Source organism: Pantherophis guttatus, chromosome 4, assembly GCF_059756535.1.
Source record: "Pantherophis guttatus breed Tessera chromosome 4, ASM5975653v1, whole genome shotgun sequence".
NCBI classification, from domain to species: domain Eukaryota; kingdom Metazoa; phylum Chordata; class Lepidosauria; order Squamata; family Colubridae; genus Pantherophis; species Pantherophis guttatus.
This window is the reverse complement of record NC_142066.1, coordinates 154050008-154194186: the sequence shown is the minus strand read 5'-3', so window position 1 is coordinate 154194186 and position 144179 is coordinate 154050008. Positions and strand designations below refer to the sequence as shown.

General features: G+C 41.9%; 2 protein-coding genes across 4 annotated transcripts in view; one reads left to right on the top strand and one right to left on the bottom strand.

The window, feature by feature from the left end:
* The window catches only part of PLCD1 (phospholipase C delta 1), a 77502-nt gene extending 3382 nt beyond the window's left edge, over positions 1–74120 (top strand). The window contains exons 1-15 of one of the 2 annotated variants that reach the window (XM_034401729.3): positions 17320–17634; positions 29355–29519; positions 40808–41036; positions 44821–44950; positions 47156–47387; positions 51115–51316; positions 52580–52724; positions 55074–55223; positions 55969–56097; positions 57089–57236; positions 58923–59039; positions 61358–61536; positions 64031–64163; positions 66078–66227; positions 70328–74120. In XM_034401729.3, the coding sequence (XP_034257620.1) occupies positions 17535–17634; positions 29355–29519; positions 40808–41036; positions 44821–44950; positions 47156–47387; positions 51115–51316; positions 52580–52724; positions 55074–55223; positions 55969–56097; positions 57089–57236; positions 58923–59039; positions 61358–61536; positions 64031–64163; positions 66078–66227; positions 70328–70419 (2301 nt within the window). In that variant the 5' untranslated portion in view covers positions 17320–17534 and the 3' untranslated portion in view covers positions 70420–74120. Of the gene's footprint in view, positions 1–17319; positions 17635–29354; positions 29520–40807; positions 41037–44820; positions 44951–47155; positions 47388–51114; positions 51317–52579; positions 52725–55073; positions 55224–55968; positions 56098–57088; positions 57237–58922; positions 59040–61357; positions 61537–64030; positions 64164–66077; positions 66228–70327 lie in introns of those variants that run through there. The other variant, XM_034401730.3, reaches the window with a different exon arrangement.
* Positions 74121–81153: 7033 nt separating this feature from the next.
* On the bottom strand, positions 81154–141506 carry VILL (villin like). Of its 2 annotated transcripts, none has more exons than XM_060683218.2 (20): positions 141370–141506; positions 124902–124992; positions 119784–119858; positions 118661–118857; positions 117570–117678; positions 115767–115877; positions 112501–112700; positions 111614–111692; positions 110522–110620; positions 108654–108807; positions 106627–106727; positions 102466–102603; positions 99181–99339; positions 97528–97707; positions 95324–95469; positions 93440–93584; positions 89961–90149; positions 88833–88901; positions 83859–84101; positions 81154–81649 (listed from the first exon to the last, which is right to left on the bottom strand). In XM_060683218.2, exons 2-20 carry the CDS (start codon positions 124974–124976, stop codon positions 81536–81538), a joined length of 2583 nt encoding a protein of 860 aa, XP_060539201.2. In that variant the 5' UTR covers positions 124977–124992; positions 141370–141506; the 3' UTR covers positions 81154–81535. The 2 variants fall into 2 exon arrangements, with proteins under 2 accessions (XP_060539201.2, XP_087749243.1); XM_087893117.1 differs by lacking the exon at positions 141370–141506 and adding an exon at positions 125076–125181.
* Between the last annotated feature and the right edge of the window lie 2673 nt (positions 141507–144179).

Below are 144179 nucleotides of genomic sequence, written 5' to 3'. Positions count from 1 at the left end.
GATTTTTACCCCAAAAGTTTTTTATTAAAATAAATTCAATAAAAATCAAAAAATCTGATTTAAATTTAAAAAATCCGATTTAAATTTAAAAAATCTGATTTTTTTGATTTTTTTAAAAAAATCATTGATTTTTATCCACCCTGGCTGAACAAAACTCTGCATTGGTGACAGGAAGGGCATCTGGCCATTAAAACACTTTGCTAGCTCCATTCAGTTGCCCAGACTCCACCCCGCAAGGGATTATGGGATTATTAAAAGAAGATGATGACATAATTCAAAGATTACATGTATTCCAATTGTTGATCTCAATAGGTTAACAGAATATCAGAATGGATCTTGGAGAAGGGACCTTGGAAGGGACCTTGGAGGTCTTCTAGTCCAACCCCTTCTCAGGCAGGAGACCTTATACCATTTCAGAAAATGGCTGTCCAATCTCTTCTTAAAAACTTCCAGTGTTGGAGTATTTACAACTTCTGATGGCAAGTTGTTCCACTGATTAATTGTTCTCACTGGCAGAAAATTTCTCCTTAGTTCTAGGTTGCTTCTCTCCTTGATTATTTTCCACCTATTGCTTCTTGTCCTGCCCTCAGGGGCTTTGGAGAATAGTTGACTTTCTCTTCTTTGTGACGTATGTGTGGACTTCAGCTCCCAGAATTCCCCACCAGAATGCCAGATAGTATACCTGACAATTTCCAAAACCAATGACTCTTGTCATGTACTGCCTCCTGGTGGTTAGTATATGTAAAAATCCCACACAGGATATACAGTATATAAACAGTCCTTAATTTGAGGGTCCAATCTGGGTCAGTCAGCAGGACCAGAGGTTTTGTTTTCCGAGTCTTCGGATTTCTGCTGAAGCTCATCTTCAAGGAACTTCTCTCTGGCAGAGTTTGTGCTGTTCTCTGTGTGGTATTTATAGTGTCTGTTATATGTGGTTGGTTTTTTTAGATGTTAATTGGAAAGCAACATACAACAGGCACTATAAATACCGCTCTGCTGGAGTGAAATTCCCTCAGGATGGGCTCCAGCACAAGTCCAAAAGCTTGGAAGACAAAATCTCTTGTACCACTGACCAAACCACTGAGGAGTCTGGATAGCTCAACAGACAGAGCACTGTAATTTAACACCAGCTGTCTGCAATTAAAGTAAGATCAAATCTCGCCAGGCTCAGCCTTCCATCCTTTCTAAGGTAGGTAAATTGAGGACCCAGTTTGTGGGGGCAATAAGCTGACTTTGTATAAATATACAAAAGTATGAAGGCTATTGCTTAACGCACTGTAAGCTGCCCTGAGTCTCCGGAGAAGGACGGCATATAAATCAAATTAAAAAAAAAAAACAGATTGGATCTGGCAACATTATCCTGGGATACAGGATATATTTATACTTGCCTTCATTCGTAACCATAATTGAGCCCAAAATTTCTGTTGCCAAGCAAAACAGTTGTTAAGTGACTTTGCTCCTATTTTATGTCCTTTGCCAGTGTTTCTGAACTGTGGCAGTTTTAAGATGGGTGGACTTCAACTCCCAGCAAATCTGACTGAGGAATTCTGGGAGTTGAAGTCCACCCATCTTAAAGTTGCCATGGTTGAGAAACACTGCCGTAGTTGTTAAGTCGGTCGCTGCAGTTGCTCAGTTTGTTACATGACTCTCCTTTTTTGGGGGACCCTGTAATCCTTTTAAATTGGTTAAAAAAAAAATAGCTGTAATTTGCATGTTGCAGTTCTTGTACTTCTAGAGATGCCCCTTGCATCTCAATGAGTGTTGTTGAAGAGCTCTCTTGTAAGAGTTCTGCTTGGAAAAATACCCTTTATGCAGCTGCTAAAAAGCCAGACTGTAACACTTTTGTGCCCCTGTACTATCTTATCTGTCTATCTTTAAAGTCTGCCCATCCATCCATCCAACCATCCATCCATCCATCCATCCATCCATCTCTATCTATCTAACCATTAATCCATCTATTTATCAAATTATCTATCTATCCTTCTATCCATTTATCCATCTATCTATCAAATTTTTTTTTCTCTCTCTCTATCCATCTATCTATCAAATTATCTATCTATCTATCTATCTATCTATCTATCTATCTATCTATCTACCCATCCATCTATCTATCTATCCATCTATCAAATTATCTCTCTCTATCCATCTATCCATCTATTTATCAAGTTATCCATCTATCCATCTATTTATCAAATTATCTATCTATCTATCAAATTATCTCTATCTATCTATCTATCTATCTATCTCTATCTATCTACCTATCTATCCATCCATCCATCCATCCATCCATCCATCTATCTATCCATCTATCAAATTATCTCTCTATCCATCCATCCATCCATCCATCCATCTATCTATCCATCTATCAAATTATCTCTCCATCCATCCATCCATCCATCTATCTATCCATCTATCAAATTATCTCTCTATCCATCTATCAATCTATCTATCAAATTATATCTATCTATCTATCTATCTATCTACCTTTCTATCTACCTTTCTATCTATCTACCTACCTACTTACGGAGTCCTAGTGGACGATCACTTAAATATGAATCAGCAAGGTGTGCAGGAGCCAAAAATGCTAATACAAGCCTTGGTGAATCAAAATCACATGAAATATTAGTACCATTTTATAAGGCCTTCGTAAGGCCACACTTGGAATACTGCACGCAGTTTTGGTCACCACATTACAAAAAAGATGTTGAGACTCTGGAAGAAGTGCAGAGAACAGCAATAAAGTTGATCAGGGGAATGAAAGCTAAAACGTATGAAGAACGGTTGCTGGAATTGGGTATGCCTGGTTTAATGAAAAGAAGAATGAGGGGTGACATAATAGCAGTATTGCAGTACTTGAGGTGCTCCCACAAAGAATAGGGGGGAGGGTCAACCTATTCTCCAAAGCCCCTGAAGGCAGGGCAAGAAATAATGGGTGGAAAGTAATTAAAAAGAAAAGCAACCTGGAATTAAGGAGAAACTTCCTAACAGTGAGAACAATTAACCAATTAACCAGTAAAACAGCTTGTCTTCGGAAGTTGTGAGTGTTTTTAAGAAGAGACTAGACAGTCTCTTGTCTCAAATTGTATAGGGCCTTCTGCTTGAATGGAGGGTTGGACTAGAAGACCTCCAGAGTCCCCTCTAGGTCTGTTCTGATTGAATCTATCTATTTCATTTACCTATCCAATTCCATCAAATCTTGGCTACTTATAAAACACATCACTCCTTAACAGAACCCGAAAAAACATTAACTCTGGTTTTAGGAATTAGACTGAATCAGTGCTAGATAGCATTCCTGACGCCGTAAGATCTGCATTTCAAGAGAGAAAATCATGGAAACGTGCTCCTCCTTTATCTCCCACCAGTTTTATTATGGAGGGGCAAAGGAATAAGCAGACCTAGATGTAATTCCACTGTGAATTTTTTTGCAGTGAAACATGCATGGGGCATAGTCCACTTTGCCTTTGTTTACCCTGTGTCTCAAAATAAATAAGCTGGCCCCTCTACTATCTAAATTTGATGGCATCTTTTGTCGCTCCCAGGAGTGAGGTCCTTTCCACCCCCCCAACATCGATTCAAATCCACTTTCCATGCCATAGATTGTGCTGTCCCGTTCACTCACACGTAACGGTGGTTTAGTGGTTTTTTTTTTTTTAAATTTGATTTATATGCCGCCCTTCTCCGGAGACTCAGGGCGGCTTACAATGCGTTAAGCAATAGCCTTCATCCTTTTGTATATTTTATACAAAGTCAGCTTATTGCCCCCACAAACTGGGTCCTCAATTTACCTGCCTTAGAAAGGATGGAAGGCTGAGTCAACCTTGAGCCTGGCGAGATTCGAACTTACAGTAATTGCGGACAGCTGGTGTTAATCACAATGCTATCAGTCTGCTGAGCCACCAGGCCCCTATTAATATTCCCCAGCAATTCCCTTCACTAAAAACCCAGAACTGTCCCAATTAAGTCCAGCCAAAAGCAGGACGATGCTAGTCCACAGAGCAACCGCTGAAGAGTCCAGAAGGCACTTGAAAGTTTCCCAAACAAGATAAATTCACCAGGTGAAATTAAATCCAAAACACAAGAAGGTAAAACACGAGGCAAGAAAAGTCCAGGATTCACAAGAAGCGATCCAAAGTCAAGGCATGGGGTCAGTGGTGGGTTTCAAAAATTTTTACTACCGGTTCTGTGGATGTGGCTTGGGAGGCGTGGCATGGATTGGTGGGCATGGCAGCAGGGGTGGGTTCTAAATTTTTTTACTACCGGTTCTGTGGGCGTGGCTTATTTTGTGGGTGTGGCTTGGAGGTCATGTGACTAGGTAGGCGTGGCTAGCTGGTCAGTCATTTCTGGAAGGTCCTCACACTTATGACCAGTCCTCGCACTTACGACCCGACTCATTTGTTTGCTTTTAACACTGATCAGCTGTAGGGCGGCCCTTTGAAGCCCCGCGGCAAGAGTTTAAACAGTTTTTTTCCCTCTAGTCATCAGCTGGGACTCAGGAGGCAGCAATAGATTGGGGGTGGGACCAAATAAAAGGTAAGAATAACGTGGGTGGGGGGGAGGGCGGTGGGGGGAGAACCGGTTCGGTGATGTCATATTGTCACTGCTACTGGCTCGGCCGAACCGGGAGGAACCCACCACTGCATGGGAGTGGAAGGATACTGTAAAATCTCCATTCCCTCGCCACTCCAGGGGAAGGTTACTGCAAAATCCCCATTTCCTCCCGATCAGTTGAGACTCGGGAGGCAGAGAATAGATGGGGGCAGGGCCAGTCAGAGGTCAAATCACAGGGTCAAATCCAAAGCAAGGCAAAGATCTCAATGACCAGGAAGGTCACACACACACACACAGCTAGGAAATGAAACATTATTTTTCCCATCGTCTCTGCTGTGCTACATAGCCAGCTTCTGGCGCAGCCCATCAAGAGGGACCAAGCTGCCTCCTCACCAGTCATCAGGCTGACCTACTCTGCTCCTGCCTTTTCTCTGCCCTGCTGTCTTCTTGGATCAGGTGCAGAAGGTAGTTCCTCTTCCTCATCACTAACCGGTTGCAGCTGCCTGCTTTCCCACCTGAAACCTCAGGGCTGTCCTGCTGCTACAGCTGTGCTTCAGCCAAATCCTTCTCAGCTGGCTGCTCCGAGCGATTGACCAACTTCCCTCCAAATGTGTCCGGGAATGGTTCATCCTCCTCCAAACTGACATCTGGAGAAGGATTTGGGGAAGCGTCCAAGGGAGAACCCATAGTTGCTGGCAAGGAGAGATTTGAAGCTGCACCCTTTATATATGCATTTAAAATGTGAAGATGGTGCCACAATCATATGGCCATGATGTCAGGTTTCGATGCTATCTCAGAATAAATGAATTTCCAAACTGCCGATCTTTAAGGAAATTTTCTCTTTATTCGAGCACAGCAATCTGATCCTGGCTCTTTCGTGGTCAGTACTGACCTTTGCCCCCCAATCCCTCCCTTTCCGATCCCCAATTCTCTGCTTCTCATTGGCTATCTTCCAAGTCACTTTCCTTCTTCGTCAGATCACAGGAATGTCTCTCCCCTCTCCCATCTCCGAGGAGACAGAATCTTCAAAGGGATTTAGTAAGCAAAGGTTCAGGCTTCTCCTCCCTTTATTATATGTCAGTGCTGGGACGCTGACACATGATGTATAACAGTAGTATCAAACTCGATGTCATTGAGGGCTGCATCAGGGTTGTGTTTGACCTCGGGGGGGACAGGGGGGGCATGGCCAGGGTGGGTGTGGCCAGCTTGACGTCACTTGTGTCGGGGGCACCTTTGGTGCCCGAGTGCTCTACCAGCGAAAATGGCGTCCCGAGCTCCGTTTGCGGCTGCGACGGCCTCCTGCAACCCTCCGCCAGCGAAAATGGAACCTGGAATCTGTTTTTGCTGGTAGAAGCACTGCGGGCTAGTCTTTCGCTGTTTCCAGGGCGGCCCCACGGGCTAAATCTAAGCACCGCCGGGGCCTTGAGTATGATACCCCTGATGTATAAGGTCCTCGGCTTAACACCCTTTGTTTAGTGACTGTTCATATTTACAGTGGTACTGATAAAAGTGGGTGACAACCAGGCCTCAAAACTGTTCCAGAGTCCCCACAATCACATTCAGGCAACTGGAATGCATTTAAAATTCACTCCCACTGTAGTGATTCAGCTTAACAACCATGTCAAAACAAGGTTGTAAAATGGGGCACGACACATTTATCAATTTCTGTTTAGCAATTGTGGTCATAAGTCAAGGATGACCTGTTCTCAATCTTTTTCCTTACTTTAATTCTTTTTTCCCCCCAGTTGTTATACTGAACAGGTCGTCCTCAACTTATTACAGTTTGTTTACTGACTGTTCGAAGTTACTTATATCTGGTTTTCAGACTTACAACTGTTGCAGGATCCCTATGGTCACATGATCAAAATTCAAACGCTTGGCAACTGACTCACATTTATGACGGTGATCCACTTTTGCAACCTTCTGACCACCAAAGTCAATGGGGTAGCCAGATTCATTTAACGACTGTGTTACTACCTCAACAATTGCAGTGCTTCACTTAAGAACCTTGGCAGGCAAAGTCGTAGAATTCATTTAGCAAATGTTTCACTTAGCAACAGATATTTTGGCCTTAATTGTGATTCTAAGTTGGGGACTACCTGTATAGAACTCATACTCATTCACTAATAACTCTTCATCTAGTTGCATCTAGTTGCAAATTTTTATTTGATAGAAAAAAAAATCTCTTTGCTGTACATGTAAAAAAAAAAAATTAACTACTTTTCCAGAAATATGAAGACATCTATTTCACCCTCCCTGATTCAGGGTCTAAATGAAGAGCTGTAAGAAAATGATGGACTCTATATTGCTACTCACTAGTTCACTATTTTGATCCATTTTTGGATCATTTTTGGATCCAGTTTTTTTCAGGAGTCTATAACAGGGGTCAGCAACCTGCGGCTCTGGAGCCGCATGTGGCTCTTTCACCCCTCTGCTGCGGCTCCCTGTCATTCAAAATATGTGTCACAACCGCCAATATGCGACATCCTCCGGCACGCGATTTATTGAGCTTTTCAACCCCCAGTAGGCCAACCATGGATAAATCCAAGAAAAGAAAAGTTTCAGAAGAAAACCTTTAAAGCGCTCCATGGCTTAGGGCCGGGGTACATACGAGACCGCCTTCTGCCACCAATAGCCTCCCACCGGCCAGTACGCTCGCACAGAGGGGGCCTCCTCAGGGTGCCATCCGCCAGACAATGTTGGCTGGCGACCCCCAGGGGGAGAGCCTTCTCTGTGACGGCGCCCACCCTCTGGAATAACCTTCCCCCAGAGTTACGTATAATAACAGACCTCCGGATTTTTCGTCGGGCCCTGAAAACCTATTTATTTCAACTAGCTGGGCTGGCTTGAGCTAAATTTTAAATTGATTTTAAATTGGGTTGTTTTAATTTACGGCCAGAATATTTAATTATTTTAATACTGTTTTTTAAATTTTGTATGCTCTGTTTTTACTTAGGCTGTGCACCGCCCTGAGTCCTATTTGGAGAAGGGCGGTATAGAAATTTAATTAATAAATAATAAATAAATAAATAAAACAGAAGGTTTAATTCAACTACATATGCTAGTTTTGTGGCCGCTCAGGAAATAGTCAGGCACGGGAAGGGTTTTGTGGCTCCCGGTGTTTTCTTTTCTGTGGGAAACGGGTCCAAATGGCTCTTTGAGTGTTTAAGGTTGCCCACCCCTAGTCTATGGCAATGAAATCAATCAGTTTTTGAGTGACAGTGAAATTTAAGGATCAAACTATTACTGCTTCTTTTTTCCCATGGAACAAAAAATAATTTAAGGATCAGTACTGCTTTTCCCCCCCTTTTCATTCCTCTCTCACTCAAAAAATAGGGTCAAAAAAGGGTACCTCGATGTACGACCATCACGATATATGGTGGCTGCACTCAATTGTGATCCCAAGTCCCACTTACAACAGTTCATTTAGTGACCATTCAAAGTTACAATGGCACTGAAAAAAGTGACTTATGACCATTTTTCACACTTAACGACCGTGGTCACATGATTTACATTCAGATGGTTGACAACTGATTCCTATTTATGATGGTTGCGGGGAATCATGTGATCTCCTTTTGCGACCTCCAGACAAGCAAAGTCAATGGGGGAAACCAGATTCACTCAACAACCTCATGTTACTAATTCAACAACCGCAGTGATTTACTTAACAAACGGGGCAAGAAAAGTCGTAAAACGGGACAAAACTCACTTAACAAATTTCTCACTTAGCAACAAAATATTTTGGGCTCAATTGTGGTCGTAGGTTGAGGACTACCTGTGTATTGTTTAGTAAAACCACGGCCAATGATCCCTTTGGCACTTCCACAAGGTGGCGCCTGCTGTTTGTAATTCTAAAGTCATGTAAATCAGTTCTGCCTATTGGAGATTGTGATTTATTTATTTTTTTTACATGGAGGAAGCATTTCTTTCACAACAATGACTCTACACAAGATAAGACCACTGGTGGGAAATTGCAGATAAAGTTAGTAGGAGCCACCAGAGACAGGAGAATAAAATTGCCAGCCCTCCCTCTGATTCTGAGTTGGAACTTGTACTGGACAGAAGTGGAAAATAATTACAGGTAGTCCTTGACTTACAACAGTGACCGTTTGAAGTTACAACAACACTGAAAAAAGTCTTTTAGAATAACAGAGTTGGAAGGGACCTTGGAGGTCTTCTAGTCCAACCCCCTGCTTAGGCAGGAAACCCTACACCACTTCAGACAAATGGCTGTCCAATCTCTTCTTAAAAAGTTCCAGGGTTGGAGCATTCACAATTTCTGGAGGCAAGTTGTTCCACTGGTTAATTGTTCTCACTGTCAGGAAATTTCTCCTTGGTTCTAGGTTGCTTCTCTCCTTGATGAGTTTCCATCCATCGATTCTTGTCCTGCCCTCAGGTGCTTTGGAGAATAGGTTGACTTCCTCTTCTTTGTGGCAGCCCCTGAGATATTGGAAGGCTGCTATCTTGTCTCCCCTAATCCTTCTTTTCATTAAACTAGACATACCCAGTTCCTGCAACCGTTCTTCGTATGTTTTAGTGTCTTAGGGCCATTTTTCACACTTACTACCGTTACAGTATCCCCATGATCATGTCATCAAAATTCAGATGCTTGGCAACTGATTCATACGTACAACATTGCTGTGTCCCAAGGTCATGTGATCCCCTTTTGCAGCCTCTTGACAAGCAAAAACAATGGGGAAGCCAGATTCACTTAACAACCGTGTTACTAACTTATCAGTATGTGGTGATTCACTTAACAACTGTGATAAGAGAGGGTGTAAAATGGGCAAAATTCACTTAACAAATGTCTCGCTTAACAACAGAAATTTTGAGCTCAATTGTGGTTGTAAGTGGAGGACTACCTGTACCAGTAGTGGTCCTTGACTTGCAACAGTTTGTTTAGTGACCGTTCAAAGTTACAACAGCGCTGAAAAATGTGTCTTACGGTCATTTTTTCAAACTTACAACCGTTGTAGCATCCCCGTGGTCATGTGATCAAAATTTGGATGCTTGGCAACCGACTCATATTTATGACGTTTGCAGTGTCCTCGAGTTATGTGATTCCCCTTTGTAAGCAAAGTCAATGGGAAAGCCAGATTCACTTAACAACCGTGTTAACTCACTTTACAACTGCAGTGATTCACTTAACAAATGTGTCAAGAAAGGTCATAAAATGGGGCAAAGCTCACTTAACAAATGTTTCACTTAGCAGTAATAATTTTGGGCACAATTGTGGTCTTAAGTCAAGGACTACCTATATTGATGCCATATGCCAGTAGGTTTATCCTTCCAATAGTATAATGTACTATTGCCCAGATTCTGCATTCTCTAAATTTTGTGCACTGGTACCTTAGTACTCATTGTTAATTATGGTAGTTTCAGGAGGTACAATTAATCAAACATTTTTTTCCTGTAAGGAATAAGGTAAGTGAGTCACAAGGAACCGACTGACACTGGCAAGTTCTAGCTTGTGCATTGAGTACCAAACAAAATGTTTCCATCATTAATGCATTGAGTACTAAATTTGATGAGTTTCAAAGCAGTTTCAAAGAGAGTTAACGTCTTTCTTTTAAGCAAGCTGAAATAATTTTATTGAATTCTTTGCTTTGGATAAGGTTATTCCAGACAATTTTATTACCCCCCCCTCTCTCTCTTTGTCTCTTTTTATAGATTACAGATTTTATAGATCAAGGGACTGAATTTGTCATTTTGTTTAGATTATTTCCTTCAATATTTGTCTTGATGATTATTTTAATTTTGCAAATTAAATATTTTTTTTTAAAAAAAACCTCAAATTCAAACAATATCACTGGGAAGGATTTGTAGGGATCCGAAATGAAGGAAAAAAAAATCTTTGCAAAGCATTTAGTCTGTGAATGATTACAGATGGTCTTCAACTTATAACAGTTTGTTTAGTGACCGCTTGAAGTTACAACGGCACTGGAAAAAGTGACATGACTTTTTCACACTTAAAACAATTGTAGCATCCCCATAGTTATGTGATTAAAATTCAAATGCTTTACAACTGGCTCATATTTATGACGGTTGCCATGTTCCAGGGTTACATGATCCCCTTTTGCGATGTTCTGACAAGCAAAGTCAATGGGGAAGCCAGATTCACTTAATAACCATGTTGCTAACTTAATACCTGCAGTGATTCACTTAAAAACTGTGGCAAGAAAAGTTATAAAATGGGGCAAAACTCTTAAATGTTTCACTTAGCAACAGAAATTCTGGGCTCAATTGTGGTCGTACATTGAGGACTACCTGTAGTCCTTGATTTACAAGCATTCATTTAGTGACTGCTAGGTTACAATGGTACTGGAAAAAAAGACTTATGACCAGCCTTGAACTTATGACTGTTGCAGAATCCCTACTGTCATGTAATCAAAATTTAAGTGCTTGATAAACGGCAATTAATTATGAAAGATGCAGTTTCCCAGGATCATGTGATTGCTACAGGTAGTCCTCGACTTACGACCACAGTTGAGTCCAGAATTTACTTTGCTAAGTGAGAAACTTGTTAAGTGAGTTTTTGTCTCATTGTACTATTTTTCTTGCCACTTCTTTTAACTTAAGTGATTGTAGTGATTCGCTTAATAACTGTGGCAAGAAAGTACATAAAACGGGGCAAAAGAAATGTCTCACTTAGCAACATACATTTTGGTCTCAATTGTGGTCATAAGTCGAGGACTACCTGTATTTTTGAAAAATTAATCCAACCGCCATGTCTTCAGAAGTACCTCTATAAACAGCAAAATAAATAGATAAATAAATATGGAATACAGTATTTGATGGTGTCATATCCAATGGAAACACTTCATTTGGAAAAAAAAAATAGCAAGCTTTATTTCAGTTTGTTAGCTGGAATTTTTTGCTACCAGAAATGAACATGTCTCACCTACAGTTTATAATTAATTAATTAAATCCTTTCATACTTTAATGACATGATAGCATCAGTAAGGATAATTATGGCACTGAAGGCTAAAACATATGAAGAACGTTTGCAGGAATTGGGCAGGTCTATTTTAATGAAAGTAGGACTAGGGGTGACATGATAGCAGTCTTCCAATATTTGAGGGGCTGCCACAAAGAAGAGGGGGTCAACCTATTCTCCAAAGCACCTGAAGGCAGGACAAGAAGCAAAGGATGGAAACTAATCCAGGAGAGAAGCATCTTAGAGCTAAGGAGAAATTTCCTGATAGTTAGAACAATTAATCAGTGGAACAATTTGCCTCCAGAAGTTTTGAATGCTCCAATGCTGGAAGTTTTTAAAAAGTTATTGGATAACCATTTGTCTGAAGTGGTGTAGGGTTTCCTGCCTTAGCAGGGGGTTGGACTAGAAGACCTCCAAGGTCCCTTCCAACTCTGTTATTCTTTCCACATACTAAGTACGGTAAGTACAGTACTTGCAAACATAGTGGCTAGAGCTAGATAAATACAGCATGGTGATCCAAAAATCACAACAGGGATACATTCACCCAACTTTAAGCTTGGTGTAAATCGTGACCTCTTATGTTTTAAAAGAGAGGAAATGATGGACTAGGCATCATAGATCAGTCTTTCTCAGGCTCGGTAACTTTAAGATGGGAGGACTTCAATTTCCAGAGACTCTGGGAATCTAAGTCCCCCCCATCCTAAAGTTGCCACGCCAAAGAAACACTGCCATAGATTCTTTCTAACATGAGAGATGAATCATTTCACTGATTTTCCAGAAGTTACTCATCTGAAAACGAGTTCCTCAAGGATGTAGACTAGCATGAATAAAGATGACAGGATAATAAGCTAGGTAGCATTTCCCCCCCCCCCACGCATCACTGCATCATATGACAATCATTCAACATGGATTATCATCAGACAGAATGCTGAAACAAGGACAAATCTGTCACGTCATCTACCAATACAGTATTGCAAGGAAGACTGAATCACGGGTCAATAATGAGTTAATCTTGTCTTCTGGAGAAATAGAATTCCTAGAATTTTTCAGCAGTTGTGCAGGTAGTCCTTGACTTACAACCACAATTAAGCCCAAAATTTCTGTTGTTAAGCAAGACAGTTGCTAAGTGAGATTTGACTGATTTTTCGACCTTTCTTGCACAACTTTTAAATGAATCTCTGCAGTTGTTAATAGTAAAGTTGTTAAATAAATCTGGCTTCTTATTTGACTTGGTTTGTAAGAAGGTTGCAAAAAGTGACCAAATGACCCTCTCTGCAACCATCATAAATATGAGCCAGTTAACCAGAGTCTGAATTTTGATCACATGACCATGGCAATGCTGCTACGGTCATAAAGGTGAAAAACTGTCATTTTTCCGTAACCTTGGTCACTAAAGGAATGGTTGTAAGTTGAGGATGCTGCTGTAACCTTGTCACTAAATGGATGGTTGTAAGTTGAGGATTACCTGTAGTTCAAGTACAGCCACCAAACTTCCAGTTGGGGAAAAGGGTCTGTTCTTCAAAATTTGGCATATGAAACTTGCAATAAGTTTAAAGCAGTGGTAAAATCCTTTTTTTTTTTACTACTGGTTCTGTGGGCGTGGCTTGGTAGGCATGGTGTGGTGTAGTGTGGATTGATGGGCAAAATCCCCATTCCCTCCCCACTCCAGGGGGAGGGATATTGCAAAATCTCCATTCCCATCCCACTCTGGGGCCAGCCAGAGGTGGTATTTGCCAGTTCTCCGAACTGCTCAAAATTTCCGCTACCGGTTCTCCAGAACCTGTCAGAACCTGCTGGATTTCACCCCTGGTTTAAAATCTACAGCAATGTTTTTCAATCTTGGCAACTTTAAGATATTGCAAATATAGCAGTATTCCAATATTTAAGGGGTGATCACAGAGAAGAGGGAGTCAAGCTATTCTCCAAAGCACTTGAAGGCAGGACAAAGAGCACCAGATGGAAACTAATCAAGGAGAGAAGCAACCTAGAACTAAGGAGAAATTTCAGAGAGCATCAAGGACCCTCCATGTTAGCCTGTTAGTGTATTAGTTGACATATATAACTCTACAGCAGTGTTTCTCTTGGCCATTTTAAAATGGGTGGACTTCAACTTCCAGAATTCCCAGACTGCTTGGAAGTCCTGCTCTGAGTCTCCAGCCTGCTAAAAAGTCCACCTATGATGGCTAGGGAATTCTGGGACTTGAGGTTAACCCATGTTGGCTGGGGAATTCTGGGAGCTGAAGTCCACTCATGCTGTAGGGAATTCCAGGAGTTAAAATCCACCAATGTTGCCTAGGGAATTCTGGGAACTGAAGTCCACTTATGCTGGCTTGAGAATTCTGGAAGTTAAAGTCCAACCATGCTAATTTGGGAATTCTGGAAGTTGAAATCCACCGATGCTGCCTAGGGAATTCTGGGAACTGAAATCCACCCATCTTAAAGTGGCCAAAGCTGAGAAACATCGCAAGAATTACAGATCTGTATCCCCATTGATCACAAAATCTACCACCCAATTAACCGTCATATTAAGATTTTTGTTCTCAACTGCCATTAAATCCGCCCCCTTCTGATTATATGTTGCATTTTATGGTTATCTACATAGCCTCATTAATTTTCCATTCTGTTCTTTCACTTTTCTTAGTCCTACCTTCCTGACAAAGTTGTCATGAGAAAATTAGAAGGAAGGTAGCTCTATTGTTAGGGGATTACTACCAGTATTAAGAAAATAATAACAGGATCCCAAAATATAACTTTAAAAAAGCCAATTATGATTTCATAACTGATGACCTCTCATTTCTTGATTGACAAACTCTGTTCACTGGCTGCATCACTGCCGATGACCATTATAGCATCTTTTTATACAAAGTCAAAAGAATCATCAAACTACATGTACCACTAATAATCCCCAAAACCAGGAAAAACAAACTATCTATAAGGAAGCTTCAGTCCCAAAAAAACCCCTCTTTGGCGCAAAAACAAAACTGGCTACGTAGCTAACTTCAAAAGTTGCTACAAATCCTTATGCTGACAAATAAAGGCAGAATGCACCAATTATCACAGCAAACAAGAGGAAAAACTAGTATGCACAAAATCTACCCAGGCCTTCTATAATTTTGTAAACAATAAACTTAAAAGACTCAAGATCCATCCCACCAGTAAAAGACCCAAGCGGGAAAGACTGTAATGATGAAACCATTAAGGCCAACCTCTTCAACACATTCTTCGGTTCAGTCTTTGTAAACAGCAACGGATCATGCCCCACATCTCCCACAATCGTACAACAACTAATCACAACAATCTACTACATATCGATTTCACAGAAGATGCTGTTGAAAAGACATTATGCAACCTAAAACCATCTCTATCTATTGGCCCTGATGGATTATGTGCCTACTTCTTTAAAAAGCTCTCAACCACCATAGAAGAACCTCTTAGCATAATCTATGAAATATCTTTCAGAATCAGCTCCTTGCCTAACTTATGGTCACTAACCATGGTCATCCCTATCTTCAAAAAGGGTGACCCCAGCTTACCCTGTTTCTCCCAAAATAAGACGCCCCCTGAAAATAAGCCCAATCGGGCTTTTGAGCGCATGGCAATAAGGCCAAGCGCTTATTTCAGGGTTCAAAAATATATAAGACAGGGTCTTATTTTGGGGAAAACACGGTAGTTGAAAATTACAGACCAATCTCATTATATTGCATCGCATGCAAAGTCATGGAATCAATCATAAAACAATCTATTGCCTTCTACTTAAGAGACAAACAACCTACTCTCTAATAAGCAGTTTGGCTTCAGAAAAAAATTGTCCTGCAGTCTGCAACTCTTTTTTTTTTTATAAATACTTTATTGAGTTTTCCAAAACAAAAAAGAAAATGTACAATCTATCTCTCCTTTTGGAGGTGCAGTGTTTATACAATATAGTGAAACAAAAGTTAAAAAAAAGCTTCATCCTTAACTATATGTTATTCTATACAATATAACTATAATTCATGTGCCAGGTCAAATTCTAAAGTCATGTTTTCATCTTATTGTTCAACCAGTGATACCAAATACCCCATACGTCATAATATTTTGAGTTATCCTCGTTTTTAGCAACTCTTACACTGCAAAAATATATGAACTCAACCAGGATAAAGCAGTAGATGCAATTTATATAGACTTCTGTAAAGCCTTTGATTCAGTAGTACACGACAAACTACTTCTAAAACTAAAATCTTATGACATTTCCGGATCTCTGCATAAGTGGATAGCTGCGTTCCTATCCCAAAGGCAACAAGTAGTCAAAATAGGGAATGCCCTATCAAACCCTGCACCTGTTAATAGTGGTGTCCCCCAAGGAAGCGCTTTAGACTTTACATAAACGACCTCTGCGATCATATTATAAGCAACTGTGTTCGCTGATGATGTAAAACTACTCAACACCACTGACAATGCTACTACCCTACAAAAAGACCTTGACTATCTGTCAGAATGGTCAAACAATTGGCATCTCCAAATCTCAACCAACAAATGCTCTGTCTTACATATTTGCAAAAAAAAAAAAAAAAAAAATCAAAACACAAAATACAAGCTTGGCAGATACGACCTTGTAGACGACCCTCACTCTGTCAAGGACCTTGGAGTACTCATCTCAAATGATCTAAGTGCCAGAGCTCACTGTAACAGCATTGCCAAAAAGGCATTAAAAGTTGTTAACTTAATCTTGTGTAGCTTCCTCTCTGGTAATATTACTACTAACTAGAGCATACAAAACATTTGCTAGACCAATTCTTGAATACAGCTCATCTGCCTGGAACCCGCACTGCATATTGGACATTAATACAATTGAGAGAGTCCAGAGATATTTCACGAGAAGAGTCCTCCATTCCTCTACCTGCAATAGAATACCTTATGCCACCTCACTTGAAATTTTGGACTTAGACAACTTAGAACTACATCGCCTTTGGTCTGACCTAAGCATAGTACATAAAATCATCTGCTACAATGTCCTGACTGTCAAGGACTACTTCAGCTTCAACCACAACAATACACGAGCAAACAATAAATACAAACAAACAATAAATACAAACAAACAATAAATACAAACTCAAGGTAAACCGCTCCAAACTCGATTGCAGAGAATATGACTTCAGCAACAAAGTGGTCAATGCCTGGAATGCACCACCTGACTCTGTGGTTTCATCCCCAAACCCCCCAAATTTTAACCTAAGACTGTCTACTGTTGACCTCACCCCATTCCTAAGAGGTCTGTAAGGGGGCGTACATAAGCACACTAGCGAGCCTACCATCCCTGTCCTAATATTCCTTTTTACTCTTACTCTTTTCATGTATTCAAATTATGTTTATACTTTTACCTGTTATCTTACATATAAATAAATAATTTATCTGTAAAATTTAAATTTATTACATATAAATTTACATATAAATTTTAATTTTAATTAGCAATTTTATGATGTTTGTGTATCTATATTTTTCTTGACTGTACACCGCCTTGAGTCCTATGGGAGAAAGGCGGTATAGAAATATAATAAATAAATAAATAAATAAATAAATAAATAAATAAATAAATAAACAAATAAACAAATAAACAAACAAACTTGACAAATAAAATAATAAAAAATGTCCCGTAATATCCTTCTTTTTTTCCTGCAGGAAAGAAAGGAAATAAATATAGTCAATCAATGTCAGCATCCTGGCTGAACTCTGCGGGGGGAAAAAACCCAGCTAGGCTCACAAAGACCTAAAAATCCACCCTGCCACTTCTCTTTCCTTATTGTGTCACGTGGAAGCTAATTCAGTTTTAATTGCTTTTGAACTTCAGCCATCTCTTCATTGCGCAACCAGGGCCTTTAGCCTCTTTCATCTCCTCCTCCTCCCTCCTCCTCTTGCACTCCTCGACAGTCGTGTTCCCGTCTCGGTCGGTTGCCAGTTGCTTTTTTGTCCAGCGCTCCCAGAAAAAGGACTTGGTGGCTTTGTGATTCCCTTGGGAAGCCCTCGAGGGAATTCCTGATGTACACCGGAATCCAGGTGTCTCCCTTGGAGCACAATGCAATGCTTCAGGAAGCAGCCCAAACTCAGCAAATCCCAAGAAATTCGGCTCGTGGAAGAGAGCCGGAAAGTAGCTGCACTGAACGGGCAAAGGCTAGGTAAGACTTGCCAACCGCAGCGGATCTAGAGTGGTGGCTGGTTTTGATGTTTCAGGTACACCTTTAAGTCAACAACCTCAAAGTCAGATTTTAATCTTGTAAAGATTGTTTTCCTTCTTTCAAGACGGGGATCATTGGGATTTGGGGCCCATCATCTGTGAAGGAAATCGTCGTGGTCGTGGTTATTGTTGGTCAGGAAGAGCCAAGAGGAACATCTGAATGTTCCTGCAATTGGGCTGCAGTGTTTGCTGGACTTCATGCAGTACCCAAATAGATGTTGTGATTACGGCTGCATTGAATGAAGAATTGTTCTGATATAATAACTGCCTGAAACAGAGACAGGAAATCTGTTTCCTTGTATGCGGAGGGGTGAGGGAACAGAAGGGGTAGTTGAGGATGGCTATAAATCTTACTGCCTTGGTTGTTTTTGTGTTTTCTGGTCTTATTTGCAGTCATATTTAGAATAACAAGGTGGAAAGGTTCCTGTGCTGCAGATTTTGCAACCTTCGCTATCGAAGTCTGCGCATAAACTTTATAAAAATCCCTGTTGGGCGGATATGAAAGTAAATATTTCTTCCACTTGAGCTGAGAATTTTATAGATGTGTAGTTTTCAAGGCAGTTGTGTGGATGTAGATGGCAGTTACCTTTTTCTGGAATAAGTATATATATTGACTTACAGTCTAGTTCATGCCCTTGGGATTTCTGAGTGGTCTCCCATCCAAATACTAAATCAGGTCTGATTCTTCTTAGCTTTTGGTGATCAACAATATTAGCTATGTGTTGAATTACAGAAACATCACGGGGCTATGACTTTTTGTTAAGTTTATTTTTTTTAAGAGAGAAAAATGGGATTTTTTTGGGCTTCATTTGGAAAAGAACTTCTGAATTTATTTAAGGAGCTTATTACAATCCTGTTGCTCAGCTGGAGCCCTGAGGAAAGCAGCCTCTTTTCTTAAGTGGGCAAAAGAAACATTTTCAACCTGTGGCTCCCAAATAAAGCTCCCAATAACGTATGGTGCAAAGGTCAGTGGATGGGGATAATGGGAAGTGTAGTCCAGTAATCTGGAGAGCAAGATGTCAGTGCTGTTGACTGGATGGAAAGTTAAAACAATTTCAAAGTTTGCCAAGAAAACAGGACTAATTCTTGAAGCTGTTGTTTCTTAGTGGTCCTGGAAAGAATCTGAAATATGCTTGGGTAAAACAATGTCTGAAGTGGTCTCATGCTTGAGCAGGGGGTTGGACTAGAAGGCCTCCAAGGTCCCTTCCAGCTATACTCTGATTGATTGATTGAATGAATGCTTGCCTGGCTCCTGATTTATCCTAGATTAGGGCCGTATTCTGTGCATATTCAGCTAAGATTTGCTTAATTGTGCTTTATAGTATAAGCCATAATTTTCCTAGCTGCTACAAACCATGATTTATACATCCAAAATATTGGTATGATGAATGCCAGCTTGGGGTCTACTTAGCTGCAGATCAGATAAAGAATTCTCTCGAGCAAAGTTTCATAATCTTGGCAACTTTAAGATAGGTGGGCTTCAACACTCAGAATTTCCTAGTCATCATGCATGGATTTCAACACCCAGAATTCCCCAGCATGGATTTAGAATGCTGGCTGGGGAATTCTGGGAATTGAAGCTCACTTATCATTTACTAAGGTTGTAACATATGATTGTAGTTTCTTGCATCTGCTTTTCATTATTGCAATCTGAAGATGTTGCCTTTTGCTGGTTGCTTAAAAAAGTCCACTCTGGGAACCACTCTGCCAATGTAGCTAATGAAGGGCAACATCTAAGGGCATCTGTAGGAGGACCACAAGATGACGCACATGGTGGTGATGTCATCATGTAAATTTTGCAGAATGCACACTTGCATCAGACATTGTGACACAAGTACTGTACATAATTAGGAAATTTGCATAAATCATTGTGGTGAGTTTAAGAGGCATGTTGATGCCACTGTGTTTTGCTACGGATGTTACTGCAATGCTGGGAATTTACAGTTGACCTTGGGCGTGCTGAGTGATTGCCTATTCTTGGCCCATGATCACATAGGTGGATCCAATCTCTAGAAAGACACTGACTTGATGTCTTTTTAAAGACAACTTTTCTGGATCCTGTCAATCCTCTAGTTCTTTACTGCTGACAGATACGTTTTCTGAGCCAAAAGTTTGTGTGCAAAATAGCAGATCTCTTCTAGACAAGTTAGACATGTCTGCCTTACAGAGTAACAGAACAGAATAAGAGAATTAAAGAGTTGGAAGGAACCTTGGAGATCTTCTAGTCAACCCCACTGCTCAGGCAGAAAACTATATTCTATTTTAGACAAATGGCTGTCCAATTTCTTCTTAAAAACTTCCAGTGATGGAGCACCCACAACTTCTGTTTATGTTGTATATTGGAAGTGGTGACCCTTTGAGAGCTGTATGCAACGAAATTTCATTTTAATGTACAGCGATTAGTGTACATTCAAAGTGACAAAGTTATTCTATGGTTATTTTAAGTTCTGGAGGCAAGTTGTTCTATTGATTTATTGTTCTTACTATCAGGGAATTTCTCCTTAGTTCCAGGTTTCTTTTCTCCTTGATGAGTTTCCATCCATTGTTTCCTGTTTTACGTTCTGGTACTTTGGGGAACAGGTTAATCCCCTCTTCTTCCTTATGGCAACTCCTTAGATATTGGAACATTGCTGTCATGTCATTCCCTCGTCCTTCTTTTCCAATCTGACTTTCGATTGGGTTTGTGGATTGGAACATGCTCCAAGAAGAATTGACTTCTGAGTCACCTGAAGGAGATGATCTCCAAAGATGTGGTCGTACTTTTCCTTGACAGTTTCAGAAACAGAATCTGTGCAGAAGCCACAATCATGTTTTGTGTTGCACAATCCCACCACATAAATGATACCAATGATGTCATTTGCATCAATTGTCACACCTCTGAGATTATCCAGTTTAGGAAATCCATTTCTCAAAAACTCTACTTTAATCAGATAAACTGGGAGAACAAAAACTTGCAAATCCGATTTATTTTAATTTTTTTGCTCTTTTCTTCCTCTTATATCCCAGGCAGTCAGGAAAGATCTAATTTTGAGTCTTAATCCTTTCTCTCTGTTCTTGTCTCAAAGCATGATTCTCCACCATTTTTGTTGTAAAACTTTCTCAGTAGTTTCTCTGAGGTTACCTCTATGGCTCTCAACAAAAGTGTATATTTGGCATCATGTCAAGACATGCATGATATCACTTACTTCTCTCTTGGTGCCCAGGGTACTCAATATCACGGCAAAGATCTGCTTGAGTTCCACAAAGATCTTGCGGAACTTTCCTTTCAATTGCACCTGTAAACCGCGTAGAGCCATGACAGCAAACCTATGGCATGTGTGCCAGAAGTGGCATGCAGAGCCATCTCTCCAGGCATGCTAGCTGTCACCTGTTGCTCTTCCATGTTCCGGCACTCACATACACGCCAGCCACCTGTCTTTGCACACACGGAAGCACTGGAAACCAGAAGAGCAGCTCCCTGGCGTGCATGTGTGCCCCGGGAAGCTGAGCTTCCGGTATGTGTGCATGCGCGCCCCGGGAAGCTGAGCTTCTGGTATGTGTGCACCGGCCAGCTGGTCTTCGCACCAGAAACTGGAAGACCAGGTGACTGGCGCGCATGGCCCACTGGAAACCGGAAGTTCAGCTTCCTGGCGTGCGCATACATGACAGGGAGCTACTCTTCCAGTTTTTGGTGCTCCTCTGCACGCACGCGTGCTCTCCTGTTTGAGCAGTTGGTGCTGAAAAGGTTCACCAACACTGGCTTAGAGAAAACATCTGGGTTGATGATGCCCATGTCTATCTGTCATTGTGAGACATCTTCCTGTCCTGTCAGCTGAGGGAGTGGAATGTTTTGTAGAGGTGTCTTGGCTGAGTTATGTGACATCTTCCTGGTTTCGTTGAGAAATATTCTCCAGGATAATGTCCCAGACCTGGCTTCTTAAGCCTTAATCATCAATGCTCTAATTGAGACCATCCATCGTGGTGCTGGTTGTCTTCTCTTTCTTTCCACTTTTCTCGGTATTACAGACTAATTAAGTCTCAGGGTATTGCACAGCAAATGTCCAAATGGAGTCAGAAACTTTGACACAAACTTGTAGTTTCATCTAAATAAATATATTTTACATTTATATTTAAAGCAAACAAGATAGTCAGACCCAGCACTACATCATGACGTAAATCGTGAGGTAAATCATAGAACAGCATACAGAAGAAAAAGGCGGGAAAAAGTGAACCTCCCCCTTTACATTCAGCAACCAATCATAATTTAGATTGCCTCATGCAGGAGCCCTCACTCTCCAATCAACTTCCACTGGGTGTTTTGGCCCATTATACACTTTACTGTTCCAGCTGTTAAATACTAATATTTAATATTTATTAAATATTAAGGGACCTGGATTTTTGTTGAGAGCTTCTCAAGGCTGATCTGTCCCCAGCTTGGACCTTGAGGTCTTGCAATAGTGTACTCACAGCCAACACAACTAAGTCCATCAACTTTGCTGCAGAATGTCCTCTTCTGTTTCCTTCTACCTTTCCCAGTTTTATGGAGTTTTTCAAGGAACTTGGGTTTTGCATTGATACACTGATTCGTTTATGTTCCTTCAATTCCATACCAACTCTTAATGACCACATAGATGGCCATTTCTAGGATGATCTGTCCCCAATTTGGTCCTTGAGATAACAGAGTTGGAAGGAACCTTGGAGGTCCTGGTCAGGCAGGGGACTCTATACCATTTCAGACAAATGATTGTTCAATCTCTTCTTGGAAATTTCCAGTAATGGAACATCCACAATTTCTGGAGATAAGCAGTTCCATTGATTAATTGTTCAGTCAGGAAAGTTCTTAGTTTTAGGTTGCTTCTCTCCTTGATTAGTTTTCATCCATTGCATCTTGTCTTTTCTTTTGGTGCTTTGGAAAATAGTTTTGATCCCCTCTTCTTTATGGCATCCCCTCAAATATTGGAATATCGCTATCATATCATAGCCCTTTTTTTCACTAGACCATATATACCCAAGAGGACGCGGTGGCTCAGGGGCTAAGACGCTGAGCTTGTCGATCGAAAGGTTGGCAGTTCAGCGGTTCGAATCCCTAGTGCTGTGTAATGGGGTGAGCTCCCGTTACTTGTCCCAGCTTCTGCCAATTTAGCAGTTTGAAAGCACATAAAAAATGTAAGTAGAAAAATAGGGACCACTTTTGGTGGGAAGGTAACAGCGTTCCATGCACCTTTAATCAGTCACGTGACCATGGAGACGTCTTCGGACAGCGCTGGTTCTTCAGCTTTGAAATGGAGATGAGCACCGCCCCCTAGAGTCAGGAACGACTAGCACATATGTGTGAGGGGAACCTTTACCTTTATATATACCCAATTCCTGCAACTGTTCTTCATATATTTTATCCTCCAGTCTTCTAATCATCCTTACTGCTCTTCTCTGCATTCTTTCCAGAGTCTCAACATCTTTTTTATATTGTAATAATCAGAACTGGATGCAGAATTCCAAGTGTGGCTTACTTTACTAAGACTTTGTAAAGTGGTACTAAAACTTTTCGTGATCTTGATTCTATGTATTAATGCAGCTTGGATTGCATTGGTTTTTTTGGTTGAACTTGGTAACTGGGCCTTTAATAGCCACCTGAAATCTATCTATTATATAATACATATTGTTCTGTAACAGCTAGAAGCTTTTGATGGGTCAAATTTTTGCTAAAACAGAAATGCAAAACTGAGTGATTTCTGGATGACATTGAATAATTGATTTCATCATTTTCAGCTGACGCATTTGCTGGCTGCTTGATGGAAGGAGAAATTCCAGAAGATCTGAAATTCCATTTTTTCACCAGATTTGTGCTAACACAGAGTAACAGTCCCAAATTGTTTGCTTGTTCTTTGCTTGGCCAGTTGACAATCTTAAGTTAGTTTATTTCCCAGAATAGTTGGCCATGGTAATAATAATATTAGTTATAGTAATACAAAGAATTGCACTTAAGACTACGCGTTCTGTGATGGCTAAATGAAAGCTCCATGAAGAAGAGTGTTTGTAGCTCAAGACTGAAATGAGGGGTCTTTGGTGCTCTCTTCCTTGGTTATTTGCTTGCAGACATTTCATGACCCAGCTAGGTAACATCATCAGGGCTAGAAGAGAGTGGGGTTTCCTCTCAGTTTATATTCTAATGACGTCCCCTGTCAATGTTGGTGGGGCTGGTTTTGGTGGTTCTTTGGTTAGTCGGTTTACTATTAGTTTGTTTGCCAATTCCTCGATTGGGGCATTGTTTACTTCTTGATTGTCAGTCTGAGGTAATTGTGGTGTTAATCTATGCTCATCTACGTACTGATTGCTGGTAAGGAGGTGTTTTTTTTTTCCTTTTTGGCTTGTTGATTCAATCAAGAAGTAAACAATACCCCAATCAAGGAACTAACTAATAAGCTAACAATAACAGTAAACAGCTGAACAAAAGAATCTCCAAGACTTAAGACTGACTAGGTGGCTCAGTGGCTAAGACACTGGGCTTGTCGATCAGAAAGGTTGGCAGTTCGGCGGTTCGACTCCCTAGTAACAGGTCTCTTGCATGAGCAGGGGGTTGGACTAGATGATCTCGAAGGTCCCTTCCAACTCTGTTACTACTTGCACCCCCTGATGACAGGGCAAGCCACTAGAATATAAATTGAGAGCAAAACCCATTAATTACTGCAGCCCCTGATGTTATTACCTAATTTGGGAAATGAAATGTCTGCAAGAAAACAAACTTAAGTCAGCACTAAGGACCCTCAAACCTCCATAGTCAGGAAGAGTCTACCCCTGAACAGCAAGAAGCAAAACAAAGAACTCGGGTAACAGGTCCCTATCTGCACAATGTTGGCATCCTGTCAGTCGTGCGAGGTAATCCTGACAAGAAGCATGATGAGATGAAGTAATTATATTTTATTCATTTAAATTTGTTTTAAGATGTCAACCATCCCACTGGTTGAGACAGCAAAGGGACATCTTTTACTAAGAGTATAACTACTGAAAATTTTGTGGGTGCAAAAACGGAAAAGCCAATTCTAACATTTTTGCGCGCAAACAGCATAGGAAAACATACTCTTTTCCTCCCACTGTCCATTGTCTAGACAATCGGTTACACTTGTGTTGTTTTGGGAATGGTCTCTCCACCTCAGACTTTTCCAGCCAATGACCTTGGATCTGTCTCAGGCTTCAGGTTGGCACACTTGCATTCCTTTACCCTCCCCTATACATTCCTTTCATTCCAATGCCTTCCTTCCCCCTTCCCATTGCTGCTGTCTGGTTGCGAGCGGGGTTCATGCAGTGAGCCAACATAAGGTTACCCCAGCAGAATATTAAAAGTCTGGAAATAATCTCTCCCCCCCCCCATCTTTACAGGAGGTCCTCAACTTACAACCTTTTGCTTAATGACCGTTAGAAGTTACAACTGCATGAAGAAAGTGTCTTACGGTCATTTTTCAAACAATCATGACAGCATTCCCATGGTCATGTGATCAAAATTCAGACTCCTGGCAATTGACTCATATTTATGACTGTTGCAGTCTCCCGGGGTCATGTGATCCGCTCTTGTGACCTTCTTGTGACAAGCAAAGTCAATGGGGAAGCCAGATTCACCTAACACTACCTTACCACTTAACCATTGCAGTGATTCACTTAACAACCATGGCAAGAAAGGTTGTAAATGCGGGCCAGTTGCCAAGTGCCTGAAGTGTGATCATATGACTGCAGGAGGTGGGGGTGACCATCAGAACTTTAAATCTAGGTCATAAGTAAGTACCCCCAGGCAGGTATGTCATAACTTTGAATTGTTGGAAAGCAATGGTTGTAAGTCAAAGACTACTGTATAAAGTCTAGTTTTCTGCAGTTTTCTGTACTCAAGGATCAGTGGAAAATGCTATCAAACTCCGATAATGTGGAAAGGCAGTGTATTTGCAATCGAAAGGCTCAGAGAGACTCTGGAATGCTAGGCTGCATTAACAGAGGGATAGAATCAAGACCACGTGAAGTGTTAATGCCATTTTATAAAGCCTTAGTAAGACCACACCTAGAGTACTGCATCCAGTTTTGGTCGCCACGATGTAAAAAAGATGTGGAGACTCTAGAAAGAGTGCAGAGAAGAGCAACGAAGATGATTAGGGGACTGGAGGCTTAAACATATGAAGAATGGTTGCAGGAATTTTGGTATGTCTAGTTTAATGAAAGAAGGACAAGGGGTGACTTGATAGCAGTCTTCCAATATTTGAGGGGCTGCTACAAGGAAGAGTGGGGGTCCACCTATTCTCCAAAGCACTTGAAGGCAGAACAAGAAGCAATGGATGGAAACCAATCAAGAAGAGAAGCAACCTAGAAGTAAGGAGAAATATCCTGCTAGTGAGAACAATTAACCAGTGAAATGCCTTCAGAAACTATGGGTGTTTCATCACTGGAGGCTTTTAAAAAGAAATTGGACAGCCATTTGTCTGATATGGTATAGGGCAGGGATCAGCAACCCACGGCTCTGGAGCCACATGTGGCTCTTTCGTGCCTCTGCTGTGGCTCCCTGTTGCTGGTCGGCTCCACAATTGATAGAGCTTTCAGTTAGGGTAGGTAGAGGAAAAAGGATGCCGCACTAGGAGGAGACTCTTTCGTGGGGGTACCGACTTCCAGTCGGCAGAGATAAAAGGACACTGTGCTAGGAGGAGACTCTATGGTGTGGGAATCGGACTTCCGGCCAGCAGAGGAAAAAGACGCCACGCTAGGAGGAGACTATGATGGGGGGAACGAACTTCCGGTCGGCACCAGAATTGAACGGGGGCTTCCGGTTAGGACCTAGTATAGGGTTTCCTGCCTGAGCAGGGGGTTGGACTAGAAGACCTCCAAGGTGCCTTCCAACTCGATTAAATCACCAGGAATGGCAGTATTGCAGTCCAAAGTCTGTGGAGGGGTGGAGCCAAACATGTGATCCTGAAAAGCTTTAAATGCAACTCATAAATGCCTTAAGAGAGATGTCACCAAATGACACCCTTAATGTCAACAGTGATGAAATAATTATATACATACTACAGTAGCAGTACAGTAACGTCAGCTAGATAGAATTAGTTCCAGGGTAAAATTAGATGAATGATGCATTGCTTTGTTCTGACTCTGCCACTCATTCAGTAAAGGTAATTATTATTATTTTTTTGAGTTGAGCTCAGCATCTTGTGGATGAAGTCATGCATATGTATTTTCTTCAGGAGAAACACAGAAGCTATTTACTGCAGGTGGTCCTTGACTTGCAACAGTTCGTTTAGTGACCATTTGAAGTTACGACAGCACTGGAAAATGTGACTTAGGACTTAGCAGCCATTGCAGCATCCCCATGGTCATGTGATCAAAATCCCGCCGCTTGGCAACTGAGTCACATTTATGATGATTGCAATCAGCAGTTGGTTTCACGAATTCTTACCACCGGTTTGCCCTGCGTGCACTCGCTTCGCACATGTGCACGCCTTCCGCACATGTGGGCAACCTTGAAAATGTAGCTAAATAGGACGGCATTACGTCAGGGTGGATGGGCGGGCACCAGCAGTCGCTGCTACTGATTCGCCCGAACTATATGAATCTGCTGAATACTACCTCTGGCTGCAATGTCTTTGGGTTGCTGTGATCCCCTTTTGTGACCAAAGTCAATGTGGGAGCCAGATTCACTTAACAACTGTATTACTAACACAGTAATTCCCTTAACTGTGGCAAGAAAGGTTGTAAAATGATGCAAAATTCACTTATCAAACTGTCGTGCTTAGCAGCGCACCTGATACAAGGTAGTCCTTGATTTACGATCATGATTGGGACCGGAATTTCCATTGCTAAGCGAGGCGGTTTGTTAAGTGAGCCATACTTGATTTTATGATCTTTTTTTAACCGTGGATGTTAAGCAAATTGCTGCATTTGTTAAGTGAATCAAATGGTCATTAAGCAAATCTGGTACTCCCGTTGATTTTGCTGGAAGATTTTTTTGGAAGAAAATGTCCATCTGGGTTCAGTTCCAAGTGGGGAAAAAGACACTGGAAACATGGAGACTGCTTGGAAAGATGGTTTAATGGTGGACAGGGTCACATGGTTTGAATTCCTGAACAGAAAAAGGAACCGAGATGCTGAGTGTGCCTTGGTTTTATGCCCCCTCTGAGTTTTGAACTTCCTGGGGCACAAGAAGAGTATCCCAATTGGTTGTCAGACTCCCAGGGGGCGGGGTACTTCCTGGGGCACAAGAAGAGTATCCTGATTGGTTGTCAGACTCCCAGGGGGCGGGGTCTTAGCTAGTGTTGCTGACTGATGTAATCTTCCCAGGTGCCATGTGGTGAGTTTCTGTTGCTAAATGGGTCCTATTGTGTTGCAGATGATGGTCCATTGACAAAGGTGGGAGGGAGGCAGGAAGCTGCTTTGTCTTTAAAACATGTTTCTCCATTTCTCATCCATGGAAACATAATATTTTGCCCTTTTCAATATTTAAAATATTTCATTCTTCTAGGAGAGGGGTGGGTGATAACTTCCTACAATTGTGGGAATTCCTATCATACAGATACAATTCCTATCTCTGTGCAATAACAATCAAAATTTACAGCAGTATTCATTACATTGATATGGATTCTCTAATCTTACAATAATAATAATGAGCATAATACATCTGTTCCTTTCTCCCTCTTAACATATCTTCTAATAAGAATATACGGTAATAATAATATTAAATATAATAATCTTAATAGTAATATTAATAAGAATCATATTGTTTGCTTCTCTATCTTAACATGTTTTCTATATTTCACTGATCTCCATTTATTTCTAACTTCTATTTTTATTTCCCAACCATTCATAAAATAATTCCCATGTCATAATATTCAGTTTGTTCTTTCTCCTTTATAGTATACTAGCTGGACGCATGTGCTTCGCTACAAAACTATGTGCTCAGTCTTGATAAATTGACACTTAGAGCCTGAAACTTAATGTAGCATGTGTAACTCCATAGCATCAGAGTGTGTTAATATAATGCAACTGGCAGTTGGAACAGAGGGAGAGTAGAATGTCGCAGCATCCATCGGTATTAATCTGGCTAGCATCCTGTCAGTGTGTGAGAGAGTTGAGGGGTGTTTGGAAACTCAAACAGTATTTACTGTGTGAGCAAGAAGGAGACAGGAAGGAGGCTGGGCGTGGCTTAGCTCAACTGTTCTGTATTAAAGCTGCTTCCTGCTGTGAAAGTAAAACTGAAAGTGAAACTCCTCTCCTCTGCTTGTGTTTTGCATTTGGAACAGATTTCTTTTCAGGTGGGGAGGGGGAGTAAAACTCCTTAGCACTAGAGCTTGTTATTAATAATATAGGAAATAGTAATGATCAGATGGTCATTTCGAAAAATCCTTTCTTAGTGAGCACCTAGAAGCCAAGAAGAACATATGTGATAAATGTCAAGTTTGTAGGCTTTATGGTTCTGGAGATTTCGTGATTACGGCGTGGGTGGTTTTAGCTTTAGATAGATAGATAGATAGATAGATAGATAGATAGATAGATAGATAGATAGATAGATAGAAAGTCACTTTTTTTCAGTGCCGTTATAATTTTGAATGGTCACTAAAAGAAATGGTTGTAAGTCAAGGACTACCTGTACAGGAGTTAGCATGCCTCAAATGTGGAAAGCAAGACCTGTGTGCTAATTGTCACGTCGTTGCTCCTCAGGTTTGCAAGACGACCATGACCTCAAGTTCCTGCTGCGGGGAAGTCATCTCTTGAAAGTCAAGTCCACTTCCTGGAGAAGAGAGAGATTTTACAAGCTCCAGGAAGACTGCAAGACCATATGGCAGGAATCCAAGAAGATGCTTCGATCCCCAGAGTCACAGCTTTGTAAGTATCTGACAATCGCTTTCTGGGTAAACCACTCTATAGTGGAATTATCTCAAAGGTGCTTTTTCAAAACTCAGCTCGACAGTTTTTTCCTTGAGGAAAGAAAAAGATGTTTCGCTTCTCATCCAAGAAGTTTCATCAGTTCTGTTGGTCGGTGGGTGGGGATGCAAAGATTGTATTTCTTTGCAGTCATCTATTTATTTATTTATTTATTTATTTTATCGGACTTATATGCCGCCCTTTCTCCACAAGGACTCAGGGCGGCTCACAGCAATAAGCAACAAGAAGTCCAAATTAAAATTCAAACAATAAAAGAAACTAAAATTCCCATTAAAACCCCATTCAGTCCAGGCCAGCCTGGTGAAACAACCATGTTTTAAGGTCACGGCGGAAAGAGCGAAGGTCGGGGGCTACCCGGAGCTCCAAGGGGAGCTGATTCCAGAGGGTAGGTGCGCCTACATAGAAGGCTTGCTCTCTAGGAGCCCTCAGCCAGCATTGCTTGGCCGACGGGACCCCAAGTAGGCCCTCTCTGTGTGAGCGCATTGGGCGATGGGGAGCTGTTGCTGGCCGTAGATGATCCGCCAAATAGTATAACGACAATACTAGTCGTTAACACATTCTCTGAGAGCCATTGAGGACACTTGGAATTTATTTAATGACCTACCCCCTGAGATACGCACGATATCAGACCTCCGGACTTTTCGTCGGGCCCTGAAAACACACCTATTCCATCTAGCTGGGCTGGCTTGATCCCATCCTCTCAGTTTTAATTGAATTCGGTTTTAATTGGGTTGTTTTTAATATCTTGGGCCGAAATTATTTAATTGTTTTTTAAATTGTTTTTAAATTTTATATGCAATGTTTTATCTTGGCTGTACACCGTCCTGAGTCCCGCAGGAGAAGGGCGGTATAGAAATAAAATAAAATAAAAATAAATAAAATAAAATAAATCTGCGCCCTCCGTTCTGTCAGAACCTACCCTTCCATTTCTCACCATCCAGCCAGAACTGATGTAGCTTCTTGTTGCCTTTTGAAAATTTTGGAAAAGAATATTATTTGCCTCCCACCCCACTATTTTATTAAGGAAGATGCACAACTGAAAATAAATAGGCAGCTCAACCCAGCCACCCTCTACAATGTGCCAGAAATCTATTTTAAATATTGAAATAGTTCATGCAACAAACCGTATTGCGGTTTGAGTGGATGCCAGTCCCCAGAACAGGGTGAATAGAGTCTAATGCAGTAGTTCCAAATAAACCTTGAATGGATGTAAAAATAATATTATTTAAGTTTGCACAACGTATTTAATTTTTGGCATTCAGCCATTTGGTGGGCGGTGTGAGCAGTCTTTGATGAAAATGGATTGCCCGGTCAAATAGAATTTGTAGACTCAGTTTAGTGGAGAATAATATTCAGGTAGTTGGGTAGGTAGGTAGGTAGGTAGGTAGGTAGGTAGATAGATAGATAGATAGATAGATAGATAGATAGATAGATAGATAAATAGATGATAAATAGATAAATAGATAAATAGATAGAAGGTAGATAGAAGATACTTTGCCCAGAAGTTAAAAAATTCTGGATTAAAATACAAAAATGGCTAAATGAAATCAGATAGAAGATAGAATTGAAACCTGAACTGGCGGCCCCCAGGGGAAGAGCCTTCTCTGTGGGGGCACCTGCTATCTGGAATGAACTCTCCCCGGGGATATGGAGGATCCCGGATTTACGCACATTCTGCTGTGCCCTCAAGACCTTTTTATTCCAACAGGCTGGCCTGGCCTAACCTCCCTTTTTAATTGTAAATTTTAAATTTGTCTAAAACTTTAGGCGTGTTTTAATCTGTCCTGGGCCAAATTTATTTAATTAGGTTTTTATACTGTTTTATACTATAAAATTTGTAATCTGTGTGTTTTATTTCTTGGCTGTTCACCACCCTGAGTCCCTAGGGAGTAGGGTGGTATATAAATCTATAAAAATAATAAAATAAATAAAATAACTGTTTCTTCTGGGGATTATTAAAGGAAATTATCCTAAAAGGATTAAATATTTAATTATTCATATAACTGCAGTAGCAAGAATTGTACTCACGCAAGCCTGGAAAATGTCCACTATACCAACAGACTCTGCAATAATCTGGAAAATTTTTGAATGTGCAGAAATGGACAAACTTACTTTAGAACTAAATAATGAGGAAGACTCGGAATACTACTTAACTTGGGAAAATTGCTATCAATGGATACAAATTAAAAATAAGGAATGTATAAAATAAAATAAGATACGAAATGTGTTTAAATATGTCAATTAAGTAGGAATATGCGGGAATAGATGAACAAAGTTAAGAATTATGTACTGTCAGAATGACGTTGAATTGTATAACTTACGGATGTATTTTTGTTATAGATGTATTTTAAGTTATATTTTTGGATTTTAAATGTTAATAAAGGTTTATTAAAAAAAGATGGATGGATGGATGGATGGATGGATGGATGGATGGATAGAAGATGGATGGATGGATGGATGGATGGATGGATGGATAGATAGAAGATAAATAGATGATAGAAGATAGATAAATAGATAGATGATAGATAGAAGACAGATAGCTAGCTAGCTAGCTAGATGATAGATTGAGAAAGACACTCCCTCATCTGTAGTTCTCCAATCTGAAAATGTATGCCATAAATTAGATAACTGAGAAAGTACAGGTAGTTCTCGGTTGTCAATCATTTGTTTAGTGACTATGCAAAGTGACAATGGCACTGAAAAATGTGATTTACCACCAATCTTCACACAACCATTACTGCATCTCCCCGGTTATGTGAAATTCAGGCACTTGACAATTGGCACATATTTAGAATGGTTGCCCCATTGCTAGGTCACATGTTCTGCATTTGTGACCTTCCCAGCTGGCTTTGCTGAAAGCAAAGTCAATGGGGGAAGCTAAATTCGCTAAATGACCACGTGATCCACTTAACAACTGCCATGATTTGCTTAACAACTGTGGCAAAAATGTCACAAATTTTGGCGTGACTCGGTTAACAAACGTCTTACTTAGAAATTCTGGTCCCAATTGTGGTCATACGTCAAGGGCTACCTGTATTTGCTGCTAATATTGTTGAAAAATTGGTGGTCATACCTGTGAATCTGCTTCTGTCTGAACAAAACGATGTTGCCTAATAGCAGAATTTGTGCCTGAAAGAATTTTGATTCATTTTTTAAATTTTGCTTTCCTTTGCTTCTTTTCCATCTCCAGAATTCTGGAGCACCAAAAACATTTGCACACTGTTTGAGTTAGCCTTAAAAACAATATTCTTCATTTTTAAAATGAATATTCTCAGATATCCTGAGAATGCCAGGGCAACTGGTCTTATTTTCCTTTTTTAGTTTTAAACATTTCTCTGCTTATCTAAGTAATTTCTTCAGTCTGGACATGTTGGTTGCGGTAAACCATATTCTTGGTGAACCAGTGAAGTAGTTTTGATCCTTCCTATGAATTGGTGCAAGAACAGCATAATAAAATTGGACACGGGTCCAATAAATGGATTCCTTCAATCCATTCTCAAACCATCTACCTCCACTGTCCGAAATGTGAACATTACAGACCTCAAAAAAGCGTCCTTTTTCTTTTAACACTAATCAAGGAGAGAAGCAAACTTAAAACTTAGAATATATTTCTTAACAGTGAGAATAATTAACCCGTGGAACAGCTTGCCTCTAGAAGTTGTGACTGCTCCAACTTTCGAGGTTATGACAAGAGATTGGACAACAGTTTGTTTGAATTTTATAGGGTTCTTCCTTGAACAGAGGATTGGACTAGAAGATCTCCAAGGTTCCTCCCAACTCTATTATTCTCTTATTCTGAGTTCATTTTCTTTTAAGTGCAATTGTAACTGAGTATTCTCCAGTTAGAGATTTTAAAATATATTTAAAGTCGTGGAAGTACATGCCATGATCCCCAATCTAACCTTTAAGAATGTTGATTTTTTTTAAAAAAAAGCCTTCCCGTGTTTTTTCTCTGCATTTTTAAAAATCCAGTCACGTAAATCTGATTTGACTTTCCCTGTTAATCCTAGTTTCCTCATTTATTAATGATCAGCCTTCAAGGAAAACAAACTCAAACGGCACCCAATAACAAAGCAAATAAGGGTGTAACTTTGAAATAACAAGAAAAATCGTGCAGCACGTTTCCTGCAAATACCAGATGTAAGGCACCTTTGAGCCTGATCTAGTTTTTCAAGTATTCAGTAGAATTGTTATTGTGCACAATTGTTTCTGTTTGCCATTAGGTCAAAGTGACTGCCATAGTTAAGGGGATTTGCAAACGGATAATTCCAGATAATGTGTTTCTTTAGGGCTATTTGATTTAGGCTTCATAGTTCCAATTGACCACTAGAGGGCAGGAAAGAAACCCAGAAAATCTAATGGTTTGCTTCCCTCTGCTGGTTATCTGGAGTCTTGCAAAACCAATTCTGCAACCCTAGTTTTCTCATTCCACAGACCTTAACTTACAATTATTCATTTATTGAATTTTCAAAGCTAAAGCACTAAAAATGTGATTTACAGTCAGTCCTTGCACTTATGACCAATGCAGTATTCTCATGGTGACACGGTCAAAATTCAGGCATGTATTTATGATGGTTGTAGCATCTTCCCAGCTGGTTTCCAGGGATCAAAGTCAATGGGAAAACTAGATTCACTTAACAACCACATAATTCACTTAACAACTGCAATAATTCCCCTAATAACCAAAAAGGTCATAAACTCAGACATAATCACTTAACAAGTACCTTGCTTAGCAGTGGAATTTCTACTCTAAATTATGGTCAAAGTCAAGAACTACCTGTATTGTTACTACCACTTTTTCCTAAGTTTCCTGAAAGTTTTGCAATTTACATCAAAGGCATGAGAATGTTAGCTCCTTTTTTTCAAGTTCTCTATGGTTTGTTTGTTTATTAAATGTATTGGCTGTCCATGTTACCACAATCTATGCTTCTAGAAGTCAAATGTGCTAACTTGAGGATTCTGGAAATTGAAGTTCACCCATCTTTAAAATGGTCCAGGTTGAGACTAGATTGACTATTGTATATTAAGGTTTTAATAACCTTAGCTTTCGGTATCGTTATCCACAAAGCAAAGATATAAAACAAGAGATTTCACTATACTAGGTAGTGAAATCTACCTAGCACAATTTATTTAACCGTGAAATATGCTTTAAAACTTAAACAAGTTTATTTAGCAGTGAAACTGCTTTAAAACTTCAGTGTCTTCTAAAGGTTTCCCTCGCACATACGTGCTAGTCGTTCCTGACTCTAGGGGGCAGTGCTCATCTCCATTTCAAAGCCGTCCGAAGACGTCTCCGTGGTCATGTGGCTGGCATGACTCAACGCCAAAGGCGCACGGAACGCTGTTCCCTTCCCACCAAAGGTGGTCCCTATTTTTCTACTTGCATTTTTTACGTGCTTTCGAACTGCTAGGTTGGCAGAAGCTGGGACAAGTCACGGGAGCTCACCCCGTTACGCGGCACTAGGGATTCGAACCGCTGAGCCACCACATATCACCTTCAGAGGTAGATTCACTTAACCTTCCCTACTGGTTCGCAAATGTGAGTGTGCACGCTCTCCTCCTCGCATGCGTGCAGCCTTCCGCCATGCTCTTTGCTCACACATTACACATTATTATAATAATGTTGTCGACAATAGCCATTGCGGTGGTTATTGTTACATCGTTGTTATTATGGTTCATTGCATAGTCAGCCAGATGTTCAGTCTGGATTTGGTCTTTTTATCAACCTACTGAGTCCTTCCAAGGACGTGGGATGAGCACATGTAGATGCTTGATGGGGTTATAGATATTGTGGCAGAATGTAAACTGTAGCAAGTAATGTTGTTTTTTGCAATTGACCAGTATTTTTTTTATTATTATTATTTGATTTATATGCCGCCCTTCTCCGGAGACTCAGGGTGGCTTACAATGCGTTAAGCAATAGCCTTCATCCTTTTTGTATATTTATACAAAGTCAGCTTATTGCCCCCACAAACTGGGTCCTCAATTTACCTACCTTAGAAAGGATGGAAGGCTGAGTCAACCTTGAGCCTGGGGAGATTCGAACTAGCAGTAATTGCAGGCAGCTGAATGATAATAACAGGCTATTAGTCTGCTGCGCCACCAGGCTCCTCATTGATTTTGTCAATGTCGATAGTGTTCCAGGGGTGCTCCAGATGTTTTGGGATTGCATCCAAGATTCCTATTACTACAGGTAGTCCTTGACTTATGACCACAATTGAGCCCAAAATTTCTATTGCTAAATGAAACATTTGTTAAGTGAATTTTACTCCATTTTGCAACCATTCTTGCCTCAGTTGTTAAGTGAATCTGGCTTCCCTATTAACTTTGCTTGTCAGAAGGTCGAAAAAGGGAACCACATTATCCCAGGACACTGCAACCGTCATAAATATGAGTCAGTTGCCAAGCATCAGAATTTTGATCACATGACCATAGGGATGCTGTAATGGTCATAAGTTTGAAAAATGGTCATAAGTCACTTTTCTTTCAGTGCTGTTGTAACTTTGAACGGTCACTAAATGAATGGTTGTAATTTGAGGACTACCTGTATTGTATTACCTTTGTTTTCTTACGTCACAGTTGTAGTTCTTCTGTTTGTTAGTCTTTGCATTTTGTGATTGTCTCCCGTTCTTTCGCTTCTGTTCCGCTGTCTCCAGATATTGCCACATCCACTATCCAGAGGTTTATTTATTTTTTCTTATTGATGATTGTGAAATGTGGATTGCTTGTTTATTTGAATTCTAAAGTCCCAGAGCAATTCAGCTTCTTCATTTTGTATGACTTTCTCTATTTTATGGTCCCACCAGTTCTTGTAGGCCAGTGATATTTCTGGAAGATCTTCCAATGCACCAATGTTGCTACTTTGTCATGTCGTTGTTTGTAATCAGTACGGGCGATCTTCTTGCAATGGCTAACAGCTAATTATTGTTAGAACATTCTTGTTCTATGTGAAGCTGCTTAACTGGTTTTCCATGTTTGGGGTGTTTTGTTTTCTTTTTTGGTTCCAAACAGGGTGGATTTGATTTAAATCAAGTTGATTTAAATCACAATTTAAATCATGATTTAAATCACTAGTAAAAAGGCTTGATTTAAATCAACTCGATTTAAATCATAATTTTTAAAGAGCAACTGTCATCTCTGCTACTCCTTTGACCCACTGTTGACTCACCGATAGTCCCAGTGTTGCAGAATATACAGCCTCATGCTACATAACTAAGCTCCATTTCATGCGGAATAAACTAAACTATTTATGTATCTTAAATAGAAAACTATCTTACGATAGATTTTTACCTCAAAAGTTTTTTATTAAAATAAATTCAATAAAAATCAAAAAAATCCAATTTAAATCAAAAAAATCCAATTTAAATTTAAAAAATCTGATTTTTTTTATTTTTTTAAAAAAAATCATTGATTTTTATCCACCCTGGTTCCAGAATGTGGTGAGTTGTCCTAGACCATCCTGGCCTTATCAAACCCTCTTGATCAAGACTTTTTCACACTGGATAAAACTTTTTCCACCGCTTGTCACTTCGGCTTTAATTCAGCCAATCATCTGGTACTTTGACCCAATATCTCTTCCTCAACCGAAAAAAAAACGGGGGGGAAAGGCATACAGGTAGTCCTTGACTTAGGAACAATCGATTAGTAAATGTTAGAAGTTACAACAGACCTCCCCCTCACCCCAATGTATTTACAACCCAGTAGCAAATCTCCGACAGGTAGGCGCCTCAATCAGTCACATGACTGCATTACACGCATTTGGAAACCAACCTGATTTATAGCCACTTGCACGTCATGTCATGCAATTTCAACAAGGCTTTTGTTGAAAACTGGCATTTTCTTCTTATTTTGGGTAAAAACAGCCCATAGCGAACAATGACCAGGGCATTTGATTTACGACAGCAGCATTTGCTCTACAACCATAATTATTATTATTTTTATTATTTATCAAATTTCTATACCGCCCTACTCCCGGAGGACTCAGGGCGGTGAACAGCCAAGATAAAATACAGATAATACAAATATTAAAAGTCCCTTAAAATTATTAAATATTTTGGCCGAAACACAGATTAAAACACCCAATTTATAAAATCAAACGAATTAAAAATTTAAAAGGGGAGAGTTAGGCCAGGCCAGCCTGCTGAAATAAAAAAGTTTTGAGAGCACGACGAAACGTGCGCAGGTCCGGGATCCTCCGTATCTCCGGGGGGAGCTCGTTCCAGATGGTAGGTGCCCCCACAGAGAAGGCTCTCCCCCTGGGGGCCGCCAGTCGACACTGTTTGGCCGACGGCACCCTGAGGAGCCCCTCTCTATAAAGGTCCTTCAACACAGGGATCCCCAATTTTCAGGCCATGGCCCGAAACCGAGTTGCAGGCTGTTCAGAATTGAACTGCGCGAGTGGTTGGCTCTCTCTTGTGTGTGCGAAGTTCCATTTGTGTAAGCAGGTGCCCCCGCTTGCACATATGAAGCTGCACGCGCTTTTATGCGCCTGCCTCTCACCCAGAACCATCCCCTGCCCCCCTGCTGTGCCATCAAGACGGAAAGATTGGGGACTGCTGCCTTAACAACTGTCGCGAAATTGCTAGCAAAATCGTGTCTAGTCGCATGGTGGTTTTATTATGGTGGGTTCCTCCCAGTTCGGTCCGGTTCGGCCGAGCCAGTAGCGGTGACGATATGACGTCACCGAACCGGTTCTCCCCCCCGCCCTCCCACCCCCCCCACCCATGTTATTCTTACCTTTTATTTGGTCCCACCCCCAATCTATTGCTGCCTCCTGAGTCCCAGCTGATGACCAGAGGGAAAAAAACTGTTTAAACTCTTGCCGGGGGGGGCTTCAAAGGGCCGCCCTACAGCTGATCAGTGTTAAAAGCAAACAAATGAGTCGGGTCGTAAGTGCGAGGACTGGTTGTAAGTGCGAGGACCTTCCAGAAATAACTTTGACCAGCTAGCCACGCCCACCTAGTCACATGACCTCCAAGCCACACCCACAAAATAAGCCACGCCCACAGAACCGGTAGTAAAAAAAATTAGAACCCACCCCTGATTACGACCATTATAACTTACAACTGTTCAGGTAGTCCTAGACTTAACGACCACGACTGAGCTCAAAGTTCGTTGCTAAGCAAGACAGTTACTAAGTGAATTACGTCCTATTTACAACCTTTCTTGGCAGTTGTTAAATTAGCAACACAGTTATTAAGCCAATCCGGCTACCCTGTTGACTTTGCCTGTCAGAAGGTCTCAAAAGGGAATGACTTGATCTTATGACACTGCAACCTTCATAAATAAGAGTCAGTTGCCCAGAGTCCGAATTTGGATCACGTGATCCTGGGGATGCTGCAGTGGTGCTAAGTATGAAAAACAATCATTAAGTCACTTTTCCTGTGTCGTTGTAATCTTGAAAGTCACTAAAAAAAATGATTGTAAGTTGTAACTATAATGGCCAATTTATAGTTGTAAGCCAAGTACTAACTGCAGTTCAAAGTTGAAAGTCTAAAACTTTTATCAGCTCTTCCTGCAGATAACCGAAAAATGGGAGATACTGTGAAAGAAAAATACAATGAAAGTTCTTTGTGGTTGTGCGTGGGAAAGCAAATCTCTACAGCTGTGTCATCTGGCTATGCGTTTTCTAAGAATTATCCTTGATTTTGGCTTACTTAGATAATGGCTGACATCTTATCTGGCCAGCTGGAGAAGCTAAGCAATGGAATTTGCTAACACAGGATGGGGTCCTGGATTAGATAAAGTCAGGAAGGATAAAGCAATCAAAGGCCAGGAAGGGAAAATCCATTTTAAGTCCAGCCTTAAAATAAATGTTTGTTATAAAATGCATGCATTTGGAACTCTAAGAAGAAATGTTTTTGTTTCTGAATATCTATTCATCCGCATGGTGAGATGGGGCGTATTTGCAAATAATGAACCCCAGATTCTCAGTTTTTATATAATTTGAACTGCAAATGTCCTTGTGTGGGTTTACAAGTTATTGCACTCGGAAAGTTATCTAAATAACCAGCACTGTGATCTATTTAAACAAGATCTAAAACAACAGCGAGAAACTGATTTGAAAGTTGCTTTTCAGAATTCAGATTCGGTTTTCAAAACTGAAGGATTTTAAGGGGGGTATTTTGAAGTTTCTTTCTATAATTTGAGAGCCAGTTTGATGTACTGGTAAAGTTGCTGGCTTATCTAGAGAATCTAGAGCAGGGGTCAGCAACCTGCAGCTCTGGAGCCGCATGTGGCTCTTTCACCCCTCTGCTGCGACTCCTTGTCACTCAAAATATGCATCACAGCTGCCAATGTGTAACATCTGCCAGCACACGATTTATTGAGTTTTTCAACCCCGGGTAGACTAACCATGGATAAATCCAAGAAAAGAAAAGTTTCAAAAGAAAACAGAACATTTAATTCAACTACATATGCTAGTTTTGTGGTCACTCAAGAAACAGTCAGACACGGGAAGGGTTTTGTGGCTCCCGGTGTTTTCTTTTTTTCTGTGGGAAACAGGTCCAAATGGCTGTTTGAATGTTTAAGGTTGCAGACCCCTGATCTAGAGAAATAGATACATGATAGGTGTGTGTGTGTGTGTGTGTGTGTATGTGTGTGTGTGTGTGTGAGAGAGAGAGAGAGAGAGAGAATAGATAAATGATAGATGATGGAGAGCTATAGATAGAAAGAAAAGATATAGATGGATAAATAATAAATAAATGATAGATGATCAATAAAGAGATGAGAGAGGGAGAGAATAGATAAATGATAGATGATGGAGAAATATAGATAGAAAGAAAAGATATAGATGGATAAATAATAAATAAATGATAGATGATCAGTAAAGGGATGAGAGAGAGAGAGAGAGAGAATAGATAAATGATAGATGATGGAGAGATATAGATAGAAATAAAAGATATAGATGGATAAATAATAAATGATAGATGATCAATAAAGGGATGAGAGAGAGAATAGATAAATGATAGATGATGGAGAGATATAGATAGAAAGAAAAGATATAGATGGATAAATAATAAATAAATGATAGATGATAGATGATCAATAGAGGGATGATAGATAGATAGATAGATAGATAGATAGATAGATAGATAGATAGATAGATAGATAAAAGTTCCCTCCCAACCCTCTGATGCTATGTGGTTGCTGCAGATAACTCTAACCATCTAACAATAACCAGGTTTATTGCCTGTCTCTGATGACAAATGTTGGGTTTGCTCCTACAGTCTCCATTGAAGAAATCCAAGATGTCAGGCCAGGTCATAAGACCGAAGGGATGGAAAAATATGCTAAGGATGTCCCTGAAGTTCGTTGCTTCTCTATCATCTTCAAAGATCAGAAGAAAAACTTGGACCTCATCGCTGGATCTGAAACGGATGCAAATCACTGGGTGTTTGGCTTGGGAAAAATCATTGCAAAAAGCAATTCAATGAGCCAGAGGCAGAAATTACAACAGTATCCTTTTTTTAAAAAAAAAGTCTGTACATTTTAGAAGAATTTCCGGGGAAGGGATGAGCTTTATTGTATATTTTATACTTTATGCTAACTTTCCTTGAAAGAATATGGGACTGTCTTTCTGTACCTAAATTCTCTATAACCCCTTTTCAAACTTTAAGATGTGTGGACTTCAACGCCCAGAATTCCCTAGCCTGAGTGGTCCTTGCAAAGAATTCTGGGAGTTGAAGTCCACACATCTTAAAGTTGCCAAGATTGAAAAAACACTGCCTTTCTCAATAGTGGCAATTAGATGGATGGACTTCAACTCCCAGAATTCTCAGCAAGGGTCATTCTGCCTGCAGGATTCCAGCTCTTATTTTACATGTGTAGAAGTTGGGAAATCTCAGGTGTAATGCAAGCCAACATAACAGGTGTAGAGTCACATAGTCACATGATCCGTGTTTGTGACCTTCTGTCAAGCCAAGTCAATGGGGAAGCATGGTTCACTTAACAACCATGTTGCTAACTTAACAATAGCAATGATTCACTTAACTTGTGGCAAGAAAGATCGTAAAATGGTGCAAAACTCACTTATTGTCTTGCTTAGCAATGAAAAGTGTTGGCTCGATTGTAAATCGAGCAAAAATAGGCAAAAAACGTTTTGAGCAAGTGGCACTTGTGAAATCTTAACTTCTAATTAAGCCCATTTTGGGGAGGAAAAATACCCTTCCCAACACTTGCCAGCATTCCACTTAAGATCGTCTAAATTTACTTTCTCTTTGAACCAAGCTTGCAACTTCGCGATTTAGCCTCATCCAAGTCTGTTGAAGCCCTTAATTTCCAAACTGAGCCTTGACCAAGGTTACTATGACTATATTTATCTCCCGGTCAAAGTTTTCTCTAAGGTTATAATTACTTGGGTTATATTTAACTTGGTGTGTTTGTTTAGAGGAGGGTGAAGGAGCCAGTGGAACACAAGAATTTGTTCTACACACTTTGATGAAATGATGGAATTTGAAATCATTTGGATTGCACCAAGTCGGGAAAAGCTGATACATCTACAGTACAGGTAGTCCTTGACTTATGACCATAACGGAGCCCAACATTTTTATTGCCAAGGGAGAAATTCGTTAGGTGAATTTTGCTGCATTTTATGAGCTTTCTTGCCGCAATTGTTAAGTGAAATCCTGCAGTTGTTAGCAGCATAGTTGTTAAGTGAATCTGGCTTTGCCATTGTCTTTACAGGTTGTCCTCAACTTGCAACAGTTCACTTAGTGACTGTTTGAAGTTTCAACATCACTTTTTCACACTTATGGCCATTGCAACATCCCCATGATTATGTGATTTACATTCGGATACTTGACAGCTGACTCATATTTATGACAGTGTCCCGTGGTCATGTGATCACGTTTTGCAATTTCTGACAAGCAAAGTCAATGGGGAAGCCAGATTCACTTAACAACCATGTTAATTTACTTAACTTTGGCAAGTAAAATGGGGCAAAACCAGTGGTGAAGTGTAAAATTTGTTACTACCGGTTCTGTGGGCCTGGTTGGGGGGGGTAATGTGACTGGGTAGGCATGGCCAACTTTTTTTTTTTTTTTACTTTTAAAACCTTTTTGTAAAATGCTTTAAAATGCTCTTTGGCCGAAGAGGTTGTAGAAAAAATGCTTTTAAAAGCCTCTGACGATCCCAGCTGAGTTGCCTAATCGTCAGAGGCTTTTTTTTTTTTTTTTTTTTACTTTTAAAAGCATTTTTTCGGCCGAAGAGGTTGTAGAAAAAATGCTTTTAAAAGTTAAAAAAAAAGCCTCTGATGATTGTGCGGCTCAACTGGGCATGGGGGGTGGGGAGCAGGCAGGGATTTTTGGTACCGGTCCTCCAAATCACCCGCTGCCATCGCTACCGGATCAGGCAATCCGGTCTGAACCGGGAGCATTTCACCCCGGGGCAAAACTCATTTAACAACTTTCCCACTTAGCAACATAAATTTTGGGCTCAATTGTGGTCGTATGTTGAGGACTACCTGTACTTGTCAGAAGATTGCAAAAGTTGATCACATGTGACTCTACACCAGTTCTGTTTGCTAACATTAAACCTTTCCCAATACATCTCCCCAGAAGATGACTCCAGGACATTGCAACTGTCATAAATATGAGTCAGTTGCCAAGTGTCTGAATTTCGATCACGTAACCTGTAAAGACCATGGGGATGCTGTAACCATCATTCAGTATGACAAAGGGTCATAAGTCTTTTTTTTTCAATGCCATTCTAACTTCAGGTCGTCACTAAATGAACTGTTAAATTGAGGGCTACATGTAGACCTAACCTGAAATACGTAACAGAGACATGCTGTGATGTCATTTCAGAGGTTTTATGTTAGGTATTGCCTCCTAAAGACTACGTTGATTGTCCATCCTTGGTTCTGGGGGGGGGGAGAAATTATCCCCCTCAGAACGGGTTCGCAGTTTGGGTGTCCTCCTAGACTCACAGCTAAGATTAGAGCAACATCTGACAGCTGTGGCTAGCGGGACCTTTGCACAGGTTCACCTGGTGCACCAATTGCGACCCTACTTGGATCGGGAGGCTCTCCTCACAGTCACTCATGCCCTTGTCACCTCATGGTTAGATTATTGCAACACGCTCTACATGGGGCTACCCTTGAAAAGTGTTCGGAGACTACAGTTGGTCCAGAACGCAGCCGCGCGAACTATCGTGGGTGCACCTAGATACACCCACATTACACCAATTCTCCGCGAGCTGCACTGGCTCCCTATTGGTCTCCGGGCACAATTCAAGGTGTTGGTTATTACCTTTAAAGCCCTACATGGCTCAGGGCCAGGCTATCTTCAAGACGCCTTCTACCGCATAGCTCCCACCGACCAGTAAGATCCCACAGAGTTGGTCTCCTCTGGGTCCCGTCAGCCAAACAATGCCGGCTGGCGGGCCCATGGGGAAGGGCCTTCTCTGTGGCTGCCCCAGCTCTCTGGAACCAGTTACCTCCTGAGGTCCGGACCATCCCCACCTTATTGGCCTTCCGAAAAGCGGTGAAGACCTGGCTTTTCCGGCAGGCCTGGGGCCGTTGATCTTGCTCTTGCGATCCAGAGATCCGGCCGTGAATGAGTTTTAATGTTTTTAATGTTTTTAATTTTTAAATGTGTTTTATAATGATTTTAAATGCATTGTGAGCCGCCCTGAGTCTTCGGAGAGGGGCGGCATACAAATTGAATAAATAAATAAATAAATAAAAATAGGGCCGTGATGGTGAACCTATGGCACACGCGCCGGAAGTGGCACACAGAGCCATCTCTCTGGGCATGTGAGCTGTCGCCCGTTGCTTTTCCTGGTCCTGGTGCAATGGCCAGCTGGTGCCCAGAAGCAGTTATATCAGTGCGGTTGATGTGCCCCACTTCTAGTTTTTACTAAGGTCAGGGTTTCCCAATTTTAGCAAACTTAAAAGGCGTGGACTTCAACTCCCAGAATTCCCCAGCCAGCATAGGTGGCTTCAGTTGAAGTAGACTGAACTAAGATAAAGTCTCATGAGAAAATTGTTTCGAAACTAAATCCTTTCTTCACACATACCTCCCATTTCCTATTTTCGCAACATCCTAATTATACCATAGCATTGCCTCATCTTGGTATCTTCTTGTAATGTCTGTTTTTTTGCTAGGACTAACCTTTTTCCCATAATCCTAAAGATTTGAAGGCCACCAGGATCATGAACTTTAGCCTCTAAATATTTAATTTTAAATACTGGGTATGACATCTCCTTCCCATGTAGACTCCTTAATAATCATTTCAACAGCTGGATTCATGCTTGCCTGCGGAAAGCAGATAAAAACAAAGATAACAAGATGAGCTTTAAGGAACTCAAAAGTTTCATGAAGGAAGTCAACATTCAGATGGATGACAGCTATGCCAGGCAGATCTTTGAGGTAACGAAAAAGGTTTTTTAATTTTTGGTTTCTTCTTCACTTTAGGACTCTTCTGACTTTAAATATGGGGAAAACAGGTTTGCTACTAAGAAGCTGGCAGGGAAGGTAACGGATGTGATCATGTGTCTGCGGGACACTCTGATGTCATAAGTGCAAAACAGTTTTCAAGTGCTGGGATTACAATCGTATAATCTTGGGATGCTGTACTTCACAAACATGTCACTTAATGACAGAATAGCTGGTCCTGATTACTGTCGTTAAGTGACTACCTATGCTATCAAATACAGATAGTCGTCAAATTACAACTACAATGGAGCCCAAAAGTTATTAAGTGAATTTTGCCTCATGTTACGCTCTTTCTTGCCACAGTTGTTAAGTGAGTTAATGCAGTTCTTAGGTTAGTAAGAGTGTTATTAAGTGAATCTGGCTCCTCCAGGGGTGGGTTCTAAATTTTTTTACTACCGGTTCTGTGGGCGTGGCTTATTTTGTGGGTGTGGCTTGGAGGTCATGTGACTAGGTGGGCGTGGCTAGCTGGTCAGAGTCATTTCTGGAAGGTCCTCGCATTTATGACCAGTCCTCGCACTTATGACCTGACTCATTTGTTTGCTTTTAACACTGATCAGCTGTAGGGCGGCCCTTTGAAGCCCTGCAGCAAGAGTTTAAACAGTTTTTTTCCCTCTAGTCATCAGCTGGGACTCAGCAGGCAGCAATAGATTGGGGGTGGGACCAAATAAAAGGTAAGAATAACGTGGGGGGGTTGGGAGGGTGGGGGGGGAGAACCGGTTCGGTGACATCATATTGTCACCGCTACCGGCTTGGCCGAACCGGACCGAACTGGGAGGAACCCACCACTGGGCTCCTCCAATGACTTTTGCTGGTCAGAAGGTCACAAAGGGAGACCACAAGAACACAGCAACGGTCATAAGTATGAGTCTGAGTATTGATCACGTGACCATGGAGGATGCTGCAGTGGTCATTAAGTGTGAACAATTGTCATAACAACTTTTTTTAGTGCTGTTGTAACTTCCAACGGTTGTAAGCTGAGGAGTACCTGTATCAATAGCTATAAGTGCAACGTAGCACATTGATATTTTGATAGTACAGATAGTCCTCACTTAATGATGGGAAGGATGGGATAGAACTGGGCCCCAAACTGCTTTGCAAGGACCCCCAGAGGATGGTGGGTCAGATTTTCTTTCAGCTCTAGTGATTACAAAATGTGTCTTGGATTTGTCCCAAAGGTGATTTTTTTTCAAAACGCAACTGGACTTTGTTTTTCCTTGAAGAAAAACCAAGAAGCTTCAGAACTGAAGAAGCTTCTTGGATGAGGAGTGAAATGTCTTCAAAGAAAAGCAAAGGAAATCCAGTTTCCTTTTGAAAAAGCACCTGTTTAGGACAACCTGGATAACTGAGAATCTCCATAGACTTGGGTTCGGTTTGTGCAGAGAAAGGGGAAAAAAAGAGTTTTTAATTGTTAGTTCTAAATTTAGACTCCTGTTTCCCCCCAAAAAGGGACGCAGTGGCTCAGTGGCTAAGTCGCCACCTCCTGTTTAAGGAGAGCATGGGGTGGTTTATGTCTTCACCAAAAGATAATCTCTTTCATTTTGGCTAAAACAAAAGGCCATGCCTACCTTTGGAGATATAGGGACTCAGTGGCTAAGATGCTGAGCTTGTCGATCGAAAGGTCGCCAGTTCAGCGGTTCGAATCCCTAGTGCCGCATAACGGGGTGAGCTCCCATTACTTGTCCCAGCTTCTGCCAACCTAGCAGTTCGAAAGCACGTAAAAAATGCAAGTAGAAAAATAGGGACCACCTTTGGTGGGAAGGTCACAGCGTTCCGTGTGCCTTTGGCGTTTAGTCATCCTGGCCACATGACCACGGAGACATCTTCGGACAGTGCTGGCTCTTTGGCTTTGAAATGGAGATGAGCACTGCCCCCTAGAGTCGGGAACAACTAGCACATATGTGCGTGGGGAACCTTTACCTTTACTTTCCCCAAAAAGGAGAGTCCAGAGCACTTTACGGCCAGAAGAATTTGTGAATTTCTTATTTCAGCTTATCTCCTTGGCCAGAGTGATGCTTCGTTTAATAAGTCGGCAAAGTTGACCGTTGTCCAATGATTGCCCTATTTTGCATTGTCCAGCCCTGGTTTAGGTTGCGTCGTATAAAGAAGAAGTCCTTTTATTTCTTCCCTCTACATCCACAGCAATGTGACAAATCCCAGACCAACACCTTGGAAGACGAAGAGATAGAGGTGTTCTACAAGATATTGACGGAACGCAAGGAGATTGACGGCATCTTCTCCAATCATGCAGAGGAGAAGCCGGTGATGTCCCTGGACCACCTGGTGCGATTCCTCCAACAGGAACAGCATGAGGAGAATGCTGGCCCTGAATTGGCCCTCTCTCTCATTGAGCAATATGAACCCAACGAAACAGGTAATCGGGAATACCTACAGGTGGGCATCCAGTTTTGGTCACCACACTATAAAAAAGATGTTGAGACTCTAGAAAGAGTGCAGAGAAGAGCAACCAGGATGATGAGGGGACCGGAGGCTAAAACGTACGATGAACGGTTGCAGGAACTGGGCATGGCTAGTCTAGTGAAGAGAAGGATCAGGGGAGACAGGATAGAAGTGTTCCAATATTTGAGGGGCTGCCACAGAGAGGAGGGGGGTCAAGCTGTTTTCCAAAGCACCTGAAGCCAGACAAGGAATAATGGATGGAAGATGATCAAGGAGAGATTCAACCTGGAAATACGGAGAAATTTTCTGACTGTGAGAGCAGTCAACCCACGGAACAGAAGTTGCCTTCAGAAGTTGTGGGAGCTTCATCACTGGAGGCTTTCAAGAAGAGACTGGACTGCCATCTGTCAGAAATGGTGTTGCGTCTCCTGCTTGGGCAGGGGGTTGGACTAGATGACCCACAAGGTCCCTTCTAACTCTGTTAATCTGTTAAACTCTGTGGAGAAGCAGGAAACCGGAAATACGGTAGTCTGATTAGTGACACAATTGGGACCAGAATTTCCATTGCTAAGCAAGACAGTTGTGGAGTTGCACCCATGGCTGATAAGCTAATCACAGCAGTTGTTAACTGAATTATAGATAGTCCTTAACTTACAACAGTTTGTTTAGTGACTGTTCAAAGTTACAACAGCGCTGGAAAGAGTGACTTACGACCTTTTTTCACAGTTATGATGCCTTTGAGGCATTCCCATGACCACATGATTAAAATTCGGAAGGTTGGCAACTGGTTCGTATTTATGACGGTTGCAGTGTCCTGGGGTCACATGATCCCCTTTTGCAACCATCCGACAAGCAAAGCCAATGCAGAAGCCAGTTCTACTTAACAACCGTGTTACTGACTTAACAACTGCAGTGATTCACTTAACAACTGTGGCAAGAAAAGTTGTAAAATGGGGCAAAACCCACTTAACAAATGTCTCACTTGGCAACATAAATTTTGGACTAAATTGTGGTGGTAAGTCGAGGACTACTTATACACAGTCATTAAGTGAATCCGGTTTCCCACATTGATTTTGCTTGTTGGAAACTGGCTAAGAGTGTCGATTCACATGAACCCGGGACACTGAAACGATTGCAAACACATGGTGTTTGCCAAGTGTCCAAATTTTGGTGACATAACTGTGGGGATGCTGTGACAGTTGTAAATGTGAGGACTAACCAATTGTAAATCACTTTTTTCAATGCCGTTATAACTTAAGTTACACTTAACAAAGTGTGCACTGTTTTCACTTAAAACAGGCGGTAAACAGATGGTTGTAAGTTGAGAACTAACTATAGCCATGACGGCGAACCTCTGGCACGCGTGCCACAGGTGGCACACGGAGCCATTTCTGAGGGCACGTGAGCCATCGCCCTAGATTAGCTCCACCGCCCATGCACTCGTGCCTCCCACCAGCTAGCTGATTTGCGGGTCTCTGCCACGCATGTGGGAGACACATGTGCATGCCCATCCTGCCCCTCCCCTCCCAGGAGTCTCCACGCTGCCCGTTTTGGATGCCAGGTAAGTACAGGGCTCGCGTGGAGCCTCCAGAGGGCGAAAAACGGGCCTACCGGAAGTCTAGAAACAAGCTGTTTCCGGCCTGTGGAGTCCTCCAGATAGCTGAGGGAGGCTGTTTTCGCCCTCCCCAGACTCCAGGAAAGCTTCCGGTGCCTGGGGAGGGCAAAAAACAGGCCCACCAGGCCTTCCAGAAGTCTGGAAACGGGCCGTTTCCGGCCTCAGGAGGCTTCAGGGAGGCCGGAAACAGGGCGGGGGGGTCGTGCGTGCATGCGCATGGGGTCCCAAAATGGGGCAGGGGGGTCGTGCGTGCATGCGCATGGGATGCTCGTGCATGCGCAGGGGGTGGGGCAGCATGGAGGGGTCATGCACACATGTTCGGAGGGCAGGGCACACGCGACCACCCTGCATTCCCCTCACTTTTGGCTTACAACGGCAAAAACGTTTGCCATCACTGAACTACAGGTTCCTCAGTTTGTCATCTTGTGTGAAAAAGAAGTTCATTTTAAGCAGAAATTGAAGCTACAGTTTTAAATTCTAAAAATCAGAATTAAATCCTCAGCCTTTTTTTTTTTTTTTTTTAATTTGATTTATATGCAGCCCTTCTCCGGAGACTCAGGGCGGCTTACAATGCGTTAAGCAATAGCCTTCATCCTTTTGTATATTTATACAAAGTCAGCTTATTGCCCCCACAAACTGGGTCCTCATTTCACCTACCTTAGAAAGGATGGAAGGCTGAGTCAACCTTGAGCCTTGGAGAGATTCGAACCAGCAGTAAATTGCAGGCAGCTGTGTTAATAACAGGGTGCTTAGACCACTGTACCATCAAGGCTCAGTTGAGAAGACAGCCTTGCCCTGTCTTCCCTCATCATCTACTGTTCTCCAAATCTACACCTTTTTCTTTTTAAAAAATTAATATATTACTTTATTGTATTATTTTAAAACACAGGTAATATGTTACATTATTTGGGTGCAGTGATATTTATGCAGCACTGCCTTTATTAACCCTCTGATGTTTTAGATAACTTAAATCTTTAAAGACATTATGTCAATATTAACTATTTTTCTAAGCTGTTAATGTTGATAAGCATAAGGTTGCTTTAATCTTACATCTAGAGCTGAGTGCAGCATTGATTAACAACTGAAAAATGTACTAAATTATTTGTTATATAATAGAAGTTTCTGTCTTAAGCTTCTTAATGTTAAATTCTTCATTATTTAGTTGTTTGTATGAATAGGTAAGGTATGCAGTGGCTCAGTGGCTAAGATGCTGAGCTTGTCGATCGAAAGGTCGGCAGTTCAGCGGTTTGAATCCCTAGTGCCGCGTAACCGGGTGAGCTCCCGTTACTTTGTCCCAGCTTCTGCCAACCTAGCAGTTCGAAAGCACGTAAAAAATGCAAGTAGAAAAATGGGGATCCTCTTTGGTGGGAAGGTTCCATGCACCTTTGGCGTTGAATCATGCCGGCCACATGACCACGGAGACGTTTTTGGACAGCGCTGGCTCTTCGGCTTTGAAACGGAGATAAGCACCGCCAGTGTGGGATTCAGCCGGTTCGCACCATTTCGGGAGAACCGGTTGTTAACTTTCTGAGCAGTTTGGTGAACTGGTTGTTAGAAGAAATCATTAGGGCAGAGAACCGGTTGTTAAATTATTTGAATCCCACCACTGAGCACCGCCCCCTAGAGTCGGGAACGACTAGCACCTATTTGCAAGGGTTATCTTTACCTCTACCTTATGAATAGGTAATCCTTGACTTACAACCACAGGAACTGTTGCTCAGCATGACAGTTGTTGAGAGTTTTGCCCTATTTTACGATCTTCCTTGCCATAGTTGTTAAACGAATCTGGCTTCCACATTCTGCTTGTGGGAAGGTCGCCAAAGATAATCACATGATCTCGGGAGCTGTGCCATCATAAATATCAGTCGTTGCCAAGCATCTGATTTTGACCATGGGGATGCTACAACATCATAAGTGTGAAAAACCGTCGTAAATCACTTTTTTCAGTGCAATTGTAACGTCAAATGGCCACTAAACAAAAGGTTGTAAGTCAAAGACTACTTGTATTGGAAAAAAGGAAAACAGATGTTAAACAACCATGCTCCCAGAATATTATTTTCTTTTTTTTAATTCCAACTTTTTGCAGTTAAAAGACAAAAGGCGATGAGCAAAGATGGCTTCCAGATGTATTTGCTTTCCGCGGATGGGAATATTTTCAATAAAACTCACAGCCAAGTGTATCAGGATATGACCCAACCCCTCAGTCATTATTATATATCTTCTTCTCATAATACCTACCTCATGGAGGACCAGCTAAAAGGACCCAGCAGTACTGAGGCCTACATCAGGTACCAAACAATATTTAATAGATTTATTGCTTGCATTTTTTGCCTGCCTTTCATCCATCAACTTAACATATCAGGCTTAGGACTCCAATCTCTGATATTTCTAATATCTGATGTTAATTTGATATTGAGCCAGAGTGGCGCAGTGGTTAGAATGCAGTACTGCAGGCTGCTTCTGCTGACTGCCAGCAGTTCGAGTCTCAGTGGCTCTAAATTGACTCAGTCTTCCATCCTTCTGAAGTGGGTAAAATGAGGGCCCAGATTGTTTGGGGGCGATATGCTTAGCTGCTTAGAGAGGGCTGTAAAGCACTGTGAAGTGGCATATCAATCTAAGTGCTATTGCTGTTTCCATAGAATAATAGCCCTTTGAGGAAGATTGGGTGGAGATAGAGAGAGTGGGAGGGAGGGAGACAAACTCAGAGAGATACAGAGACGGAGATAGAAAGAAGAGGAAGGGAAGAGAGACAGTCAGAGAGAAGGGGAAAAGAGAGAGACAGACAAAGAGAGACAGACAGAGAGGCAGGGGGAAGAGAGAAAAAGATAGAGCGAGATCTACAGAGAGAGGGAGGGAGATACAGAGATTAAGAAAAAGGTGAGGAAAAAGACAAAGATGAGAGAGAGAGTCAAAGAAAAAGACAGAGACAAATAAAGAGAGTCAAAGAAAAAGATGGAGAGAAAGAGAGAGAGAGAGAAAGGAAAGAAGAAGGAAGGAAGAGACAGAGGGAGAGACTAGAGAAAATACAACCACATAGAGCAATGTTTCTCAACCTTGGAAGCTTGAAGATGGGTGGACTTCAACTCCCAGAATCCCCCAGCCAGCAGCGCTGGCTGGGGGATTCTGGGAGTTGAAGTCCACCCATCTTCAAGCTTCCAAGGTTGAGAAACACTGACATAGAGCAAAGTAAAAAAAGGTCTTGTGGTTTTAATGGTGTTCCCAGAATGTTGCAAAAACCCTAATCCCAGAGATACCATGCAAATCTAACCGATGAACTTTGTATCTGGAGGGCCAGATCCAACACCTCTTTACACTGATCAATGTCTGCATTTGTGACCTGGAGTAGTGGTAGGGTTGTAAGAAGCCAGCTAACACACCACTGACCAGCATATGGTAGCAGTCTGGAAACAGCAGAGCCAAAAGTGTTATCCCTCTTAAAAAAAACACTTTCCAACCTTGTTGGCTGGTGCTTCTTCTTAACGTTACCTTCTGGGGGTGAGTAACTCCCTTTGAAACCCACACCCCAATTGCTTTTGATGTATCTCCCATAGAGCTTTGATGAAAGGTTGCCGATGTGTGGAACTCGATTGTTGGGATGGCCCGAACTCGGAGCCGGTCATCTACCACGGTTACACGTTTACGTCCAAGATCCTCTTCAGCGATGCCATCAAAGCCATCAAGAATTACGCTTTCAAAGTAAGGGGTAGCTGCCTTCTCTTCTAAGCCCGAGGACATGCCAAGTTTCTAAACATTTAAATACAAAAAGTGATTAAATATTTCAAATGAGGAAGTTAGACAGTGTTGTTCACCTCCTTAAATTGATTTGTGACCCATATATGGCCTATTACTTGCTGTTTATATGTACACTGTGAGCTTATGCCCCAGAGACAAATTCCTTGTGTGTCCAATCACATTTGGCCAATAAAAAATATTCTGTTCTATTCCATCCTAACTCCTATCCCTATCCAGCTCTTATCGTTATTCCTATTCCTATTCCTATTCCTATTCCTATTCCTATTCCTATTCCTATTCCTATTCCTATTCCTATTCCTACTAAACCATATTTAATCTTGCCCATCTGATCCATTCCATTCTGTTCCATATTCCAAATTCCATTCCATTCTATGCTCCATTCAGTGGTGGGATTCAACCAGTGTAACAGCCATATGCTGAGCGTGCGCTTAGCATGTGCATCCTTCGTTCGCACGGGCACCAAACACACGCGCGCAGTGCATTTGAAAACAGCTCTAAAATTTTCCTTTGCAACCCTAGTGAGTAAAACAGCTGAGGCATAGCAATCCACTGTGCTGCACCTATCAGCTGGTCTTCAAACAAAGGAAATATAGGTTGGTATAACGCAGGGGCAGGTGGGCCCAGCTGATTGTTGGAGCGAACCGGTTTGCTCTCAGCTGATTGTCGGAACTAACGTTTCCCCAGAACCTGTCAGAACTGGTTGAATCCCACCCCACCCCATTCCATTCTATTCCATTCCATTCCAGTGGTGAATTCATCAATATTATTTTTAAATTCCCTAGAGGCTGAGATTCTCTGCGTGTGATTAAGAACCATTGTTCCTCATGGAACTTAAAAGACCGAGAGGAAACGATTTATTACGAAACATGGACAGATTCTCCAGCTGGCTGGAGAACCTGTCCGAACCGGGTGAATCCCACCCCATTCCATTCCATTCTGTGTTCCATTCCATTCCAGTGGTGAATTCATCAATATTATTTTTAAATTCTCTGGAGGTTGAGATTCTCTGCGTGTGATTAAGAACCATTGTTCCTCATGGAACTTAAAAGACTGAGAGAAAATGATTTATTATGAAACATGGAATAGATGGTATAGCTGGCTGGAGAAAGAATCTAAAATCAATGTATAAATATATAAATGTAAGAGAAGATATTATAAAGCAGTGATAGCTAACCTTTTTGCCATCGCATGCCAAAAGCGGGTGGAGCGCAGGGGGTCAAACGCACACATGCCCATACCCATAATTTTATGTGCCGCACCCCCCACGCATGTGCGTGTGACCCCCCCCATCCTTCCCCGGCTTTTGGCACGTGATGGCACAGTGGGCCTGGTAGACCCGTTTTTCATTCTTCCCCAGGCTCCAGAGTCTTTCTAGGAGCCTGGGGAGGGCGAAAACAGCCTTCCCCACTCCCCCCCGGAGGCCCTCCGGAGGATGGAAATGGGCCATTTGCCGACTGGTGGGCCCAGAAGGCCTGAAAATCAGCTTGCTGGAGCTGAGCTCGCGTGCCCACTGATGTGGCTCCACATGCCACTGGTTCGCCATCACAGTTATAGAGGAATGAAATACTCAATGTGTAATAGATATGTATATATTCATTCATTCATTGTCATTTATTCATTTATTAAATTTTTATACTGCCCCTCTCCCGAAGGACTCCATACCCGGTGAAAGGTATGGAGGTCCGGGATCAGTCGTATCCCTGGGGGTAGCTCATTCCAGAGGGTGGGTGCCCCCACAGAGAAGGCTCTCCCCCTGGGGGTCGCCAGCCGACATTGCCTGACCGACGGCACCCTGAGGAGACCCTCTCTGTGGGAGCGTGTTGGCCGGTGGGAGGTTATCGATGGCAGAAGGTGGTCTCGTAAATAACCGGGCCCTAAGCCATGGAGCGCTTTGAAGATGAGGACCAATACCTTGAAGCGCACCCGGAAGACCACCGGAAGCCAATGCAGCTCGCGCAGGAGAGGTGTCACGTGGGAGCGCCGTATCGCCCCCATAAGCACCCGCGCGGCTGCATTCTGCACCAACTGGAGCCTCCGGGTGCTCCTCAAGGGGAGCCCCATGTAGAGAGCATTGCAGTAGTCCAGTAATGAATATATGAATTAGTAAGTATTATATAAAATGTATCTTGGTCAAAAGACAAAATAGATAATATCAAAGATGCCGGTAGTGGAAAGCTGTTAAAACGTAACAAAGATGTTAAAAGATGTAAATGCTGAATAAAAATTATTTTTTTAAAAAAGAACCATTGTTCCTCATTGTAGATTGTTCGGGCTTGTTTCTTTTCCACGCAGATCTCTCCGTATCCTGTCATCATATCTCTGGAAAATCACTGCAGCCTTGACCAGCAAGAGGCTATGGCACGCCACCTCCATTCCATTTTGAAGGACACATTGCTGGTAGTGCCAATCGATGCCAAAGCAACCAGCTTACCTTCTCCAGAGGTGAGATTTGGGTGGCCTTGGTGGGATTGTATTCACAGAGGGACAGAACCAAGACCACGTGAAGTGTTAATACCACTTTATAATGCCTTGGTAAGGCCACACTTGGGAGTATCACATCCAGTTTTGAATGGCACGATGTAAAAAAGATGCCAAGGCTCTAGAAAGAGTGCAGAGAAGAGACCGTTTTTTTTTTCACACTGCAGCATCCCTAGAGTTATATGATCAAAATTCACTTGCTTGGACAACTGACTCGTATTTATGACGGTTGCAGGCTAACCTGGGGTCATGTGATTCCCTTTTGCGACCTTCTGACAAGCAAAGTCAATGGGGAAGCCAGATTCGCTTAATGACCCACGTGACTAACTTAACAACTTGTAGTGATTCACTTAACCAAGAGCCTTGGTAGTACAGTGGTCTAAGGCACCCTGTTATTAAGCTGGTTATTAAGACCAGCTGCCTGCAATTACTGCAGGTTCCAATCTCGCCAAGGCTCAAGGTTGACTCAGCCTTCCATCCTTTCTAAGGTAGGTAAATTGAGGACCCAGTTTGTGGGGGCAATAAGATGACTTTGTATAAATATACAAAAGGATGAAGGCTATTGCTGAGCGCATTGTAAGCCGCCCTGAGTCTCCGGAGAAGGGCGGCATATAAATCAAATTAAAAAAAAAAAAAAAACCACCGTAGCAAGAAAGGTCATAAAATAAGGGGAGAACTACCTATAACCAATTTTTGTTATACCTCCTAGCAATTAAAAGGGAAAATTCTTGTGAAAGGGAAGAAGTTAATTCCAGAAACGGAAGAAGTTTCAGATGAAGATGAAGCCGCTGAAATGGAAGACGAGAGTGTGAAAAGTGAGGTAGAAAAGAAGAAATTGGTAAGTTTCCTGGCACATGATCTACACAGGTAGTCCTCGACTTATAACCATTTGTTTAATGACCGGCACTGAAAAAAATTTCAGAAACCAGTATTTATCTTCACTTTCTGGCAAAATTGCTCATTGGATATAGTGTCTTCGCTTAACGACTGCTGCAAAAAGTCCTAAAATTAGGTGTGGGCATGTGATGACCTTCTTAATGACTAACCCAAATTATTACTGTAAGTCTGGGCTGAATTATGTTTGTAAATTGAGAACTACCTGTAAACCTGAAAAAGGAAGAGATGTAGCTGGTTTAACAAGTTTCATTTGAAAGGTGAAACCTTAGTAAGGCCACACCTGGAATACTGCATCCAGTTTTTGGTCACCGCATTACAAAAAAGATGTTGAGACTTTGGAAAAAGGGCAGAGAAGAGCAACTAAGATGATTAAAGGCCTGGAGACTAAAACATAAGAAGAACGTTTGCAGGAATTGGGTATGTCTAGTCTAGAGAAAAGAAGGACTAGGGGTGACATGATAGAAGTCTTCCAGTATTTGAGGAGCTGCCATAAAGAGGAGGGGCTCAACTTAGTTTCCAAAGCACCAGAAGGCAAGAGAAGAAACAGTGGATGGAAACTAATCTAGGAGAGAAACAACCTGGAATTAAGGAGAAACTTCCTAACAGTGAGGACAATTAACTAGTGGAACACTTTGCCTCCAGAAGTTGTGGCTGCTCCATCACTGGAGGCATTTAAGAAGAAACTGGACAGCCACTTGTCTGAAATGGTATAGGGTTTTCTGCTTGAGCAGGGGGTTGGACTAGAAGACCTCCAAGGTCCCTTCCAACTCTATATTTTGATTTATTGATTCATGTGGCTGCTTTAATGAGTCAGTCCTTGACCAGGCTGCTTTAAAGAGGCATTTTGCATATTCCAAAGCAGTTTGTCCAAGTAATCTTTAGACAGGCTTGTGATGGGGCTGGTTGACCATTTCTCTCTCATCCTCTGTTAGAGCGACAAGCTAAAGCTAGCCAAGGAGCTGTCAGACACTGTCATCTACTGTAAAAGCGTCCATTTTCAAGGATTTGCTGAGCCACAGCCTCATGACGAGATGTGCTCCTTCAGTGAAGGCAAAATCCTTAAACTGGCTCAGGAATCAGGTAGGCAGCGTCGTCTTAAGGATTTTGGCAAGGATTTTGGAACATAATATACAGCATTCCTGATCCAATATTCATTTCAAATGGATTATTCTTAGTACAGGTAGTCCTCAACTTACAACTGGCTGTTTGGAGTTGTGACAGGATCCCTCCCCCCCCCCAAAAAAAGAGACATGACACAAATTGGAAATCCCAATGGTATTCCCCACCCCCAGTCATGTCACAACATTTTAGGTGCTCGATGACATGACCGAGAGTTACAATATTTTACTGGAAACAGGTATTTAGTTTTAGTTTCTGGCAACAAATGTCCACTGGGTTTGCTTAACAAGTATAGTATTTGCTTTACGATTGCCAAAATATCTCTCCCTCCCTCCCTTCTTTCCTTCCTTCCTTCCTTCCCTCCCTCCCCATCCTTCCCTCCTTCTCCCTTCCTTCCCTTTCCCCTCCTTTTCCCCTTCCTTCCCTCTCCCTTTCCTTTTCTCCTCCTCTCCCCTCTCCTGCCCTACCATTCCCTCCCCTTCCCCTTCCTTTTCCCCCTTCTCCCTTCCCCTCCCTTCCATTCTTCCTGAACTAATAGCTATTGATCCATTGATTTGATCCAATAGGAGGGCTATAGAAAACCTCAGGGGGCTAAGAAAGAAAAATTCCGATTGCCCTCCAAATAGTCCTCATGGGGACCCACGAGTCCCGAAATCCTGAGAGGGGTTTTTAGTCCTCTACAAATAAGCACTTCTGGGCAGGAAATAGCTTGCAGTCTTTCAGAGGTGCTCCTGACACAGAGAGTTGCATTTTGTATGCACCTGTTTAAAGCCACATGGTAGCTATTATGATCTGGTCTGGCAATTAAATTCCTTAAATTATGGGTTGTTTGAGAGCACGGTGGCTCAGCAGTTAAAGACACTGAGCTTGTCAGCTGACTGGCCAGGTTTGAGACCCGAGCACCACATGACAGGATGAGTTCCCCTTACTTGCCTCAGCTGCTACTCACCTGGTAGTTTGAAAGCATGCAAATACGAGTAGATAAATAGGTACTGTGTTTCCCTGAAAATAAGACCCTGTCTTATATTTTTTTTGAAGCCTGAAATAAGCGCTTGGCCTTATTGCCATGGGCTCAAAAGTCTGATTGGGCTTATTATCAGGGGATGTCTTATTTTGGGGGGAAACAGGGTACCACCTGGGTGGGAAGGTAAAAATGTTCTGTATGGCTTTGATTTATAGCCATGCTGGCTACATGACCATGGAAGTATCATCGGACAAAGCTGGCTCCCTTAGTTAAGCCACGGAGATGACTGGACAGGGGAAACCTTTACCTTAGGGGTTGCTTATCCAAATTTCTCCTTCTTTTCTGACCCAGACTGAATATATGGGGTGTATATGGAATATATTAAGGAGAGAAGCAACTTAGAACTAAGGAGAAATTTCCTGACAGTTAGAACAATTAAACAGTAGAACAACTTGCCTCCAGAAGCTGTGAATGCTCCAACACTGGAAGTTTTTAAGAAGATGTTGGATAACCATTTGTCTGAAGTGGTGTAGGGTTTCCTGCCTAAGCAGGGGGTTGGACTAGAAGACCTCTAAGGTCCCTTCCAACTGTTATTCTATTCTATATGGAATATATATATATATGGGGTGTCCTGAGAGAGGGAAAATTTAAAAATTGTATCTATTTCTTATTTTTCACCCAAGGAATTGACCTAATGCGTCATAATGTCCAGCACCTAAGCAGGATCTATCCAGCAGGTTGGAGGACTGACTCGTCCAACTATAACCCTGTCGAGATGTGGAACATGGGTTGCCAGATAGGTAATTATATTGAGGATACAAGTAAACCCTTTTTGGGTTGTTAAATTATTGGGCTGGATCCAGAAGCAGCCATGCCTAGAACAGACCCATTGCAATCAGTGGGACTTAAACAGAGATGCTCCGGAATTTTTGGTGGATCTGTTTTAATCAAGTCAATAACATGGAATCAAACTGGCTGGTTAAAGGAAGAGTCTCAGCAACGTAAGTGGCAGCTGATGTTTTTGTCAAAATTATGAAAACTGCACCACACCTTTGCTTTGCAAGCTGCTTCATTTTTATACTTAAGTGTCACATCATACTTTATACAAGTAATCCTCAATTTATGACCACAATTGAGACTAGAACTTCCATCACTAAGCATAGTGGTCATTAAGTGAGACACACCCAGTTCTATGACTTTTTTTTTTAAGTGACTCACACAGACTTTAAGAAAATCAAGCTTGACTTTCAATGTTGGAAGCTGGCTGGGATTTATAATTTTATGCCAAATTCAGTGCCCAAATTGTAATTAAAATTCAAGGTGTTAGTTATCACCTTTAAAGTGCTCCATGGCTTAGGACCTGGGTACCTACGAGACCGTCTTTTGCCACCAATAGCTTCCCACCGACCAGTTCGTTCTCACAGGGAAGGACTACTCAGGGTAGCGTCAGTCAAATTATGCCGACTGGCGACTCCCAGGGGGAGGACCTTCTCTGTGGGGGCTCCAACCCTTTGGAATGAACTGCCCCCGGAGATACAGAATATCCCTGATCTCCGTGCTTTCCGCCGTGCCCTCAAGACCCTGATGTTCCAACAGGCGGGGCTAAACATACAAACATGTGAATGATTTTAAAATGTTATCTAATTCTGGGTTTTATTTAATTGGGCCAAACTATGTTATAATAATAATTTTAATTAGCAATTTTATGATGTTTGTGTATCTATATTTTTCTTGACTGTACACCGCCTTGAGTCCTACGGGAGAAAGGCGGTATAGAAATATAATAATTAATTAATTAATTAATAAAATAAAATAAAATAAAATAAAATAAAATAAAATAAAATAAAATAATAAAATAAAATAAAATAAAATAATAAAATAAAATAAAATAAAATAAAATAATAAAATAAAATAAAATAAAATAAAATTATAAAATTAAATTAAATTAAAATAAAATAAAATAAAATAAAATAATAAAATAAAATAAATAAAATAAAATAGTAAAATAATAAAATAAATAATAAAATAAAATAAAATAAAATAAAATAATAAAATAACAGAGTTGGAAGGGATCTTGGAGGTCTTATAGTCCAACCCCCTGCTTAGGCATTATTATGTGACTGCAGGGACAGGGGCAGTCATAGGTTTGAGGACCAGTTGTAAATCACGCTTTTCAGCCCCATCATAACATTGCATGACAGTTGCAGCATCTAAGGGTATTGTCATCGCCTTTTCTCGGTTGCCACCTTCCAACAAGCAAAGTCAGAGGAAAGTAGCATTTGCATAACAAGCACTTAACAAAAACAATTGCAGTGATTTACTTAATAACTATGGCAACAAAGATTTAAAATCGGGCACAACTCACTTAACCACTGTTTGAGAAGGGAAATTCTGTCCCAACTGAGGTTGTTAAGTTGAGGGCTACTTCTATTAGTGATCTTCTCTCTCACAAACTGTCTTTAAGGATTTATTAGCTGCTGATCTCAAAAGTGCTTTTTTCAAAAGTTAAGTGGACTTTCTTGTTTTTTTTTTTCCTTGAAGACATTTCGCTTCTTATCCAAGAAGCTTTATCAGTTCAGACTGATTCACCGTTCAGTCTGAACTGAAGAAGTTCCTTGAATGAGAAGCAAAACATCTTCAAGGAAAAAAACAGTTGCATCTTGAAAAAGTACCTTAGGGATAACCACAATCTGGATGACTGAGAATCTCCCTAGACAATAGCTGCTAATGAACTCAGCTAGAAAAATATATAGAGCCTTGGTAGTACAGTGGTCTAAGGCACCCTGTTATTAAGCTGGTTATTAAGACCAGCTGCCTGCAATTACTGCAGGTTCGAATCTCGCCAAGGCTCAAGGTTGACTCAGCCTTCCATCCTTTCTAAGGTAGGTAAATTGAGGACCCAGATTGTGGGGGCAATAAGCTGACTTTGTATAAATATACAAAAGAATGAAGGCTATTGCTTAGCGCATTGTAAGCCGCCCTGAGTCTCCGGAGAAGGGCGGCATATAAATCAAATTTAAAAAAAAAAAGAATACTATTGGAGTGATGATGATGATGATGAAGATGATGATGAATAGCCAAAACCACTGACTTGCCTTTGTCCTACATTTTCTCCCAGTTGCCTTGAATTTTCAGTCCAGGTGCTCAGAAATGGATATTCACCAGGGCCGATTCCAAGAAAACGGAGGCTGCGGCTATATCCTAAAGCCAGAATTTCTTCGGAATGAGCAGTCCAAATTCAACCCCAGATCCATCACGGAGGGGCCTTGGTACAGCCCTAAAAAATTCCAGGTTAAGGTAAGACGGGAGGAAGAAAACACATTTTCATAACTTCATGTTGTAGCACAGCTCTTCAGCATAGGACAACTTTGGCCTCCAATCTACAAAAGGCTTGCAAAAAAAATTAGGAGTGCATACAATTGTTCATAGTCCAAATATCTGTTTTATACAGTAGTGGCCGAAATTGTGGAAACCTTTTGGGGAAAAGTGTATTTTCTAAAATTAGAAACACCACTTTTTTTTTTTTTTTTTTTTGGGGAGTAGTACCATAAAATTATATATCAATGGAAAGATTCAAGAATGTAATGCAATAACTTTTATGAAGGATTTGCTATTAGAATAGCAGTTACAGTATAAAGAAGAAAAGTGAAACACATAGAAAAAACGAGATATACAAAAATTATCACCATGTCAGTTAATACTTAGTTGAGTAACCTTTAGCATGAATTACGGCCTTACAACGTCATCCCATGGTGTGAACCAAGTCTTTTAGTTCTGCAGCTGTTCTCATGGGAAACTAAGATTGAATGATGGCTTCTATTAACTGGGTTTTATTGCTGGGTTGCTTCTGACTAACAAGTTACTTTAGTTGGCTCCATAGATTTTCAATTGGGTGAAGATCTGGGCTATTCCCAGGCCATTCCAGCAGTGGAATAGGATTATTTTGAAACTCCCCCCCGCCAAAAAAAAAGTAGTGTTATTAGCTATCAAACCTCAAAAATACACTTTTCCCAAAAGGTTTCCACAATTTTGGCCACTACTGTATGTGAATGGCAGCCTCTTCTGGGTTAAAAAACAAAAGCCATTTATGAGTGGGAAAAGGGATGTTTTTCAACATTTTTTGAAGTCCCCAAGTCTGTAACCTTCTCTTGTTTTTCTGTTTCAAATCTTAATAGAAGTTTATAGAGTTTTTCTATTGCAGGTAATAATTCAGTCCTTGAGTTACGATCGTAATGGAGCCTGCTCATTACAGTCGTAAATCCTAATGGTTGTAAAACAGGGCTGGTGACATAACCAACCCAATTTTATGACATTTTGATGTGGGCGTTGCTGCCGTTGTTACATGAACCCATGATATGGTTTGGCTAAAAACTAGAAGAAATTGTCCGTTTTCAGCAAAACTATTATGAAACATGATCACATGACTGCAGGACATTGCAAACAGCGCTCATGTTGAGTGCCCAAAGTGTGGTCTTATCACCACCGGGGAGGATGACCATCAGGGCTTCAGACCCAGGTTGTAAGATCCCCTTTTTTCAGGTAGTTCATAACTCTGAAGGGTCGTAAGTCGAGGAAAACCTGTACATATTCGTCATTTGTACATAATTCCATTTCAAATTTTGTTTTGCAATTTCCAATTCCAGTTATTACTAGATCTGTATCAAAGCTTTTTTAACAACTGGGAATATGAAAACTACAGGTAGTCCTCGACTTACGACTACAATTGAGCCCAAAATATTCGTTGCTAAGTGAGACACTTGTTAAGTGAGCTTTGCCCAATTTTACGACCTTTCTTGCCAAAGTGGTTAAGTGAACCTGGCTTCCCCATTGATTTTGCTTGTCAGAAGGTCGCAAAAGGGAACTGTCATAAATATGGGTCAGTTGCCAGCTGTCTGAATTTTGATCATGTGACCATCGGGATAATGCAATGGTTGTAAGTGTGAAAAACAGTCATAAACGAACTGCTTTGACTGCCATCTTAACTTTGAATGGTTCATTAAATGAATGGTTGTAAGTTGAGGACTGAAAACCACATCCTTCTGTAGGGAAGAACTTCTGTAGGAAAGTCTGCTCTGAGAGCAAAACTGTTAAGGAATTCACAGAGCAACCCTTGAGTAGCAAAGGTGTGCACATGAAAGCGATTGAGAGTAGTCACGAATAAACACAGCCAACACAGATACACTGAGTTGTGTTTACTTTCAGGAAATAGTAATAAGGCACAGTACAATAAACAATCCAGGTCATACACAGATAAAGCAATAGATAGTAAAACAATAGTCCAGGGATAATCCAATAACAAAGTCTTCTTACCAGTTGTCGTAGTCATACACAATAAACAGTTCTTTCAGTTGCAAACAGTAGCAAACAGAGATATCCGAGCAAAAACAGCAAAGAGCAGTAAAGAGCACACAGCAAACAGCAAAGAGAAACAAACCATGTTTCAAGCTCCCTCTTAAGGACATTGGCTATAGAGGACACAATTAGGACACAATATGATGCAATATAGCAGTCTTAAAGCTATATTTATGGTTTATATATTGCCAACCCAACAAGTTAGATAATAATCATTTCCTAACAAAAACATACCTTTTTATACTTAAAACCTTTCCTAGTTTCAAGGCAACTTGTTTCACGCTCGAGATGAGCCATGTCAAAGCCGAAGTGAAGTATGATATATTTTTTTTCTGTACACACTTAATAGAACTGGGTATTCGAAGGTCGGGATTGGCTTAGGATCTCTGCAAAGAAATTGAGATCTTGCTTTTCTCTTTCGACTTTCTTCTTCTTGCAGATCATCTCTGGCCAACAACTGCCAAAAGTCAACAAAAGCAAAAATTCCATTGTGGACCCAAGAGTGATAGTAGAGATCTATGGTGTTCAGCGAGACAACGGAAAAAAACAGACCAAAGTAATCGATAATAATGGTAAGAGAAATGTCTGTGGAGATCCTCAGTCATCCAGGTCATGGTTTTCCCAAAAGTGCTTTTTAAAAAGACAACTGGGCATTCTTTGCTTTTCTTTGAAGACGTTTCGCTTCTCATCCGAAAAGCTTCTTCAGTTCTGACTGAATGGTGGAGGAAGGAAATGGCTTCAGCGACTCTCAGAAAGAGTACTAATGACCAGATGACTGCAAGGAATATAAGTCCTCCCATTCTCCACTATTCAGTCACCACTGAAGAAGCTTCTTGGATGAGAAGCGAAATGTCTTCAAAGAAAAACCAGAAAGTCCAGAACTGGAGAAGCTTCTTGGATGAGAAGCGAAAAGTCTTCAAGGAAAAAGAAGAAAGTCCAGCTGCCTCTTGAAAAAGAACCTTTGGGACAACTGTAAGAGGAGAGAGACCAAGGACAACAAGAAATCATAACCTAGGGAGTACAGATAGTCCTCCACTTAACGACTGTAACCGAGCCCAGAATTATTGTCAGAAATCATGCTGGTCATTAAGCAATTCATCACTTAACTGGCCCAATTATGAGTGTTATTTTATTAGAAACTGGCAAATAGTGATGTAAATAATGGTCATATGATCACAGCATACTGCAAATGATCATAAATGCAAGCTGTAGATTGCACGGGCCCAAAATGCAGTCACAGGATGATGAGTTGGGGTGGACATTCGGGAGTTAAAAACTGGGTTGTAAGTCCCATTCCCATGGTCCGTTGTAACTTTGAACGTTTGCTAAAAGCGACTGGTCATAAGTCGAGGCCTACCTATATTAATGCATCTATTTAAGGTTAAAAGTTGGGAATAACTTATTTCCATATTTTATGTATTGCTAAATGCAGCACCCTAGTTTTCTGTTTATCTTTGTGCTCCAGTGTTCCCACAACATGCTATCTTTCTTAATAAGTGGGTCATGGGAATGGGGTATTATGGTAGTTGGGTGTAAGAACGGGATGGCTGAAGAGAGTAGCGCTTGCAGCATTCCTTGGGAGACCCAGTTTGCTCTAGTGGTTAAGGCACCAGGCTAGAAGTGGGAAACTATGAATTCAAATCCTGCCCTAGACATGGAAGCCAACTGGAGCTTTGGCCCTGTCACCAGGAGACTGTGAGTTCTAGTCCCATCTTAGGCAGGAAAGCCAGCTGGATGACTTTGGACCAATCACCAGGCAACAGAGAGTTCTAGATCCATTTTAGGCATGAAAAACCAGCTGGGTAAGCTTGGGCCAATTCCCCTCTCTCTCTCTCTCAGCTCAACCAGTGGTGGGTTCCTCCCGGTTTGGTCCGGTTCAGCCGAGCCGGTAGCGGTGACGATATGACATCACCGAACCGGTTCTCCCCCCCGCCACGTTATTCTTACCTTTTATTTGGTCCCACCCCCAATCTATTGCTGCCTCCTGAGTTCCAACTGATGACTAGAGGGGAAAAAAACTGTTTAAACTCTTGCTTCAAAGGGCCATCCTACAACTGATCAGTGTTAAAAGAAAACAAATGAGTTGGGTCTTAAGTGCGAGGACTGGTCGTAAGTGCGAGGACCTTCCAGAAATAACTCTGACCAGCTAGCCACGCCCACCTAGTCACATGACCTCCAAGCCACACCCACAAAATAAGCCACGCCCACAGAACCGGTAGTAAAAAAAAATTAGAACCCACCCCTGAGCCCAACCCACCTCACAGAGTTGTTGTGGGGAAAATAGGAGAAACATAAGTTGGATATGTTTGCCACTTTGAGTTATTTGTAAAATATCTATATCTATCTATCTCTGTCTGTCTGTCTGTCTGTCTATCTACCTATTCTATCTATCTATCTATCTATCTATCACATAAATATATAAATAAAAATTGTAAAGGTGGGATAATAAATAAATAAATTCTTGGCACCGCTTCGCTTTTGCCCAGGTTTTAACCCAGCCTGGAATGAAACATTTGAGTTTGACATTGACGTACCGCAACTTGCCCTGGTCCGTTTTATGGTAGAAGATTTTGATGCCTCAACAAAAAATGATTTTATTGGGCAATTCACAGCCCCTTTCACAAGCCTGAAGCGAGGTGAGTATTTTTTTGTTTGTTCGCTTGTTTAGCTTTTTCATCCAGAACGCGACTGTCGGTTCAAAGGGTTGTTTGCCAGGCCAGTTGGTATCATGCAAAAGGTTTCAAAATATTAATTTACTTAATTTTTAATGAAGTTTATATGGGCATCCTATGTCACGGAAAATGGGTGGCATATGTCAATCTGATAAAACAGTAAATATAAAACAATTATTACCTAAAACCATTATATAATAATTGTTAAAAACATCAATATGTTATTTATTAATCAAATTTATATGGTTGCCTATCGTACGAAAAATGAAAGTGGGCAGGGAACAACAATCCAATAAAACAATAAAAGCAAAAACAATCATTAACTAAAACTGTTGTGTAGTAATGGTTTAAAAACATTAATTAAAATCTCTCATTCTTGGTTATAGGGGATTTTTTAATGGGGTAAGCTCAGGCACTATCAAATGCTAAGGAAACCAAGGTTGTTATTGTAATAACCAAAATCCAACACTCTATAAACAGTTTGTACATTACATTTATTTTAATGTGCACATTATCCACTTATTACAGGTAGTCCTCAATTTACAACGGTTCATTTAGTGACGTTTGAAGTTATAGCAGCCCTGAAAAAAGTGACTTATGACGGTTTTTCACACTTATGACTGTTGTATCATCCCCATGGTCACGTGATCAGATGTTTGGCAACTGGTTCATATTTATGACGGTTGCAGTGTCCTGGGGTCGTGTGATCCACTTCTGTAATCTTCTGACAAGCAAAGTCAGTGAGGAAGCCAGATTCATTTAACAACTATCTTACTCACTTAACAATGATACACTGATTCAATCAACAGCTATGGCAAGAAAGGATGTAAAACGGGGCAAAACCTAACAAATATTTCACTTAGCAACATAAATTTTGGACTCTTTATAACAGGGGTCTCCAACCTTGGCAACTTTTAAGACTAGTGGACTTCAACTCCCAGAATTCCTCAGCCAGCAAAAGCTGTACTTAATAGACCTGTGATGGCGAACCACGCGTGCCACAGGTGACACACGGAGCCATATCTGTGGGCACACGAGCATTACCCTAGGTCAGCTCCAGAGCGCATATGCGTGCCGGCCAACTGATTTTTGGGCCTTCTGGGCCCACCAGATGTCGGGAAATGGGCTGTTTCTGGCCTTCGGGGGGATAGGCTATTTTTGCCCTCCCCAGGCTCCAAGAAAGGCTCTGGAGCCTAGGGACGGTGAAAAACGGGCCTACCAAGCCCACCGGTAATCTTTTTGCCATCATGTGCCAAAAGCGGGGGGAGTGCGGGGGGGTGTCACACGTACATGCCCGGGGCCATTGAATTATGGGTGTGGGCACGCACGCGCATGACTCCCCGCGCTCCCCCCACTTTTGGCACGCGACGGCAAAAGAGTTAGCCATCACTGTAATAGACTCTTATCTCTAAGAGGCACCTTTGTCTTTCAATTGCAGGCAGTCCCAACTTACGATTGCAATTGTAACCAGAAATTCTGTTGCTAAAGAAGACCTTAAAGAGAGCCATGCCCAATTTTATGATCTTTTTGCCATGGTCGTTAAACGAATCATTACTGTTCTTAAATAAATCACACAGTTCTTTAGCAAATCCAACTTCCTTCTTTGACTTTGCTTGTTGGAAGCCGATTGGGAAGGTGATCACAAAATTGTGAGATTCCACAGCCGGTTGCCAAGTGCCCAAATTTTGATCATGTGACAAACCCTGGGGGATGCTGCGACCAAAATAAGCGTGAGGGAAGTTTTTCTCAGGGCCATTGCAACTTCAACCGGTCACTAAACGAATGGTTGTAAATTGAGGACTATTGATTTAATGGGGTGTAGTATCTGTACTCCATTAAATTGAAAGTTTACTGCAGAATTGGAGGGATGCTGCCGCGGAGGTCCTCTCAGAAGCTGAGAGAAAAGAATTTGGAGGCAAGTGAACCAATAAGATGGGAAATTAAGTGAAGGGTTTTAGGCTAAGACACTGAGCTTGTTGATCAGAAAGGTCGGCAGGTCGGTGGTTCAAATCCCTAGAACAGGTTTCCTGAGTGAGCAGGGGGTTGGACTAGATGACCTCCAAGGTCCCTTCCGACTCTGTGACTGTTAAAAAAGGCTTTTCAATAATTTCTTCTGCCCGCTTCTCCAATTTATGGTTTCTAGTTCTTCCTGTTCCCAAGTCTGCCCAGGATTTTTTGCCCATTGAGCAAGATTTTACCTCACAAGGTAAAGCTGGATGGGAACGATGGGTATTGTAATTAAGCAACTTGGGAGCATGGTTGTTAAGGTAGAGAAAGATTTCCAGCCAGAGTGAAAGTCCTTGTTTGGGAGCATGTCTCCCTCTGCTGTCCAGAAAATAGAATTGCAACAACAGTTTTTAAAAAATCGATTTACAAACCAATCCTCAAGCTTGTGACTGTCACAGCAACCCCACAGTTAACAACTTCCTTCCTTAGCCATGGAAATTCTGTTCGTATTTGTGCTTGTAAGTACTTGTGGTATGTAAGCTACCTGCAATTAGTTAAAAAAAATTTTTTTTTAAGTCAAAAAGTCCTTCTGATGATTCTGGGGAATATCCCAGCTATGGAAAGACATTTGGAGGGGGTGGAGGGTGGTAATTAATTATTTTCTGAATTATTCTGAGTTCATATTGAGGATATAAGTCAGTGTTTCTAAACCTTGGTCCCTTTAAAATGGCTGAGGGATTCTGAGAATTGCGGTTCCCACTGTCAGCACTTCAAGCTGCATTTACTCTAGTGCTGACATAAGAAGGAGAAGCAGAGGCGTCTGGAAAGGGACGTTTGACTTTTCACCGACTTATTTTCCCTGGAGATAATATCCCCTAGGAGATGGGATGGGAGGGGGGAAATTCCTTTGAGCTGGAGCAGTAGATTAGGGGTAGAGTGACTTGGAAGATGGCCAATGAGTGCAGAGGAGTGGAGAAAGGAAAGGGAGGGTTTTGGGTCTGGAAGTCAGTATTGGCTGCGATGGAGTCGGAGTTATAATGTCGTGCTTAATAAATGGGAGTTTTCCTTCAAAGACTTTGTTTGAAATGCAATTTATTTGAGACGACCTCAAAACCTGACACCCGCATCCTAAGGATGCCATAGTTGGAAAAACAACCAACTAATCCTATTAAGATGAGCAAAATAGTCATTTCAGAGGTAGTAATGGTAGTTTTCAGATCTTCCTTGCTGAATTAAAGGTGTGTGATTATTACTACGGAAGGAGTCAAACCTGTTTTTCATCCTTTGCTTCTAAATTGCTGGTTGTAGCCTCCCTTTCTGCAAAGTAATTTTCAAGCACAGAAAACAAAGGAATCTTGCACGATCTATTGCTGATGTTGCAATTGATTAGATCATTTTAATTTAGGTTGTCCGTCTGATTTTTAGCTTTTTTAAATGGGAGGGTTCTAGTTTTGTAAGCCATCTAGAATCCATTTGGGTTCAGTGCAGGGATGAAATCCAGCAGGTTCTAACAGGTTCTGGAGAACCGGTAGCGGAAATTTTGAGTAGTTCGGAGAACTAGCAAATACCATCTCTGGCTGGCCCCAGAATGGGGTGGGAATGGAGATTTTGCAATATCCTTCCCCCTGGAGTGGGGTGGGAATGGGGATTTTGCAGTATCCTTCCCCCTGGAGTGGGGTGGGAATGGGGATTTTGCAATATCCTTCCCCCTGGAGTGGGGTGGGAATGGGGATTTTGCAATATCCTTCCCCCTGGATTGGGGTGGGAATGGGGATTTTGCAGTATCCTTCCCCCTGGAGTGAGGTGGAAATGGGGATTTTGCAATATCCTTCCCCCTGGAGTGGGGTGGGAATGTGGATTTTGCAGTATCCTTCCCCTGCCATGCCCACAGAACCGGTAGGGAAAATTTTTGAATTCCCCCCCCCCCCGGTTCAGTGGTTTAATAAATGATGATGGGGAGAAATGTGACAATGATGACATCTTCCCCATTGGGACAACCTGGATACCTAGCGATCTCTTGAAAAAAGTGAGCTGATATACTTAGTTTACCAGCGAGTAAACGATGCCAAAGAAAACAAAAATTAATGCTTCTTTTTTGTTTTTCTCCCCTTCTCAAGGCTACCGCCACATTCACCTTTTGACAAAGAGCGGAGATCAGTACCCATCTGCCACACTGTTTGTGCATATCAACATTTGGGACAATTGTTAAAAAGAAGAAACAAACTTTAGGGAATGCGCAAGCAATCTCTCTCTCTCTCTTTTTTTTTTTTACATCTCCAGACAGACTTTTGGTCCCCACAGCCTGGAAAAGAAAAACTCAGCTCTTCGGAGGCAGTGTGATGTGGGCCATTCACGCCTTAATGCCAGTTGAATATTTACATTGGAAAACCAGCTAGAAAATATTACCTTTTAAAAGTTGTGCTTTTAACTTTTAATCCTAGTTGCTTTTCGAGGGCGAGAGAAGCAGCCCAATAACTCTCAGGAGCTCTTACTGATGTTGTAGGAGTAGTAATAGTAATAAAGAGTAAATATGTTTTTTTTAAAGGTTTTATTTTAATGCAATCTGAATTAGGTTTGCACTTCCCCAAATTTTATGTTTTCTAGTATGACAGTGCAGAGGTCAGTAGGAAAAGCCTGCACCCCCTGTGTTAAATGAAGGACAATTGCTTTATAAAAGGTGGGTGTCAGAAGGAAGAAACTGTTAGGGAAAATACGAAGAAAAACAAAAGCGTGTACAGCTAGTCCTTGACTTAGCAATATTTATTTAGCAATCAAAGTTACAACTGCACTGAAAAAAATGATTGATGTCCACTCCTCTTACTTATGGCCATCGGAACATTCCCTACCGTCACATAATCAAAATTTGGGAGCTTGGCAACTGGCTCATATTTGTGACAGTGCAGATTTTCAGGATTACATAATCACATTTTGGGACTTTCTCAGCTGGCTTCTGTCAAGCAGAGTCAATGGCGGAAGCTGGATTCACTTAACGTCTGATACACTTAACAACCATCAGTGATTTGCTTTACAACCATGTCAAAAAAAAAAGTTATAAAATCAGGGGCAACTCACTTAATAATGGCCTTGCTTAGCAAGACAAACCCTGGTCCCAAGTGGTAAATCAAGGACTACCTATATATCGTTTTAATGCAAACTTAAAATATTTGCCTGCTTCTTAAAAAAAAAAAAAGACTCTCAAATTGGGAAAATGGGAAAAGGAACCTAACTCAGATTTGATACACGGGTGTGATGCTAGGATCCACCTGTGGGATGATTAAAGTGCCTTTGCTTCTGTAATCTGCAGTTGCTAATCCTCATTGTTGCTAAACTCCATCTAAGATTTATTAATTACATTTCATTATTTTCTTTTTGGGGGACTCTTAATTTGCCAGTTCAGCACAGATTTTATGTCTGGAAGAGTGTTAAGCTAAAGGTGAAGACTTCCCGCCTGTCCAGTTGTGTCTGACTCTAAAAGACGGTGATCAATCATGAAAAATCAATCATGATTAAGAAGGCAGTTACGGGGTTCGATGACCAAAAGGTCTTCCCTTAACTAGAAATATTTTGATGGACAGGACATCACCAGCTAATTTTCAATAATGCTAGTCATGACATCTTGGATGGGGGAATGAGATATGAAGGATCCTAGGAAAAAACTCACTTTAGATGCCTTCTAATCTTAATTTTTGTCATTCATCCTTAAATCCTGGCCATTTTCTGAGTTCATTGATTGATCTAGTCCAGGAAGCTGATAGGATATTTATGGGAATGACCCAGAAAGTCTATGAAGATTCTCAGTCATCCAGGTCATGATTGTCCCAAAGGTGCTTTTTCAAAAGACAACTGGACTTCCTTTGTTTTTGCTTGAAGACATTTCGCTTCTCACTCAAGAAGCTTCATCAGTTCTGACTGTTTGCCTTTTGAAAAAGCATATTTGGGATGAAAATCTTTTGAGATCCATGGTAATCAACTTCAATTTTGAAGAACAATGTTATTTTTCTCCAATCTTGCTTCTTCCCTTTGCACACATATTCCCAATGGATTTATCTGAAATATTACCAGATTCTTCTTCAGTGGAAATTGCAAATATTAATATAAATTTTTTAAATGTTTAATTGGTTTGTGGTTTTTTTAAATTTTTGGGCCAAATTTATATAGATTTTAATTGTTTTTAATATTTGTATTTCATGTTTTTAATTCTGGCTGTGCACTGCCCTGAGTCCTCAGGGAGAAGGGCGGTATATAAATTGAAAATAAAATAAAAATAAAAATAAATAAATAAATATTAACACATTCAACAGAAAGACCAAGTTGTGAGCATTTTAAAAAAAAATCTGATTTTAAAAAAGGTAAATGGGAAAACTTTGAATAAGATGTTTAGAAAATTGGACATAGGATTCCTACATATTCTCTAAGTTGCTGTTTTAAAATCTTGGCCACTTTAAGTTAAGTGGACTTCAACTCCCAGAATTCCCCAGCCAAAAAGTTCATAAAATTGCTATGACTTAATAACTGTCTTGCTTAACAATGGAAATTCTGGTCCCAATTGTGCTCATAAATTGAGGACAATCTAGCATTACAATCTTATGTACTTGTTTCTCAACCTTGGGCACTTGAAGATGAGTGGACTTCAACTCCCAGAATTCTCCATGCTGTCTGAGGAATTCTGGGCATTGAAGTCCATACATCTTCAAGTTGCTAAGGTTGAAATACTAATTGTTGAAATTTTCCATCCATTTTTTTTTTTTAACAAAGCGTGCATAGCCATGAGGGTTTTCTACAGGAATCCTTAAAGGATAGTAGAATGCCACATTTCCCATCGTGGTTGGATCCTGACCATGTTGAAACAGGACTCACCACAAAGTAACCAGGACTAAACTAGGATATTTCCAGAGTTTTAATTTGATGTCTCAAAATGTATTTGATGATCTGCCCTTCCTGTAGTTAAAAAATAGGCACAGAGGTATTTTCAGGATGTGGTTAAAAAAAAAAAATCAAGAGGGTGTCCATATTTTTTGATGCCTATAATAGTGGCTACCATCTTGGTTTGTTTTTTTTTAACCTCATCCTGCAGAAACCCTGCAGTTTCTAATTCTGATCAGTTTTATCAGTCAAAAAATGCACAGTATAAAGGCTTTCTAACCCTGTGACTAGCATAAATTCTCCCAGACACTCTTTTGAGATTTCATTGGCATCGCTTACCTAGAGTTTAAGTTAGCAACAATAAGGACTAGTAACTTGACCAATCAGAACCTCAGGATGCTTTCTTATAAGGCCAATATTGCACGTTCTGTCATTTGCTGCATCAGCAAAGTTGTAATACACATAGCTTGATTTTTATTTTATTTTTATAACTGCAAAAAATATCCTTTTTTGAAAAAAAAAATATCATTAGCTGTGTCCTCACACTGTGTATTTGATTTCTGGCAGTTTTGTGGTTTGGGACCTGGGGTAAACACCATGGTATTAGATTGAATGCAGGCTTAGTTACACTAGAGTAGAAGTGAAATTAATAGTTGACTTCAAGTATGATGAAATCCAGCTAGTGGATATTCGGTTGATAACATTTTATTGGTAATGAGCTGTAATTTAGTTTAAACCTTGATTACAATCACAAAATTATTTTTGAAGGAAAATAAATTGTGAGATTGTTTGTCTCTGTAAATGTTTTTGTACTTGCTGCAAATATATGCAGGAATTTTCTAAGGGGGACTGTTTTATTCCCAAATGCAATGGATCTAAGCAGAAACTCAACTTTGATTAGCAAATCTAAATGATTTAAAAGAAATTCTTCCAAATCCACCAGATGAATATTTGAATGAACAGAGTTGTTGGCAGTTCTTAACAGTGATTTGATTACTGTGATGTAATAAGATCTTTAATAAAAAATTTTCTTTGAACTGTTGAAAAGTGGAGTCATTCTAGAAAAATTCATAGAATTTCATATCCTTGAGTTTCGAGTCAATGTCCTCGCAAATCGGTATTCCAGGAAGGTTTTAAAAAAAATAAAAATCAAGATGGTAGCCACAGCTACACCCGAACTCCTGCCTTATTTTTATACTTTTGTAGCTCTATCCCAGGAGTCTGCAACCTTAAATACTCAAAAGAGCCATTTGGACCTGTTTCCCACAGAAAAGAAAACATCGGGAGCCAAAAAACCTGAGTGGGCGTGGCCAACTCGATGTCACTCACTTCTACCAGTCACATGACCCCCTCCCTAGCCACACCTACCCACCCCATCATTAGGGCAGAGAACCAGTTGTTAAAAAACACCGGGAACCACAAAATCATTTTAACATATCTCTCTCTCCCCTCCCTCACTCCCCCTCTCTCTCTATCTGCCCTGGCCGCTTCTCCATCCCCCACCGTTGCCGTTACCTTCTCAGGCCAGGCGAGGAGTGACTGGAAGGGGAGGGCGAGGGGCGGGGCCAGCCAGTGGTGGGATCACCTGATAGGGAGCCACAGCAGAGGGCCCAAAGAGCCGCATTTGGCTCCGGAGCTGCAGATTGCTGACTCCTGCTCTATCCTGACTTTCAAAGCTCTTCTGAGCTTGTTTGTACCAGTACAAAGTATTATTTTTTTCTTGTGAACCTCTGCTTTTATTAGATTTTTTCCCCTAACATTTATTATCCAATTAATCAAGGTTTGCCTTCCCACCTGCTTTCAGAGAAGATAACCAATCCTAATTTAGAATACAGGTAGTCGTCAACTTAAAACACCTCATTTAGTGACGGTTCAGTTACCACGGCACTGAAAAAAGTGACTTAACGATTGTTTTTCCACATACTTAACAACCATTGCAGCATCCCCATGGTCACGTGATTAAAATTCAGACGCTTGGCAACTGACTCGTATTTATGACGGTCGCAGTGTCACGTGATCCCCTTTTGCGATTTTCTGATGAGCAAAATCAATGGGGAAGCCAGATTCACTCAACAACCATGTTATTAACTGCAGTGATTCACTTAACAACTGTGGCAAAGAAAGGTCGTAAAGTGAGGCAAAGTTCACTTAACAAATATTTCACTTAGCAACAGAAACTTTGGGCTCAATTAAGGTTGTAAGTTGAGGACTACCTGCATTCTCTAAGCTGGTGTTGGATATCTTTGCACAAAAGAAATTAGATAAATGTTGTTTTATGGCTTGTTTTCTGCTTTTTTTATATCTCTGCTCTACTTTTAAGAAGCAGGCAGTGTCTAAATCCAGTAGAGGGGATGGAAAGAATTATCAATTTTATCTGAATGATACTTTCATTTATGATATCTTTACTATAGGAGACCTAAAGCTGTTTTTAATCTTAGGGTTGACCCTTTTTCAGTTGCGACCTTTGCAGTATCCCTGTGATCATGTGATCACAATTCGGACGCTTGGCAATTGGTTCAAATTGATTACGATTGCAGTGTTACATGATTCCTTTTTGCGACCTTCTGACAAGTTAAGCCAATGGGGAAGCCAGATTCACTTAACAACCGGATTACTAAGTATAATCAACTGCAGTGATTCACTTAACAACTATGGCAAGAAAGGTTATAAAATAGAGCAAAATTCACTTAACAAACATCTCACTTAACAACAGAAATTTTGGGCTCAATTGTGGTCATAATTTGAGGACTGGCTGGCTGTACAATGATTACAATACAATACAATGCTTAATGCCAACCTTGTTTTTCCTTGCAAAAAATCAATACAGGTAGTCCTTGATTTATGACCGTAGTTGAGCTTGGAATTACAGTTGTAAATTGTGGAAATCATGATGATGATGATGATGATGATGATGATGATTATTATTATTATTATTATTATTATTATTATTATTATTATTTTATTTCTATACCGCCCTTTTCCCAAAGGACTCAGGGCGGTATACAGCCTATTTAAAAACACAAACAAAACATTGATTAAAAATTTAAAATAATTAAATAAATTTGGCTCAATTTAAAACCCCACAAATTTAAAATACCCCAATTTAAAATTATTATGTTGATAGCCCGGCCTGGCGGAACAACAGGGTCTTCAGTGCGCAGCGAAATACCCGAAGGTCGGAGATCTTACGTATTTCCGGGAGGTAGCTCATTCCAGAGGGCTGGGGCTCCCACAGAGAAGGCCCTCCCCCTGGGTGTCGCCAGCCGACATAACTTGGCCGATGGCACCCTGAGGAGACCCCCCCTGTGGGAGCGAACTGGCCGGTGGGAGGCTATTGGTGGCAGAAGTCGGTCTCGAAGGTACCCGGGTCCTATGCCATGGAGCGCTTTAAAGGTGGTGACCAACACCTTGAATCGCACCCAGACCACCACTGGGAGCCAGTGCAGCTCGTGCAGGAGAGGTGTCACATGGGCACAACGGGTTGCGCCCATAACCACCCACGTGGCCGCATTCTAGACCAGTTGGAGCCTCCGAGTGCTCTTCAAGGGGAGCCCCATGTAGAGAGCATTACAGTAGTCCAGTCGGGAAGTAACAAGGGCATGAGTGACCGTGCGCAAGGCGTCCTGGTCCAGAAAGGGCTGCAACTGGCCAATCAAGCGAACCTGATAAAAGATCCCCCTGGCCATGGCCGTCATATGCTCTTCTAAAGACAGCCGTGCATCCAGGAGGACACCCAGATTGCGAGCCCTCTCTGTGGGGGGCAAAGATTCACCCCCAATAGTCAGGAATGGCACCTGATGACTATATCGGGACGCCGGTAGCCACAGCCACTCGGTCTTGGACGGGTTGAATCTGAGCCTGTTCCATCCAGACCCGCACAGCCTCCAGGCAGCGAGACATCACATCAAGAGCATCATTGGGGTGGAGATGTACAGCTGAGTATCATCAGCGTACAGATGACACTTTACCCCAAAACCACGGATGATCTCACCCAGCGGCTTCACATAAATGTTGAACAGAAGGGTGAGAGGATCGATCCTTGCGGGACTCCCCATGCGAGGTCGACTGCCTCGAGGTCGACCTCTGCCCCCCTGCCAACACAAACTGCGAGCGGTCAGAGAGGAAGGAGGAGAACCACCGCAGGACGGTGCCCCCTATTCCTAACCCCCTCAACTGCTGCAGCATGATACCATGGTCGATGGTATCAAAAGCCGCTGAGAGATCTAATAGGACTAGGACAGAGGAGCAACCCCTGTCCCGAGCCCTCCAGAGATCATCCACCAACGCGACCAATGCCGTTTCTGTGCTGTGCCCCTGCCTGAAGCCCGACTGGTACGGGTTTAGATAGATAGCTTCATCCAGGTGCCGGGGAAGCTGTCCTGACACCACCCTCTCAACAACTTTTGCCACAAAATGAAGGTTGGAGACTGAACGGTAGTTGGCTAATTCAGCCGGATCCAGGGAGGGCTTCTTGAGGAGGGGCCTCACCACCGCCTCTTTCAAGGCGGCAGGAAAGGCACCCCCACTCAGAGAAGCACTTATAATTCCCTGGAGCCAGCCTCGTGTAACCTCCTGGGAGGCCAGTACCAACCAGGAGGGACACGGGTCCAATAAACACGTGGCAGCACTAATCTTACCCAGGACCCTGTCCACATCCTCGGGAGCCACAGGATCAAACTCCTCCCAGATAATATTCTCAAGACCTACCCTCGTCTCCTCCCCTGGACTCATCCAATCGGAGTCCAAGCCATCCTGAATCCGAGCGACTTTATCATGCAGGAATTGCACAAACTCCTCAGCTCGACCCTGCAAGGGATCTTCCCGCACTCCCCCCCCCGAAGAAGGGAGTGGGTCACCCTAAACAGGGCGGCTGGGCGGTTCTCTGCAGATGCGATAAGAGTGGAAAAATAGTTAGATTTCGCCACTTTTATCGCCACTAGGTAGGTCTTGATATAAGACCTCACCTGTGTCCGGTCGGAATCAGAATGACTAGTCCTCCAAATGCTCTCTAGGCGTCTTTTCCGACGCTTCATCTCTCTCAGCTCCTCAGAGAACCAAGGAGCCAATTGAGATCGGCATCGGGTCAGAGGCCGCAAAGGCACGACGTGATCCAAAGCTCCGGCGGCCGCACTCTCCCAAGCGGCCACCAGCTCTTCAGTCGATTCGTGTGTCAGGGTCTCAGGAAACAGCCCAAGCTCCGTCAGGAACCTTTCGGGATCCATCAGGCGCCTGGGACGGAACCATTTGGTCGGTTCCGTCCGATCAAACTGATCTTATGATAGTTTTTTGTAGCCATTGTAATGTTTTGTTATGCTGTTGTAACCACAGCATAAACAAATGCTGCGGTTGTAAATCAAACTTGTTAATTGTTAAGCAAACCCATTGTTTGTAATGGCCTTTTTATTTTTATTTTTTGCCAGAAAAAAAATATCATGACTTGCAATTGTGTGATCACAAACAATTATAAAGGCACACTGATTGCCAAGCACCCAAAATGTGCTGGGTGGGGGCAGATATTGGAACTTCAAATTTCAGTCATCTTTTTGGAGTCCACCTTAACTTCAAATGGTTGCTAATCAACCAGTTGTTAAGCAAGGATTAGCTGTAAATGAATTGCACTCAGTAAGGGAGCTAGGAAATAATATTATCAGGAGTAAATCTGTTATCCGTTTCATTCCATGCAGAAATTGACCCATAATCTATTTCCACTTAACCATTGAAATGTTAGTTTTTTAAAGCAAATTCAGATGCCTCCTCAAACATCTTATCTTATTACTCTGAATTTTCTAATGGGGAAAATAAAAAAAGAATAGAAAATGAGGACCAGTTTTAAAATCCTCGAGATGTCAAGGTTAAATAGATAATGTACATAATTTCTCACATCATTGGGATCTGGAAGTGCTCTGCTTTGGCCAAAGTGCTCGCTAGCTTAATTGCATCGTGGTTCATTTGCAGTTTGATGGTAACAGAAACGTAAGACAGCAAGAGGTTGGTTTTTTTTTTCCATAACGCACCAACAAGGCTACTTTATAATAGATAATTTATCTAAGGGTCATTTTCAGAAAAAGCCAAGAGAAGCATTTGTATTATTTCATTTTAATTCAAATTTCTTTATAATTTGGTTCAACCTCTGGAAGAAAGCCGTGTTGTTTTTTAAACACCAAGAATGAAAAGGATGTTGACAGCTTCCAGCTGATTGCCTACTGATCCTGAACAGGAGAATTTCAAAATTGGAAGGGGTTTTGCATTTTGCAGTGGTGGTGCATTAGATCTGCACACAAAAGGCCTACAGCAGTCAACCTAGGATTTAAGGATAAATTTACTGGCAGGGAGAACAATTGATCGAAGGAACGACTTGCCTCCAGAAGTTTTGGGCGCTCCAACACCTGAGGTTTTTAAGAAGAGATTGGACAACACTTTGTCTGAAATGGTACAGGGCAGGGGTGAAATCCAGCAGGTTCTGACAGGTTCTGGAGAACCGGTAGCGGAAATTTTGAGTAGTTTGGAGAACTGGCAAATACCACCTCTGGCTGGCCTCAGAGTGGAGAGGGAATGGAGATTTTGCAGTATCCTTCCCCTGCCACGCCTACCAAGCCACACCCACAGAACTGGTAGTAAAAAAATTGAATTCTACCACCAGTACAAGGGGTCCTGGAGTCTGAGTCATTAAAATGGGGCAAAACTCACCACTACACAACTGCCTTCTTAGTCATGGAAATTTTGGGGCCCAGTTGTGATGTATATCGAGGACTACCTGTATTTGTAATAGGACATTGGGCCAAGGGTGAAATCCAGCAGGTTGTGACAGGTTCTGGAGAACTGGTAGCGAAAATTTTAGAGTAGTTCGGAGAACCGGCAAATACCACCTCTGGCTGGCCCCAGAGTGGGGTGGGAATGGGGATTTTGCAGTATCCTTCCCCCAGGAGTGGGGAGGGAATGAGATTTTGCAGTATCCTTCCCCTGCCACGCCCACCATGCCACACCACACCAAGCCCACCAAGCCATACCCACAGAACCGGTAGTAAAAATAAATGGATTTCACCACTGCATTGGGCCTAGTCATTTGTATGATGATGTCATGACACATGGGTCATGGTTAGCCCACTACCACCGTCTCCTGTGTCCACCCATGGATTTATGCCCTCAAGATGGTTTGGAAGTAGGAATCTCAGAATTTCCCATCAATGAGATTCTTCTGGGACCTGCAGTTTGACACACTTAGAGGTTGAAAAGTTGCCAGTAGAATGGAGGCATTTAATCTAGCATCCTTTCCCCAGCAATTGCTTTACAAGCAATTACAGATGGGTGGCAAATAAATTCAATAAATAAAAATAAACAACGGGCCAGTGGATGAATCATGGAAGTTCATGACATTTCACTGGTAGCTCAAAATTCTGAGAGTTGGCAAAGCTGTGAGATGGTCAAGCCAAGGTCATACCTGTGAATTCAGGTGCTTCGAATCCCTCTATTACCTGAATCCCAGGAGGTTTGTCCAGAGTCTTGGTCCATCACAACTCTTGAATGTGACTCTACAAAGACTTCACAACCAAAGGAAAATGTTTGCTTCTCTTCCAATGATGCCATTGGGATATAATACCAAGAGATAACTTCTATTATTATTAAGATAGGCCTAAATGTTTACTCCTAGAATTAGGTCATTTGGTTTCCTTTGCTACATACTCCCTTCCTATCTCCCCATTTCTGGTATTGTGAAAAGTCATTTAACAAATGTTTCATTTAACAACACAAAATTTGGGCTCAATTGTGGTCGTAACTCAAGGATTACCTTATTTGCAAATCTGACCAAGGATATGTATTATCACCTAACTATAGGTTTCTGAGTCCTTCCCGCATTTCTGTTTAGCATCTAAAAATATGTCTTGACTTTTACTCAGTGCATTTTACTTCTCCCTTCAATTCCACCCCAGTTTCAGACAAGTGGTAAGTCAAATATTTTCACACACAACTATCTCTCTATGCCAGTTGTCTCCCAAATGCATTGGGCCTCATTTTGCTTCCATTTACGTAGAACGCCTAAATAAAATAATATTTTTTTAAATATTAAAATAAACAACAACAATTGAGAGAAACCTTCACCTATTTCTTGTGCAAATAATGGAACAATTTTGTAGTGAGGAAGGGGAAGTTTTTCCAGCTGAGAAAAATTAGGGAATCATTTTCATTAAGATTATTGTTGACCGTACAGATTTCGAGAAGGCTTTATTTTTAAAAGTCCATTTGAAGTTTGGGAAGTTTGAGTTTCCTCCAAGATCCATCTTCTTTCTGGGTCAGGAAGTCAAAACAGTCAAGATGGCATAGCCACCGAGCGATCAAAGTCCCGTCAATTTTTTTACCTGCACTGACAGTTCTAAGATAAATTTGTGGCCCCATCTTAACCTTTGTGCCCCCCCCCCTTGTAGACAATGCTGGTTTCAGGTGTCACCAACTACCCGTCCCTTTGTTCAAAACAATCCGAATTGTTTCTTCTCATTTTGCTGTTTCCATGTAGGCATCTGGTAGAATGCATCCTTTGTCTTCCCAAAGATATCGGAAAATTCTGCATCAGATAGGAAGTACTGCAAAGAGAACAAAAAAAAAATGACCCCCTTTAATGGATTATTCAATCAAATAATTTAATGGATTAATGTCGATCGAAAGGACAGCAGTTCAGCGGTTCGAATCCCTAGTGCTGCATAACAGGGTGAGCGTTCGAAGTTACAATGGCACTGAAAAAGATGACTTATGACTGTTTCTTAAGTGAGTTTTACCCTATTTTACAACCTTTCTTGCCAAGGTTATTAAGTGAATAACTGCAGTTGTTAAGCTAGTAATATGGTTATTAAGTGAGTCTGGCTTCCCCTGTTGATTTTGCTTGTCAGAAGGTCGCAAAAGGGGATTGCATGACTCCGGGAACACTGCAACCGTCATAAGTACATGCCAGTTGCCAAGCATTTAAATTCTGATTACGTGACCACGAGGATATTGCAATGGGCATGTGAAAAACAGGTCACTTTTTTTCATTACAGTTGTAACTTTGAACAGTCACTAAATGAATGGTTGTAAGTCGAGGACTCTCTGCAAATAGATCCTCAAATTGGAACTTAGCTGCATACTTCTGGAGATCATCTCCCTTGCTGAAACCGGTAGATGTTTCCTGGCTGTGTTAGAAAGGATTTCTTAAAATGCAGAACATCTTTTGGCCCTTGGGGGTGAAGTTTCTGGTAGAGGATTATGTAGCACCATTACGACTCCAAACTTTGAAAATTATGTTCATTTTCAAAATCAATATATTGGCCACATTTCACATGTGCTGTAAATGCTCTCCTAGGATGAACCCTGCATTCCACAAATATAAGGTTCTCTTTCAGAAGTTGGAGCTGGCCCCATATCAAAAGATTGTCCGAAGACAATTTTTTATTTTATTATATCTTTGGAGATTCTCAGAGATTTTGGGTTATCAAAGTCATAGGTGCTTTTTCAAAAGGCAACTGGACTGTTTTTAACCTCAAGGAAGAAGGAGGAGGAGGAGGAGGAGGAGGAGGAGGAGGAGGAGGAGGAGGAGGAGGAGGAGAGGAAGAAGAAGAAGAAGAAGAAGAAGAAGAAGAAGAAGAAGAAGAAGAAGAAGAAGAAGAAGAAGAGGAGAGGAGGAGGAGGAGGAGGAGGAAAAAGAAGAAGAAGAAGAAGAAGAAGAAGAAGAAGAAGAAGAAGAAGAAGAAGAAGAAGAAGAAGAAGAAGAAGAAGAAGAAGAAGAAGAAGAAGAAGAAGAAGAAGAAGAAGAAGAAGAAGAAGAAGAAACAACCAACAGATACCGGTACCATTTTTAGGGTATTCCCTATTCACTTCACAACTTTATCCCTGTCGCCTGAGGAGGCCTTCTCAATACAGAAGTTGGCACAGCCCTTTTCCAGAGGCTACCAGAGTAGAACTGCAATCACTAACCCACATGTTGCATGTCAAAAGGACACAGATACACCATTGTGGGGTCCTCTGAGCTTAGTTGTTTTCTTGCAGATATTTCATTACTGAACTAGGAAACATCATCAGTGTTAGAAGGAAGTGGGGTTTGGAGAGAGGAGGAGGAGGAGGAGAAAGCAGAAGAGAGTAGAGAGGAAGAGAAGGATTGTGGGGTTCTTGGTGTCCTCTGAGCGTAGTTGTTTTCTTGAGATATTTCATTCCTGAACTAGATAATATCATCAGTGCTAGAAGGAGGAGGAGGAAAAAGAGGAGGAGGAGAGAGGAAGAGAGTCCTTGGTGCTCTCTGAGATTGGTTGTTTTCTTGAGATATTTCATTCCTGAACTAGGAAACATCATCAGTGCTAGAAGGGAATGGGATTTGCGGAGAGGAGGAGGAGGAGGGGAGAGGAGAAGAGAAGAGAAGGAGGAGGTAGAAGAGGATTGTGGGATCCTTAGTGCCCTCTGAGCTTGGCTGTTTTTTTGCTGACATTGTCAGGGTTCCTATGAATGCCCTAATTAAATCATGAGCCTCGAGCCAAGCTTCAAAAGAAATCCAATTATTTATTAGGAGCTTCATGTCTGTACATTCCCAAGTGAAGCCAGCTCAGACCCCACATAATTTAGGGCCCCAATCATGACCCTGTTTCCCCCTTCCCTCCAGGGTGTGTCATCAATCACATTCAAATGGAGCAATTTCCCGGGTTGTAGAGATCACTCCCCTTCGCCCGCTGTAAGTAACCCTGGGATACAGCCTTGAGAGAGATAAATCTGGAATGTGCATCTTTCACAGACCCACCATTGTGTAATGCTAATCAGGACAGCCCATCCTACCTCCTTTTTGGTGGGGTCCACACCTTCCGGAAGCTCATCCACTGTCTTGTTAATCAGCAGGTCTCTAGGAAATGTACCAACTTCATTTGGTTGTTGGCAAGATGTGTTGGTGTTGTAACAGTTACTACTGTGAGTAAGCGTTTGGTCATCCTGCAGACTTGACTTGGCTTCTGAAATGTCTGCATTGGCAGTGACAGGCTTATTGCTGGTAGTTCTGTGGTTGAAGTTAGCATTTTTCAGATCCTGTCGAAATAAAGGGGAACTTGTGAAATGGAGAGACACTTTATTCATTACTTAGAGGAGGAATTTTATCTACCTCGATTAATCTCAGTTGACCGGATGTACCCAGGGGTAATCAGGAATATAATGCAATAAAAATGAAATCCAACTGAAGGCTTCTAGGCCACATCTTCAGCAACATGAAGGTGTGCGGACTTCAACACCCAGAATTTTGGGAATTGATGTCCACACATCTTCAAGTGATCAAGGTTGAGACATAATGCCTTATACACACAACCCAACCATTGTGCCACTTGACGGAAGTGAAACTCACACCATGAGACAGAAACCAAGGTGGTATCTGACTACACCTTCAACCCATCCCTTAAAAATTTAGCAACTCACCACACCAAAACAAATACTTCATTTAACCATGCAGAATAAAGCCAAATCTGTCAGAGAATGATAATTTACAAAAACAATGGTTAAAGTTGAGCATCATGGCAAGGATGGTTGGGGAAAACCTTGTGGTGCCTTTGTTTGTTAACCTAAATATTTATTTATTTTGCTTAATAGTTAATCCAGGGCTGGGTTAAAGGAATGAGAAAATCAAGAACAGCCTATTTCATTAGAGTTTTGCAAGAACCTGTTACGAGTTTACCTGCTCTTCTGCCTACTCCTTATGTAGTGTTTCTCAACTTTGTGTGGTCTTCAATTTCCAAAATTCCACAATCAACCTATATGGATTTCAACTCCCATAACTTCCCAGCCAGCCTGGATGGATTTCACCACTACAAGGCATTGGATGCCAAAACAATTAGGCATGAATTTCCCCTGTGCCATCACTCTTCTGAACACCTCATTCCCACAGCACTGTTTTAGGCCTAAAGATATTTCCAGCAAGCCTTTTTTTTTTTTAATTATTTTATACACAAACTTAATACATCAGTCAATCCTTTCATGTGTCATCTCGGTGTTTCTTCAATGGCTTCATCTCCTTGCTATTTCTTCTTTCTTCATTTTCTCTTAATCTATTACAACCTCTCTTCAAAAATACAATATTTTAATTATACCATTCTCTTGCATAACTATTAATTTGTTTATCTATATTTCTTTTCTAGCCAATGGTAAAATTGACCCCATATCTTAAAATATTCTGAATCCTCTCTTTCTTTAATTTTCAAAGTTAATCTATTCATTTCTGCACAATCTAAAATTTTCTTAATTACCTCCTCTCCCAAAGGTATTTTCTCTGCTTTCCAGTTTTGCGCAAATACTATCCTCGCTGCTGTTATTACATGAATAATCAAGTATATCTTTTCTTTACTTATTTTCTCTGGAAGGATACCCAATAGGAACAACTCCGGTTTTAAGTCAATATGTTGTTGTATCATTTCTTCTAGCCAATTGGCCAGCAAGTCTTGATGGACTTCAACTCCCAGAATTCTCCAGCCAGGAATTCTGGGAGCTGAAGTTCACACGTCTTAAAGCTGCCAAGATTGAAAAACACTGCCCAACTGGGAAATAGGGACACAGGAGTCCCTCTTGTTATTAAGTACTTTTATCCCTTCATGAATTCCCTTATTTTTCAATTAAATTGAGAAAAATTAGCTCCTTCAAGATACTTGGCCAGTATCATGTGATTAGGGAGCTGGAGGCTAAAACGTACAAAGAACGGTTGCAGGAACTGGGTATGTCTCATTGAATGAAGAGAAGGACTAGGGGAGACATGATAGCAGTCTTCCAATATCTCAGGGGCTGCCACAAAGAAGAGGGAGTCAAGCTGTTCTCCAAAGCACCTGAGGGTAGGAAAAGAAGCAACGGGCAGGAAACTAATTAAGGAGAGAAGCAACTTAGAACTAAGGAGAAACTTCCTGACAGTGAGAACGATTAATAAGTGGAACAACTTTCATCCAGTAGTTGTGGGTGCTCCATCTCTGGAGGCATTAAAGAAGAGATTGGACAACCATCTGTTTGCAATAGTATAGGGCCATGATGGTGAACCTATGGCACGCGTGCCACCTGTGGCACGCGGAGCCATATCAGTGGGCAGGTGAGAATTGCCCTAGCTGAGTTCCAGCATGCATGCACGTGCTGGCCAGATGGTTTTCGGCCCTTCTGGGCCCACTGGAAGTCAGGAAACAGGCCATTTCTGGCCTCCGGGAGGTTGGGGAAGGCTGTTTTTGCCCTCCCCAGGCTCCTAGAAAGACTCTGGAGCCTGGGAAGGGTGAGAAACGTGCCCACTGTGCCATCACATGCCAAAAGCAGGGGGAGCATGGGGGGGGGTTGCATGTTCGGGGGGGCGGGGTGCACTGAATTATGGGTGTGGACACGCAAGCATGCGACCCCCCCGTGCAACCCCCATTTTTGGCACGTGATGGCAAAAAGGTTAGCCATCATTGGTATAGGGTTTCCTGCCTGAGCAGGGGGTTGGACTAGAAGACCTCCAAGGCCCCTTCCAACTCTCTTATTCTACGGTATGTTCTATGTGTGAAAAGTTGATCAAAGCCTTTGGGAGCTAAAAAAAAAAAAAACGGAGAGAAATTCAAGTGCTTGATTATGCATGGGATTAAAAAAATATTTCAGTGGGAAATTATGTAACCTTTGCAAAAAATAACCATACACTAGAAAGTAGACAAGTTCTTCATCTTGGAGACCTTTAAGGCGATTAAGAGCACTCCCGAAAATAGACATGATGCAACAGATTGGACCTTTGCTTTTCAGAATGTTGGTTTCCTAGCACTTCTCTTCTCTTTTTCCCTTCTCTTTCTTTTGTCTCTTCTCTTCTCTTCCCCTTCTCTTTTCCCCTTCCCTTCTCTTCTCCCCCTCCCTTCCCTTTCTTTCCCTTCCCTTTGTCTCTTCTCTTCTCTTCTCATCCACTTCTCTTCTTCCCTCTCCTTCCCTTCTCTTCTTCCTCTCCCTTCCCTTCCCTTTCTTTCCCTTCCCTTTGTCTCTTCTCTTTTCTTCTCTTCTCTTCTCATCCACTTCTCTTCTTCCCTCTCCTCTTCTTCCCTTTCTTTCCCTTCCCTTTGTCTCTTCTCTTCTCTTCTCTTCTCATCCACTTCTCTTCTTCCCTCTCCTCTTCTTCCCTTTCTTTCCCTTCCCTTTGTCTCTTCTCTTTTCTTCTCTTCTCTTCTCATCCACTTCTCTTCTTCCCTCTCCTCTTCTTCCCTTTCTTTCCCTTCCCTTTGTCTCTTCTCTTTTCTTCTCTTCTCTTCTCATCCACTTCTCTTCTTCCCTCTCCTCTTCTTCCCTTTCTTTCCCTTCCCTTTGTCTCTTCTCTTCTCTTCTCTTCTCTTCTCTTCTCTTCTCTTCTCTTCTCTTCTCATCCACTTCTGTTCTTCCCTCTCCTTCCCTTCTCTTCTTCCTCTCCCTTCCCTTCCCTTTCTTTCCCTTCCCTTTGTCTCTTCTCTTTTCTTCTCTTTTCTTCTCCCCTTCCCTTCTCCCCCTCCTTTCCCTTCTCTTCCCTTCCCTTCCCTTTGTCTCTTCTCTTTTTTCTCTTCTCTTCTCTTCTCTTCCCTTCCCTTCCCTTTTCTTTTCCCTTTTCTTTTCTTTTCCCAAGTGGAATGAGTCATGGAAGTTCTCGCTCACCTACTCTATGTGTGGTCTTTCAAAATTGAACCAAATGCCATAAGAAAAGGAAACACAACCACAGTCTGTGTGAGGAAAACAAATTCTGGGGAAAATGGGACCATGTTAGCAAGATAAAAACATAGAAGGAATGTGTTCAAATTGAGGCAGCCTTGAAGTGCTCAGTTCTCAGTAGGCGGTATCTGAATTTCTATCATAAGGTAACTAATCTGTTTCATTTTATTAAGTATAATTCTTTCTAGAATATAGAAACTGTAGAAGAATGGGGAAGTAAAATTTGCTAATTATGAATATCTATGCTTACATCATCTATGCCCTATGCATATGTATGATTATATCTTTTTCTCTCCCTTTCCTGAAATATATAAATATGAGTGGATCTTTTGGTCTGTAGGAATCCCTCCCTTTATTTTCTGGATAATATTCCTCCAATACTCACTGAATGAATGAATGAATGAATGAATGAATGAATGAATGAATGAATGAATGAATGAATGATTGATTGATTGAATGAATGAATGAATGAAATACTGCATTGAGTCTTCATTATTGAAGGATCATTGGTGTTCTCTGAACTTGGTTGTTTTCCGCGTTTTATTATCCAAACTAGGTAACATCGTTAGTGTTGACAATGTTTGCTAGTTTGGGTCATGACATGTCTGCAAGAAGACCACCAAGGACCCTCTCATTTCAACCCCAAGCTATCAATATTTTCCTTTATTGGTACTTCATTACTGGTTTGGGCATCCTGCTTTTGATTTCACATGTGCTCTTGGCTTGAACTGGGGTGAGTTTCTAGGAACAACAATAGCAAAAGCAGTAGCACTTAAACTTATATACCGCTTCACAGTGCTTTGCAACCCTCTCTAAGCAGTTTACAGAGTCAGCCTATGGCCCCCAACAATCTGGGTCCTCATTTGACCGACCTCAGAAGGATGGAAGGCTGAGTCAACCTTGAGCCGGTCAGGATCGAACAGTTGGCAGTAGGCAGAGTCTGCCTGCAATACTGCGCCACCACAGCTCAATGGCTCAACAGTAATGCTGATGTCCTTATTCAACTGTCCCCTTAATTCATTTGCTTTATATGTCGGACCTCCCCACATTCCTGGAAGGAGAGGAGGCCATCCCCAGCTCCCACCTCTGCAGACAATCAGATATATTCACCATTGTGATTTCTGATATGGCAGATACGTCTCCTAAACTGCTTTTCATCTGTTCATAAGACTTGCCATCCTAAGAAGGAAGATAAAAGATCATGGTTTAGAAAACAAAGAGGTGGTTAAATTAAGCCATACAGGAATGTTGCTGGCATAAATCTGAAGGACATTTTCCAGAGGCAAAGAAATGGAAATTGTACAGCCAGATTGTCCTTCTAGAAGATGCTTTTAATTAACGTCTTCTCGGCCCATTAACTGTATCCTTCTTTTAAGTGCACTGAGGTTGGACTATTGCAATGGTTTGGAAAGGCCTTGCAAAGTGCAACTGGTACAAAATGATTAAACTATATTCAATAATTTCTGCAGGCAGGTAGGCAGGAAGGAAGGAAGATGAAAGAAAGAAAGAATAATGAAGGAGAGAGGGAGGGAGGCTGGGAGGAAGGAAGGAAGGAGGGGAGGGGGAGAAAGGGGGAGCTGGTTGGAGGGCGGGAGGAAGGAAAATGAAAGAAAGAAGGAGGGAGGAAGATAGATGAAATAAACAGCTGGGAGGAAGAAAGGAAGGAGGAGAAAGGGAGAGATGGCTAGAGGGAGGAAGGGAGGAAAGAAGGAAGGAAGAAAAAGAAGGAAGGGTGATGGATGGATGGATGGATGGATGGGGGAGAGAGGGAGAAAGGAAGGAAGGAAGGAAGAAAGAGGGATGGAGGGAGAGAGGAAGGGAGAGAGGGAGATTTCCAATGCTCCTTGCCAGACTCCCACAAAGAAACTCAGTGGGGAAGCCAGCAGGAAGTTAAAAGTGGTTCCCTCTCTTGCTATTTCTTTCTCCAGCCTTACTCATTCTGTTTCTCTACTTAGATGAAAAAACGTATCTGAAACAGTGACCGAATGGGGAACGGGCTGTCTACTTCATATTTAAATCTACACTTCTTCTTCAATTCACCTTTTGTCTTCTGATCTTAATTTCACAGCTGCGTTGCAATCTTCCCTATATACCATCATGATCTCCAGATGCGGCTATACACAACTGGCCCTCATTTGCCCATCATTGGTTCGCAAGACTTGATTTTTCAATAAGACACCAGAACAAGTTCATCACAAACTTGTTTTTGGATGAGAACAGTGTATCTCTCTTACTTACGCTCCACTTGTAAGGGTCCCAGGCAGTGAACCAACCGGTGAAGTTCAAGGGCTCGTGACTTTGTTTGACCATGATGATTGGGGTTGCTACGTCTCTTCCCGCTGGGTGGTTCTTCAAATATTCTCTGGCTGCAGAAATGGACTCTGTCTTTTCATAGCTGTTGGCAGCTTTCCCGACCCAAAGGAAAATCTGAAGATGGGGAAAGAGAAGCTAGTTGGAAGGAAAAGAACTGGGAAGCTCTGAATAGAGATATAGCCATTCTTCTTTTTTTTTTTTAAATAATCTTTATTTACATTTCGGTTAAACAGAAAAGACAACACAACATAAAATGACACACAAAGAACAATATAACAATAAACAAACATACTTCCATATAGTACCTTAATAAACAAATATTCGGTACTATAACTCTATATTATATTCCGGAGAAGACAGAACAGCTTATATACCTTAATACATCAATTAGGTCTATCCGACCTCACTTATCCTATATAATATAAGTTTCTCATTAAATACCATTCCTCATCTAATGTGGGTTATAGTTTCCTCTTTTCTAACCATTTATAAAATTTTTCCCAAGCTAAACCTACTTGTGTTTGCTCTCTATCTTTTAATTTTTTAGTTAGCATATCTGCTTCCGCACATTCTAAATTTTTTTTTATAATAGCCTCCTCTGTTGGGATATTTTGATTTTTCCAGAGTTGAGCATACGTCAATCTCGCCGCTGTAATGATATCTAGTGCCAAATACCATAAGTCCCTTTTTATATTTTCCGGCTTAGAACCGAGCAGGCATGTCTCTGGTCGCCAATCAATTTTTAACATTAAGATCTCATTGAGCCATTTTTTTATTTTCCCCCAAAATATCGCTGCTTTCGGACACGTCCACCACTGGTGGTAATAGGTGCCATGTTCCCATCCGCATTTCCAACAAATTTCAAATTTCATTTGAAGCTGGGAAAAAGAGTGTCCTGTCATCGCCACTAGATGGCAGCGCTGACTAGGGGATTCTGGGAGTTGAAGTCCATCCATCTTCAAGCTACTAAGGTTGAGAAACACTGTGTTAGGCGAACTCCAATACAGGTACGGTAGTCCTTGACTTACAACAGTTCGTTTAGTGACCATTCAAAGTTACAACAGCATTGGAAAAAGTGACTTACAACTGTTTTTCACGGTTACAACCTTTGCAGCATCCTCCCCCCCCGGTCACGTGTTCAAAATTCAGACGCTTGGCAACTGGTTCATAGTTACGACGATTGCAATGTCCCATGATTCTCCTTTTGCGACCTTCTGACAAGCAAAATCCACGGGAAAGCAAGATTTTCACTTAACAACCATATTGCTAACTTTTCAAATGCCGTGATTCACTTAACAACTGCGGCAAGAAAAGTCGTAAAATGGAGCAAATTGTCACTCGACAATTGTCTCACTTAGCAACAGAAATTTTGGGCTCAGTTGCGGTCATAAGTCGAGGACTACCTGTATCGTGGATTAATGTTTGGCAACTTTAAAATGTGTGAACTTCAACCCCCAGAATTACTCAGCCAGGATATGCAACATATCTTGAAACTGCCAGATTTGGATATGTTACATCACTGCCAATGTTATAACACAGATAGTCCTCAACCTACGACCGATTGCTTAGCAACCTTTCAAAGTTAGAGCAACTGACAACCTGGTTTTGAAGTTTGATGGCCCTTCTGGTCACGGGATTGGAATTTGGGGCACTTGGCAACTGGCCCAAATTTACAGCGGTTTGCAACAGCCTCTGTCATGTGACTGCAATTTACAACTTCTGGTTTCCAGCAAAAATGCCTATTGGATAAAATGGACTTCGCTTAACAATGGCTGTGTTTGCAAAAAAACCAGTCTGCAAACACGGCAGTTGTTAAGAAAGTCCATTTGTGATCAGTGATGTCATGAAGTGACCTGCTTAAGGACTGCCATAACTCATCGCTATAATTCCAGCTCGATTACAGTTGTAAGTCAAAAACAACATGTATGTGACACTCTAAACAGTTGTAAGAAAATTAAGTGCTTTGTATATATAAGATACATGGTTAAGACTTTTATAAACTCAACTCCTGATCTCTGAATTGGAATTCAGATCCCTAGCCTTCTGGCTAAGATTTATGGGAGTTATAGTCCTAACATCCAATCTGGAATACAATTGTATTTAATCCTTTTTAATGCTTGGAGTACAGGGATTCCTCAACGTTCGAGTCCAAAATTTCCTTTGCTAAGCAAGACAGTTGTTAAGTGAGTTCTGCCCCATTTTGTGACCTTTCTTGCCATGATTGTTAAGCGAATCCCTGCAATTGTTAAATTAGTAACCAGGTTGTTAAATGAATCTGGCTTCCCCATTGACTTTGCTTGTCAGACGGTCACCCCCCCAAAAAATGACCCAGGGACGCTGTGACCGTCATAAATACAGGACAGTTGTCAAGCACCTGAATTTTGATTGCGTCACACAGGATAGACACAACCGTTGTAAGTGTGAAAAACAGTCATAAGTCACCTTTTTCTGCACTGTTGTAACTTCGAACGGATGCAAAATGAATGGTTGTAAGTCGAGGAATACTAAAGAAAGATATTTCTTTCATGGAATCTTTGCTGGTTTATTGTAAGTTAGTCATTCTTTTAGTCCTTGGGTTTGAAAATGTAGTTCACACAGAAAAGCTTGCATGCCTATAAGAAGCCCCAGGCGTGCGGGTTCTAGATCAGGGGTGTCAAACTCGATTTCATTGAAGGCCGCATCAGGGTTGTGTTTGACCTTGGGGGACCGTGGGGGACCGTGGGGGCATGGCCAGGGTGGGTGTGGCCAGTTCAACGTCACTCATTGAGGCTCCGTTTTCAGCCCGCCCAGGTTCCGTTTTCAGCCGCGATGGCCTCCTGCAGCCCTCTGCCAGTGAAAACAGAGCTTGCATGGCCTCCCTGAGCTCCGTTTTCATTGGCAGAGGGCTGCAGGAGGCCATCGCAGCTGAAAACGGATCCCGGGAGGGCCATGTGCAGCCCTCTCAAGCTCCATTTTTCATTTTCACTGGCAGAGCCACCTCAGGCCAATCCTTTGCTATTTCCAAGGTGGGCCCACAGGCCAGCTCTAAGCATCCTGTGCAGTGGTGGGTTGCCAGCAGTTCATCCCGAATCGGGCGAACCGGTAGCGGTGGGGGGAGGCTCCGCCCACCTGCCCGGAAGCTTCTGAACATGCGCATACATAGAAGTGTTGCGTGCCCACCCACGAGCGCCTGCCCACCCACAAGTGAACTGGTAGTGATGGGTTTTGAAACCCGCCCCTGATCCTGTGGGCCTTGAGTTTGACACCTAGACTCTAGATCAGGGATCTCCAACCTTGGCAACTTTTAAGACTTGGGGACTTCAACCAGCAAATCTGGCTGAGGAACTCTGGGAGTTGAAGTCCCCAAGTCTTAAAAGTTGCCAAGGTTGGAGACCCCTGATCTAGATCAACCATCTCACACTGACCTCTTCCCAGGTGTCCAACAGCATGACATCTTCTTCGTCCAGGTCATCTTGGCCAAAATCCACTATTTCAGTCATGATGAATCGGCCAGTTTGGTTGGAGCATTCAAACAAGCGAGCCTGATAGTGAGGGACTCGTTCCTGGAACCTTTCACGTCGCAGGAAGGAGGGAAGGAGGAAAAGAGAGAGGTGAAACGAATTTATTTCCATATTCTGTGCTAGAACAGACTCTGAACAAGAACAGGAAGGAAGTTAGATTCTTGGCTCCCTGATTAACAAAGCTCACAGAGATTCCTTTTAAAATATATTTTTTTTTAATGGTGATACAGATTTATTCCTTGGAGCTTCCAAAAAAATGCACAGTACAATCGGGACCAGAATTTCCATGGCTAAGCAAGATGATTGTTAAGTGGCTCGTATCTTTTGACATTATGAGCTTTTTTTTTTTTTTGCCACAGTGGTTAAGTAAATCACTGCAGTTGTTAAGTGAATCATACGATCGTTAAGCAAACCCGGCTTCCCCCCATTGAATCCGTTTGTCAGAAAAGGGCTGGGAAGGTCACAAATAATGATTACAACATGACCCCAGGACATTGAAACTGTAATAAATACATCCTGGTTACCAAGCCCCCCAAATTCTGATCATGTGAGCATGGTGATGCTGCAATGGTCGTACGTGTAAGGACTGGCCACGTGACACTTTTTTCAGTGATAGTGTAACTTTGAATGATTGTAAGTCGAGGACTATTTATGTTTTCTCTATGAGTGTGCTGAGACAAGCATGCACAGTGTCTCAAGGCTTCTACAGCCAGAAGGCCAGAACGAGAGGAGGAGAGGAGGAGGAAAAGAAGAAGAAGAAAAAGAGGAGGAGGTGGAGGAGGTGGAGGAGGAGAGGAGGAGAAGGAGAGGAAGAAGAAGAGAAGGAGGGGGAGGAAGAAGAGGAGGAAGAAGAGGAGGCGGAGGAGGAGAAGAAGAGAAGGAGGAGGAGAAGGAGAGGAAGAAGAGGAGGAAGAGGAGGAGAAGGAGAGGAAGAAGAAGAGAAGGAGGAGGAGGAAGAGGAGGAGGAAGAAGGAGGAGGAGAGGGAGGAGAAGAGGAGGAGGAGGAGGAAAAGAAGAAGAAGAGGAGGAGAAGAATAAGAGGAGGAAGAGGAGAAGAAGAAGAGGAGGAAGAGGAGGAGGAGGAGGAGAAGAAGAAGCAAAAGAATAAGAGGAGGAGGAAAAGAAGAAGAAGAGGAGGAGAAGAATAAGAGGAGGAAGAGGAGGAAGAGGAGAAGAAGAAGAGGAGGAAGAGGAGGAGGAGGAGGAGAAGAAGAAGCAAAAGAATAAGAGGAGGAGGAAAAGAAGAAGAAGAAGAAAAAGAAAAAGAAAAGGAAGAGGAGGAGGAGGGCGAGGAGAAGGTGGAGAAGGAGAAGAAGAAGAGGAGGAGGACGAAGAGGAGGATGAAAAGAAGAAGAAGAAGAAGAGGAGGAGGAGGAGGAGGAGGAGGAGAAGAAGGGGAGGAGAGGGAGGAGGAGGAGAAGAGGAGGAGGAGGAAAAGAAGAAGAAGAGGAGAAGAATAAGAGGAGGAAGAGGAGGAGGAAGAGGAGAAGAAGAAGAGGGGGAGGAGGAGGAGAAGAAGAGGAGGAAGAGGAGGAGGAAGAGGAGGAGAAGAAGAAGCAAAAGAAGAAGAGGAGGAAAAGAAGAAGAAAAAGAAAAAGAAGAAGAAAAAGAAGAGGAGGAGGAGGGGGAGGAGAAGGTGGAGGAGGGGAAGAAGAAGAGGAGGAGAAGAAGAGGAGGAGGAGGAAGAGGAGGAAGAAAAGAAGAAGAAAAAAAAGAAGAAGAAGAAGAGGAGGAGGAGGAGAAGGGGAAGGGGAAGGGAATCTGATGTAACAAGCCTCTTGATCTTACCTCTTGTCACTGGCGTAGGGAGCTTTGCCTCCGAGGGCAAACCAAAATTCAGCTGGTTCCTGTCCTTCCAGAACGGTCTGTTTGTCCCACTTGGAGATGACATCAGCCACAGTCTTTGCCATTTCTCGCTCATCTCCACTGCATCCCTAAGAGAAAACCCAAGTCAAGGTGGATTCAAGTCACTCGACACTCTCTTCCCAGGGCCCATAATAATCCTTCAAGGCAAGTGGACAATCGCCCTTCCGAAGCCATTCCTAGTTCCTTACACTTCCTGTAGCTCTCAGGTTTTCTCTGACCCCGAAAATGTGAGCAGGCGCTTGCAAAACATCACAGAAGAACATTCTCCTGGTAGCTTCTAAATGACTACTTGGCTCCCCCCATTAATGCAAGAGAGTTAGAAAGAACATCAAAGAAGGACCTGCCACGTCATACTCGGTAAGGACTCGGGGAAAATGGGGGAACTGAAGTGCATATTTCCCATTTCCCCCCCCCAAAAAATCAGACTGACTTGTTTCCGGCTAGAGGATATGACACATGCGTTCAACAACAACAAAGAATGTTAGTGGAATAGTTTCTTACCCCTTTGAGATGGCTTACAGGTAGGGGTGGGCTTCAAAAATTTTAGCAAGGGGTTCTTTGCCAGATTGCTCAGTGGGCGTGGCCATGGTGGGAGTGGCCTAGTCGGCCTCCTGCACCATGGCGGCGGGTTGGGGGGGAGGAGTTTTTGCCCTCCCCGGGCTCCGGAGGCTTTTCTTGAGCCTCCGGGAGGATGAAAATGGCCTCCCCAGGCTCCAGAGGCCCTCTGGAGGCCAGAAACAGGCCTTCCCAAACTTCTGGTAGGCCCGTTTTTTGCCCTCCCCTTACCTGCATCCAAAATGGGCTGCATGGGGACTCCTGGGAAGGGAGGGGCGGGCGGGGTCAGCCAGGAGTGGAATTTGTGGTTCTCCGAACTGCACAGAATCTTAGCTAGAGATTCTCCCGAATCCCTGCGAACCCCCAGCAGCTGACCCCTGCTTACAGGCAAAACTGAAGCTTACCTTCTAAACATGCCTTAAAGTAGCTTTCAAAAATTCAAACCGCTCTTCCCCCCATGCAAGAAAGATAAAAATTCTTATATGACAAGCTCCCTACCAATTTACATCATGAACGTATTCAGCATTGTCCTATAATGCAGGGCTCCTGAACTCCAGGGCTGCGGACTGGTATCGGTCCACACTCAGTTAGGAACTGGGCCTGGTGGCTCAGCAGACTAAAAGCATTGTGATTAACACCAGCTGTCTGCAATTACTGTAAGTTCGAATCTCACCAGGCTCAAGGTTGACTCAGCCTTCCATCCTTTCTAAGGTGGGTAAATTGAGGACCCAGTTTGTGGGGGCAATCTGACTTTGTATAAATATACAAAATATGAAGGCTATTGCTTAACGCATTGTAAGCCGCCCTGAGTCTCCGGAGAAGGGCGGCATATAAATCAAATTTAAAAAAAAAAAGTGAATATTCATCTGTGCATGTGTGGGATCTAGGCAGAGCCCAAAAACATCCCCCACCCAACTACAATTACAACTACAACTGAGCCCAAAATTTCTGTTACTGAGACAGTTGTTAAGTGAATTTCCCCCATTTTACGACCTTTCTTGCCACCGTTGTTAAGTGAATCACCGCAGTTGTCAAGTTAGTAACATGGTTGTTAAGTGAATCTGGCTTCCCCATTGACTTTGCTTGCCAGAAACTGCAACTGTCATAAATACAAGTCAGTTGCCAAGCGTATGAATTTTGATCACAAGGCCATCCGGATGCTGCAGTGGTCGTAAGTGTGAAAACCAGTCGTAAGTCAGGTTTTTTTCCCAGTGCCATTGTAATTAAATGAAGCACTGTAAATCGAGGACTACCTGTTCTTTCAGAGACTGCCCCTTGCAAGCAGAAAGCTAGTGCTTCAAGAAAATGCTTTGCCACACGTGTTTTTGATGTTTTGCAGCAGGGCAGGTACAAATATCTTCATAATTACTGGAAGCCAAACAAGATCCAGTAATGAGATCAATTAATGCACAGCCTTGTCAACTTTAATAATTATATGTTTGGATAGATACGCAGCCTGCTGCAACCAGTATCATTCTTGAAAAAGAGAAATACATTTTTTAAAAATCTGTCCACAGGGGGGAAAAGGATATCTCTAGGGAATGCAGGTGTAGCATTGCTAATTCATTTACCTTTCCACACCATAGGTAACACACTTGATTGGTCTTGAGAAGAAAGACATCATTGGAATTGAGAGACGATGCTCGGGGTGGGACCTCAACCGTTTTGGTGTTGAATTCATCGGTACCTCTCACTTGGAAGAGCTGGATAGCTGCTTCAGGTTCTGTCTTCTGACCATGACTGATGCCTCCCTAGAAAAGTCAACCAGATGGTGAAACATGGTGACCCAGAACCAGGGGTGAAATCCGGCAGGTTCTGACAAACTGGTAGCGGAAATTTTGAGTAGTTTGGAGAACTGGCAAATATCACCTCTGGCTGTCCCCAGAGTGGGGAGGGAATGGGGATTTTGCAATATCTTTCCCCTGGAGTGGGGAGAGAATGGAGATTTTGCAGTAACCTTCCCCTGGAGTGGGGTGGGAATGGAGATTTTGCAATATACCTGCCACACCTACCAAGCTACGCCGACCAAGCCACACCCACAGAACCGGTAGTAAAAAAAATTGGATTCATCACTGCCCAGAATCAAATATTATAAGCACCAAAGAGATGGATGCTGTATGATACTTTTCTCCCAGCAAGATGGAAATGGGATTGTAGTAGATCAGAGGTTGGGAACTACGGACCTTTTATGACTTGTGGATTTCAACTCCCAGAATTCCATGCAGGGCAGGCTCAGGTATTCTGGGAGTTGATGTCCACAAGTCATAAAAGGTCCATAGTTCCTCACCACTGTGATGAATTCCACCCTACAGGGCAAAGGAAATCCATAAGAGAGACCATTCTGGTCAACATCTGCATAGCTTCAAGCCACAAGGTTGAGGAACACTGGTATCCCCAATATTAATAAGTGGTAAACAAGACCAGTCACCCTATTCCCAACAACAAAACAGCATCTATGTAATGACAGGATAGGCCCGTGATGGCGAACCTATGGCACACGTGCCACATGGCACATGGAGTCATATCTGTGAGCACGTGAGCATTGCCCTAGCTCAGCTCCAGCCTGCATGTGTGTGCTGGCCAGCTGACTTTTGGGCCTTTCGGGCCCACTGGAAGTCAGGAAACGGGCTGTTTCTGGCCTCCAGAGGGCCTCCAGGGGAGTGGGGAAGGCTGTTTTCGCCCTCCCCAGGCTCCTAGAAAGCCTCTGGAGCCTGGGGAGGGCAAAAAAATGGGCCTACCGGGTGCCATCGCGTGCCAAAAGCGGGGTTGCACAGGGGGTCGCATGTGCATGCACGGCAGGGGTGGGTTCTACTTACTTTTACTATCGGTTCGCAACGGGGCCGCTTCACTCGCGCACGCATACACTCTTCTTTGCAAACGCAGAAGCTTCTGCACTTGCGCAGAAGCGTTTTGATGACATCAGGGTCAGTGGGTGGAGCCTCCCGCCAGTTTTACTACCGGTTGTATAGAACAGGTGCAAACCGGGGGCAACCCACCATTGACGCACAGGGGGCGGGGCGCATTGAATTATGGGTGTGGGCACGTGTGCACTTGACCCCCCCATGCTCCCCCCCCCACTTTTGGCACTTGATGGCAAAAAGGTTAGCCATCACTGGGATAGGCCATTGAGATGTTTTGGAGAAGATAGTCTACCTGAGATGAAAAGAAAAGCAAAGAAAGACTCGTTTTCTATAATATGAAAATCTTGCAAAGACCGTTTGTACCTCATAAATGATCAAATTTCCCTTGAAGATAGCGAGGAAGTGTCGGGGTTCCTTCCCCATTGCCACTCGAACCTGGACTGGCTCATCCCCATATTTCTTGTCCAGCTCCACAGCATTGATAGCACAAGCCGCAATTTCGTCCACTGAAGCATGGCGACCCTAGGGACGAAGAGATGAAACTGGAGCTCTCATTTCTAAGATCCGAAGAAGGAGCAAAAATGGTCAGTTGTCCAAAGTATGAATGAGGATTGTCAGGAACACACAGAAGAAGATAAGAAGATCTGCTGAATCAGGCCAAGGTCCATTACTGACCAGCATTTAGTTTCTCCATGTAGATGTTGCTCCATTGCTCCCAAAGAGAAGATCTTTGGTCCTTCAAACCAAGGAAGATCTATGAAGGCCTTCTTCATTTCTTCTATTGATCCTCTGTAACAGGCTGCCCCAAACTAGAGATATACACCTCTTCAAAACTCATAGACCTGACTTCTCTGAATTTACCTGATTGTCCTTTAAAGTCATCCCTTCAAGGACCATCAATTTATCTCAAGTCTACAGGTTAATTATGTGCTGTGTGAAGAAAAACAGTAGTCCTCAACTTAGGGTCATTTATTTAATGACTATTCGGAGTTAGATAGCATTGAAAAAATTATTTACAACCCATCTTCAAAATTATGAGTAATTGCACCATCTTGGTAGTGGTCATGTGATGTAGGAATAGTGGTAGAGCACTGGGGATGGAGTCAAAAGAGGAATCATCCTAGAATCTCTACATTGCCATAAACGGACCAAATCCAATCCCTTTTGAATTCCGCTAATCCTTATTTAGTGCTAAAATTGCTAGTCATTAGCTGACTAGATTCAGACATGAGGAATAAATCAGTTTAATTGGAATTGAACGTGTGGCCCCAATATTTTGGACGTAACATGTGATCATGGTTTGGGCAGTCAGCGCACAGTTACGATGTGATCATGGTTTATGACCTCCACAGCTGGCTTCCAACAAGCAAAGTCAATGAGGGAAGCCAGATTTGCAAAATAAATTTGCAATTTGCTTAATGACTGCAGTGATTTGGTTAATAACCATAGGAAAATAGAGTTTGGTCACATGATGATTTGCTTATTTAGCAATCAACATTATTTAGCAACTGAAATTCTGATCCAAATTGAGATGTAAATTGGGGACTGCCTATATTTTATTTTGCCTCTTCTAAATCACTTTCCAATAAGAACTCAAGGAGAGCCTGGCAACATATGTATGGAAATTCTCAATCATCCAAGTCATGATTGTCCCAAAGGTGTTTTTCCTTGAAGACATTCTGAAGAAGTTTCTTGGATGAGAAGTGAAACGTCTTCAAGGAAAAACAAAATCCAGTTGTCTTTTTAGAAAGCACCTTTGAGATGTCCTATTCTAACATTTTGTTTCTCACAGTGGCTACCCAGATGCTTCTGAGATGCTGGGAGATAGGAAATGAAAATGGACATCTCCTCCCTTCCCACCAGTGTTCCTCTACATCTGGCATCTGGAGGCACGTTACCCCTAACTTGGAGGCATTATGGAGTCTTCAAAACTCATAGACCTCAATAGACCTGTCTGTTATGAATATATCAATTCTCACCTGATCACTAGCCATACCTTGCAGTCCTGAACTCCATGGCTTGATTTTATTTATTTTATTTATTTATTTATTAATCAAATTTCTATACCGCCCTACTCCCGAAGGACTCAGGGCGGTGAACAGCCAAGATAAAATACAGATAATACAAATATTAAAAAATCCCTTAAAATTATTAAATATTTCGGCCGAAACACAGATTAAAACACCCAATTTGTAAAATCACGAATTAAAAAATTTAAAAATTTAAAAGATGGGAGTTAGGCCGGGCCAGCTTGCTGAAATAGAAAAGTTTTGAGAGCACGGCGAAATGTGCGCAGGTCCGGGATCTTCCGTATCTCTGGGGGGAGCTCGTTCCAGATGGTAGGTGCCCCCACAGAGAAGGCTCTCCCCCTGGGGGCCTCCAGTCGACACTGTTTGGCCGACGGCACCCTGAGGAGCCCCTCTCTATGGGAGCGTACTGGTCGGTGAGAGGCTATTGGTAGCAGAAGGCGGTCTCGTAGATACCCCGGTCCGATGCCATGGAGCGCTCTAAAGGTGGTAACCAAAACCTTGAAGCGCACCCGGAAGACAACCGGGAGCCAGTGCAGCTCGCGCAGGAGGGGAGTCACATGGGAGCGCCACGTCGCTCCCATAACCACCCGCGCGGCCGCATTCTGAACCAGGTGGAGCCTCCGGGTGCTCCTCAAGGGGAGCCCCATGTAGAGAGCATTGCAGTAGTCCAAGCGGGAAGTAACGAGAGCATGAGTGACCGTATTTAACGAGTCCCGATCCAGAAAGGGACGCAACTGGCGAATCAGGTGGACCTGATAAAAAGTCCCCCTGGCCACGGCCGTCATGTGCTCTTCTAAAGACAGCCGTGAGTCCAGGAGGACACCCAAGTTGCGAACACTCTCCGTGGGGGCCAGTGACTCGCCCCCAATAGTCAGTGATGGCACCAACTGACTATATCGGGATGTCGGAAACCACAGCCACTCGGTCTTGGATGGGTTGAGCCTGAGTCTGTTTCTCCCCATCCAGATCCGCACGGCCTCCAGGCACCGGGACATCACTTCAAGGGCATCATTGGGGTGGTCCGGGGTGGAGATGTACAGCTGAGTATCATCAGCGTATTGACTTTCTTTTCTCTATTCTCAATCTCCTCCCAAATGTCAACATATGACACACACACACACATACACACACAGAGTTGTGGGGTTTCAAAAAGGAACGGAAAGCTTCACCTTGTACTGTTCATTCAAGCTAGGCATGATTTTACGAGTAGAGAAAGAAACATAGATATATTTTGGCAAGAAGATAATTATGTGCCTTGGTTGGTATCAAGAATTAGCCAATTTGATTCCACCAGTGCCTTGGGCCCTGTGATCTCAGGTTTAAACTGATCCCAAGATTGGTAACCATCTAAAAAAATAGGAGACTAACAAATCACCTGGGCTAGAACCAGTAGTGGGTTGCTACCAGTTCACCTCGGGTCGGGTGAACTGGTAGCGGCGGTGGTGGGAGGCTCCGCCCACCTGCCTGGATGCAGAAGCATCACGCGTGCATGTGAGCGCGCGCACCCACGAGCAAACCGGTAGCGACAGGTTTTGAAACCGGCCCCTGGCTAGAACCCTTCTTCTATCACTGATGTTACCCAACAATCACAACTGTGGAATTATATTTTTTTACTTACCTGCCACATGTAGATAATGTAATGAGGTCGGCCGGACTTCGTATAGGTATAAAAGACCAGGTAACAGTCACCCCCATAAAACTGGCCATAAGTCTTGGGATTAACTGGGACCATCTCCCGATTCTCAATCCGCCATACCTGAAAAGAACCCCAGATGCAGCATTCACACAACATGAGCCAGTTTGGTTTAGTGCCATGATGGCGAGCCTATGGCACACGTGCCACAGGTGGCACGCGTAGCCATATCAGTGGGCACCCCAGCTCAACTCCGGCGCACATGGCAGCTGAATTTCAGGCCTTCTGGGCCCACCAGAAGTAGGGAAACAGGTTGTTTCCTGCTTCCGGAGGGCCTGGGGTGGGTGGGAAAGGCCCATTTTTCTTTCTCACCTGGATCCAGATCCTCTCTATGCATCTGGGGAGGGTGAAAACAGCCTTCCCCACCCCCTCAGAGATCAGAAATGGCCCGCATAGAATTATGGGTGTGGGCACACACACACGTGCGAACTCCTCCACCTCCCCTTCCTGGCACGTGATGGCAAAAAGGTTAGCCATCACTGGTCTAGTGGTTAGGGCACCAGTTTAGAAACCAAGATTGAGTTCTAGTCCCACCTTAGCCATGAAAGCCAACTGGGTGACTTTAAACCGATCAAAATCATATGAAGAACGACAAAAACATAGGGAATGGATCCTTGGTGTTCTTGCAAATGTTTAATTATCCAATTATCTAATTATCCTAGAGTAGTACTAATGATCTTACCTAGTTTGGGTAATGCAACTTCTGCAAGAAAACAAGCAAGCTCAGAGAGCACCAAGGACCCAACTCATGTCAACCCTGAGCTATAAATATTCTTTATTAAAAACATATGAAGAACAGTTGCAGAATTGGGTACGACTAGGACCATGATGGCGAACCTATGGCACACGTGCCACAGGTGGCACCTGGAGCCATATCTGTGGGTACGCTAGCGTTGTCATAGCTCAGCTCCAGCGCGCATGTGTGCGCCAGCCAGCTGATTTTCAGGCCTTTTGGGCCCACCAGAAGTTGGGAAACTGCCATTTCTGGCCTCCGGAGGGCCTCCGGGAGGGAGGGGGAGGCCGTTTTCACCCTCCCCAGGCTCCAAGAAAGCCTCTGGAGCTTGGGAAGTGTGAAAAACGGAGCTACCGGGCCCACCGGTAACTTTTTTGCAGTTGTGTGCCAAAGGTAGGGGGAAGCACGCGGGAGGTCATGCACGCATGCGCGTGGGGGTATTTAATTATGGCTGTCGGCACGCACGCTTTTGGCACGCGACGGTAAAAAGGTTAGCCATCACTGGACTAGGACTAGCAGGGGTGGGTTCTAAATTTTTTTACTAGCAGTTCTGTGGGCGTGGCTTATTTTGTGGGTGTGGCTTGGAGGTCATGTGACTAGGTAGGCGTGGCTAGCTGGTCAGAGTCATTTCTGGAAGGTCCTCGCACTTATGACGTGACTCATTTGTTTGCTTTTAACACTGATCAGCTGTAGGGTGGCCCTTTGAAGCCCCGCGGCAAGAGTTTACACAGTTTTTTTCCCTCTAGTCATCAGCTGGGACTCAGGAGGCAGCAATAGATTGGGGGTGGGACCAAATAAAAGGTAAGAATAACGTGGGGGGGTGGGGGGAGGGCGGGGGGGGGAGAACCGTTTCGGTCACATCATATCGTCACCGCTACCGGCTCAGCCGAACCGGACCGAACCAGGAGGAACCCACCACTGAGGACTAGGGATGACATGATAACAGTATTCCAGTGTTTGAGGGGCTGCCACAAAGAGAGGGGGTCAATTTATTCTCCAAAACTCAAGAAGGCAAGACAAGAAACAACGGATGGAGACTAAACAAAGAGCGAAGCAACCTGGAATTAAGGAGAAACTTCCTAACAATGAGGACAATTAACCGGTGGAACAACTTGCCTCCAGAAGTTGTGGGTGCTCCATCACTAGAGGTTTTTAAGAAAAGACTGCCTGAAATGGTACAGGGTCTCATACTTGAGCAGGGGGTTGGACCAGAAGATCTCCAAGGTCCCTTCCAGTTCTATTCTAATTGATCACCTGGAGACAGTGAGTTCTTGTCGGACCTTAGACATAAAAGTCAGCTGAGTGACTTTGGGCCAATCACTAGGAGAGGTAAATTCTAGTCCTGCCTTAGAGAGGCTCCGTTACCTGAGCCTGTGTCATCGGCAGGAGAGGACTCCAAGAGTGAAGGAGAGGAGTGGGCAAGGCCTCCCTCTCCAGGACCCTCCTCTCTGGCAATGCCTTCGGTGTCCGCCGAAGGGCAAGAGATAGGGCCGGGGCCAAGCACATCCACGCAGTCACAGATGGACAGTGATGAGGGTAATGAGTCTTGGCTGGATCCACGCCAGCATCGCAGAGATAAGCGCGTGCAACAGAAGAAAGGGCGTGCCTGAGATTAGGCTGAGTCACTGGACCACACCCCACAGGATATAAAAGGGAGCGTGGTGGCCAGTCAAACCTTGTGACGAACAAAGCTGAAAGCTTCCACGCCATTCTGCATTGCCGGACTTTTTGCTATAGACTTTGCTGGATGATCTCTGGACTTGATTGACTCCGTAATTATTGAGCTGTTTCTTTTGATGTGCCAGGAGTGGGGAGAAGTTATCTCTCCTCTTCGTAAGTAATAAACTCTTGGCAGGCAGCCACTAGGTTGTTGCCAAGTTCCATTATCATAAGGAAAAGGATTTTGCCGGCTGGTTTGGTCTTTAACTCTTGAACGTCTGTTGGTGTGTGTGCGTGTGGTTGGGGACAGAACAGGCACGAAAGCCAGCTGGGTGACTTTGGACCAATTATTCTTTCTCAGCTCAACCCATTAGAAGTCAAAAACTACATGTAATGTGTCTGAATTTGTAATAGTGTGTGTGAATGTCCTTGAGAGACAGGAGGGAGGACAACAGATGGACCACCAGCAGGTAAAATTGTTCCACTAAAGAAGAGGAGATAGAGGAAACATTTTAAGTAGGAACCTTCCCTAGTTTCTCAAAGAGTAAAAAGAAAGGAAGGGAGAACCATCATAATCGCCAAGTATCTTGACACAATTGGAATCTTGCTAAGGAAGATGGTCGTTAAGTGAACTTTGCCCCATTTTATGACCTTTCCTGCCAGAGTTGTTAAGTGAATCATTGCTGTTGTTAAGTTAGTAACACAATTGTGTTAAGCAAGTGTGGCTTCCCCACTGCTCGTCAGAAGGTCGCAAACAGGAATCACATGACCCCGGGGACACTGCAACCGTCATAAATACGAGTCAGTTGCCAAGCATCCAATTTTGATCACGTGACCATGCTGCAAAGGTCATAAATGTGAAAAATGGTCATGAGTCACTTTTTTCAACCCCATTATAACTTGGAATGGTTACTAAACGAATAATAGAATAACACAATAACAGAGCTGGAAGGGACTCTTGAGGTCTTCTAGTCCAACCCTCTGCTTAGGCAGGAGACCCTACACTATTTCAGATAAATGGTTGTGCAATCTCTTCTTAAAAACTTCCAGTGTTGGAGCATTCACAACTTCTGGAGGCAAGTTCTTCCACCGATTAATAAATTTCACTGTCAGGAAATTTCTCCTTGGTTCTAGGTTGCTTCTCTCCTTGATTAGTTTCCATCTGTTGCTTCTTGTCCTGCTTTGTAAGTTGTGTACAGTATGTATACCTGTATATGGAAGAGTGAAAAAGCTCCCCCTTCTCCAGCTTGCCAGAAGACTAATGAAGGATGCCACTGGTCCTGGTGAATCTCCCTTTGGGGACCCTGATCTCAGGCTGGCCTCTTGCAAACAAAAACACTTTCCAGATTTCTCAGGAGAGCAGTGGTCCCAAAAGACCATTTTGGACCAAGACCAAGGGGAAGGATGCCAAAAGTGGGAAGAAACAGAAGAGCAGCTGCTAAACTTGTTAAACCTGACCACTGCAGAACGTGCCAGATGTTAGATTTCCCTGGCCTCTGGGAAGAAGATGTCATAGGGGCCATCCTGTCTAGCAAACCCTCCTTATGGGTTGTCCTTGACTTACAACAGTGATTCGCTTAGCAACTGTGGCCCAAAAGGTTATAAAATTGGGTGCAACTCATTTAGCAATGGCCTTGCTTAACAACACAAATTGTGCTGCCATGGTCGTAAATCAAGGACTTAAAATATCCCACCTCAACTTTTCCAGAGGCATCATCGGCCATCCTTTCTTCAGCGGCCACTTCTGGTGTCATGTACAACTGAGTGATGTCAAATTTCGCTTGGTCCACTTTGGCTGCACGTAAGACAAGAATACACAACTTCAACAAAGCAGGCTGTTGGAAAATTTTCAATAACACACACGTATTCGCAGCTGAGTTTCTGCATCGTTTTAAGGGAAGGGGAAACCTTAGCCAAATTGTGCACAACATTGCACAAGTCCAGTTGTTATGGTCTTGAGTGTTACTCCATAGGCCTACTATGTAGAGCAAATAAAGAAATTCAACTGCACAAGAAGTTGACTTATTATTTTATTTTAATTTTGAATTTATTTTTTTATTTTTTATTTTGTCACGTTTATGTAGTGTATATTGGAGGTGTATGCAAGAAAATGTCATTTTAATGTATACCTATTAGTGTACATTCAATGTGACAATAAAGTTATTCTATCTATCTGCCTGTCTATCTATCTATCTATCTATCTATCTATCTATCTATCTATCTATCTACTGTGTTTCCCCGAAAATAAGACATCCCCTGATAATACCGTGTTTCCCTGAAAATAAGACCCTGTCTTATATTTTTTTGAACCCTGAAATAAGCACTTAGCCTTATTGCCATGCACTCAAAAGCCCAATTGGGCTTATTATCAGGGGATGTCTTATTTTGGGGAAAATAGGGTAAACTCAATCAGGCTTTTGAACGCATGTACTAAAATAAGCCTCCCCCTAAAAATAAGTCCTCCCTGAAAATATTTAAACGCATGCACAGCTGGTCCCCGCCATTTCCTCTGGTTAGGGTCAGGGAGACAGAGCTGGAAATCAGGTAAAATGACAAGAGGAGCCCCATCTTGCTCCACGTGCCCCAAAATAATAAGACCTCCCCGAAAATAAGGCCAAGCACTTATTTCGGGGTTCAAAAAAATATAAGACAGGGTCTTATTTTTGGGGAAACACAGTTATCTATCATCTATCTATCTATTATCTGTCTATCTGTCTGTCTCTGTTTGTCTATCTATCTATCTATCTATCTATCTATTATCTGTCTATCTACCTACCTACCTACCTACCTCCATCCATCCATCCATCCATCCATCCATCCATCCATCCATTCATCCATCTATCTATCTATCTATCTATCTATCTATCTATCTATCTATTATCTGTCTATCTACCTACCTACTACCTACCTACATCCATCCATCCATCCATCCATCCATCCATCCATCCATCCATCCATCTATCTATCTATCTATCTATCTATCTCTACCTCTACCTCTACCTCTACCTCTACCTCTATCTCTATCATCTACATCTTTTCTTAGTTTTGGACCTAATCATGTTTTTCCTCTTTTCACTTTGATAACGGATCCACCTGTCTCTGTCAAGATCATCTTTGTGAAGGATCTGCAGGGTTCCACCAAATGGCTCTTTTGATATTTCTTTCTCCTGAGTTGACTCTTCAAAAATTGGGAAGGTGGCCTTGTTCTTTTCTGCGATGTTTTTGTTTTTCAACTTCCCAGTTTAGTCTACAGTTGTCTCAGTGGTCCCCAACCTTTGTGGCTTAGTGGCCCAGCTTGGGGTGGGGGGGGGGAGGGAGAGGGAATCTGGGCCGTGTGAGTGGCGGACTGGCGCACAGTCACATGTGTGTGTGTGCGCACAGTTCCACTCACACAAGAAAGAATAGAAGACTTTGGAGCTGTGCGTGTACGTTGGCCAGCCTCTTTCGTGGCATGGTTCTGAATAGACCACGGCCCAGTAAGGGGCCAAAGCCAGGGGGTTGGGGACTCCCGACCTGTGGGATTTCCTGGTCATCCGGTCCTAAGACTACCTAGGTCTGGCCCTGATTAGCTTTTGCAAGATCATCCCAGATTGGCTGGATGCTATCATTGTTAGAGCAAAAATGTGGCATTGGGAGAAAATCCTCTTCTCTCCCCCTCTTGGGGATTAAAATACATGTGGAGTAAGGAGAGAGTTAGGAGTCCCGTCCCCCCCCATCTCACCAATTTTTCCAAGAGTGTAGGCTTTGCCAAGGCCTTGGGTCGAGTATTTGTCTGTCCACTTCTGGAAAAGCTGTTTAAACATGGCGGATTCTGCTCCATCATTTACAACTTCTACGTTCGTGGAGGAAGGGTAACCCTTGGCTTGGATGAAGCCCTAGGAAGATCCAACAGAGAGAGAGAGAGAGAGAAAAGAGAGGAGAGAGAGAAGAGAGAAAGAAGAAAGAAAGAGAGGAGGGAGAGAGAAAGAAAGAAGAGAGAGAAAAGAAAGAGAGAGGAGAGAGAGAAAAGAAAGAGAGAGGAGAGGGAAGAGAGAGAAAAGAAAGAGAGAGAGAGAGAAGAAAGAGAGAAGAACAAGAGGAGAGAGAGAAGAAAGAGAGGAGAGAGAGAGAAAGAAAGAAGAGAGAGAAAAGAAAGAGAGAGGAGAGAGAGAAAAGAAAGAGAGAGAGAGAGAGAGAGAAGAAAGAGAAGAACGAGAGGAGAGAGAGAAGAAAGAGAGAGAGGAGAGAGGGAGAAGAGAGAAAGAAGAGAGAGAAGAAAGAGCGAGAGAAGAAAGAGAAAGAAGAGAGAGGGAGAAGAAAGAGAGAGTGGGAGAGAGAGAAGGAAGAGAGAAAAAGAAGAGAGAGAAAAAAGAAGAGAGAGAGAAGAAAGAAAAAAAAAGAAGAGAGAGAGTGAGAGAGTTTTAGCAATCGTTTTTTCTTATGGGGAAAATAGGAGGAATAAAGAGGATTACCTGTAAACACAGGTAATCTGTGTTTTACAGGTAATCCTCAATTTATGACCACAACTGAGCCCAAAATTTCAGTTGCTGAATTTCAGTTGTTAAATGAATTTTGCTCCATTTTATGACCTTTCTTGCCTCGGTTGTTAAGTGAATCACTGCAGATGTTAAGTTAGTAACATGGTTGTTAAGTGAATTTGGCTTCCCAACTGATTTAGATGGACAGAAGGTCACAATAGGGAATCACATGACCGTCATAAATACGAGCCGGTTGCCAAGCCTCTGAATTTTGATCACGTGACTATGGCTGCAATGGTCGCTAAGTGTGAAAAATAGTCATAAATCTCTTTTTCCAGTGCTATTGTAACTTTGATCAGTCATTAAATGAACTGTTGTAAATCGAGGATTAACTGTACTGCATTTTTATTTATAAAGTAGAAAGGTGGAATAAAAATCTAAGGAAATCTTTTCCTTCACTATCTTTGCAGTCCTGATTTGGAGCTGATTGATTGAATTTATAGGTGGTTCTTGACATACAATAGTTTTTTTAGTGACCATTCAAACAACACTAAAAAAAGTGACTTACGACCGTTTTTCACAGTTACGACCTTTCCAGCATCCCTGTGGTCATGTGATCAAAATTCTGACTTTTAGCAACTGATTCATATTTATGACCATTGCTGTGTCCCAGGGTCAGGTGATCCCCTTTTGTGACCTTTTGATGAGCAAAGTCAATGGAGAAGCCAGATTCGCTTAACAACCGTGTTACTAATTAAACAACTGCAGGGATTCACTTAACAAATGTGGCAAGAATGGTCATAAAATGCAGCAAAATTCACTTAACAAATGAACTTACAACAGAATTTTAGGCTCAATTGTGGCCGTAAATCAAGGACTATATTTTCTATGCTCTTATCCTCCTCAGAACCCTGCGAGGTAGGCCCCTAGGAGAGAATCTATATTTTTATGAGCAGAAAACCAAATTCAGTGCTCCATGTTACAAGCATAAGTTATTTTCATCCTCTCCCAAACAAATTGCATGTGTCTGATTTCTATTCCTACTGATTCACATGCTAATTATTATTTTTTAAAATGTAGAATACATATTAAGATGTTTCTTAAGAGCATTTCAGTTCAGCACATCACTTACCACTGCCCGACTAAAAGCAGCATTTTTTTCTTCCTTGCTGGACACTTTTCCTCTCCAGACGTAAATTTTCAAACCTCCCTGGTCTATAATGTGACAATCCTGGAGAAGGAGAAGGGGAAGAAGGAAGAAGGAGGAAGACAGGAAGGGATAAGGAGAAGATGGACAAGGAAAAGGAGAAGATAAACATGGAGGAAGAGGAGAAGATTGACAAGAAGGACAAGGAGAAGGAGATAGATAACGAAGAGGAGAAAACAGACAAGGAGAAGATGGACAAGGAGAAAGACAATTTAAACAATGAGGAGAATGAGAAGAAGAAAATGATAGACAAGGAGGAGAAGATTGACAAAGTGAACAAGGAGAAGTAGATAGACAATGAGTAGAAGAAAACAGGGAAGGAGAAGATGGACAAGGAGAAGATAAATAAGGAGGAGGAGGAGAAGGAGGTAGACAATGAGTAGGAGGAGGAGAAGGAGAATATAGATAAAGAGGAGAAGGAGAAAAAGGAGATGAAGAAGAAGAAGATAGACAAGAAGATTGACCAGGAGGACAAAGAGAAGGAAGTAGACAATGAGGAGACGTTGGAGAAGAAGATAGACAAGGAGGAGAAAAAGAAGAGAAACACAAGGAAAAGGAGAAGAAGAAGGAGAGAGACATGGAAGAGAAGAAGAAGATAAAGCGGGAAAAGAAGATGATTGACCAGGAGGACAAGGAGAAGGAGGTAGACAATGAGGAGAAGTTGGAGAAGAAGATACACAAGGAGGAGGAGAACACAAGGAGAGGAAGGAGAGAGACAAGGAAGAGAGGAAGAAGATAAAGCAGGAGAAGAAGACGGTTGACCAGGAAGACAAAGAGAAGGAGGTAGACAATGAGGAGAAGTTGGAGAAGAAGATAGACAAGGAGGAGAAGGAGAAGAAGAAGACAGACAAGGAGAAGGAGAAGGGAAAGGAGAAAGAGGGGAAGGAAAGAGAAGAAAAATAACACAGGATTTCAACCAAAGATTCCCAGATCAGAACTGATCTCTTTTACATTGAGATGTCCCTTTTGTGGGGCACCTAAACGAAACAATATCAGCTCAGCAGTTGCATATCTTACCTCGTGACTCAGGAGGTCTTGGGTGAGGGGCCGGGTTGCAATTTCTTGAACCACAAGGTCTTTGCCATTTTCATACACACTATAGGTAGAAACGAGCAATGTAAATATTTAACTTTTTCTGCATATATTTCTACTTCACCACAGGTTTTTGCCATTTCAAGGAACAATCAATTGATCAATCAGAATAGAGTTGGAAGGGACTTTGGAAGTCTTCTAGTCCAACCCCCTCCTCAAGCAGAAGACCCTATTGTCAGGTTTCGAGGTCGTCTCAAATAAATTGCATTTCAAACAAAGTCTTTGATGAAAAACTCCCATTTATTAAGCACGGCATTCTAACTCCGACTCCATTGCAGCCAACACTGACTTCCAGACCCAAAATCCTCCATTTCCATTCCCCACTCCTCTGCACTCATTGGTCATCTTCCAAGTCACTCTACCCCTAATCTACTGCTCCAGCTCAAAGGAATTTCCCCCCTCCCATCCCATCTCCTAGGGGATATTATCTCCAGGGAAAATAAGTAGGTGAAAAGTCAAACGTCCCTTTCCAGACGCCGCCGCTTCTCCTTCTTATGTCAGCCCTAGAGTAAATGCAGTTTGAAGTGCTGACACCTATACCATTTCAGACAAGTGACTGTTCAGTCTCGTCTTAAGAACCTCCAGTAATGAAGCACCCACAACTTCTGGAGGCAAGTTGTTCCACTGGTTAATCGTCCTCACTGTCAGGAAGTTTCTCCTTAATTCCAGGTTGCTTCTCTCCTTGATTAGTTTCCATCCAGTGTTTCTTCTCTTGCCTTGGAAAATAAGTGGACTTCCCTCTTTTTTGAGGCAGGCCCTCCAATGCTGAATTTAAAAAAAACTCTCCAAGTTTGTGGACAATGGGAACTTACTGGTAAAGGCGGACATTGGCTTTCTGATGTTCGTCTGCTTTTTCATCCGGTAATGGTTCTTTAATCTCTCGGGTCCTTTCACCCAGAGTCGCCTTCATGATCTGCATTAGCTCCGGGCTGTCTTTCTCATTGTCGATGACAGCAATTTGGGCACGTCCACCTCTCTCGCCATCCCGGATGCTTCGTGCCAAGATCATTCCCTGGTCAATGGGGATACAGTAAGATACAAAAAGAGCTCTGGTGGCTCAGCAGACTAATTAACATCCATTTACATCTGCTGCCTGCAATTACTGCAAGTTCGAATCTCTCCAAGGCTCAAGGTTGACTCAGCCTTCCATCCTTTCTAAGGTAGGTAAAATGAGGACCCAGATTGTGGGGGCAATAAGCTGACTTTGTATAAATATACAAAAGTATGAAGGCTATTGTTTAACGCATTTTAAGCCGCCCTGAGTCTCGGCATAGAAATCAAATTAAAAAAAAAAAAGACCAAACAATGCAAATCACAAGCCATCCAGCCTGATTACAGGTAGTCCTTGACTTAACAACTATTTGTTTAGTGACTGTTTGAAGTTATAAGGGCCCTGAAAAAAGGAGCTTACGATTGTTTTTCAAGCTTACAACTCTTCCGGCATCCTCATAGTCACATGATCGAACTTCAGATGCGTGGCAACTTTTTATGGCGGTTTAAGATTGTAATAAAGATTTGTGATAATTTGTTGAGGCGTCAAGTTCAAATCAAGTCTTCGTTTTTAAATATTTTTACTGTTGCATTGGATCATTTGTTGGAACTCTTTATAAAATTTGTACAAAATACTCTGTCGTCTTAATAATGCATTATATCAATAATCTAGGCCCGTGATGGCGAACCTATGGCACGCGTGCCACAAGTGGCACCCATTAGCCATATTGGTGGGTACGTGAGCTCAGCTCCGGCGTGCATGCGCGCGCCAGCCAGTTGATTTTCGGGCCTTCTGGGCCCACCAAAAGTAGGGAAATAGGCTGTTTCCTGCCACCAGAGGGCCTTGGGGGGTGGTAGGGAAGGCCTGTTTTCACCCTCCCCAGACTCCTAGAAAAGCTCTGGAACCTGGGAACAGAAAAAAATGGGCCTTCTGGTTCCACCGGAAGTTGGCAAATGGGCAGTTTCCAGCCTCCAGAGGGCCTCCGGGGGGTGGGGGTGGAGAAGGCCGTTTTTGCCCTCCCCAGACTCCTAGAAAGGCTCTGGAGCCTCGTGAGAGAGAGAAACAGGCCTACCGGGCAATCACATGCCAGGATTGAGAAGTGTGGGGGGGAGGTGTCGTGCGCGCATGCACGGGAGCGGGGCGCATAGAATTATGGTTGTGGGCATGCACGTGTGCAACACCCCCCCTGCTCCTGGCACGTGATGGCAGAAAGGTTAGCTATCACTGATCTAGGCCTAGAGCAGTGAGGGGTCCTTGGTGCTCTCTGAGCTTGGTGGTTTCCTTGCAGATGTTTCATTACCCAACTAGGTAATATCATCAGTGCTAGTATGGAGAAGGGTTTGCTCAAGGCAGAACACTAGTATATAAACTGAGAGCAAGCCATATTTCTTACTAGCACTGATGATGTTACCTAGTTTGAGTAATGAAATGTCGGCAAGAAAACATCCCAGCTCAGAAGGCAACAAAGACCTCTCATTTCAACCCTGATCGACGAATATTCTCCTTTAAAGATCTACAGTCTATAATCGCCCATCGATGAAGGTTTATAACCATCCTCAAGAGCAAAGACAGGCAACTCTGCCCTCGTTATGACCTGTGGACTTCAACTCCCAGAATTCCTGAGCCAGCCTCCTCTTTCTGACCCCTTTCCTGGAGCCTTCTAACTTTCTAACTTCATGGCCATTGTTAGGAAATGGCTATTGTCTAACTAGTTGATCAGGTTATATATAAACTATCAATATATGTTTGCACTCCAAAGGTATTATATTGCTTTAAGACTGTATTGCATCATCCTGTATCCTGATTGGCTAAGCTCTGTAGCCAATGTACTTAAGGGGAAGCCTGAATCATGGCTTGTGGATACTACACCATTTTATCTGCTTATTTGCTGTTACTCTCTACTTGTTCTCTCTGCATGATCACTGTTTGATCATTGCTACCTGTTGCTTTCTACTATTTATTGAATGTTTTAATATTGAACTTGTTCCTGTTTGAAACTCAAGAACTGTTTTATTATGTAATAACTACAACAACTGGTAAGAAGACTTTGTACTTGGAATATCCCTGAATTGATATTTTAACTATCGCCTTTTCTGTGTATGACCTGGATTGTTATTGGACTTTGCTTTACTTTTTCCTAAAAGTAAAAGACTACCACAACTCAGTGTGTCTATATATTAACTGTGATTATTCATAAACACTCTCAGCCGTTTTCATGTGCATACTCACAGGGTACTCTGCTCAATAACCCATAACATCGGTTATGAGCCAACAATATCCTTAACAGCCATCGTCAACTCCACAAATGTTTCTTCTATACAATGCACCATTTACTACCATGTTCCAAAGGTGCTTTTTCAGGAGGCAACTGGACTTCCTTGTTTTTTCTTTCATTTCTCAACTAAGAAGCTTCTTCAGCTCTGACAGGATAATGGGGAATGGAAGGATTTATATTCCTTGCAGACAGCTGGTCATTTGCATCCTTTTAACAAGTCATTGAGGCTACCTGGAGGTTTACCTGTGTCCTCAGGGTCTCCTGAGTAGTGAAAATGTTCCTGTAGTCTGCAATTTTTTTCCTCTGGAAATCCATTCCTACTCCTTCTAAAAGGAAGCTCTCTGCAAGGAGTATAAATCCTTCCGTTCCCCACTATCCTGTCAGAGCTGGAGAAGCTTCTTGGATGAGAAGCAAAACGTCTTCAAAAAAAACCCCCCAAAACAAGAAAGTCCAGTTGCCTCCTGAAAAAGCACCTTTGGGACAACCATGACTTGGATGATTGAGAATCTCTACAGACATTCACTACCCTGAGATGTAATGCTGGCTACTAGCTTTGTTGACTTCCAAAAAAGAATTGGACTCAATCATGGAGATCCTGAAGACCCATGGTTCTTAGCCTTGATGGTAGCGGGACTCCTTTGAAGATCATCTTCTGGGACACTTGTGGGCTTTCACAGGTAGCTGATGGTCCATCATAACAAGAGATGGCTGGACTAGATCTAGCAGACTAGATTTCTGCTTATGTTCTTATAACCTTGGTTAGTGTTTTAGGTCTCCAAAACTACATCAAGATATTATTCTCCATGGCTGACCTTTGCTTTCTCAGCGATGTTGCAGGAAGGCCCGTTCCACTGGATTAACACTTTGCCAAGATCCAAAAGAAAGACGTCACCTTTGTTGAAGTTGTCCCAAGAAAGGTCAACCTGTTTGGAGGTTTACAAAAAAATGCTGTCATCAAAACAATATGAAAAAGTTCAGCACAGGTACAGTATAGTCCTCTGCTTACGACCACAACTGAGCCCATAATTTAAGAGGCATTTGTTGAGTGAGTTTTGCCCCTTTTACAAACTTTCTTGCCACAGTTGTTAAGTGAATCACTGCAGTCGTTAAATTAGTAACTTGGTTGTTAAGTGAATCTGGCTTCCCCATTGATTTTGCTCATCAGAAGGTCACAAAAGGGGATTACATGACCCTCCAGGACGTCATAAATATGAGTCAGTTCCCAAGTTTTGAGTTTTGATCACGCGACTGTAGGGATGCTGAAATGGTGCTAAGTGTGAAAAGCACTCATAAGTCACTTTTTTTCAGTGCTGTAACTTCCGATGGTCACTAAATGAACTGTTGTAATTTTTTTTTTTGTAAAAAGTTTTATTTTTTTATTTTTTACATAAACAAACATACAATATATTTTTTCTGAACAGAGTATTGGCCGGTTCACAAAACAATTGATAAAGAAAAATATTTGTGATTATAATAAGGGAATTTAAGGAAATATTGGGAATTACATTATGTTGTGAGATTTTAAATTTAAGGGGTTTAATTGAAAAAATTGAATTTTATTAAGATTAGAGATTAGGATGAAGGGTAATATTGGTTTATAAAAATTAGAGAGAGTGAATATTATGGCAAAAAGTGAATATATAAATGGTGTTGGAGATTGTATAAAATTGTATAAATTTGTGAAGATAGATAGATAGATAAAAAGTGTCCATGGCAGTGCTTCAACAGCCATAAGTGTGAAAAATGGTCATAAGTCATTTTTTTCAGTGCCGATGTAACTTCAAATGGTCACTAAATGAACTGTTGTAAGTCGAGGACTACCTGTACGTTCCTATTTCACATGAGGATAGGAAGGGGAGGAGGCAATAGAGCACAATCAGAGCTGGGAGATTCTGTTAGCAGTAGTTCTCAATTAGAACCATATATTTAATGACCCTTCAAAGTTGTAATAACCCTGAAAAAAGTGACTTGTGACCAGTCCTCAGACTTATGACCATCACTGCATGGACACGTGATCAAAGTTCAGATGGCTGGCAACTAGCATGTATGTACAACACTGATGGCAACATGGTATCATGGGATCACTATTTGCATCCTTCCCAGACAGTGGGGGAAGCCGGATTCACTTAGTAACTGTGTGATTCACTTAACAACGGTGGTGGAAAAAAGGTTGCAAAATCGGGCATGACTCCCTTGACATTGGTGGTTCTGTTCCCAGGTATGGACGTAAGTTGAGGACTCCCTGTATTACATGACTTGGCTCCAGAATGTTTTGCGCTTGCCTTCAGAAGTTTTGGGAGCTTCATCACTGGAGGCTTTCAAGAAGAGACCAGACTGCCATCTGTCAGAAATGGTGTAGGGTCTCCTGCTTGGATGTGGGTGTGGGGGGGTTGGACTAGATGACCTACAAGGTCCCTTCCAACTCTGTGAATCTATTAAAAAAACCTCCAAAGTCTCTTCCAATTCTGTTATTCTGTTAACTGCCTTGAAAAAATAGTTTTAGCTTTTCTGAGTTAATTTCCTGGTCTGGACAGTTGCATCTGAACTGAAGTTTAGTTTTTGAGACTTCAAATATATTAAATATATATATATATCAGGGGAGGGGCTGTCCTTACCTCTGTCGCTGACACATGCTTCTTGCCCTTAACATGAAGGAGCCTTTTGATGTTATACATGTTAGTCTCAACATGCTTGAACCCTGAAGCCACTCCTCCCTTCTTGTAGCTGTTGAAAACAAGACTTAATATTTAATCATAAAAAGGGAGGGTTTTAGAAAAATAATTGGCTACTCGCTAGCTAGTTAGAATCTTACTTTAAATTTTTTTTAAAAAAAAGAATAGGTTTCTAGACCTCATTGTTACAAGTAGTCCTCGACTTACCACCATCATGGAACTTCCCAAGTTGTCATGGTCACAAAACAGTGACCAGCCTGATTTTACAGTCTTTTTTCATTTCAGTCATCATTAAGACTTTTTTTTTTTCTGAAAATACCGGTTTTCAGCAAAAATGTTGATGTGATTATAGGATGCTGCAAATGGCCATGATTGTGGATTGTGGGTTGCTGAGTATTTATTTATTTATTGGTTCGATTTATATGCCGCCCTTCTCCAGAGACTCAGGGCGGCTTACAATGCATTAATGATTTAATTCTTTTAATTATCTTAACTTTTGCATTTGTATGTTTTTTAATTTTGGCTGTTCACCGCCCTGAGTCCCTTCTGGGAGAAGGGCGGTATACAAATTAAATTAATAAATAATAAATAAATAAATTAATTAAGCAATAGCCTTCATACTTTTGTATAAACCTGCTTAGTAGGGCTTTTGGGCCCCCCTAAGCGGTGTCCTTTTTTATACAAAGTCAGCTTATTGCCTCCACAAACCGGGTCCTCATTTTACCTACCTCGGAAGGATGGAAGGCTGAGTCAACCTTGAGCCTGGTGAGATTCGAACTTGCAGTATTTGCAGTATCTGTAACGTGGTCCCATGACCACAGAGGGAGGGGGGCAATTATTGAAACTTTGCAACTGGGTCATAAATACACCCCCCAGGGATGGTTTGTCGTAACTCCGAACAGTCGCTAAACAATGGGTCATAAGTCGAGGACTACCCAAATTAGAGTACTGTTAAACAAGTGAAATGAATAAAAGAAACAGGAGGTTGTTAAGAGTTTTTGTTCATCGCGTAGAGAAGTTTTCCCAACACTCACATGATGCCTTTCTTGAAATAACTTTTGAAAGCAGCTGATTCGTGTCTTTGAACCTCTCGGTGCTGAACGGGTCTCCCTCCCAGGGAATCATCCATCTGAGTGATGTAGAAAGCAGCAGCCCCTTGCTCGTCCTGAGTGGCTTCGCGCCCGATCCAATAGTGGAGATCAGTGGCAAAGCCATGCTGCAACTTTGTGTTCTGCGAAGGAACAAGCGTGGCGTTAAATTATTTTCCAATTGGCGTCGCTCGAAGGACGGATCGGACAAAGAAAGAATTGTGTTTATTTTTTAAACAATAGCTGTTATGTCCTTATAAGGACATCCGCCCGGATTGGCTGCCAGCCATCGGGCGGGAAAGTTGAATCGCTGTCAGGGGCGGTGCGTCTGCCGGAGCGAATATAAGGAGAGCTCCGGCAGCGCACAGCCAGTCTTGCTACTGTTACTAAATAAAGATATTAATGTAACGAGCTGGTCGCGTCTTCCATTCCTGCGCCGATCTAACAATAGCAATAGCACTTAGACTTATATACCGCTTCACAGTGCTTTACAGCCCTCTCTAAGCGGTTTACAAGTGTCAGCATATTTGCCCCCAATAATTTGGGTCCTCATTTTACCAACCTCGGAAGGATGGAAGGATGAGTCTCCAATGTTGTTCAGCTCCCAGCATTCGCACGAAGTGCCAAAAAGGGAGCACTTTGCACATGTGTGCTCGTCAGGGCTACAACCAGGAAGAGGTGCTGCCGAGGGGGCATATGTGTGCCAGATAAGGTACTTCCGGCCAGCAAGTCTTTGGGTTACTGCCACGTATGCGCATGAGCTGATCAGCTGGCCGGCGTGCATACTCACACCGGAAAATGGAGTTTCTGGTACTGCCACACACACAAAGTCCAGCTGATTGTTATGTGCACATGCGCGCAAGAAACCCGAACAACAGGCGACACCGCGCGTGCCAGGGGATATAGCTCCGTGTGCCACTTTGGGCACGCGGGCCATAGGTTCGTCATCACGGGGGTAGGGAATTCTGGGAATGGAAGTCCACAAGTCTTAAAGTTTCCAAGTTTGGAGACCCCTGCATCTAGTGCATAACATATTTAGTACAATTATCCTTTCTCCATGGAAGCTTACATTTAATATGATGTAGCAGTCTCCTTCAAAGAAACTTCCATAAGCCTTTTCAGGAATAGGCTCCATCTTCATGTTCTGAAGCAGAAGAAAAGAGATCAAATGCTAAGTAAGAAGTCCTTTGGAAAATAGCAGAGAGTTCCCATTTACTAGTAAAAAAAAAATCGATATTTAGCATAGGGTGGTAGAAGAAACAGAAATGTTTTGGTGAGAAAGAAAGGGCTTATGCATAATTAAAAAAAAGAGCAAACACACTCAAACCACTACAAAGGAAATGGACAGCTGCATAAATAATTTGAATAATTATATTAATAAGATAAGATAATCTTCAGTGTCACTTTTTCTGCGTTCACATTGGCATACATTAAATAAATTCTAATGCACGCTGTCAAAAGAATATATATAAATGTGTGTAAATACACACCCACACTATATATATTCCCCTACATAAACACATACATATGCTGTATAAATAGAATAGAATAGAATAGAATAGAATAGAATAGAATAGAATAGAATAGAATGGAATGGAATGGAATGGAATGGAATGGAATGGAATGGAATGGAACGGAACGGAACGGAACAGAACAGAATTTTATTGGCCAAGTGTTTGGACAAACAAGGAATTTGTCTCTGGTGCATAAGCTCTCAGTACATAGAACAAGAAAGTGATAGGTCATAGATCATAAATTATAGTTACAATCAGTGGTAGATTTCAAAATTTTTTACTACTGGTTCTGTGGGTGTGGCTTGGTAGGCGTGGCTTGGTGGGTGTGGCAGGGGAAGGATACTGCAAAATCCCCATTTCCTCCCGATCAGCTGGGACTTGGGAGGCAGAGAATAGATGGGGGCGGGGCCAGTCAGAATTTCTGCTACCGGTTCTCCAGAACTGGTCAGAACCTGCTGAAACCCACCTCTGATGTATACACACATAAACATATCACACACACACACATAGAATACATACTAATCACAGACCGTTTAGAATACATAGTGGAAAAAAAGAGTTTTGAGAGTTAATAAGGTTGAAACTCTATGACACAAAGCTATTACAGAGCTTGTAGTTGTTCTGCTTTGGATGCCACAAAGCCCCCTCCCAAAAGGTAACAAAGAAAAATGGTCATGGAGTGGATGTTTGTTGTGTAGCATCCCTGACAATATTACGGACCAAGAGTGAAATGCTCCCGGTTCGGATCGGATCGCCCGATCCGGTAGCGATGGAGGCGGGTGGTTCGGAGAACCGGTAGCAAAAATCCTTGCCCCCCCCACCATGCCCAGCTGAGCCACGTGATCATCAGAGGCTTTTTTTCTTTTAAAAGCCTCTGATGATCCAAGCTGAGTTGCCTGATCGTCAGAGGCATTTAAAAGAAAAAAAGCATCTTCCGATCAGGCAATTCAGCTGGGATCGTCAGAGCCTTTTGAAAGCATTTTTTTTACAACCTCTTGGCCGAAAATGTTGTAGAAAAAATGGTTTTAAAAGAAAAAAAAGAAAAAAAATTGGCTATGCCCACCCAGTCACATTACCCCCCCCCAACCAAGCCACGCCCACAGAACAAATGGTTAACAAATTTTAGATTTCACCACTCCTACGGATCCTGGTAAATCAGGTCAAGACCGCAACTCAACTGCAACACACTGCAATATGAATTGCACTGGTCAGTAATTTGATGGATAAAGAATTTAAAAGGAAATTTGGGACTTTGTGATGATATATGTTGACCGTGGCAAGAATCCTACGTCCAACAAAGATGGAAGAACCCACCAATTCCAACCCACGGAAGAATGGATGTCAAAAGTCCTGGATTGGCGAAGATAGAAAAAAAATTTTTTTTAATTTAAAAAAATAATTAGTTTTGTTTCTACTTGGAAACCACTTCTGGATGTTTTGCTTGAAACTGGGAAAAAAATATGAAATTTTGATTTTAGGTTTCGATGATTAGGATGATTTTACAATTATAGAAATGGCTTGAAATGTTGTGAAATGTAAAAGGGAAATATTGAGGTTGAGTTATTTCTACCGTCTGCTGCACCATAGAAGTCATTACAGGTAGTCCTCCACTTACAAAAAGTTCATTTAGTGATCATTCAAAGTTACAACGGCACTGAAAATAGTTACTTATGACCGTTTTTCACACTTACAACTGTTGAAGCATCCTCATGGTCATTTGATCAAAATTCAAATGCTTGGCAACTGGTTCATACTTATGACGGTTGCGTATTCTGGGGTTACGTGATCTCCTTTTGTGACCTTCTTATAAGTAAAATCAATGGGGAAGCCAGATTCACTTAACAATCACATGACTAATTTAACAACTGCAATAATTCGCTTAACAAGAAAGGTCGTAAAATGGGAAAAATTCACTTAACAAATGTCTCACTTAACATTATAAATTCTGGGCTCAATGGTGGTTGTAAATCAAGGATTATCTGCACTCTTTTTCTTTCTTTCTTTCTTTACACCTTTCTTTTTCCTTTTCTTATTTTTCTAACTTTTATCGTTTCTATATTTTTAACATAACGAAACTTAATAAAAATCACACTAACACACGCATACACCCGTAGCTAAGCTTTTTCCTGCTTTTTTTTTTTTTTTAATGCTACAAGCTGGTTGTACTTTATCAATTCAGGAAGTCCATCAACCCAAACAGACATGATTCTTTCTGAATTTGTGGATATGGTCTGTATCCTCAGATCAGGGGTCCTTGACTTGGAGATGTGAGGTCCAAATTATTATTGCAGGAATTGGGCATGGCTAGTTTAATGAAAAGAAGGACTAGGGGAGACATGATAGCATCTTCCAATATTTGAGGGGCTGCCACAAAGAAGAGGCAGTCAAGCTATTCTCCAAAGCATCTGAAGGGAGAACATGAAGCAATGGATGGAAACTAATCAGGGAGGGAACCAACCTAGAATTAAGGAGGAATTTCCTGACAATTTGAACAATTAATCAGATGGAACGAAGTGCCTCCAAAGTTCTTTCCAATTCGGTTATTCTGTTATTGCAAGGAATTTCTCTGATCTCCATAATTACAAGAGAGACAGTATCTTGTCTTCTTTTGATGCAAAACTTTGTAAGAATAGGATAGGATAGGATAGGATAGGATAGGATAGGATAGGATAGGATAGGATAGGATAGAATAGAATAGAATAGAATAGAATAGAATAGAATAGAATAGAATAGAATAGAATAGAATAGAATAGAATTTTTTATTGGCCAAGTGTGATTGGACACACAAAGAATTTGTCTTGGTGTATACGCTCTTGGTGTACATAAAATAAAAGATACGTTCATCAAGAATCATTGGAGTATTGGAAATAAAGGATACAAATCATGTTCCAAGGTAGAGTTAAACTATTAGACGTTGTTGAGAATGCAAGTCAGAGAAGGAGGAGGAGGACACTGCAATAAACAAGGACCTACATTCAATTTTGCAGCTATTAAGATTGTTGGACGAGCAGGTACAAAAAGAGCCAGGGAAGCGATTGAAGCCTGGAAAACGGGCCCTTCGTCAATCAACAGGAATGCTGATTTGCCACTAGCTTATCAAATAGTTAAGAGGTGATGTCTTGGCAGAACAAGGAAACAACAGCCAAAACTTAATAGTTAGCCATCAACAGCCCAATCAATATCTAAAAAGCCACATACACACCGAGCACCATACAAATACCGGACACAGAATAGCCCAAAGCACACATTCGGGTGAGAGAGAATTTCCCTGAGGATGGGATCCAGCATGAGTCCGAAAGCTTGGAAGACTAAACCTCTAGTCCTCATGATTGACTCAGATTGGATCCTGCAACATTATCCTGGGATACTTTCAATTCTTGTTGAGAATTCCTCACTTCACCCTCCGTTTTTCTCCATTAAAATTTCTCAAACTTCTAAATATTCCTGGAACTTCCGTGCATAGTCTTATTTCAAAATTCACGGATATATTTTTTGGGGCTTCATTCATTAACCAGGCGAAGTTTTCTGCTTCACCTCACACAAGACTTGCTGAACTGGATAAGCTTGTTGGTCAAAAGAGTCCACTAAAAATCAGCTGTTTCTAATAAGCTACAAGATTGGTGTCTAAAGGTTGGCTGCATCTGTAAACATTGTCTCAGGACGTTGGTTGCAAATGCTGATTTTTTTTCTTCTTCTTTTGGTTTGTCAAGGTCATTGTTGACCGGTTGGGGCAAAGATCAGGCAATCCTATCCAGTGGTGGGTTTCAGAATTTTTTACTACCGGTTCTGTGGGCGTTGCTTGGTGGGCGTGACGTTGCTTGGTGGGCGTGGCAGGGGAAGGATACTGTAAAATCTCCATTCCTTCCCCAATCCGGGGGAAGGTTACTGCAAAATCCCCATTTCCTCCTGATCAGCTGGGACTCAGAATAGATGGGGGCGGGGCCAGTCAGAATTTTTACTACCGGTTCTCCGAACTACTCAAAATTTCCGCTACCGGTTCTTCAGAATTGGTCAGAACCTGCTGAAACCCACCTCTGGTCCTATCTTAAACAAGCCCAAACCTCTCTTCCTTGTTTTGGAGAAATTGCATTGTCAAAGCCACTGGTTCACACAACACAAATATGCTTAATCATGATTTGTGGAGTAAGCTATAGTTGGATCGGGGTGAAATCCAGCAGGTTCTGACAGGTTCTGGAGAACCGGTAGCGGAAATTTTGAGTAGTTCGGAGAACCGGCAAATACCACCTCTGGCTGGTCCCAGAGTGGGGAGGGAATGGAGATTTTGCCATATTCTTCCGCCAGGAGTGGGGAGGGAATGGAGATTTTGCAGTATCCTTCCCCTGCCATGCCAAGCCATTCCCACAGAACCGGTAGTAAAAAAATTTGAATTCCACCACTGCCATAAATGCAGCTATATTGTCAATATCTGAAGGGAGGTCACATGACTTGGGGAGCAGATGACCACTGGAAATTTGGAATCAGGTCATAATTTCATTTTTCTGGGCAAATTGTAACTTAACTCCAGTTGCTAAGACAACAGTCGTAAGTCGAGGACTACCTGTAGAAGATAGGCAATGCATTGATGTGTCAATCAATACAGAAATGATTTAAATGAAGTAATGGTCCCTGCTGGAATAAATTTAGTTTTGTGGAAAACAGCAATGATATTTTACCTTGATGGTCCATATTTGGAGACCTGGTTTCTGCTCAATCGGCGGGAGGCCCATTTCTCTTTCAGCATCTGTCATCCTTGATTAGATGAAGCTGCAAAAAGAAACAAGTATAAAAAAGAATCCTGCAACTTTTTTAAAAATATTTTGTCCTTTTAACTGTGGAAACTACAACACCTTATGCATGAAGATCCCTTGAGGCCTAATTACTTTATTATCTCAATTTTTATCTCTCCTTTGTACTCACTCAAGGCAGCTACCAGGCAGAAATAGTACAAAATATAAAATAACTCCCTCTAAAATGATTGAGCAATCCTAATTCAGAGACCGGATGAAAAAGGAAAGTTGGGTTCCCCCCCCCTTTTTTTTTGTCAGAGAAAAATTTGTGTGTTCAGCACAACTGCTGGACAAAGCATTTCCTGGTACGGGAATCAAGCAGGAGAGAAAGAGCGAGAGAAAGGATGAAATAGTGTTTCTAATTAAAAGACCAAGAGAAAAACAAGAGATTTTCCTCTTTATCTAGCAAAACATAAGAAAATAAAATATAAATGGGAAGCAAAAGGAAAAATAAAAGAAACAGCAGTAGAACCAATATTGCATCTAGAAGTGTTTCTCGTACAATTTACATGTGTGTGTATATAATAACTTTATTGTCATTGTACGTGTATACACAGTATACCCATACAACGAAATTCACTTAACACCCAAAGATCAGGTCCAACACACATAACAATCCCCAAACACACTCCCACCCACCACAAATTCCCCACCCCTAAACCACCCAAACATCCACACAACAGACCAAGTAATGCTGTCCAACAGCTCACTGATGGTGGCCCTTTAGTTCATTGTTGAGTGCAATTATAGCTCTGGGATAAAAAACTACTCAGAAAACGTGTGGTCCGAGTTTTAATTGTTCTGTTAAAATCTGGACTGTTGCCAGTCCAAAATGATTGTAAGCAGGATGGGAAGAGTCTCTGAGAATGCTTTGCAACATACAATATATGTATAACATTTTAAAAATAATAATTAATGTTTAAATTTCATCCGCTGGCAGCCTACCAAAGCTGAATCATCAGCACCCACTCTCTCCCATCATGTACTACCTTTAATGAGGACTAGCGACCTGCCTCTTTAGAGCTAAATTCCACAGAATACAGGAACGTGCCAAATTCCTATCTTTGCCCGCAGGCTCTGTAATTGAACCTGCAGCCCTACTCCAGTGTAAATCTTGGGTGTATCTGACGATAATCAATTGCCAATCCCTCCATCTTCAAAATGGAGAGGATGAACTTCAGATTTAAAAAAGTTGGGCGCTTTGTTGATTATTTTCCCTGAAGCAGAACTGCATTAAAAACAACATTTTGATTCTCTGTCATCTATTGTTTTATTCTGCTCCACCGTAGGAGATTTTGTGGTACACACCAAACCTCTTAACTAAACAACCGCTGCATTATTTTATCCCCTTCTTCCTGAAAATTGACATTTGCAATAAATCCTTCCAATTGTGCTTTTTTCTGATATTTCAGTTCAAGGGTTTCAAATGTCAGCTGATGAAATACACCTGAACTGTGCCCTACCTTTCATAGGTGTGAAAACACAGATGGGTTTAGCACGTAGCCGAAATCTAGAATGCTAACGTCTTTGTATGCTGTGGGGATTTTGGGGTGGGGGAGGCAGGAAAGAGATTAAAATACAGGTACAGGTAGTCCTTGACTTACACCCACAATTGAGCCCAAAATTTCAGTTGTTAAGCGAGACATTTAAGTTTTGACTCATTTTTACAACCTTTCTTGCCACAGTTTTTAAGTGAATCATTGCAGGTGTTAAATTACTAACATGGTTGTTACATTAATCTGGATTTCCCCCATTGACTTTGCTTCTCAGAGGTCGCAAAAGGGGATCACGTGACCCAACCCGGGACATTGCAAACTGTCATAAGTATGAACATGATTGTGGAGATGGTGCAAAGGTTGTAACTGTGAAAAGCTGTCATAAGTCACTTTTTTCAGTGCCGTCGTAACTTTGAACGGTCACTAAACGAACTATTGTAACTCAAGGATTACCGTACCTGTATTGCAATTCACCTAACATGTGTTAGCACCACCTAGTGGCGATGACAGGACACTCTTTTTCCCAGCTTCAAATGAAATGGCATCAAGAATGAATATATCTCTATTCAGAGCTTTCTAGCTCTTTTCCCAGGGGTGAAATGCTCCTGGTTTGGACCGGATCGCCCGATCCGGTAGCGATGGCGGTGGGTGGTTTGGAGAACCGGTAGCAAAAAATCCCTGCCCCCACCCCCCCATTCCCAGCTGAGCCACGCAATCATCAGAGGCTTTTTTTATTACTTTTAAAAGCATTTTTTCTACAACCTCTTCGGCCGAAGAGGTTGTTAAAAAAATGCTTTTAAAAGGTAAAAAAAATGATGGAAACATGGGAAAAGATATGGGTTAGAAATGTAAGATTCACACAAGCTCAAAATTTAAGAGAGAACTTTTATAAAATGTTTTATAGATGGCATTTAGACCCAAAAAAACTAGCCTGTATGTATCCAAATTTACAACCTAAGTGTTGGCGATGTGAGTGTGAAGATGCTACATATTTTCATATATGGTGGACATGTAAAAAAATTAAGGCTTTTGGGATAAAAATATGGTGGATTATTCAAAATATTTTAAGGAAAAAAATTAAATTTATACCACAGTTTTTTCTGTTGGGAATAGTTACGGATTGTACTGTAATAGAGACTAAGTTGGTTTTGAACTTAATAACAGCTGCCAGGTTACTGGTGGCACAGTACTGGAAGAAGGAAGATCCACCCACCATTGAGGAATGGACACTAAAAGTTGTGCATTTGGCAGAGATGGCAAAAATTTCATCATACCTTAAAGACCATTCAAATGAAAGATACATATCAGAATGGAGAAGATGGATTGACTATATACAAAAAAAGTATCCGAACAAGAAGATTCATATAGCTTATGAATGAAATATTTTTAAGTAATTCATGTTTATAGTTTTTTGAGTTATAAGGAGTTAAAGACTTAGGGAGAATATGAATCAATAATTTGTTAGCATATTTTAGCTTTATGTTTGTGAATGCTATACACTGTGCTTGTTCTGGGAAGTCTAGGGAGGGGGGTGGGGAGGAAGGGGGGGAAGGGTGGGTGGGAAAGAGAGGGTTTGGAGGGGTGGAGGGGGGAAGGGTGGGGGGGGAGAAAATGTTTGTATTTCCTATAAAACTTTTTAATAAAAAAAAAAAGAAAAGGTAAAAAAAAGCCTCTGACGATCACAGCTGAGCCGTGCGATCGTCAGAGGCTTTTTTTTTTTTACTTTTAAAAGCAATGCTTTTAAAAGTAGAAAAAAAGGTTGCGCGCCACAGCTGATCACCTCCCCCTCTCGTGCACTGTTCTACTTCCGCATGCCTGCTTTTGGCATGCATTGCATGCGCGCACCTCGTATTTGGTGCATGGTGCGCGCTGCGCACGCGCAGCCAGCAAACCGATAGTAAACCGGTCAGTGGTGGGATTCAACCAGTTCGCACCTATTCAGGAGAACCGGTTGTTAACTTTCTAAGCATTTTGGAGAACCGGTTGTTGGAAGAAACCTTATTTTGTTTTTTTCCACTTTACAGGGTTAATCCTGTAAGGAAGGCAGGGAGGAAACATTCTGGTGTTGTTTCTAGCCTAATCTTTATTGCCCTGCTTACAGAAACTGCCTCTCTGGTTAAGCCTTATTACATTGTAACAGCTTAAGTGAAGCACCCATCAACCTGAGTGACATTAAGTTGGTCAACCCACACGGTCACATGACCACCGAGCCACACGGTCACATGACCACTGAGCCACGCCTATCCAGCTGTTCATTAGGCCAGAGAACCGGTTGTTAAATTATTTGTTTGTGTATCTATATTTTTCTTGACTGTACACTGCCTTGAGTCCTACAGGAGAAAGGCGGTATAGGAATATAATAAATAAATAAATAAATAAATAAATAAATAAATAAATAAATAAATAAATAAATAAATAAATAAATAAATAAATAAATTTGAATCCCACCACTGAAACCGGTTCAGATTTCAACACTGTCTTTTTCTTCCAACAGCTATAAAAACATGGAGTCCATTTTTGCAGCCAAAGAATATTTGAAGAAGCACCCAGTGGGGGGAAACTTAGTCCTCAACTAGCCAAATTGCCCCCACACCAAAAAAAATTAATATAGAAAAGAAGGCAATTGCCTGACTATTTCCAAAGCTGCAGAAGAAGAGATGGCAAAAAACCTGCCAAAAACATTATATAGATTTTGTTTTTCCGACAAAAATATTATAATATAATACGCACCTTGAAAAAAAGAAGAAGAAATGTAGGTTAGGGCAACTTGTTTTGGGAGAGGAACATTCAAAACAAGCAATTACTTCCAAACAAAGGGCTAAAATAGGAGCTTATTTGATCTCCCACCTCATGATTTCCACTTGGCACCCAGTCCGTTCAAATAACTAACTTCTAATTATGTTTAGACAAAACTATATTTTTACAGAGACACACAGTCGTTTCGGAATTAAAGTTCTTGGTCGAAGTGACCGACAGTAGCAATCATGTCCAGCTGAATGACTTCAGAAACTTTGTGCATCTGGGATTGAGGCCACCTAGTCTTTTCTTGATATCGAGATCTTTTCTAAAAGGAGGGTGCCCAACATCCCTCATGGGTGAGAATTGGTCCTCTGAACAGGATCTGCAGATAGGTGATCAAGAACCAGGTTGGTCTAGTAGTTAAGGCGCCAGACTGGAAAGTAAGTGACCGTGAATTTAAGTCCCACCTTAGGTATGAAAGTCAGCTGGGTGACTTTGCGCCAATCACCAGGAGACGGTGAATTCTAGTCCCCCCCTTAGGTATGACAGCCAGATTGGTGACTTTGTGCCAATCACCAAGACACTGTGAGTTCTAGTCCCGCCTTAGGCATGAAAGCCAGTTGGGTGACTTTGCGCCAATCACCAGGAGACGGTGAGTTCTAGTCCCGCCTTAGGCATGAAAGCCAGCTGGGTGACTGTGCCAATCACCAGGAGACGGTGAATTCTAGTCCCGCCTTAGGCATGAAAGCCAGTTGGGTGACTTTGCACCAATCACCAGGAGACAGTGAGTTCTAGTCCCGCCTTAGGCATGAAAACTAGCTGGGTGACTTTGTGCCAATCACCAGGAGACGGTGAGTTCTAGTCCCGCCTTAGGCATGAAAACTAGCTGGGTGACCTTGCGCCAATCACCAGGAGACGGTGAATTCTAGTCCCGCCTTAGGCATGAAAGCCAGCTGGGTGACTTTGTGCCAATCACCAGGAGATGGTGAGTTCTAGTCCCGCCTTAGGCATGAAAACTAGCTGGGTGACCTTGCACCAAAAAAGCTCTCAGCCCAACCTACCTCACAGGGATGTTGTGGGGAAAATAGAAGGAGGGAGGTGTATTGCATATGTTTGCCACCTTGAGTTATTTGTAAAAACAAGGTGGGATATAAATTAACAAATAAATAAAATAAATAAAAAATGCATCAGAAGAGCCTCTTAGAAAGGAAACCTGCTTTGAATCCTTGCAGAAAAGAAGGAAGAAGAGGCAAGCTAGACACTGAATTTGACCAGATCAATATATTTAGAGCAGGGGTGTCAAACTCGCAGCCCATGGACCGGATGCGTCACATCCTGACGCGAGTTTGACATCCCTGATTTAGAGGAAGGGGCAATAAGTTTTGGTTCCAAGGTTAATCTTTAACAAACAGAGAAAAATTAAGGCTGAGGGATTTAGGCATCTGCAGGTCCCTTCTCTTGTTTATCACCGATGCTTCCAATTCTCCTAACTTATTTATTTGTTCAATTTATACCCACCTTGGAAGCCGTTGTGATGTCAGCTTTCGTTCACAAAAATAACGTTCAGTTTCCCAAACTGAGAACATTTATTTATTTATCTATTTATTTATTATTCCAATGTATATAACGGCCCCATTTTAGCTTCTGGGCAGCTTACCAACAATGAAAAACATTATTAAAGAACCACAAAAAAAAAAAAAAAAGAACAGTATTCCACCACAATTTTACGAACAACAACAACAAAAAAAACTAATATCAAAGCATATCAAAAACCTTCAGGAAAATATTATAAAACACACAGCTGAGATAATCATGTATCATAATAACATTCAGCATAGCCACTGTGCTGATTTTGCCACATTTACTGGCTGCTGCGTCCATTAATAAAACCATGTTTTCAGGGTCTTAAGATATTCCTTGTGTCAGTGGTGGAATTCAATTTTTTTTTCTACTGATTCTGTGGGCGTGGCTTGGTGGGTGTGGTTTGGCCTGGTGGGTGTGGCAGGGGAAGGATACTGCAAAATCCCCATTCCCTCCCTACTCCTGGGGGAAGGATATTGCAAAATCTCCATTCCCATCCCATTCTGGGGCCAGCCAGAGGTGGTATTTGCCGGTTCTCCAAACCGCTCAAAATTTCCGCTACCGGTTCTCCAGAACCTGCTGAATTTCACCCCGCCTTGTGGTCCAGGAGAACCATCACTGGAGGAATTGTCTGTCTCAGGGAATTCTGGGAATTGAAGTCCATTTATGACAGATAGGAAATTTTGGGAGTTTAGGTCCAGCCATGCTGGCTGGGGAATTCAACCCCATCCATCTCTTGAATTTGCTGAGGTTGAAAAATATTTTGATAAAGCAATGGCAAAGCATCCATCCTTCCCTTTCCTGGTTTGGAAAACAATGGATTCTTTTAAGATGAGCAAAGTTGATTTGGCAAAGGTGAAAAAAAATCTATGCTTTCCTCCAACAGTTTGGAATTACCCCCAGCCCAGAAGCTGGTGGAAGGACAGGCTTGAAAAACAGTGGACTAACTTTGATATTCAGGTTATCTCTATGGAGCACACCTGACTGTGGAATTCTGGGAATTGAAGTCCACATATCTTCAGAGTAGTTGAAGGAAACACTAATCAAATTTTAAACCAACAGTGGCTTTCAGTGTAGGATCGCAGCTTTTCTATAAGATGTCTGGATGTGCCTTTTTACTCACTGAGTAAAAAGTTCCAACTGAGTTGGAAGGGACCTTCGAGGTCTTCTAGTCCAACCCCATGCTCAAGCAGGAAACCCTCCAATCTCTTTTTAAAAATCTCCAGTGGGTTTAGCAAGTAAGAAAAGGCCAACTCATTTACCAAAGCACTTGAGGGTAGAAGGACAAGAAGCAACGGGTGGAAACTAATCAAGGAGAGAAACATCTTAGAACTAAGGAGAAATTTCCTGCCAGTGAGAATAATTAACCAGTGGAACGACTTGCCTCCAGAAGTTGTGAATGCCCAACACTCGAAGTTTTTAAGAAGATGTTGGATAACCATTTGTCTGATATGGTGTAGGGCAATGATGGCTTTTTGCCGTCGCGTGCCAAAAGCGAGGATAGTAGCGGGGGATTGCACGTGCGCGTGGCCACACCCATAATTCAATGTGCCCTGTCCCCTCACGCATGTGTGTGTGATTCCTTCCCCCACCGCTTTCCCCCTGCTTTTGGCATGCAATGGCCCAGTGGACCCGGTAGGCCCATTTTTTGTCCTCCCCAGGCTCCAAGAGTCTTTCTAGGAGCCTGGGGAGGGCGAAAATGGCCTCCCCCCCCAGAGGCTCTCCGGAGGCCCTGAAACAGCTCGTTTCCTGGCTTCCAGTGGGCCCAGAAGGCCCAAAAATCAGCTGGCCAGCACGCACAATGCATGCTGGACTGAGGTAGGGCAACACTCATGTGCCCACAGGTATGGTTCCGTGTGCCACCTGTGGTGTAGGGTGTCCTGCTTACACAGGGGGTTGGACTAGAAGACCTCCAAGTTCCCTTCCAACTCTGTTACTGTTACATTGAGATAAAAAAAAGCACATTCAGACATCTTGTACAAAAGCTGTTTCCAAATCCAAATCTTAAGTCGAAAAGGAAGCAGCAGATTTCTCTTCCTCTCCTTTTCAAAAGAGAAGCTTAAACAGAAAAAAAAAAATTGCACCTTTTTTTTGGTGGGGTGGGTGGGTGGGAAACCCCTATTTTGGTTTTTGAACATTCTTTTTAATTAGTATGTTTTATTGTTTTTTTCCCCCATTATTGTGTTCTAAGGCTGCATGGATCTATTTTAATTGTCAGCCCCTCTGAGGGGTGATTGCATAGGAAGTGGTAGCTATAAATACCACACTGGAATAATCATATCAAGGGTAATAATAGTTGAAAACTGGCTGGCACCACATGCCAGATAATATATAAAAACTCGAGTGGAGGAATTGCAATATGTTCGCCATAGTTAAAAGCTTTCCAAAATTCACCCCAAAAACAAACACACACCTCCTCAAGAAATGTAAGTTACTGGGTGGGGCCGAAAGGGAAAGAAAAGGTGATTATTGCGGCTTAACTGGAATGTCACCTCCTCAAGAAAAGTTCGCCTTCAGACACAAAACTGGTTTTCTGCTTCATTGCTTCCAGGCATTCATCTTCCTCCATCCTGCAGAGAACAATTAGTCAGTGGAACTACTTGCCTCCAGAAATTGTAGCTGCTTCAACCACAATTGAAGATTCCAATGGAACCTTCCAATGGAGGTTTTTAAGAAGAGACTGGGCAACCATTTGTCTGAAATGGTATAAAGTTTCCTGCTTGAGCACGGGGTTGGACTAGAAGACCTCCAAGGTCCCTCCCAACACTATTATTTTGTTATTCTGTTTTTTTTTCGTTTTTTATGAACCTCATACTTGATGTGCATCACGTATCAAAAATGTGAAGAGAATTAAGCAATTAAGGAGAAAGAACAAACTGAATATTATATGATATGGGAAGTATTTTATCAATGGTTAGAGAATAAATAGGGAAACTGGGAATAAAAGGAGAAGATTAAAGAAGAATAGAAAATAGGTTAAGATAGAGGTATAAATAAGATGATAATTGTTAGTATCATGATGATGAGGTTAATTATGCTTAATGTTATCATTATTGTATTCTTACTAGAAGACATGTTAAGAATAGGAAAAGTGAATAGGCTTATAATGTTCAACTGTTTAATATACTATAATTTTAAGATTGGAGAATTAATATTAATGTGAATGATGTTGTAAATGCTGAAGGTTGTTGCACAGAGATATTTGTACCCAGATGACACGCTGTTTAAGGAAAGATGGAATGTTTGTATTTTGAAAAATAAAAAAACTTTTTTAAAATGTGAAGAGAATTGATTAATGGGTTTGGCAGCCATTTTATCTTTTTTGACTGCATCCTAGGATTACCCCTGCCTGTCTCACTAGGCCTGGAAGGGAATGATTTCTGCCTGTCTTTTGTGGTAACACAAAAGGTAGCTTGCTAACGAATGGACAAGTCATTGTAAGTTGTGTGTGGTGGCAATTTCCACAGTGTTGAGGTCTCTTGGGAAAGTTTATTGTAAGAAAGCCAGTTTGGTACAGTGGTGAAATGGCTGGTTTAGAAGGGATAGTGAGTTCTAGTCCTGCCTCTGGAGTGAAAGTTGGCTTGGTGACTTTGGGCCAATCACTAGGATACATTGAGTTCTAGTCCCGCCTTAAGCTTGATCCACCTCGCAGGGTTGTTGTGTGGAAATTAGGAAAAGGAAGGAGCATTAGGTATGTTCACCACCTTGATTTATTTCTTAAAAAAAAAAAAGGCAGGATAAAAATAAATAAAAATGCAAACAAACAAACCCTGATCTACATCACTTCCCCAAATTTAATCCCTAGGACAAGGGCATATCACAAAATTGGAGCTGCAATGGGATGATCTATTCTCTGCTTTTATTTGGCTTCTCTTTTTAGCATTTGCAACTTTAAAATAAACAATATAAGAGTGTTGGCAGGATAAACAGCCAAATACCTTTTCTTTGATGCTGAATCACTTGATCTCTCTCACTGCAAAAATAAATACTTCAGAGATTACCATATTCCAGTGATTGAAAGGCATTTCATTAATAAATAACTTGGGTATGTAACACCAAATGCCCTCAAAATACATCAAGGGCCTGTCAAGTTTTTGGACAAGGAACAATCCTTCAAAATTATGAACTCAAAGTCCAAATAAGGAAAAGGGAAATATACACCTTTGACCGATACTCATGCTTGGAAAATGTGTGTAGAAAACCCTAGTAGTTAAAGACTAGGAGCAAAGTTTGAATAAGAACTATGACTATAGTCCTTTTTTTCCCCCTGCAGAAATGCTGGACTACAGAACCTATGAGCCTCTGCTCACATGACCCGTTGATGCAAACTGTAGTTGAAGTCATCTGAAGAACAATAGTTTGGAAAGAAGATTGTGCTTTAAATTGGTATTTCTCAGCTTTCTCAAATTTAAGATGGGTGGACTTCAACTCCCAGAATTCCCCAGCCAGCATAGAATTCTGGGAGTTGAAGTTCACCCATCTTTAATTAATTCAATTTATATTTAATTAATTCAATTTATATGCCGCCCCTCTCCGAAGACTCAGGACGGCTAACTTAAACTTGACAACATTGAGTAACACTGGATTAAAGTGGGAATCATTCCATTCTTGAGGATCCACAACTAGAAAACTTTGACAGGTTTCTAACAAGGCTTGTTTCCGGAGCGGAGACCAGGAAAGAAGGAGTAATTATTTTTAACCAAACAAGGAAAATTAGGCTGGATCTTCCCAGCACTAGCCAAAACAGGCCAGATCAGCCAATAATTTCCTTCTGGCTGAACAACACCAAAGTCCAGCCAGATTTCACCCCTGAGAATCTGTGCCTCTGCTTGTTAGATGTGACAGAAACATACAGATTAAGAGTTGTTGCAATGTAATTCCATAAAAAATGGTGCACCCCACAAACCGACTCCACTCATTTCATCCCTAATCTGCTTGGATGTCAGTTGGGGATGGTGGGTGGAAAATCCCGTGGGATTTTTCACATTGCAGAAAAGATGTTGAGACTTTGGAAAAGGTGCAGAGGAGAGCAAATAAGATGATTAAAGGCCTGAAGACGTATGAAGAATGGTTGAAGGAACTGGGCATGGTTAGTCTAGAGAAAATAAGAACTAGGGGGGGACATGATAGTATTCCAGTATTTGGGGGGCTGCCACAAAAAAGAGGGGGTCAATTTATTTTCCAAAGGACCTGTAAGGCAGGAGAAGAAACAATGGATGGAAACTCATCAAGGAGAGAAGCAGCCTGGAATTAAGGATAAACTTCCTAACAGGGAGGACAATTAACTAGTCCTCCAACCAGCAGGGGGTTGGACTAGAAGACCTCCAAGGTCCCTTCCAGCTCGAATGTGATTGATTGGACCAGAAAAAGTGGTGTCTTTGACGTGAGGCACTGTTTACAAGGACAAGGAAAACCAGAGAGAAAGGTGAGAAGAAGGCTGCAAGTGACCAGCTTCATTCACCAAGGATGAAAGTCAGGCATTATCAGAGGGCCTCAGAGAAAGACCTTCTGAAGGAAGACTGTAGAAGACTGCCTGGGAAATGGAGACCTTTGAGATTCAGGAAAACACAGTTGTGACGTTGAAATATTGGCATATCCTGCAAGTCCCTGATGGAGGAAGAGATGAGAAGTGAGATATATGGATCAGAAACAGGAGAAGTCCCAACAGAGGGGGATACAAGTGATCCTCAACTTATGACCACAATTGAACCCAAAATTTCTGTTGCTAAGCAGGACAGTTGTTAAGTGAATTTTGCCCCATTTTACAACTTTTCTTGCCACAGTTGTGAAGGGAACCAACCATTGCAGTTGTTGAATTAGTAATGTGACTGTTAAGTGAGTCTGGTTTCCCCATGGACTTTGCTTGTCAGGTCGCCAGAGGGGATCGTCATAAATGTGAATCAGTTGTCAAGCATCGAATGTAACTGTTGTAAGTCGAGGACTATCTGTATGGATCACGTCAGAAGATGGTTTCAGCAAGTTCTGACCAGTTCTAGAGAACCGGTAGTGGAAATTTTGAGTAGTTTGGAGAACCGGTAAATACCACTTCTGACTGGCCCCGCCCCCATCTATTCTCTGCCTCCCAAGTCCCAGCTGATCAGGAGGAAATGGGGATTTTTGCAGTAACTTTTCTTTGTCACGCCCACCAAGCCATGTCATGCCCACCAAACCACACCCACAGAACCGGTAGCAAAAAATTTTTGAAACCCATCACTGAATCACGTGATTGGGATGCTGCAACGCTCGTAAGCACTTTTTTAGTGTTGTGTAACTTCAAACAGTCACTGAACAAATGATTGTAAGTCAAAGACTTTCTGAATACAGAAACAGAAGTCCCAACAGAGAGGAATATTGTAAGGCCTGATACACTTTGGATATTCCCACTGTAGGAAGTGGAGGAATTATGAAATGTTGGGAATAGTGAGTGAGAGATAGCTGGAGTCCCGGAGTTATTTCTCAACAGGCAAAGATGGGAGAGGAATTAAATTATGTCCGTTCCTTCCAGCTGGCTGATCTCCAGATCCAATTCTTCTGCTGTTGATCAGCTGAATCTGAAGAGTGGAGGAGGATGTGAAGACGAAATCATGGAAGCCACCTTAGAAGGCCATCTAGGAGTCTGCAGGGCCAGAAGTTCTCCAGGCCTGCTTTATGGAGCAGAACGATCTAAATCAGGGGTCTCCAACCTTGGCAACTTTAAGACTTGTGGGCGTCAACTCTGGGAGTTGACGTCCACAAGTCTTAAATTTGCCAAGGTTCGAGACCCCTGTTCTAATGGGTTTGTTTTCCCTTAACATATGCAAAAATTTTCAACCAACCAAAAAATAAACCCTGGATCCTGATATGAGTCAGACAAAGTGAATGATGGCTGAGGATCTCTTCAAATATTCTGATGGTGACCCCCCCACTCAGAAGCCTTTGGCTACCATCCAGCCTCATTCTTCACAACATACATTTCCATCAACTACAGTTAGTCCTTGACTTACAACCTCAATTGGGACTGGGACCTCCATCCTAAGCGAGGCAGATGTTAAGTGAGCCGTGCTCAATTTTAGGATCTTTTTTTTTGCTGCGGTCATTAATTGAATTGCCTGGTTAAGCAAATCTGGCTTCCTCCGTTGAGTCTGCTTTCAGAAGACAGGTTGAAAAGTCACAAATAGCGATCAGGTGATCTCAGGACGCTGCAACCATTATAAATACATGCCGGCTGCCAAACTTCCAAACTTTGATTGCGTGACAGAATTCAGGATATCAGAGTTGGAAGGGACCTTAGAGGTCTTCTAGTCCAACCCGCTACTCAAGGCAGGAGTCTTTATACCACTTGAGACAAATGGCTGTCCCATCTCTTCTTAAAAACCTGCAGTGTTGGAGCACTCACCGCTTCCAAAGGCAAATTGTTCCAATGATTAATTGTTCTCACTGTCAGGAAGTTTCTCCTTAATTCCAGGTTGCTTATTTCCTTGATTAGTTTCCTTCCATTGCTTCTTGTCCTGCCTTCAAGTGCTTTGGAGAATAGCTTGACTCCCTCTTCTTTGTGGCAGCCCCTCAGATATTGGAAGACTGCTATCATGTCTCCCCTACTCCTTCTTTTCATCAGACTAGACATACCCACTTTCTGCAACCGTTCTTCGTATGTTTTAGCCTTCAGTCCCATAATCATCTTTGTTGCTCTTCTCTGCACTCTTTCTAGAGTCTCAACATCTTTCTTACATCGTGGCGACCAAAGCTGGATTCAGTATTCCAAGTGTGGCCTTCCCAAGATCTTATAAAGTGGTATTAACACTTCACACGATCTTGATTCTATGACCATAGGGATATGGCAGTGGTCATAAGTGCAAGGACCGGTTGTAAGATGCATTTTTAAGCACCATTGTAACTTCGAACGGTCACTAAACAAATGGTTATAAGTTGAGGACTACCTGTATCTTTCATTTCTGTTCCAGCAATGAAACTGATCAGTGGTGGGTTTCAAAATTTTTTACTATCAGTTCTGTGGGTGTGGCTTGGTGGGTATTGTAAAATCTGGGTGAGAAGGGTATTGTAAAATCTCCATTCCCACCCCTCTCCAGGGGAAGGTCCCAGCAAAATCCCCATTTCCTCCCGATCAGCTGGGACTTGGGAGGCAGAGAATAGATGGGGGCGGGGCCAGTCAGAATTTTTACTACCAGTTCTCCGAACTACTCAAAATTTCCGCTACCGGTTCTCCAGAATTGGTTAGAACCTGCTGAAACCCACCTCTGAAACTGATGAAAAATAGGTAGGCATTGTTGTCATTTCACCAGGGAATTTTCTGGTGATAAAAAGGCATAGTTTACCAACACTGCTCTAAAAACATGGTGGGAAAAAATCAGCTTCATTTGCCTTCGGTCAATATTATCTTTAACCAAAGAGCTTTTCCTTTGTTAACAATAAATGCACCTGACTTCCTCTTTTTAGCAGAATGCAGCTGTGGATCTCAGCGGGTGCTGGCTTAAATAGCAGCCTTCCAATATTTGAGGGGCTGCCACAAAGGCGAGGGGGGTCAGCCTATTCTCCAAAGCATCAGAAGGCAGGACAAGAAGCAACGGATGGAAACGAATCCAGGAGAGAAGCAACTTGGACCTAAGGAGAAATTTCCTGACATTGAGAACAATTAATCCATGGGATGACTTGCCTGTAGAAATTGTGGATGCTCCAATAGTGGAAGTTTTTAAGAAGAGACTGGACAGCCATTTGCCTGGAAGTCGGGGGTTGGATTAGAAGACCTCTAAGGTTCCTTCCAACTCTGTTATCCTGTTAAATCAAGTGCAGGTGTTCTGATACCTTCCATATTTCCCAGCCACTGCTTACAACTTTTATTAATTTTGGGATCGCAATGCTGCTGTCGGGTGTCAGGTTGCGGAAAACTAATTCAGGAAAATCACAAAGGTAAACTCAAAGGTTTTCCTTATGAGGCTGTTTTGCCTTTCAGGTGTCAATATAATGCATATGGGAGAAATAGCTACATCAAAAAAGCTAGTTCTAGGTCTGCTATAATTGCACTTGTGCACTTAAACTGTTTTGTGTGATTAGAAGACGCTAGAAACCTCAGCTCTAATACCCCATTAATCAATTAAGGAAAGAAAAAAACTGAACCAAAGAACCATTCCTTCTCCTTTACACCTGAGATTAAAAAAAAAATATTGCGGAACCTAAAACTTTAAATCAAATTGAGCTCCTGCCGCAAGTCAAATGAGTCATTCACAATGAATGGCACAAGAGATAATTACTCAGTAGGTGAAAGTCAGAGCGATTTTTACTGTATTCACCAGCAAAAAGTCTAATCTAGATTGTGTCCATGTCTAATGCTGGGTTGGAAAAGCACCCCGGCTCTAACCTTGGAAAAAATATTCCTCAAATGCAAAAGAAAGAAAGAAAGAAAGAAAGAAAGAAAGAAAGAAAGAAAGAAAGAAAGAAAGAAAGAAAGAAAGAAAGAAAGAAAGAAAGAAAGAAAGAAAGAAAGAAAGAAAGAAAGAAATACTGACAGACAAGAAAGAAGGAAAGAAGGAAAGAAAGAAAGAAATACTGAAAGACAGAAAGAAAAGAAAGGAAGGAAAGAGAAGAAAGGAAGACTGAAAGAAAGAAAAAAGAGAAAGAAAGAAAGAAAAAAGAGAAAGACAGAAAGAAAGACTGAAAGACAGACAGAAAAGAAAGAAGGAAGGTAGGAAGGAAGGAAAGGAAGGAAGGAAGGAAAGAAAAAAAAGGAAGACTGAAAGAAAGAAAGGAAAAAGAGAAAGACAGAAAGAAAAAAAGAAAGAAAGAAAGAAAGACAGACAGAAAGAAAGTTAGAAAAAAGAGACAGAAAGAAAGAAAGAAAGAAAGAAAGAAAGAAAGAAAGAAAGAAAGAAAGAAAGAAAGAAAGAAAGAAAAACAAAGTTTTTAATTTAGGTTTGCATATCATGATTAAATGAAACATACCCAGTTTATTCAGTTAATCCAACTGTCTGGGTTTGACAATAGGCCGAAACGTCAGTGGTGATCGCTTCATATCCAGCAGCTAACCACAAAACCAGCCAACCCCATTTTCATTTTATCGCACTGACTGTACAAATGCTTCGGAAGGCAATTTTTCACCCGCTATTTTGCCTCCTTCAAGCAAGAGACTGTTTGCAAAATTAAAGGAACATGAATCCCTTACGAAGAGAAAAATACTGATTTGCATCCCCAATTCCAGACTGGAACATAGGAACATGACCTACAGAAAAACATGGCAAGCCTAAATTCAACAGGGAAAGCCCATTGTAAATAATCCGCATTTGTTCCCATTTCAATTGCCTGGATAGTCAAATACAGCTACCCCTTTGGCAAGAGGCTGTTCCAATCTCTAATTCCTGAGCTGTGCTACTTTAAGAGATATAGAAATATATATATATATATATATGCAATTTTCTCCTACGTAATCTGGTGATCCTGGCACACAGCAAAATCAATCAATCAGTACATCAATAGAATCAAAGCCAGTTAAGTTTTATTATTTTTTTTTCCCTTCCTTCTCAAAAAACGATCTAGGAAATTTAGCTTACTTTACAGTCCAGATTATTCTGGGTTTCTGGAAGGTCCTGCCCACCTGCTTCCAAACCACTCTGCAAACTGCCTTTTGAGTTTCAGGCTGCCAGCAGCTGCTGTGTAATCTTTAGCAAAAAGGGGCATGTCAGAAGGTGGTTGCTAACGTGGAAACCTCCCTTAACCGGCTACACCCAGTTTTGCCAGTGTAACTCACTGGAGACTTAGACGAAGCAGCTGGAATTTGCTTGTCGTTGCTGGATTTGTTGCTCGTAGCAAGGGGAAAAGATTGGGAAACGGCTTCTGGTGTGTACCTCTTCGGAAGGGGTCTCTTGAACACCTGCAGGCTGGTTCAAACTGGGCCAGAGGTTTTGAGTTACAGGTAGTCCTCGACCTACAACCACCACGGAGAGCCCAAAACGTCCGTTGCTAAGCGAGAAAGTTGTTAAGTGAAGTCCTGTGGACTTCAACTCCCAGAATTCCCCAGCCAGCATAGCGTAGCTGGCTGGGGAATTCTGGGAATTGAAGTCCACAAATCTTAAAAGTTACAATTGTTGGGCATCCCTGATCTAGAGCTGCATATCGCAGGACTTGGCGTGTTCAGAATTTTTCATCTGTTCATTTCTCATATGGTGCAAGTACAGGTGTGTATGTTGTAAGGGTGTATTTTACCTTTTTAAATTATTTTTTAAATTTATACCCTTCCTTCGGTATTTGAGGGGCTGCCACAAAGGAGAGGGGGGTCAAATTATTCTCCAAAGCACCCGAGGACAGGACAAGAATTAATGGTTGGAAATTAACCAAAGAGAGAAGCAACCTGGAATTAAGGAGAAACTTTCTAACACTGAAGACAATTAACCAGCAGAACAGAAGTTGCCTCCAGAAATTGTAGGTGCTTCATCACTGGAGGTTTTTAAGAAGAGAGTGGACAGCCACTTATCTGAAATCGTATAGCTTCTCCTGTTTGAACAGGGGGCTGGACTAGAAGATCTCCAAGATCCCTTCCTGCTCTATTCTGTTCTAACACCTTTATTATTTTTATAATAATGCAATAAACATACCTAATACTTCTCTTATTTTCCTTGATGGGAGTAAGGCAAAAGTAAAGCAAAAGTACCCCAAAAAATGGGATACTGTGTCTACAATACAGTACAGGAAAAAGAACATACAGATAGTCCTGGACTTAACAAAAGTTCGTTTAGTGACCGTTCGTAAAAGTGACTTTTGACCATTTTTCACAGATATGACCATTGCAGCATCTCCATGGTAATGTGCTTTACATTCGGATGTTTGACAACTGACTCATATTTATGACAGTTGCAGTGTCCTGGGGTCACCTTTTGCGACCTCTTGACAAGAAAAGTCAACGGGAAGCCAGATTCACTTAACAACGTGTTCCTAATTTAACAACTGCCATGATTCACTTAACAACTGGGACAAGAAAAGTCATAAAATGGGATAAAACTCACTATACAAATTTCTCACTTAGCAACAAAATTTTTGGGCCCAATTGTGGTCGTAAATCGAGGACTACCTGTATTTCTTCCTGCAAATGGGTGTAAGAGATAAAAATATTTATTTATGATGCGCAGATGTCCCCAACGTCAAACAAACAGACACCGGAGACGTGGAACAAAGGGAAATTTTGTGTTGACACACCTGGCCTCTAAACCAGATTGTAAGAAGTAAAGGATGGATATCAGATTGGAAAAAATGATTCTGGTGACATTTCAATGTAGGATTGATTGATTGATTATATGCCATCAAATCATATACGACTCCTGGTTAATCGGAATAGAGCTGGAAGGGACCTTGGAGGTCTTCTAGTCCAACCCCCTACTCTAGGAGACTATATACAATTTCAGAAAATAGGCTGTCCAGTCTCTTGTTAAAAACCTCCAGTGATGGAGCACCCACAACTTCTGATGGCAACTGTTCCATTGGTTAATTGTCCTCACTGTCAGGAAGTTTCTCCTTAATTCCAGGTTGCTTCTCTCCTTGATTATTTCACCACAATTTTCTATTTAGATAGATAGATAGATAGATAGATAGATAGATAGATAGATAGATAGATAGACAGACAGACAGACAGACAGACAGATAGATGATAGATAGATAGATAGATGATAGATAGAAAGAAGACAGAGATGATAGATAGATAGATAGATAGATAGATAGAAAGAAGAGATGATAGATGATAGATAGAAGACAGAGATGATAGATAGATAGATAGAAGACAGAGATGATAGATAGATAGAAGACAGAGATGATAGATAGATAGATAGATAGATAGACAGATGATTGATAGATGATAGATAGAAAGAAGACAGAGATGATAGATAGATAGATAGATAGATAGATAGATAGATAGATAGATAGACGGATGATTGAAAAGATAGATGATAGAAGACAGAGATGATAGATAGATAGATAGATGATTGAAAGATAGATGATAGATAGATAGAAAGAAGATATGATAGATAGATAGATAGATAGATAGAAGACAGAGATGATAGATAGATAGATAGATAGATAGATAGATAGATAGATAGATAGACGGATGATTGATAGATAGATAGATAGATAGAAGAGAGAGATGATAGATAGATAGACGGGTGATTGATAGATGATAGATAGAAAGAAGACAGAGATGATAGATAGATAGATAGACGGATGATTGAAAAGATAGATGATAGAAGACAGAGATGATAGATGATAGATAGAAAGAAGACAGAGATGATAGATAGATAGATAGATAGATAGATAGACGGATGATTGAAAGATAGATGATAGATAGATAGAAAGAAGCTATGATAGATGATAGATAGAA

Bases quoted from the DNA above. Each gene is read 5' to 3' on its own strand.
- VILL (XM_060683218.2), bottom strand. From the start codon at position 124,976: ATGACAGATGCTGAAAGAGAAATGGGCCTCCCGCCGATTGAGCAGAAA. The intron at 108,808-110,521 runs GTAAGTGATGTG...GGATCTTCCTAG, and splicing joins CTGCTTTTAGTCGGGCAGTG to GGCTTCATCCAAGCCAAGGG. The intron at 97,708-99,180 runs GTACAAACGGTC...TGACTTTTCTAG, and splicing joins GAAATTTGATCATTTATGAG to GGAGGCATCAGTCATGGTCA.